Here is a 139,487-nt window from a genome sequence, read left to right on the forward strand (position 1 = left end):
TTTCAAACCAACATCATAACAGTTACAGCTAAGTCACAACATATATGTTCACTAAACACAGTACTGACCAACTGGGTCACCACACAGGTACACGTATTTCATTCATATCTGAAGAATTTCATTTTTGTAGAGTTCCTTGGGGTTTATAGGGTTCCCTGGGGTTCCTTCTGCTGACTAACTTCTATTAAAATTCTCAATGCCGCCAATGCTCATTTGCAAGCTAGAGCGTATGAACCACAGGAGCTACAGCAGGAACGTGGTGTGTGAGCAGGGATAAATGGGGAGTGCTGGGAGGCTGGGAACTGGGCTGGGTCAGCAGCAGCAAGGTCTACAAGTCGGCAGGCTACAGCAGAAACTAGCTACTCAGGTGAAGGCAGAAGGGGTGAGAAAAGCAGATCAGCCATAGAGAAAGGGTGATTTCTGTGGACTAAGGCTGCTGGATCACAGCTCGCACTATAACCTCCTGATTCACAATCTGTCAGTGCTCCAAGCAAGAGGAGTATCTGCGGGATGTAGAGAGCCTTAGAAGTGGGAAATGCAGGCACAGACACTTCAAGGATTGTCGGCATCTCCTCAAACGATACCCGCGATGTACCAAGGGAGCACCCAGCACCCACTGCTCAGTTGCAGCCAACTTGCTTGAAAGGCTGAGACTAGCTACGACAGGTAAATGGGCCTGAGGTAAGGGAAGACAACAAGCAAAAGCCCCCAGTCTTCAAGTTGTTGGCTGGAGGAGTGCCAGGGAGGACAGGGCACTGACAGGATGCTTGGCTGTTTGTTGGATCCTGAGCTGGTAGGTGGCTCTGGGGTAACAGAAAAGTTTAAGGCAGTAAGTTTCTGCCCTTCAGCTGCTGAGGAGCCTGAGCAGTGTGTTGGCATGGCTTTTTCCCAGCAGAGCAGCTGTGAGTAAGCAAAGCCCTGGCTTGGGAGATGCCTGTGTGGCTTCCTTCCTCTTCCAGATTGCATCCCTGTGGCCAGCATCTGCTCAACCCAGTGATGAGCAGGCTGCCCTGATGGTAGTTTCACTTATGGCTGGGGCTCGTGTATGGCCTGTCTCTTGAGGAACCTGTGGAAGTGACATATCATGGGCAGGACCAACCAGTCTTTATGAGCACTGCTTTTAGGTCAAGTTGCAGGCTTGGTTTCCAGTACCATGGCTTTCCATTCCTTAGGTAGCCAGCAGTGACAGCGATGCCTGCATAAGTCATCCTTTCTGGACATTAACAAGACTCTCCAGACATTGTGGCCCAGGAGCCAGGCTGTGAGTTTACTGTGAGGGGTACCAGCAAAATGAAAACAGTCCTGGTGAAGAGGACCCCAAGGAGGGGTGGGTATCAAGCCAACAAATAAGGGTGTCTGGAGAGTCTTGTACCATCCTGAGAAGGGACTGGCAGGGGCCTCCTACAAGCAGATCTGAGGGAACAGCTGTGGCTAACCAAAGTGCATAGACAGCATGTTTGCTCTCACATAGGATAGGTCTAGCCACAGGTAGCATAGCTCAGTAATTACTGAGCAGTGATTGTGTGCTTGGTGATGAGCAAGTCATGAAATACTGACAGTCTTCTCCACAAATTGCTTACAGCCAGGATTACAGAATCTGAAAGATGTGCTGATAACCAGACCAAATACTCAGGTAGCTGTCAAATAAAAAGTACAAGGTGCACTAAGAGAAAACAGTGGACTAGTTCATCAGTGTAGAGAGAGTCTCTTAGTGACTTATTTTCATACCATGCACAGACTGCATTTTATAAATGCAACAGAATTAAACCAGTGTTTGAAGCTACCCTCATGAGACTTTATTTGAGTATAATACATTTCAGTTATTGTATATTCAAAGTTACCATGCTAATATACAATCTGCAGAGACTTAAAACATGTTTTGATAGAAATATGAGCTAAATTAATCTAATCATTTTATTTAAAAAAAGGAGAAATAATCTACTTGGCTGCAAGTGCCTCAAGGAACGTTGAGCAGAAAAGACACAGAATAACCGGCGAATGATTTTGAAAGCAGCTCTTACAGACCAATTGCTCAGAGCCATTGCCAGAAAATAAGGGGAGCCTTCTTTTATTAAATAGGATTGCTGTGACCTTCTCTGGTTAACCTACAGAAGGAAAAATGAGCTATGCACGGTATATGATTTGTTATTATTACAGCTGGGCTGTTTTTCAGTGAACCTGTAGAAGCAGGAATGTTTATTTTGATTTATTTTTGGTTTGTTTGCTCAAAAGAGCAAAAGCAAATGATGCTTGTCTTCTAGGACTGCATGTGTGCACCCTTTTCTCTGAGAGCTATAGCTACAACCCCTACTCTCACCTCCTTTCTCTCCGCAAACCTCACAGCCTTGCCTGTCCCTGTCTCTCTTCTTCTGTGTTTAAAGAGGCTCTGCCAGAGGTATTCAGGAGTTAAGTACTTGCTGTCCTCCTCTGAGTACAGAGATTGCAACTGTACTGACCCTTGAGTGAGGGCTGATAGGGTAAGCTTTCTCTTATCCCCTTCTGAAGCAAGAGGCAATCATGTTCTCCTGAGGATCACATAACCCAGATGAAGGACTGCAATTTGATTTATTTATGTGCAGCAGAGTCAGAAGAGCCGCACTGTGCCTGGGATGCAAAAAGACACAGCTCCAGACAGATCCCACTGCAAGACTATCGCAGGGACGAAATACAGATCAGCAGCGAAACAGGAGGGACAAGGTCACTGCAGTCGTGCGTGTTTGTGTATTCTTATCAGCCGCAGAGGTGTTCTACAGAGGTACGGTAGTGTTCAGCATAATCAAAGAGTGTAAGAAAATCCACACAGGATCAAGACCTAGCTAGCTAATTGTGGATTAAGTCATTGTCTATATGCCTTCCAAGGTGTCTGCATATACTTAATTAAGATGCCTAATATATTTTGTGCAGCCCAAATGCTGATGGAGGAGAAAGGTTATTAGCTTGCTGTCTGGGGTGTTGGCAATTCTGTTTTTTTCCATGGAGTGGAATTCAGCAAGCTTTTAATCTCTGAGGAATAGAGTCACTAGCAAGACTTAGTCCCGTGGTTACTTTAAGGACCGATCAAACGATTAAAAATATTTTAAACAGCATAAGATTCCACTGTCTCATTCCTCCTAAGCTCTCACTTCAGCAAAAAATATGCATTTGACTTGTATTGAAAACAAGGATATTTAAAGAATCTCAGAAACATTGAATATTTGAGGATGGAAGGGATCTCTGGAGACTGTCTAGTCCAACTACCCTGCTCAAAGCAGGGTCAGCTACAGCAAATTGCTCAGGACTGTGTCCAGTTGGGTTTTGACCGTCTCCAAGTAGGGGGAGTCCACAACCTCTCTGGGCAACCTGTTCCAGTGTTCGATCAGTCTTATAGCAAAAAATGTTTTTCTTAATGTTTAAATGGAATTTCCTGTGTTTCAGTTTGTGCTCATTGGCTCTCATACTGTCATTGGGCATCACTGCGAAGAATCTGGCTCTGTCTTCTTTATACCCTCCCATCAGGTATTTATACACCTGGATAAGATTCCCCCTGAACCTTCTCCGGGCTAAACAGTCCCAGCTCTCTCAGCCCTTCCTCATGTGACAGATGCTGCAGTCTCTTAATCATCTTCATGGCCCTTTGCTGCACTTGCTCCAGTATGTCCATGACTCACATGTACTGGCAAGTCCAGCGCTGGACACAGCACCCCAGGTATAGTCTTACCAGTGCTGAATAGAGAGGAAGGATCACCTGCCTCAACCTGCTGGCAACAGTCTTCCTAATGCAGCCTAGCATACCACTGGACGCCTTTGCTGCCAGGGCACATTGCTGGCTCATGATCAGCTTGTCCACCAGGACCACCTTTCTTCAAAGCTGTTTTCCAGGCAGGCAGTCCTCAGCATGGGGTTATTCCTTCCCAAGCAGAGGACTTTGCACTTCCCTCTGTTGAACTTCATGAGGTCCCTCTCTGCCTATTTCTCCCATTTCTGTCAACGTCCCTCTGAAGGCAGCACAACCATCTTGTGTATCAGTCACTCTTTTCAGCTTTGTATCATCAGCACATTTGCTGAGGGTGCATTCTGTCCCATCATCCATGTCATTAATGAAGATATTAAACAGTATTGGCCCCAGTATCAACCCCTGGGGTGCACAATTAGTTACTGACCTGTACCCGGACTTTGTGCCCCTGATCGCAACCCCCTGAGTCCAGCAAGTCAGCCACTTTTCAATCCATCCCTGTCTACTTGTCCAGCACTTACTTCATCAGTTTGTCGTAGAGGCCGTTGTGAGAGGCAGTGTCAAAAGGCTTGCTAAAGTGGAGAGAAATGATATCTGCTGCTCTCCGCTCATCCAAGCATCTCATTGTAAAAGGCTATTGGGCTGGTCAAGCACGATTTCCCTTTCATAAATCCATGCTGACTTCTCCTGATCATATTCCTTTCCTTCATGTATCTGGAAATAGTATCCAAGATCATCTGCTCCAACAAGATCATCTGCTCCATCACCTTCTCAGGCATTGAAGGGAGGCTGACTGGCCTGTAGTTCCCTGGATCTCCCTTCTTGCCCTTCTTGAAGACAGGGGTAGCATTTACTTTCTTCCAGTCCTCTCACCTACAGAGTCCCTTGCTGCGGCCTCTCAGCCACACGGGATGACAGAGGTGAGGTGACCCTGCTTGAGCAGGAGTATTGGACCAGATGATCTCCAGAGGTTCCTTCCAACTCCAGCTCTTCTGTGTTTCTGTGATTCCTGAACAACCTAGGAGTTGATCACCTGTCTTGCCAATCCACTGTTGGGCAATAGGCCAATACTCTTAAAGCCCAGGCAGTCTGCATGTAACAGGGTCGATTAATAGCGATTGGCAAGGCACCAGAAAAGCATTGGCTCTCACCATCTGCTACATGTTTGGGCAGGGTCGGGGAAGCTATGTAATTTCCTTTTCCAACACAGTGTGGTAGGCCAAGGAAATTTTTTGGCAAGCCACGTCTAGCCCCGGGGCTATATGTTGCACACACAGCAAAATATGTATGAAAAAGATCGGGTCTGTACTGGATGTCTGCCGAAAAAAGAATTTTATACTATTGATGTGCAAGATGAACTTAACTGTACAGTGATAAAGAGCAGATATAAAATGTAAGTGCTAGCTGAGGAAGAAAACTGTTTCATGTAAGGAGATCGAGTTTCAAGTGGTTTCTAGGAAGCAAAAGTCCGTGGCTGTCCGTGAATGGCCAGATGTCTTTAGAGGACAAGTGGCAAAGAGCCAGGATAAGTGAGAAATGCCTGCAGTGTTTTACTGAAAGGGCCACCTATGTGCTCTTTATGCCAAATACTGCTGGCAAATGGGATGAATGCAGTGTGTAAATAAAGGAGTTACATAAAAAAGACAGAGTTAATTTATGAAAAAGCAGTGATGAGGATCAGTCGTTCCTGAAGACTCTGCATGTCATCTCTCATACTGCCAGTGGGGCAGCAGCATTTGGTCTGTCTGGTAGGATTCAGCTGTGCTTTCATGGGGAATTTATGGTCTTGTTGTCCCAAAGAACACAATGAAGAGTGCCGCAGAGCTAGTTCAGATGGAGACACTTTGTGTTTCATGGCCAGTTGTTCTGTTATTGGGACATCTCTGGTGCCCTTCTGACTACTGTCTCATCAGTGAGGTCCAAGGCATTGCAAGGAACCTGCCAACCATATGCTCTGATGAGAAGAAAAATCTTAGCTTTAGTGCCATTAGTAAAAGGATGGCTGCCATCTGATGGTTGAAATCACATGGGGAATTGAAAGAGTTCTTAAATGCCTTCAGGAGATTTTGTTTTTAATGACAAGTCTGATGTGATCATATTTTAGAAACGAGGAGGGAAGGAGAAAGCAATTAGTCTGCATTCTTATATTACATCCTTGCTGTCCTGTACATCAGCTTTAATCCTTTGCTAAAGCTTGGGCCAAAGTATTAAAGTATTTCTTTTCAGAAAACATGTTCTGAACTTAAACCTCAGGGTTATTGTACGTAAAACTCTGAATATAACTCTTAATTAACCAATGCCAATATACTTCAGAGAATATACTTAGCAGTAAACAAAGAAATAATCACAGAAAACGTGAAAACGTGTAAGTGGTATATGGTACAGCATACAGACCTTAAAAAACTATTGCAGAACACATCTGCAGGTTTTTTCATATATAGACTTCTTCACTTTGTGGCTATTCCATCTTTAAATATGATGCTGTAACATAACAACACATTTCAGCACACATCTTTGAATTCACGCTTCCTCATTTTTAAAAATGTTTTTCCCTCCACAGCAACGATACCATATTGTCTGCATACCTGACCCAGACTCTGTTTTGCAGACGTACAGGCAGTTAGTCTGGAGTCTTGGGGTATGAACAACCCATCTTCAGGCTGTGGGTCTATAAATATTTCTCTTTGCAGCAATGCTTCAGCGGCATTGGTCATAGGCAACCCTGAGCTGTGCCATGACTGCTATTTCAGGGTGGCACCAAATGAGGAAACTGATATGGACTGGGAATAATCCTCAGCCTCCCCACCCCTGCCTTTTTTTGCAAGTTTATTTTGAAGCTGCATTCGTTTCCTGAACCCATTCTCTATGTCCTCGCACAAACAGTTGCGCTAGCGCGGCTGAGGGAGGAGGGAACAAATAGGAATTGCTGCAAGCTGCCCTCCTGCTACGGTGAATTCCTGTCCACAGAATCAGGGCTTTCAGTGAAACAAATCTGGAACCACTACCCACATTTGTAAAAGCTGGGGACCAGCATATGAAATGGCTGTTCTATAGGTCTCTGAAAGGCTGTAACTGTCTAGATTTCTACCTTTATTCATCCTAAAAGTCAGTTCAGAATTTATAAACATTCTCTACACCAAGCTCTTCCCTATTCTCTGGCTGAGTCAGAGCTACAAAGTGAATCCTGTACACTGAGCAGCCCTGAGAGATAAATGCTCACCCTTCAGCTTTCTGCACAAGTCTGTTAAACATATCTACGTATGCCAAACATTTCCAGAGCGGAGGGTTTCCACAGTAAGTAAAACTGGACCTGCAATCTCCTGTATCCCAAGTGGCATAGGTATTAGGCGTTAACTCCTGCATTAAACATCCCCAGGTGTACAGTGATATGCTATTGTGCCCACTCGGCTCCCTCCATACTGGTGCTCCTTCTCCTCTCTATGCTCCACCAGGCTCCACTTTTGGAGAGCAGCTATGTGCAATAACCCCCAATAAAATTTCTTACAAAGTTCAGAAATAGCTACTGAGCATGTTGAAACACCATATAGCAGGACATGAACTTTGGGATGTTTCTGGGCCTGGTCATTAGAGATGTGTATGGGCAGAAGCTCTGAGATTTCCAGCTTAGAACCATGTTTCCTATAGGGTTGCCAAACCTTGGGTTTGACCTGGAGTTGGGAGGATTTCAGTTTCCAGATGTCTTTCCATGTGGGTTGAATGGAAAGTGGCTTCCATAAAACTCTCCTCAAGGCTCCCACAGACTTGAGCTGAAGACAAATTCTTCCTTCTTTGTGATCTGACAATTTTCATACCTTGCAGTATTCCAGTCACTTTGCATCAAAGATCAGGCTTCTTTTGCAGTGCAGTCTTGTAGGCTAGTTATTGCACTAGTGCATCCCACTAATTTCCAAGGGCTGCAGCACATTTTGAGATTTCGTTGAAGTTCATTTCAGTTTTGTGTGTTATTTTTGTAGAACTGGTGGAAACCAGATGGAGAAAAGCCAATTTCCCCACGGTCATTTAGAACTCTAGATGAACTCTTGTTCAAATTGTACAAAGTACTGAAGAAAAACTCACACGCTGGGAGCCTGCCTGTCACTTTCAGCAGAAATTTAAGGGAAAATTAGCTGGCTAGATTAAACAGTCTTACTCATTCTTGTAAATTACTGCTCTAATACTTAATTCTTTTCTTTTTAAGAAAGAATTACAGGTTATGAATGTTTTGTTACGATCAGCCGAGTAGATGAGTGTCTACAAGGTTTATGTCAAAATTAACAATGAATATAGGCCAGAGACATGTACACAATAGATATGACTACAGTGATAAATAGAAGTGGGGATATTGGACCCCTGATTGTCCTTGAATGATCCACTGCTTAGTTTCCCCTGGCTTATTTCTTCTTTCCACTTTGCACTCAGTGCAGCTAGCTCTCTCCTAGATAAAGCCCAGGTACGGCTGTGAGGATAGCTCGAGGGGGTATGAAGAGGACCACTCTAGATACTCTTTAAACACTACCCCAGAAGGCTTTTCATTTTTCCCCATCACACTCTTCCCACGCCCTTATGCCATATCCCCATCTCTCCTGTTTGGGCCAGTATCCGTTACTACAGTGAAGCATATGGGATACATTTTCTGTTTGAGTCATTTTTAAACATCAGTGAGAAATGCGTTTTTCAAATGTAAGCGTCTCTCTGAGAAAATGAGAAATATCCTACAGGTTCAGATCATGGTTCTTCTACCCCAGGACTCTGTCTCCAACCATGACAATAAGGAATGCCTCCAAGAGAGCACACATAAGACAGGACATTTTCTGCAGTCCATTCCCATTGTATTCCCTTATCAACTACAACTGGTGTTTTGGGGATGGTAGATGGTGTATCCCTGCCTAGTTCATTTAAAATCTGCTTATGGACTTGTTTGTAAGTGTGTTTAACGCTTATTTGCCTCCTGTGCTATCTACTTCCACAACCACCTTCGTTAGCAAATCCAGAGGTTCACTACCCACTGTGTGAAGAAGCACTTTCTTTTACCTATCTCAGACCAATCTACTACTAGTTTCAACATGTCCCTGCCTAGTTCTAGTATTCTGGGATAAGGTGAATAGCAGTTCTGTGTTCATCTCGTCCGTTACCTTCAGGATTTTGTAAGTGTCAATCATACCCTCCCCTCCGCAGCCTCCTCCTCTCCAAACAGAAGCCTTTTTAGCCTCTCCTAACAAAGCAGTTATTCCAATACCTTGATCTCTTTAGTTATCCTTCTCTGCATTTCCTCTAATTCTACTGCATCCTGGAGAGAACATAGCTGAGCATCAACGGGAATGTTTTTGGGTGGGTTATGCAATGTTTCTAATTCCAGACACAGTAGCCCTGAATTAAGAGTGCCTCAGCCTCTCAGTCTCACAGATTGCCTCATTACAGAGAAGCTTGGCTGCTCCAATTGCTTTTCATTGCACTGCACTCTGTGGGCCAAAATGGACTCTAGTCAGAAAATCCTTCTAATTACCTGAAAATTTATGATAAACATAGGTGAATCTGACCTCTCTCATTCTCTTGTACATATAGAGGGAAAAGACCTACAAAGGCACATTAGAGGTTTTGCTAGTGGTGTAAAGAATAGTTTGAGTTCTTTATGATGCCAATGTCCTTTTAGGAGGAAAGATGAGTGTAAAGAAAGTAACTGCAGAGTCTCAGCAGTCTTTGACTAATAACGCCCCCCAGGCCCAGCTTTGTTAATATTTTTGTAGCAGCGGAACACCCAACAACACTATGGTTGCAGAGAAGTAGATCCAGTTGCACCCAACTGCGAGGCAGAAGCTGGGTGCAGCTGTTAAGGGCAGAGGTTCTCCTGGGTGTTCCACAAGGTAAGGGCCAAAAATAGAACACAACATGCCAAGGAAGGGAAAAAAAAACACTTTTAGGGCAATGAGAATACTTGGTGGTTACTGAAGACTTTTCTGGTAAATGGCATGACTAATGTCTTTCCTGTAAGTGTCCTGGCCTCCTTCCAGGAACTGGCCACCTAGCACTTACTGCTTGACAGCATTGCCATGGCTGTCAGGGAACAGACTGCTCAGAACTGCCCTTTGGTGAAAGCCAAAGACAAATAAACCTTCTGTGAGTCAGCAAAAACAAAAAGTAAAACGAGAATTTTGTGAACTCCTCAGGGCTCCACTTGGACTAATACCTGAGATGGAAAGCAAGAAAAACTTGCAGAAGAAGCAGTTGGCTGTACCTCCATGCAAATCTACTCTTGAGTAGGTGTCTTAAATGTCTGAAGGTAAAACCTAACATGGGAGTAGCAGCCATAGGGGTGCTGGGAACGGTAGGGAGGCTCGAGGCCAAGGCCAGCTCTCCAGCTGTGCAGCTTCTCTACTTTTGCTGGAATTCAATCAGGAATGACATCTCCTGGGTTTGTGCAAGAAATGACCACTGTTGCAAGGCACAGACCCAATCGGGAAGAGAAAAATATGGCTGTGAGGAAATAGTAATCGCTTCTTACAAATTGTTTTCATTTGACTCAACCCATTAGTTTGGTTTTTTTTTAATTGCATATGCAAAATTTGACCATTCTTAGAGTAAAAATGGAAAAAGCCATACTTATGCTATTTTGCTGTTTATAACAACTGTAGGTGCTGTATCAGAAGTTTTCAGACGGGCAAAAAGCAATTATTGTCACTAAGAAACACTTCTTGCACATAAACTGTCACCCTCACCCAGAATCAGAGCTGAGACACAGGATAATGGGCCTGAAGCCGTTGTCCTTATTTATTAATGTGTCCCAACACAGCCAAGAAATCAAGTTGACTGGCACAAAAAATGAGCCCAATTTTCACTTCCGAAGTCAGGTAGAGTCAGGTTCATGCTGGCTAACTCCCCTCTTTGCAGTGAGTTTAAGGCATGAGCAGTGGATACAGGTCTTTACTGGCCCACTTGCTGCAGCTCCATTGGCTTTAGCTCACAATAGTATCCAGGTGGCCTAAAATGCAAAGAGAATCCAGGGCAAAGAAAACGCAGGCTTTCAGTCCCAGCATCCATAGGTCTCCTGAGTTTACATTTCTGCTTACGCAAGAGTCAAGTTTACTCCCAGCCATCCCCCAGGGAGACACTAATTCCTGTGGGTTACAAACCCCATTGCCTACTTTCGAACAGAGATTTCATATAACTCAAGACACAGGCAAAGACGGGGAGAGGGGACAAAGCTACCTGAGGGACTGGTACAGTGTGGAATTAAAGTGGGGGCAGATATCGCTGCGGTAGTGACGAGGGGGCAGCAGAGCCCCTCAGACATGACGCAGAGCATGCGCTGTGCCAGGCAGCAGCGGCAGGGGCAGAGCAGCAGCCCCGTCGGCTCCCACATCCTCCTGCTGATAAATCTGCCTCCAGACAATGAAAGGTGGTGTGGCCGTCTCTTCCCAGGGCTGAGGGTCCCTCTTCTTCTTGAGGAGAAGTTGTTGTACAACTGGGCCAAAGGTGGGAGGTCTCATTTAGAGTCCTCTCCCTTTCTAAGTCTAACCTGGCTTGTATCCTCCCCTGTCTCTGCCTTTAAGTAGTTGTGCAACTATATTCAGCCACACCAAGAATGAAATCAGAGTAATGCACATTTCTGAGAGGGAAATATATTGCTAATGCAGCTCTGTTTTCTTCATCCTTCACTTTCTTAGATGCTTAATAGACACCTGATAACAGTGGATCCCATGAGAGCTCAGTGCTGCAGCATCTTTCTCTGCCTTCCTAGTCTTCCTCTCCTTAGGAAGACTTGTTTTCCAAAGGCCTTTCTAAGCGTTAGGCAGCAATTCCTTTGCAGAGTTAGTGTTTGCTATCGTGAGTCACTGCTGACAGGGCTGACAGTCCTGGCAGTGCCAAGTGGATCCGTCATTTTGTGAGGGGCTCCTGCCTCATGCTGACCTGCTTCTCCATAGCACTGCGTGCATGCTTACCTGTGCATATGTAGGCACCATATCTCCCTATGTGCAATATATCCCTATGTGTATAGATCTATACCTATATACATAGAACACACGTATTTCTGACAAAAGACAGGCCTGATAATTGCATGAATAAAATAATACAAATAATGGATATTAAATCAATGTACCCAGGCAGGAAATAAGCAAGTCACCAATATGAAATGCACATTATAGTACTGACAGGTGTTTTAATATGGCTTGTGAATAAGGGATTTATTTATAATGCAGTACTAAGAAAAAAGCTAAGACAAACCCTCAGAGTCTAATTATTTATCCAGCTATGCAATTATTAGTCATAAATCTCTAAAATGGCTGAGAAAGTGTTTGGGAAAATGCCAAGTCTGGTGCTGTGTGAGAAGCTATTGCTAGAGACTGTGTTATACCTACCAATATATTATGACCAAAGACACTAGAGAATTTCCATTTTCTGGGAGCACTGCCTTTTTGCAGCAAGAAATATGCTTTCAGTGACTGCTCTGATATCATGTTACTGGCTCCTAGTGCACAGGGGAGGTGGAATGGAGGTAGTTGGGCCCTTCTGGATTAAATGTCTAATATATGGTTGCTAAGGACAACAGGGGACAGGGTTTAATGACCCAGGTGGTCCCTTCATATTCTATACTCATATCCTCTACTATTCATATGGTTCCTCAGGGATCTGCCTGATCGAATACTAAATCCTGAGACCTACTGGAAGAGCATTGGCCCAAGTGATATAATATGTGATGAGGCAGAAAAGAAGCATGCGGGTTAGCCAGTCGCTACTCAGTGTATCCCAGCCCCAGGACCGAAGCATTTGAGATCCTGGACAATCGTGGCAGAATGCAGCTCCTCAGGGCCATGGGCAGAGCCCTTGTCCCCTTGCAGCCATCGCGCGGAGAAGCCCTTTGCTAGAAGCTGGCACTGGCCTTGCTTCAGTGCACTCGGCCCTCTTCCTCAGCAGCAGCAGCATTTACTTGAACAACACACCTAATTCTGGAAGAGTTCCTGGACCCGCAGTCTTTCTGCTCTACATGTTTGCCAATCATAAAGTAATAAACTCCCTAATGTAATCAGTAGAGTCTCCTGACATAGATAGCGAGGTACCAGTGCGAGAACTTTGGACATAAGCCGCAAGCTGCCATGACTGTGTGCATGTCATAATTTTGGTTTTAACCATATCGATGGTGAGTGTAAAGAAGGAGTTCTGTACCCTCATATAGTTTCCACGGGACTTTGCCATCACTGTGCTCTTATGGTAGGGGTATCTTAAACACACGTCCCATAAATTTCTAGTACTATTTGTAATGAAAACCCAAGAAATTGAACCAGTAATGAACTTTAGAGCCCTTGTTAGTGTAAAGCATGTTATGATAGTCAAGCATAGGAAAAAGCCAATTAGTACGTGCCTTCTGAGTTAGAGAGCAGCAATGAAGAACACTGCCATATTAGGAACCAAACCTTTATTGACACTTTCCAAGGACCACTGCATGCTGATTTGAACTCGGTTTCTGAGACTGTCTACATATAGATGCTTCCTGGGGTGCCCAGCCTTTCTAGGCTTGTTGCACATCCACTACAAAACGAGGAGCTACAACACAGACTTTGCTGAAAAAAATGACTGCTGCATCACCCTCTGTGTTTTCTCAGCCCAGAAAGCCGGGAGGAAGGAAGTAAGGCAGTAAGGAGCCTGCGAAGCATTGCCCTGAGCCACACTTCCACAATCACTAGCACTGTATTTGAGCTGGCTCTTTTGGAAACGTATATCTGATTTAGATATGCTCTGAGACTGCATTTAGTAGCATTTTTGCTGAAGGAGGCTGAGCACAGGATGCAGAGAGTCCAACGGTGCATGCTTCAGGTGTGCTGTGTGGCATCACTGGGGGCATGCATCCTGTGCCTCTGCATGGCTCCAAGCCAGGCTGTCCCTGTGACACTTGTGCGGAAAAAAAACTGTAGCAAATCAATCTCAAGACACCTCATTTTCCAGAAAGGAGGGCACTAGGCTACCTCCCCCTCACCGCTTACTGCATGTCTTTTGTAAGCTGCAGAGGGTCCGGCAGTGGGGATATGTGCATGCCACCAGTCCTACGAGTGGCAGTTTGGACCCAGCTTGGCTTCCTTCCTACCCACTCTAGACCCCCTATAACAAAATAGGCTCTGAACAGAGCTGGTCCCACTGGCTGCGTTGTTACATTTCTCTCTGATAACAGAGTTTCAGAGGGGTAGCTCCATTTCCCTCAGGACATAGATCCAGGCAGAGGCTGCTGAGTGCTGGCAGTGTCATGCAGCCAGTTTGGAAGTCATGCAGCAGCAGTGGAACGAGGACCTCAGGATGGCAATAGTGATGTTTAGCCACCGAGTGATGAGAGGAAGGTCACTGGGAAGCTGGCAGCCTCTGCCCACAGAGGTGACTGAGGAACTAGCAAGCAGCGTCCCAGAGGTTTGCCCAAGGAGCAGCTCAGCTCTCTGGCAGGGCGTGCAGCATGTCAGCAGGCTGCAGCGGCACTGGGGGTGCTGAGGAGGACAGGAGCTCTGTCTCAACCGATGGTGCTCGGCTTTGCTCCTCTTTGGCCTCAGCATGCACTGTCTGTCCTATAATTGCATGTGCTCCCAACTGAGCCCCCTTCCCGTGATCCCCCCTCCTCTGCTCCCATGTGGTCCTACTTGTGTGCAGCACCCTCTGAGCACAGAGCACACAGAGCACACACTGAGCACACATGTCCTTGGCTGCCTGGCTTCCCTTGGGGCTGTTTGACGTGCTGAACACAAACGTGGAGGTGGTAACTGTTCTCTCTTTGGCTAAATAAAGTACCTTTCCTCCACATGCATTATTTAGGGTTCCCATCCTCTGATCTCCCCTGCCTCGCCCAGGGTAGGTGACGGCAGATTCCCTGATGCTGACTGCGTCATGAGAAACGTTTGACAAGGACGGCTGGCCAAGCCTGCGCGTCCCAGGGCAGCAGGCCCTGATGTGAGAAGGAAGGGAAAAGCTGCCTGCAAAGTCGGGCAGGCAAGCGCAAATCTCTAATGGGTTGGCCTAAAGCCAGCCCTACCGCTGCCCTCTCTGACCATCTGTAGGCACCTGCGCGTTTGCAGCGGGGCACTGGCCTGCATTACCACAGGCTGGAGGATGCAGCTCTTACCCGAGCCAAGAGGTGGCTGTTCAAACATGCCGTGGTGCTGTTGCTGCCCTTGGAGCTGGGGTAAGCTGAGCTCCCAGACAAGGACCACACTGTGCCCTGGGCCAGCAGAGAGGCCCACTCCCCCAGGAATGTTAAGAGGACCCTATATTGCTATCACAAGCCCTGGACCAGGTTCATGTCATCCGGGTTCCCTAGATAAGGCTTATGTGTGACAGATGGTGGAAGGAGAGAATAAATCCTGCCCAGCTACTGTCTTGTGGGACTGTTGCCTAATCTTTCTTTCATTTGCAGTGCTGAATTTTTCATGCTATACTAATAAAACCCACTTGTACCATTCCATCATCACTCGCTGAATCATTTGAGAAAAGAGTAGATTTGGCAGCATATATCTTCATTGATTTCCAGCATGTATCAGTCCTCTGTTCCCCTCTTATTCGTGGATAGCCATGATGTGCTTTGTGAAATTAGCTAGGAACAGAAACTTATAAAAATGCAAGATCAATTGTACTGAGTCAGACCAAAAATCCTTGTGGACATGATTCTGCCCCTGACAATAGCCTTACTTGGCTATATTTGAAAGCAGCACTTGGGCCTGCCCAGGAAGACCCCACTGATTTCAAGTCCCGCACCATAATTACTCAAGCATCATACAAATGCAGTCTTAGCTACAACAAGCCAAACACAACAGACAGCCACAGGCAGAGGGCTGCAGAGGAAAGGCTCCGCTCTCTGCTTCCCACTCCTGCCATTTATCTTGCAACAGCTCTGGCATTTGTCAGACTCTTTCTGCAAACTGCTGTAACTCACAGAAATGGCAGTTTTCTGCCATTTGAGTGAGTGGAATGGCTCAGTGAAAGGTCTGCTGGGCACCATAGATGAAGGAAAGGTGAGGATGAGACTGCAGGACCAGGAACACAAAAACAAGAGAGGAGGGAGTTAGGAAAAGGATAGGGTCTTATAAGTCATCTTTTTCCAGTGCCTGCAAGGTATCAAATGAGCTCAGTGGTCCATGAAACTGCAGCCTTGCAATGTGACATGTAACCCCACGTCTTGACCTTTAGTCATTTGCATTAAGGTCGTGTGGAGAAGATTTGATCAGGTCCATTTGCACCCACTTTGTGGCGCAAAAGGTTAACCCGAGCCAGGCCCTATATATTATGCAGCTGCTACCACTGCTGGTGCATCAGGACTGCCCACAGCTACGGGGATGAGCCTCTCCTGCGTCCCACCGCGCACAAACAGAGAGCACGCTGCGCCCTGTGTCTGATAAATGTTAGGAATGTTGCTGTGGTGGGTTTGTGCTGTTTCACATTAGGATGTTGAATACACAGCTGGCTGGCAGCTTGTTAGACCACACATCTTGTTGGGAAAAGCAGAATCCACCACATGGGATTTGCAGAGTGCTGAGCAAAGGGAAGCGAGCAATGATCCAGGCTCCTGGAGAAGTCCACCAAGGAGCACAAAGTGGTACAGCACACTCAAGACCTCAGAGCCCAGGATGGCCTGTGTTAGCGTAAGGGTGGAGCTAGATGCCACCGTGGTGCAAACGTGGCAACCCTTGCGCTCCGGGTGAGCAGCAGCAGGGAAAAGCCAGGCCCAAGGAGGTGTGTGCAGGCCTACAGGGAGGAGGGAGCTCCTGCAGGACGAGGACGTTGTTGAGACCTTGTGGGAAGAAGAGGTGAGGAGAAGAGCTTCGTGACGAAGCATGAAGCGTGTTGACTTTATACAGAGTGTTTCACCATGTTCAGGAGGCCTTTCTGGTAAAAAGAAGGTGTACTATGAAGCTTTTAAAGCTAGTCATCTGTATAAGTCTGGGGACATATGAAATTGCCCCGTGTCTGGGCTGATCGGTCACCTCCATCTAAGGCATAGCAGAGGTGCCCAAGTTGTAACCCAGAAGAGCAATAGGCAGCTCCTCTTTATAGGGACTTTTCTGTAAACTGCTGGTGTGGAGAGTGGAGTGACTGGCAGGGCAGGAGAGGGATTGGCCACAGCTGGGACCCGCCTTTGCTACCCTGCAAGGTTTGGCCACCCCGGGCTGTGAATTCAGGGTTACTGTTGGGGAGGAGACACAGCCAGGTAGCCCAGTGGTACCCCTCTAGGGGCACTGGCATGTGAAATGGTACTAGTGTTACACTGTTTATTCATCTTCCTCCTTTTTATTTCTCCCTTTTAGTAAAATGCTGTTTTTAAGCCAAGTGACTTCTGTACAAATGGGGATAGTTTAGTTTAATTTTGCCAGGGAGCTGGAGCCGATGTTTTATTAGCAATCTCTTTAAATTTGAACCTAGACTTTGCTGCTGCCAGTTAAACCCTGGCAGAAGAGTTACATCCTGCTACTTCAGTCAAAAAAAGAAGCACAAACGTAAGCCCCTGTTTGGGAAACGGAAGCACTTTTCTGAAATATGGCAACCCAGGAGCCATTAAACTGACAGTGGGTGGGATGAGCAATGACTTGCAGGGTTTTGGTCCCCAAAACATGCCTGGACAGTTTCCTGTTGCTATTTTATGTTTAACTGCGTCGCTAGCATGCCAGGTGTAGTTTCTGTGCTATCAGAAATCTGGCATTTTCTGCAACAGGGATCGCAGGCTTGGCACAGTGGGTACAAGCATATTTCCTGTGATGCATGGGGTGCCGTGTAAATCCTGTGGTCTACACAAGGGGAGAAAAGGGTTTTTTTGGCTGGGTGACTCTGTGATAACTAGGTGTGAATTAGCTAAAGGAAACTTCACCCACATAGGAGGGCCTCAAGGTGAAAACGTCAGCATGGCATTTACATCGGGCAGAGGGAAAACCCCAGGGGCTCCACCAGCATTTGTGCTGGGGTCACCACCTGCACGGGCAGCACGGCCCTTTGGTCGTGCTGCTCCAGCTGGCTGCGCAGCCACACAGCGAAGAGGATCAGGGAGCCAATCTGGGTTAAAAATAGCTCAGTAAAGGGAAGGAATAAAACAAGTATTTTTTCAGCCAGATGGGTTCCCTGCACTGGCTCCCCAGGTGTCTCCACCAACAGCCACACTAACCAAGCATAGGGGTGGGGAGGGGGAACGAGCGTGGGGAGGGAGGATGGCAGATGAGGCCAGCACAGAAAGGGACCCTCGCGAAGCCTCGTGGGAGCAGGAAAACTGAGGGAGGACACATGGGATTTGGGGAGTGAGGTCAGAGCAGGGGCGAGCAGCGGAGTCGTGCTATGAAAACTGTCTTCAGCTCCTTGGCGCTGGTGTCTGCCGAAGGCGTAGGGAGTGAGGTACGCTCCAAGAAACCACAGCGTTGTTAAACGCACCCCCAGACTGGCCTCTAACTTAAACTCTGATAAATGACAGCCGGTTTTGTTTCATGGCCCGAGCTCTCTAGCCTGAGAGGAGGAAGTAAGTCTGGTGGCCAGCGAGGGTGCTGGCCCTGTGGAGGTGAGAGCGCCCAGGGTCGCGGGAGCCGGGCGGGCCGCGGTCTCGCAGCTGCTGGCAGGGACTCACAGCAGCTCCTGCTTGTCTGCGGAGGGCAGAGGGAAGGTCTTTTGGAAAGAAATTCCTTTGTGGCAGCGCAAATGACTGGAGAAGCATGACGCGGTTGGCAAAGAAACACCGTGCTGCTTTGCTTAGCCCCAAAGCATGGACAGTGCCCTTGCTGGGTCAGACCGTCCGCCGCTGAAGTACTGAGCCAGTGCCAAAAGCACAGAAAACATTGCTTGGGGAGGAAGGCTGCAGCGGCCCTCTCTTGGGAAAACACAGAAACAATAAATCAAACGTATGCTTGTACAAGCAGTGGCAAATAGCAACACAGCAGGCCTTTTCCTTAGTCTCCTGAAGCATCATCTGGCCTTGTGAGAGGTCGCAGTGTATAAACAGTCCTGGCTATTCCCATACGGCAGAAAAGGCACTGCCCCAACCGCTTTTCTATATGAATTGCAATACCATTGCACCTTTCTTTTTAAGTGAAAAACCTACCACGCTCTTTACACCCCAGATCCCAGCTGGCCCATGGGTCCCTGGTCTCCTTGTACCTGGCCGGCAGCATCTGAGCAGCTCCATGGGCAGCTGCAGGAAGCCCTGGGAGTGCATTTGTCTATTGAAATCATCTTGTAGAGGGGGAAGATTCTAGCAGTTGGAATTGAAAAGTTATTTATTTCTTCTGTAAAGGGGAAAACTAGCTCACTGTGGAGACTGTTAGCCCTTTGGGGCAGGACTCTCTCTTTCACCAGGTTTCATAGCTCTGTGTGCCCTGGCTGGAGGCTGTGAGATGCTCTCTCACAGAGATGAATGGAGCCGGGCTGATGCCTTTGCAAGACTGCTCGTGCCACCCACGGCGTCCCTCTGCATGCCCAGGGGCAGAGCCCAGGCATGGCCAGGAGCTGGTTGCTCTCTAAAGGCTGTATTTTCCCAAGGTTCACAGCAGTGCTGCTAAAAGCAGCTCTTTCTCCATTGCAGCCACATATATCAGCATGGAAGCAGAGCAGAGGCTGCCGCTCACTCCTAATCCCTAGAGGCACCGAACCACCTTGAGAGCAGCCACAGCTGCAGTGTCCTTCACGCTCCCCAACGGTGCTGGGGGCAGTAGTCTGCACTACCCAAAGGGAAGGCAAAATGTGTGCACCTCCCCAAGTGCCCCCAGATGGAGGTGGCGATCTCCGCGGTCCTCTCCCCCACCAGCTCAGTGCATCCCCTGCAAGGGCGTTTCACAGGCTCTGCCATCGTGGTCACAGCATATGGATGTGCTTTTCCATGGGCATGTTCATTCTGCTCCCTTCGGCTGGAACATGAGACTAATTTAAAATCAGCCAGGAAATGGTTTTGCCATTATTCTCACTCTAGACTGCCTTTTCATCTGTCAGGGGTGGACTATTTCGAAACATGCTCTGCATGGCCTCATCCTGCTCACACTGCAGGCAGCAGAAGATGCACCACTGACTTGGGTAGGGTCCAAGCCAGGCCAGCACTGAGCGCTTTGCAGCATCCCACCCTGACAGGGCTTTTGGTTGCTTTTTGAAAGGTTTCTGTGAATGTTAAACCAGCTGTTCTGCTAGAAAAAAAGTAATCTCAGACCAGGTAAAAGTTAAACAAGCTATCTCGAGCCAGTGTTTGCTCCTTGCTAGCAGAACTGCTTTCACCATCCTTGGAGACTTGTTTGGACACTTGACTTGGAACAGACATAGGATAGGCTGACTGGATACTGAAACGGCCAATTTTGAGAGTTCTGGGAAACTAGGAATCTGGCAAATACTGTAGGAAACTCTTAGGGGTGGTGCACACAATTTCTCATACCACTTGGATGCTACCTGTTTGCTCAGACTGTGCTACACACATCACTTTGTGATGGGTGGAGTGGGGTCCTGCTTCAGGACTAGGGCTCCTGCATTGTATGCCAGAGTAATAAAAACAGCAGCAGTAGAAACAACGCATCTGTTTAGATATGTGGATGCAGTTTTATCACTCTCCCACTTAAAAACACAAGGAAACAGCTCATCCGACAGCCAAAAGCACTTGAGTGCCAATAGGACCGAGTTTCCACTAGAGGGTTGTAGTGCTGTACTAAAGCAGATGCAGTTGATGTGGCAGGAATACTGCATGTACTCCAGGCCTTTGTTAGGAGATCAAAAGCATCCTGGGATAGCCCAGCTTCTAGCAGTCTCTGCAATCTCTGGTGTACACAGCCTGCAAGCTGTGAGAGGGCTGATGGCTGAGCAACCTTCCTCTCTGCCTTTCTTGAAAATCCTCTAGCATTTAGATGACTCGACAGCTACTATATGTACAAACACAGTACGAAAACACACTGTGTCTGTACGTATACACACATACACAATATGTTTATTTGCATTATCTTGGATTTAGATGCATGAACAGGCTTCTGAGGTCTGCTGGGAGCCTGTGAACGTGGACATGGATGCCAGCCATGGGATCCACGTAGCATAAAGACAAAAGAGAACCTGGGTTCCCTGATGTACAGCTCTCTCTGCAAACGGTACAAGTAGCAGCACGCTCGTGTGAGCTGTCGGTGTAAGCTGTGCCAGCATCCAGAGCATGCTTCCCAGGCACGCACGTTACAAACCTGCGGCCTAGCCTGGCAGACCTCAGCGTGACTCCAAGGACTGCCGGAACAGCAGAGCTCCTTCACAGAGACTAAAGCCAGGTGCAAATGTGAGCCCTGCTGTGCTGAGCCAGCAGAGCTCCCTGGGCAGCAAGCTGCAGAGCTGGCACGCTGCGGGACACTTTGCAAGGGTGCAAGAAGGTTGCCTGGCTTTTCGGAGAGTTTTTCTGCCAAGTGTTAATCAGACTGGTTCGGAGACAGCGAGGCTGTAAAAAAACTCTTCTACTTTCTCATCAAGTGGTTCTTAAATTTAATTTACTGGAGAGTCACCAGTTGGAACAGCAGCTCCCCGCTGGTTGTTGGGCTGCGTCGGTGTGGAGCAGGCAAGGCAGCCTGGCACGGTGCTTGCACGTCCCAAACGGAGCTTGGCACTGCCAATGGAGCAGGGTCCACAGTCTGGGAAGGTGCCTGAGTGGGCCAGGTTAATGTCACCAGGCCAATTAGCAGGACAACAAAGTGATTATCATTCACACAGAGCCCCAGGAGCTAGTCCAAGAGCTGTTTTGCTGGATGTTTTATGAAACACAGGCTCTGACCACAGGAGCTTCCAAGCTAGCCTAACACAGGAGCAGTGACGGGGGCTGCTACTTCTGCTGCCACTTGTGTCCCCAGGTAGAGGGCAGTTCAGTGGGCCCGAGTAGGTTCGCATGTATATAACCCCAGTATGTGCCCATGTGTCTTTTACAGTAGCATATGTGTTTTTGCATGTGGATCTACGTTCGTGGCTTTCTGAGTAGCCAGTGCGCAAAGTGCTAGAGATTGTTCTGCCCAGAAACGAGGGTTTTGCATGCTGAAAACAAAAACTGTAGTTCTCTAACACAGTGAGGAAAGCCCAAATAACACTAACATTGCCCTTCTTTTCTTAGAAAGAGTGAAAAGGCAAATGCAACCACAAGCCTTGTCTGTACCATAGAAAACACACTGTGACATTCACAGGAGAATTTACATAGCGACAAATTTACCTACCATCTGTTTATCAGTTTGATTCTATTGCCATTTTCATTTATAGATAGATGGAAAACAGATTTTGCATACATTTTCATTTCTTTCATTATCAAAAAGGCTTTGAGGAAGTAAGTAGGTGACATTCTTCTGAATGTAAATGGTTACAGCAAAAGATGGGTCTGACTTCATTCTCTGTGAAGATACTTAAGCCTGAACTGATCTCACTTAAATATAGCTACGTGAAAACTAGCCATCGAGTCAATGGAGAGGCCTGAGCATACTGGGATGGATTATCTGACCCAAAATAGATATTTGAATTCTTTGTCCTGTGTAGTTAGAGAAGAGCATCAGAAGCTTCATGGAGAATGTCTTCTCTGCTACCAGTAGATGTCAAAAAGAGGTCAGGCTAGCTGTTTCGTGACACAGAGGACACGAAGAGCCAAGGAAGCCTGGCCCAGCTGTTGGGACCTGTGAAGCAGACACGTAGGGTTGGGACAGCCAACACCTCCAACAAGTGATGGTTTCCAGAAACAAGTCTCAGAGCTCAGGGAGACCAGACTGGCTGGAGAACTGGGGCTGTGGCCTTCGTGGGGTCCCACCAGTGTCCCCTAAAACCAATCGCTCCTCTGAACTGGCCAACTGTGGCGGCAGCATGAAGTTTTGCTGGTACGAACAATGCAACAGAGCCGCAACACTCTCATCTCTCATAACTTGGACCCCAAAGCTAGGGCCATGCTCTCCCTCCTTGCCTCGGGCACCGCTGCGGTGACGTGGTGTGAAAGAGGAGAGTAGGGCCGAAAAGGGGCATCTGCTTCCCCCTCTGCTCAGGCCTCTCGAGGGGTGCCACTCGCCACCGAGGACGCTGAGGCTGCGGATGGGCTAAGGAGAGAGAAGCAGGGAGAGAAGCGCGGTGCAAAGCAGGTTTTTGAAGCGTGTCAGGACGGTTTGAAAAGAAGGGGAGAAAAGGAGTATAAGCACTGTACCAGGAAATAAGGTGTTTCTGCAGCTGTAAGTTAGCTGAAAATATAGTTTTTATTACCTCTTCTTTCAAGTCAGAGCATTTATTTGCTAATCATCATGCAAAAAGCATCTTTCTTTACAACTGATCTTTCATGTCTAACATTCCTGTACAAGATAAGAGAAAAAAGATGTGTTATTTTGGCACTGTGAGTGGTTAGATGCAGAGATAACACAGGCTGATGTTAAAGAGAGCAGCACTCACAAGCACCTCTGCCCGCAAACCTTGGTACAAAGGCAGGCTGCTTTCTTGGATCCCTTTTGAAAACAACTCTGCAGACTCTCTCCTCACGTAGCAGCCAGACTCCGTCCCTCCCGAAGGAGTCATAAAATACAGCTTTATCCATCCTGCATGTGGTAATCAGACAGGCTTAAGAGCTTACGCTTTCATATGGTAGCAATGTTTAAAAGGTTGTGCCTGTCTGTTTGCCTGCCTCGATTTGCCTCTATAATCAAACTCTTCCTTGAGATTGACTTGTAAGGCCACACTGTAAGTGATGGAGGCAGAGAATTAAATGTGCTAATAGAGAAGGAGCTGCTAAATATGCATCCTTTAGAGCCTGTGCTCACAGCACGCCCCGAGCGCACGCAGAGCCCAGCCCTGCTCGCCCCGCAGTGAGCCGGCCCGTTGCTGCGCCGTTCACCGGCACGTTCGTGCCTTGGAGGACCGGGGTCGAGCGCTACGCAAAGAACATGGGAGAAAAAGAAGGATTTCATCCTTTTAGACTGCTTTATTAAACAAGACAAAACCAACCCCATCATGAAGACACCAGATCCTCATCTACAGCAGACTGCTTTCCACACCTCTGCAAGCACAAAAAGGCTGAAGGGTAAATTAGACCAGTGTTAGGAGAATTATGCACGTGAATGTTTGTCAAGGAAGACCAGACAGGGGCCAGTTTGCCATCCTCTGGCACCAGTGGGGGCTTGATCACCAAAAAGCACAAAGGACACGGTGGGTGAAGAGGCTGGACTGCACCTTTGTGTGGGCAACTGCGTGCAGGGTGATGGTGAAGGCCTGTGTATGGTGTGTGAGGATAACAGCGGGAGGCAGCTGTAGCTGCACATCTGTCAGGATGGTTGCATGTGAGCAAGGCTGTGAGGCTCCTGGTTTTCATAACAAGAGCTAAGTACAGCACAGTTATGCTAAAAACATAAAATATTCCTCACAGTCATGAAATCAGCTTTAAAAGTGCAATTTATAGACGGAATCTAAAGAATTAACTGGAAGTTGTTACCATTCCTGGGGCATGCTGAGTGTTCACAATAAATCTTTTTCTTGAAGGAAAAAACAAGGTTAAATCAAACTACAAAGCCCACTGAGCATTAGATTTACAGCAATCTAAAAGGGTTATAGGTTCATTGCTTAAACAGTTGAATTATGGTTACTTCTGGGCATCAATATATTAAGCATGCTGACCCCCTCAGTGCAATGAAAAGTTACGGAATGAGCAGCAATGGCGAGATTGCACTGGTTATTGTTTTTATGTGCATTTCAAAGTCACTTCCAAAAAAGAAGACGAGATAGTAGTTGAGTATTCCAGCTGCAGACATGAGGAACAGGAACAAAAGGATGCGCTTTCCAAATAAGTAACCAGGAGTGCTGAGGAGACAGAAAGGGAGAAAAGCAATTCATTAAAATATATAATCTCACCTGAGAAGTCCTCAGACTCCAGAGTTTGTTGTTGAGACCAACTGAGAGATCTCAAGCAGCGAGATGGAGAGGGCTCGTTTCTGTTTTGACTTGTATTTCCTGCGATGGCCGGCTACAAGCTCGTAAATGCCAGTGGGAAGTTTTGGAGTCAGTGGGGGTCTGGATTTAGCCCTCTGGGCTCAGTGCAGGCTGCTTCTTACAACAGTGGCTATTGAGAGAGACCCGTATGTCTTCTCAGCCATCAAAGATGGTGGGACAACTTTGTTCAACATGTGCAAAATTAGCTTTATTACTAGGAAAGGATCCTGTGCAAATAGAAGCACAAACACACATTTGTGCTTCTACATATGCCGTGAGCAGGGAGGGCGGTGGGGCAGGGCTTTGCTGGGGGTTTCGTAAAGAGGCTCTGCAAATTCTCACCTCTGAGTCCTTTCGCCGAGATAGCCCACAAAGTACTTCTGCCTCACAAACAGGTACATCAGTCCCGCAAAGGCGGCAGGAGCTGAGCAAAGGGTAAAACAGCACATTACAAAGGCCAGCCTAGGTCTCGCTGTGCCTGCTGTCCCCGCCTGCGGCCTGTGCTGGGCAGGTGTGCGTGGCAACTGCGGCCTGGAGCTACGATGTGAGCAGTGCGAGCAGGACAGAAAACTTGGTATGGAAAACAGAAAAATTTTTTCCCCTCCATTCCACCTTTTCAGGACACTTTGTAGGTCTAATTCTGCCCTCAGCTAAGCCCACTGCAGTGCCCACGCTTGCTCCAGCTGGAAACCTGCCGCAGATCATGCTGTGCCTGCGAAGGAGTTTCTGCTTTCACCAGAAATAAAACGTAGCCAATAAGTGCACTTTTCCAGGAGCAGGTGAAGGACTATACTATGGCTCAGTATTCCTGTCTGAGGGTATAAAAAGGGGCTTTTCTCCTTTCCCCCCTAATTCTAGCTTTCCCCACACATGCAGGCAAACGCCCCCGTCTCCCAGTCAAGAAACTCCGCTCTTCCCGAAAAAACAGTCAAAGACCCTAGGAAAGTAATTATGCTCGCGCCCGACCTTAAATTTGGGAAAACTCCTATTGCATTAAATGGGGGCGTGTATAGGAAAGCAGGTAAATAGCTAGTGAGCGGCGCTTGTCTCAGGACGGGAGGCGGCAGTGCCGCTGCCCCCGTCCTGGGCACCTTCTCTGGCTTAGCCGCCCCATCACAGCCTCCTCCCGGGCTGCCCGCTCAGACCGTCCCACCGCCAGCCCGGTGGGTGACTAACACGGCGTGCCCAGCGTGTCCAGGCTCCTCCACTCTCTTTCCCCCCACCCAAAACAAGGGGATCTTGTCCACGCTGTATTGGGACCAGTCCCTGGCCCGCGCGAGCCCCCGAATCATGTCTAGGAGCACGTTTGGGGGCGCGAGGCAAAACGGTGCCAGGGGAGCGGGCTGGTCGCTGAGCGCTCCGGCTGACCGCAGGACAGGGCTCGACTTGGTGCCTCGGGGCGGAGGTGGCCTCGGGGAGCTGTGCCCTCGCAAACGGGCTTTGCCCCCGAGCCGAGGCCCTCGACGCCCGGCCGGCCGCAGCGCCGGCGAGCTGGTGACCGAGAAAGCATGTTACCTTGGCTACAAAGCAGCCCAGCGCACCAGAGCACGGCGAGAAACGTAGGGTACGTATGTCCGCAGTTTTGGCTAGAAAGGAACGAATACGGGGGAAATAAGAACACAAACAGAAACGAAATCTGGGGGTGGATGTGGGCTTTCCTCACCGCCCTGCTGCAGCCCTCTCGGTTGGGTCTTTTTTTGTTTTGTTTTGTTTTTTTGTTTCTCCCGCTCCATAGAAATGCAAGGTAGCTGTCAGCGGGCGGTAACACATGCCGAATTGCCTGGCGTGCGTGCTGGGGAGAGAGCGTGCGTGCCAGTTAACGGCAGGGAAAACAGCTCACAGAGGCTGGTCTGTGCGTCCCTGCCCAAGCAGGCCGCTCGGCTTCCCCGCTGCCGCCCTGGGCTGAGAGCTGCCGTTGTTCTGCCTGACCGGGGCCACGGGCTGCGCTGCAAACGTGCCGGGCCTGTGTGCGAAAGCCGTTTTCCTCCGCTAAGCTGTTTAATCGTGGCACCTGGGCAGCGGGTACCGCGTGGCTTGGAAAATTCATATAATCGAGCCGTATCAATCAGGTTCTTGGCGCAGAAAACTGCATGAGACCAACCGAACAGGAATTATTTCCAGCTCCTTCCTTCGGATGGAAATGCTCCTCCAGAGGGAAGCCGTCTTTCCTTGGTGGCGGTCAGGCCCCTGTGAAGGGCAGGATTTTGGTGTTGCAGACTGTTTCGAGCCCGTTGTCAGTACGTCACGGGTGATAAAACATATTGGATGTTCTTTTCTCCTCCGGGTTGGAATTAGTTTCCCCCTCTACTTTCTCTTGAGGGATGTCAAAGACAAGACCCAAAGAAAGGAGTGGAGAAGCAGAGAGCCAAGTGTTCGGGGGACTAAGAGGCGCAGGGGTGTATTAGGAGGGCTGCCGCTGAGCTGCTGTTAAGCAAGTCGGCATCTCTCTGCTGTGTCTTTCTGCTTTCCCTTCTGAGCCACGGTGTCTTTGGGACACAGACTGCGCTTGTATCGGCCTTCCAGCGTTAGCTGCTACTGGGTGAACCGGTTCCCAGATGAAGGCACATAATACTTATGCACAGGGCTGCAAGAGCAGTATAAATAAGCAACGCACGCAGAGCTTGGAAGAGGGCTGGGTTAACCAGCCAAAATACGTGAGAGCCACTTGTCTAAACGTTGCTGCAGTGCACGCAGCAGGGGGCTTACAGAGCAAAGCCCTGCTCCGAGGGGCATTTGGAGCCTGCCCTTGGGCCCCAGAAGGGTTGGACTAAGCCATAACAACGACAGAGCTGCCCCTGCCGGCCCCCGCCGGCTGTGCGGGACTTGCTTACTCACTTGGCAGTGTAGACGCGATCGAAGGCGGAGGATCCCGGCCGCTGGAACCCTTTGCCATTGCAGTGCTTACTTTCGTGCTCCACTTTGCTAGCAAAAAAAGCTGTTTGAAAAAGGAACGTGGTTTGATCAGAGGTGTAATTCGGGGGTGTTTCAGAAGGTCTGCTTTGTGGGCTGCGTTCTGCGCTCATGCACATCCAGGCCTGCCTCTGGAAGGATGTGGCCGGCACGCTTGCTCTGCCCCTGGGCAATCACCAAACCCCTTGTGGTGTGGCCTCACACCCCGCCCTGGTCCCCTGCGGCCCATAGCAGGTCATGCCTCTGTGTCCCGCGTAATCCCCGCACCGCGTCTCCAGCAGCCCACAGCCCCATTACAGAGGTACGACCCTGACTCAGCCCTTTGTATTCCTGGGTGAAACAAACTTTCTAGGCAGGATTGCCAAAAACAAATCTCATTCTCCGATAAAGCAGGGAGACAAGGGAATCACTTCCCTTTTGGTAATACTCAATTGCCAAAATGGGGACACCCTGCAGGGCTGGTTCATTTTCCCAACCGGCCCATTGCAAACCCGGTTCTGGCATGGCGCTGGCTTGCAGCCCCTCAGATGCGGAGCCCCCGGCCACAGCCCCTCTGGCCCACGCTGGCGCAAGGACCAGCCCTCGTGAACACCACTGCTTTGGGGCAGTCTGTGAGGAGGACTTTGGGGGCTGCGCTGAAGTGCCTGTGTAGCCTTTGGGACATCCAGCTGCAGGACACCTTTTCAGACGTGTGGTTTCTGAGCCAAGGACCACAAAGCCCCTAGGACCATGGCTGTTGTGCCACTATTTTACTCTTTTCATAGAGAATGAAAGAAAAAAAGGTTTTTACTCCAAGTCAGAATTTGAGCTGGAGAAATCCTCCATCCAAAGCAACATATTTCTCTTCTGGGCTTGACTCGGGTGTTAACACTACTAGGTGAGTCAGTGGAAATAGTACGTAAGTAAAAATGATGCTCCAATTGCAAGAAATTGTTCTGAGGTCCTAGCATAGCAACACCTATCTTGTTCACCGATCTTTATGTACCCATATTGTGTTTTCCCCATTTAAGCAATAGGCTTGTGTCAGGATGTTAACTGCGGCAAAAATGCAGCGATTTGAGATAATGCATCATGAGCGCATGACAAACACGTTTTATCTAATGACACTAAAGCAGAGACCATCAATCATATGTCTAAATACATCAGACAGACCTCTAACAGGATACAAGTTACAAGCTGTGTATTATCATGCATCCAATCTCAGTGTACCCAAACTGCTCTACAATTTAGAATATTAGCAAAAGATATATAAAAAGATAAAACATCAGGAAAAATGTTATTATAACGATGTAAGTAGGTAGAACTTGATAAATTGAAGGATTTCATCCCTGGAATCTGAAGATTTACTTCTTTTTTTCCTTCACAGATCCTGTGTGACTTTTGTACTTAAATTGCCTTCACTAAAAGTACTGAGATTTTTTGCTTTCCAATAATGAGTGATTCCCCAGCTGGGCATATCCAGCTGTTCTACAGCCTTTCTTCCAAAAAACCTCTATGCTTTTAAACCAGTGCCTCCGCTGGGCTGTGGACCCTCCTGGTGCTCACCAGCACAGTGCATTAGCCAGAGTGTGGGAGTGCTCAAGGTAAGGGCTGGGGCCTGGAGCATTCACCAGCTAGGGACACAACCATGGCGGGATCCAGCCAGAGGCATACAGTTGTTGCCAAAGGCTCTGGCACAGGGCTTATTAACTGACCTACGTGGTTTAGGAGGACGTTGTCAGAGAGGACTAGATCAGCCAGCATTTTTTTGATGAGAAACTGCCTCTCCTTCCTGATGGTCTTGGATTACATGGGCTCGCTGGAGTACATAGCATACCTCCTCCCCTCCTTTGAGTTCCTACGTGAAATCACTAGAAGATGCCACAGCTTCAGAGAAAGCCAAGAGAGAGCTATATATATCTCCCTCCTAGCTGCTGCCAGCACTGCTGCTTCTCAAATGCCGGTGTGCCACTGCAGACAGGCGCAGCGATGCAGGGCGGCTGCCGGGCTGAGCCCCGATGCCTCACCATGCCGAGGTTACAGAGTGCAGCAACTTGGAGGGGCCAGCCAGGGACAGTGCTGATGCACAGCCCCCTGGAGAGACGTGCCACACCACCTCTGGGGTCTTCCAGGTAGACTGGGGTGACAGCACAGCACCGGTTCTCAGAAACACCTCCTTTTGACTTTGGCTTGCCATAAAGGCCATCCTTTCCCCCAGGACAGGGTTCTGATTATGGAAATCCAGGCATTGTCCTGGAAATTCTCACTATCTTTGACGTGGCCTATGAAATCACTGTGGTGACTCTGGCTGGAGCTTGGGGCTCAGACTCTCCGGAGCGCTTTGGCCTGTACTTAGGATGCTCCACTGACTGCCAACTTAATGCCTTAGCCCTTGCTCAAAGGATCACATGTTAAGTCAAACGATAGAAGTAGGTGCATCATGGGCACCTGTTTCACAGATGAGGAACAGGGTTAATCGCACCTTATTTTAGCCATTCAGAAATGTTGGATAGATGTTTTCCTTCTGTAATCAGTGGATTAGTATCCACTTTCCTTGGAATTTCAGTCTTTGAGGATTTTTTTAAAGCCATCTTCTGAACTAGAAAGTCACTTTTAATACTACAAGATGACCAAGGAATTCAGAAGTTAAAGCATGCTGCTTCCTCTTAAAAAACAACTTTCTGTGCATTCAGTGGATTACAGAGGGAAAGAGAAGAAAGGCACTTCCAGAGGGCAATCCATCCCTCAAAGAGCTGCTGTCATGAGAGAAATCACCCCAGGGAAGTCCTCATCGTTCTCCATTGACTCCACAAACAGCTTCGACAACCAGCTTAAAAGAGGTGTCCACCTTTTAGCTAGCAAAAGTGGCTGGAATGACCACCTCCGACCCACTGCAGCAGCTGTATTTCCTTGGGTCCATGTGAACCCCTAAAGTGAGGGCAATACCTGGGAGGAGATCACCTCTGATTACACTTCTGGAGAGCCCAGCGTCCCGCTCTCTTTAGGGGGAATGGAACCTCCCACTTTGAGTGAGCTTTTTCCCTTTGAAGTGGCACTCAGTTTGTGCTGCTCCTTGACTCTGTCCACCTCGCACTCTCTGCAGGATCCCAAAGTCTCCCCAGAAGGCACACTGGAGGTAGAGCCTAGCTGCCTGGTGCTCACTCAGGCTGAAACTCTGCAGAGGACTGGATCAGAGCTGGTGGCTAACATCCAGTGGTGGGCCAGGTCACAGCTTTGCTCTCAGAGTGCAGAGGCCTTGGGGTCCTGTTAGATCAACATGGCTAGGGAAGGCAGAAGACTCTACGGAGCGAGGCCTTTTGCAACACCACAGTTATATTTCCTGCTCTTTTTTCTGAACCCCTAGGCCAGACAGTGGTTTCACAACATGGTGAACATGAGATGAGTGAGCAGAGCAGAGAGGTGCGAATGAGAGACAGGAGCAGGGCTGGGGGCGGGGGACGCATCTCCTGTCTGGGGTACTTAATTCAGCTCAGCTGCAGCAGGCACCGATGCCTTGAGGTTCCAGGTCTACCTCACTGGTCTGAGCCTGAGCCGCTGCAGTCCTATCATCTCCTCCAGCCCAGCGCGCTCCCGTTGCCTCCCTGACACCAGCATGCAGGTGCATGCAGCGGGTGGGCTGGGGAGATGGTTCAGCTGAAAATAAAACACTTTTGTTGTTAGATATATTTTCAGTGGGATCATTCCCGTGAACCGTCTCATGGCCTGGCAATCTGAAGGAGAGGGAGGAACACATCTCTGGGATCAAGGAGGGGAGACAAGACCACAGCTGCTTGGTCTGTGGTCAAGTTAATGTACAAGAAAGCTAAATCCAAGTTTGCTTTTTTCACAAGTCCACGCGAGCAGAAGCAATGTGCTGATGCTTAACCCCCAGAGTGCTGGCAAACATGCAAATTGCCCCTTCCTTCCACTGACTCGCTTTGCTTTCTCCTTCCTGGTCTGCCCCCAACTTGCTTGGCAAAGCTTTTTAATTACAACATCTCACTGACGCAAGAACAAAACTTAGAGCGACATGTGTGGCTAAGCGACATCTGACAGCTCGCCATGTTCTGCAGAATATTCAGATTCCCAGCAGTAACAAGGCACCAGAAAACGGATGTTGGACTGGGGCAGAACCGCAGCCCGCCTCCACCCTCAGGCCAACAGTATACATCAGAAGAATTTTATAACCCCGCACCAGATGCAGAAAAGCATTCAAGCCTGAATTTACATTGCACTGGCTTCATGTACTTAAAGATAGTTAAGCAGATGCCTAAGTGCTTTGCTGAACCAAAGCCATAGCAAGAGTTTTGTATACCTGATATCCCCCGAAAATCAGCTCTGCTGCCATAATTACTGCACGCCTTGCAGGACTAGCAGTCGGGTCCTTTTAGATAAAAAACTTGGGAGGAGGAAATCAAATGATGCAAGCTCAGGAATCATAATTTAGGGCTGATTGGCACCCAGAGCCCTCTGCCAAGCGCAGCTCTGCCGGCTCACAGCAGCTGGGTCGTACTCTCACAGACAGATTTCCATGAAATGAAAGCGAGACTCAGGCTGCAATGTGAATGCTCAAGTTTCCGAGTGAGAGGACAAATCTGTATACAAAGTCAGACATCTGGTTAAATAACAAGAAAGGGAAATTCGACACTTTTTATTTTAATTGCAGCATGTGCTCTGATCACAGCGAGCCTTATTCCAGCACTGGTGATGTCCCATGCTGTGCGTTTACCACAAAAAGGGACTGGGTCGAACGACACTGCTTTTAGTGCCTACGTCAAAACTACTCCAGTCCTCACCTCTTTTTTCACTCTGTGGCAGCTATGCCTATGCTGTGGCCCCTGACACCACCCCTCTGCGACAGCCCAAGAGCAACCTATTTCTAAGAACCGAGGTGTGTTTTTTTGTGGTTTCCAGTTTGGTTTGCACTCAGTGGGAATCTTTGCATTTGCTTCCCGAAGCCGTTACTGAACATTTTGAGCATTTGTGCCAGATCCGCATCACACAATTCTCCTTGAGCTCTGGGCAATCTCAGTGCAGCTGTGGGAAAACTCACTCACTTGTCTGTATTCTGGGCAGAATTTTCTGCTCAAGTATTAAGTATTAATACTGATCCGATTAAGTAGTTGTAAGAGACAAGGATCAAGTTAAAAACAGGTTTTCAGAAGAGAACTTTAGGGGAAGTAGTTTCCCCGAAAAAAAAAAAAAGACCCTAAAGCATAATACTGAGCTATAGAGGTCTGATTAAGATAAAGGACAAAAAAAGGAAACACCTTTGTTGCAGGAAACGCACAGCAGTCAAGCTGCAGGACTAGGCGATGCAGAAAAGTAGGATAACTGGATACCAGCAGCTAATCAGACTTCTCAGGGGGAGTCAGTGCAGTTTCAGCGGCCTCACCCAACTCTGTGCAATCTCACCTGGCAAACACCTGATCTGGCCCCGCAGCAGTCGCTCAGCTCCCCCAGCCCCTGCCCTCGCAGCGCAGCTGTCCCTGGAGAGTAGCCCTGGCTGCCCACATCAGGGATTTCGGACAGCAGAAGACCTCCCAGTTACCGAATCTCAATACACACCCTCACAGGCAACCACAACATATTATCCCTTTCCTTAGCTGGTGTATATATAACAAGCTCACTCTAGGATATCACAGAATAGGATCGTGTGACTGCTAAGATACTGAAAGCAGTGTCATGCAAAATGATATGCTTAGAAGAATAATTCCTAAAGCCAAAGTCATGCCTAAACACACACACACATACAACAAGAGATTACATGTCCAAAGATCAGATCAGCACACATCATACTCCATTTTTCTTCATTCCCTTTTAGCCCTTAAATAAATACTTATTTTTGGCTTACCGTTTTGGACAACACTTATCAAGGTGACTATGGCAAGCAGGACAATACTTCCTAGTATTTCATGGTCCATTTTGTCAGCAGGCTTGTCTGTGCACTCAGCAGCAGCTCAGCCCTGCAAAGCACAGAAGGAGGAAGTAAGGGGCTTTCTTATCTTGAATCATGAAACACTTCCTATGGCTTCACAGCTAGCATAGGCAGTATGTCTTTCTTAGATATCTATCAGTGTGACACAACTGCAGTCCATAAACTCACTGCCTCATCATGTACTGTTATTTACAGATGGAGCCAAGAGAAACAAGAGATACTATGTCCGTGAGCCAAGAGGATAAGTGATGTAGAAAGATATCCGTTCCCCTTCCTGCTCGGGAGCAAAACGGCAGCATCCATATCTAAAGTGTATCTGAGCATTTGGTTAGCTGTGTTGAACAGTAGAAAGGCTGGAAAAGACCAGGCGAGCTGTCATGTCATGGCCTGCAAGAGTCCAACCCCTGCACAGATAGATGGTAGGAGGAATGAACGGCTGGGCAGTCGAAGTAGCAGCACAGCTCTCAGACGTGCACCTTCCCTGGTCACAGCTCTGTCAGTCTCACCGGTGATGAGACCCCACAGCTCTGGGTCATAAGCAAAAGCTCCTCACCCCTATAGCATGTTTGAATAGGCAGGTTAAACAAAGAGAACGGAAATGCTGTGAAGATCATAGGTAGGTGCAGAAATATATCTTTCATTACCAGGGGTGGATCCTGCAACTCCTACCCCTGAGAATATTTCCCTGGAAGACAGTGACAGCTGTCAGCATTCAGCATTTTACAGGCTTGGACTTCCCAATTGTACCCCAGTTTTGTTAGTCCAGATGCAGTACAGCTGAACATAAGTGTTGCAGCATGTTTATTGCCTTGGCGTCATCATCGTTGCAATATTATGCTGTCGACTCTATTAAAGAAATGGCAGAAAAACACAGCTTAGAGTGTGGCAAGGCTGCAGAAAGCTTCTTACAGGTTGCCAGATTGCTGGAAAGAGTCCTCATCTAAAGTGCACCTCACGTGCTCACCATAACCCCTCTGCTCTCTTTTGCCTGTATTCTGATGGGAAAAGACTTCCTAAAAATGCTTACCTTCGCAGGGATTTAACACTAATAAAATTAATAATTTCACTGGAATGAGCCCCGGACAACGTTTGCTACATCTCCACACTCCACGACACGCTACCTAAGAGATCCGAACAGTGTCCAATGTCCAAGCCACATAACCAAACACATCTTTCTGAATGTGACTCAGCTAGATACTAATTCCCAGCAGACGCAAAACTGTAAAATTCATGTTGTGCAATGGGGATAGATTTATCTACAACTCTATTTTTATCCAGGCTGTATATCATGCAAAAACACCTGAATTATTTGATATGGAAAACTATCTTTGTGTGCAGGCAAATATACAGATACACACTGACTGGGAGGTGTATGATTAACTTAGTCTATGAGTTATGACCTACTATTAACCTACTGCCAGAAGGCTGTACTTCTGGGAGACTAAACTGCAATCTTAGAGCCACAGAGATGCACCTGTGTGAGCGGCAAGGCCGTAAATAGTATTGGTTTTAGACTTAGCCTGTGATATGCTTTCCAGATTTTTAACTCTTGGTGAATTTGCTTTAAAATAAATCAAGAACAACAACAAGAAAAAAGCACAACAGCCCTTTGAGAATGCTTTTATTCACATTGAAGTTCTTATTTTCCTCATAAAATAGTCTTCTTACTTGAGCATCAAGGTTTTGTGGTCTATCGAGTGCAGCATCATAGTTGGTATTTAAGGACGGTGTTTAAGGTTAAGCTTCCACTAGTCTTCTGAAGAGGAAGACCCATCACCTAAAAGCGCTACGAAATTAAATCAGAAGAGGGACGTTGGCCCAGCAGAAGGCAGGGCAGTGGATGTGAAGGAGAGAGCCGTGTGGTGGCCCCCTCGGCAGCTGCTGACGGCAGAAAGCGCAGGGGGCCGCGCAGGTCCACCAGGCAGCCGTGGCCGGACGTCTTCCAGCCTTTCCCACAGCAGGGGCTGATTCTTCCCTATTTTACACTGGTGTAAACCTGCCAGGCAGCTTGCAATTCACTTTAGATTTGCTTATAAAAGCCGATGAGACCGCTCTAAGACGATAAGCCTCAAACGCGCTGTGCAAATGCAAGCTCCTCTCTGCTTTCAAAGGCTTCCCAAAAGTGGCTTCAGTTTGGCCAGAGTCTCATATTCGAGGTGGTAGCAATCAGGCTCCTAAGGCTAACATCAGGCTCTGATGTTACTGTAAGGTAAAAAAATAAATAGCTGGAGGGTACGGCGGCCGATTTACAAGCTGGCCCACCCAAAAGCCGCGCCAGCCCCACGTGCACCGGTCGGGCCGGACTGCTGGCTGCACGTCTCCTCTTCCCGCTCCCTGGCAGCTCATTTCCCACTTCTTTTATTTAATTGCGCTGTCGGGGGGCCCCTGTGGCCAGGACACAGCCTCTCTCCCTGCTCCCACGGCCCTGCAAACCCAGCTCATTACTGCCTCTTACTGGGGTTCGTGCTGACATCCCCAGGCACCGCGCGGAGCTTTCTAAACCGCCGCTCATCCGGGTGGGAGCCTTGCTCCCTGCCGTCCGCATCGGGCCTAAGACTGCATGAAAAGGGATGCCCCGCAGGCTGGGGGCGCACCCCCCCCCCCCAGCAAAAACCAATATTGCACCGATTCTGGTGTTTCTTGAGCTGATTTATGCATGTGCAGGGGGGGGGGGAAAAAACCCCAAACTTTGCCAGTGAGCCTCTCTGTGGTATGACTGAACCAAAATAAATGCTCTGGGTTTTTTTTTAAGTGTAACATTAAACTGAATATTTCCAAGAAATTTTACAGAAAAGCAGAAAAAATTAGGAGCGTGTGAGACCCATTACTACAGCAGAGCAACCGTGTCGTAAACATACTTGAAGAGCAGAAAAGCAGCCGGAGGGGTATGATCTTTTCACACCCGCTGGCACTGGAATGGCTGCGGGGTGGAAGGAAGCTCTGGCAATTTTTTTGCAGTTTGGGGAATGGCAAGGAAGGGCTAAGATGGAGCCAAAACGTCTCTGCAGACTGCTTCTGTCACACCTACACAACAAACTGTTTCCTCTCCTTCAGCCCTAAGCGTGTGCACCAAGCAGCATCTCCCGCCTGCCCTTCTTTTGGAGGATAACGCGCAGGATCACCAGCTAGGTAAAGGAGAAGTTGCCATCCCAGGAAAAGCTGTTTGACTGAAAAAAACATTGGTGCAAAGCACCCCCATCCTATTGCACCCGGCCATTTGAAATAAGGGATTTGCTCAAGTAGACACTTGAGCAAAAAAAGGTGGACGTGAGGGAGAGGTGTCTGCATCCACGGTAACCACCAATCCCTGTTTGTGCTCCTCAAGCACAGGTTAGTCTGCATTTCATCAGCTGCTGTTTGATCCCAGCCCTTCCGGTTACTTTATTGTTATTTGAAATCCACATCTTCCTGTTTGAGGAAGATAAACTTGACAGAGTGAGCTACGAAGGCCCTGAAAATGTACAAAGCTGGCAAGCTTTTGCAGTCGTGCCGTGATGCTTCCAGCACATTAATCTCCTTCTGGAAATCTTTAACAGTCATTCAGAATAATTCGTTTGTAGAAATACTTTGCTACTGAATAGGAGGAGACCGTGGATGCAGATCTAAAAATATCTTTTCAAATATTCATCTTTTCTCTCCTCGTATACACTGTTGCAGCTCTTCAGCTGTCAGCTGCAAAGGCTCAAATGTAAGTGTGTGTCCTAATAAAACCTGCCCCCGTGAAGCTCCTATATATAAATTTCAGATGACATGCAGCCATCATGCGTTATCAGAAATGCAGTGCAACACAAGCCCCCAGGACTGACCGCTTAGCGTTAGCACAGCGCTTTGCAGACTTAAAGCACCACACAACCACCAAGTATACAGTGCATATACACATGCGCGTGTGACATCGTTTTGCTTCATCATCGCATCCTTTCCAAAATCTGACAAAAACCTGAAAGGAAATATGAACAGAGCAGGAAACACAAAGTGCGGGGGAAGCAAAAAGCAGTGCTGCAATTGTTTAAATGCTCCCTTCATTTCCCACCACCTCTGGACTGGGGAGTTGTGCTGTGGGTAGGTGGCGGTGGTGAAAAGCAGCCCTCAGGAGCTCTGCGGTGGGTCTGAAATGAACGGTACCAATCCCTCCATGGCAGGCGGACCCGGGAGCTGCAGCTAAATCCCAGCGCAGCCAAGCAAATGAAACCGTGGGAGCAGTCGGAGCGCCGCCTTGAGAAACCCTCCGTCTCCTTGAGGAGGCAGGAGGCCGCTCTTTGGGCATCTCCACATCTCCAGGTGGAGACCTGCCAAAGTCCCTTCCAGCGGGGACCACCCCGTGGCCGAGTGCCCCCGTGGTCACCGAGCGGGAAGAGGCCTCAGGAGGTCCGCAGTCTGCCTGTTACATTTCAGCAGGTTGAGTTTCAAGCATTTCTGTGACCCAGTGAGAGCGTTTCTATTTGAATCTCCTCCGCTAGGATGTCGGAAACCCCCCTCCCAACCTGGTCACATTGGCAGGTTTCATATTTTCCCTGTCATCACTGAGACTTGGAAAACTGAACCGAGTTCAGCACAGCCCTTTCGGAGGCCTTTTTGGAGAAGTCCTTGTGGTTTGTCAGGAAACTATTGATTATGGCTCTTGGAGAGCTGCTTTGCAATGAGTGGTAGAGCCACCTTGTGGGGATTTCATCCTCGTCATCCTTCCCTCCCTCGCCTCCGAGAAGCCGCTTGTCACAAGCCTTGCCAAAACGGAGCTGCATCGTTGCAATGGCTCCTCGCAGCCCAGCGCCCCAGTCATCTCCTCAAAGATGGCAATTAGATTACTTTGACGTGATTTGGTTTTGACAGCCTGTGTCGGCTGTCCGTATCACCTTATTATCTTTTACACGGCTGCAGATTGATTGTTTCGTAATTTATTTTATAATTTTTTTTAGAACTGAAGCCGCGTTTGCCTGGGCGAGAACTCCCTGGGTCTTCCCATCCGTTCCCCTTTAAGATGTTTTTGTTTGCCCTGACTCATTTTTAGGGGCTGTATCCACTTTCCTTTAATTTTTGCAAATAATGATTAAAGCACCAGACGTTGCTTCAGGCATCTTTAAATATGGTGGGATGAATTTTGACTTCTGTTCCCTAAGTCTCTGGTCACAATCAGTTCTTATTTATTAAAATTGTAGGAAAGAAAAGACATGGAATACTTTGGTCATTGGTTAAATAATAGGCGTAGGATAATTTTTATCTTCCTCTTGCTTTTACTGTATTCACATAGAACTTTCCCGTGCTGGCTTTTTTGTTTCTGAAGGAAGCGTTCAGGTTTCCACCTCCAGTTGTCCTGCCAATAGATACATTTTCTTCTGTTTGTCTACTCTTTCTCTGTTCCTTGATCCTACACAAAAAGCCACAGAAACAACAGAAAAGAATGAGAACGTTTATTTTTTTTTTTAATCTGAAGAATATGCAATGTCCAAACGTGGCATCTTGAGATCAAAAAAAAAAAAAAAAACAGAACAAAACAAGAAAGCACCTGTAGGAGAAGAAGCAGAAATACAAAGCTGAACTCTTCCAGGGCCCTGAGCGACGGAGAGGCGTTTCACGGCTTTGGTGACAATCGGGACCGCTGTGCCGCCAGGAGCCGCCGGCGCTGGGCGAAGGGGGCCGCGGCGGAGCAGCGCGCTCGAGCGCGATCTCTTCCCTCGGCGGCTTTTCCCAGCGGGTTTCGCATGAAGCCCTGTTTGTAATTTAAAGCAGCTGCAAAACAGTACGTCCAGGGAGCAGTGCTGGCGCCGCCAGAAGCACTTTCTGCCTGAATAACCTGGCTCTTGGCTGTGGCTGAGGTACCCCGTTAGCAGGTGAAAACCTAGAATTGCTGTAACTAAAGAGAAACGAAGAAAAGCAGTGCCGAGGGCGGCTCATGGTGCTCGGCGGATGCCCTGCTTCTCTCTGCGCGGCCCCCACGTGTCGCTTCGTGCCCCGGCGCAGCGCTACGGACATCGACTTTTTACAGTTTCAGAGTGCGAGTGATATCTCCGCGGGGCAGCGCTCACAGCCTGAGAGAAAAAAATATTTTTTAAACTTAAGCCAAACGTGGTTTTACAGCCAGCACTGTTGGTGGAAAGGCTCACAGCAACCGCGTCCAGCGGCGTGATTTAGACGAACTCGATTGCAAGTTGGTTGTATTCCTTCCTGCTAGCAGCACTTTTGTCCTGCAGCGCTTCTCCAGCCTTTATAGCAGAGGGCAGGCGCCCTGGCCCGACTGACCAGCGTGTACAGCTGTCGGCGGAATAAGAGGGGAAAAGGCGTCCAACTCGCTGCAGAGAGGGCACTGTTTAATCTAAATTCAATCTTTTATACGTAATCAATACCAGATCCCAGATCTCCCAGTCACTCTAAAGGGCAAATGGTGCCATTGTGAGGAAATGACACTTCCATTTATTCTGGATGCAGTTTCTTACTGCCGCGTTCAGCATCCTTGCAACGAACGTCTAGGCGCATGCCACTTCTCTCTGTTTCTCTTCCTTCCGCATTTTCTTTCCCCTGTCTTCACTCTCTGCCTGAGCCTTTTTAGTTCCTCTTTCTATTTTTTCTTCCGTGTGAAGATGGGTGTTATGGTGCTGACCGGGGCGCTCAGGGGCTTCCTCCTCTTCTCCCTTTTTTCGGGAACATCCGCGGGGCCGCGGCGGAGGGCGCCCGCCGCAGCCATCAGGGTGCCGCGGGGCCGCTCGCCCCCAGCGAGTCTCTGTGGCGCAATCGGTTAGCGCGTTCGGCTGTTAACCGAAAGGTTGGTGGTTCGAGCCCACCCAGGGACGAGCGGAGGACGCTTTTGGTCCGCCGCCTTTTTTTCGTCCCTCCTTTGGGAAATCGAGTGAGAGCAGGTTCCTTCTCGCCGGGCCGGTGAGCCGACCCGAACTGCCCTTTATGTCGGGGGCAGCCGCCTCCGCCCCGCTCTGCCGTCCCGGCCGCTCCTTGCAGCGGCCCCTCCGTCCCCCCGCTCATCGAGGGCGAGGGCCAAGGGCCGCTCCAGGAGCAAGACTTCCAGCGGGAGTTTCCGTAGTGTAGTGGTTATCACGTTCGCCTAACACGCGAAAGGTCCCCGGTTCGAAACCGGGCGGAAACACCAGTTTTCTTCTTCTTTTTTCCTTCCTTCTTGTCAGCGTCCACCCAGTTTTTCCACCTCTTCATTTAAAACCAGTCTGAATTTACACTGTGATGCCGGGAGCAGAACGAAGCTGAAGCCCAGAGCTCCGCGACGTCACTGCCACGAAAGGGCAGCAGTGCCCGTTGCTGCAGTGCGACTCCAAGGAAGCTGCTGCAGGGGAGTCGCTCGGAGGCAGGCCACCGCTTCTGCTCAGGTGCGTGTTGATACAGCACGCTACCTACGGAGCAAATACACTGTGCTCATGCACCCCAAGCACCACACATACACATGGATTGATTCAGAAATGTAACCAGATCTCTCAGGATCGCAAACAGCAAGGCTGCTTCTTACATCCAGGTTGCAGGTCCCATGGTTGTGCAATAGTCACTGCCATGGGGCTGAAAGACAGTATGATTGATGTATGGAATTCTTTCTCAGGTGATAACTATTTTTCAAAAATTGCAAGTACGCTGTCATACCATTGCAGTCACAGCTTTTCCTTGAATCAAAACTTGTAATCTCAGTTATAATCAGCTGTTGCTAATATAGGGTAGGATATTCCTAATAATTTTGCTGCTTGCCATTTTAAGCGTTAAGTGAACAGTATGACTACACACTATGTATGTACTCCACATCTTCATAATGTATATATGGAGCCACAACCTCTGTCCAGCCTTTCTTACAGAACGGTTTTGCACTTGAGCTAAGCAGGGGATTGGAAGCATATGGTTACAAGAAAGGAGCATGCTATACTGCAAGGACATGGCTAGTTGCTTTATTGTTAAGATTTAATTCATTCCATTACCTAAGCTTTCCCTTTAAAAATATAATCTCAGCCTGTCTGCTCGGACAGATAACCTAAAGGAGGAAAATGAGTCTGAATCGAAATGGCTTGAGTGTCACCAGGAAACTGGTAGCAAAATCTTTAAAACGATTCCACAACCAAATGACAGCGTTTTCACTGCTTGCACTTGAATGGCAGAAATTGTAGAAGAGGTTTGGCTAATTAGCCTAAGCACTGCTGAAGTTTTGATTGGAACTGAGGCCATGTGAGATAGTGGCAGTTAACACTCAAATTTCTGACGTCGAGGAATGAAGAACTGGAAAACCTCATCTTCCCAATGAAAAGCAAGGCTTGAAGGAGGGAAGAAAAAGAGAGAAATCATATGAAAAATGCCGGTTCCTTTGAAAATCCAAAAGCACAACTTAATTATTTCTCACAACTTCCCCCATTATTTGAACCTCTTACACTGCTACACCTATAGAAAAAGTAAGCCACTGAAAATATGACTACTGAAAAATAAAATGAAAATAAACGACACAAAATACCGGTAGACTTAGAGTTTGCAAGAACTGTAAAATACTGCTTAAAGAATCAAACACATATTTCATAAATACAAAAAATTATGGTTCACCTTCTCTCTTGTAAGCCAAAGAAATGGAATGCCCAGTCCACTAAGAGTAAGATAAAATAATTAGGTGTTTTGTCACTCTTCAGCTCTTCATATCTGCAAGTGGCACTGAAAATGTTTACAAGTGTCAGCCACCAGGACCAGAAGTTCGTTTTTCTAAACATGAAAGGTGAGCTTCTTCCCTGCCTCCTAGATGGGAACTTCTATGTCAGGTTTCACAGAATAGTGCCAACTCTTATAGTTCACAGGTATTCCACCATATTGCCTCTTTCCCCTATTTTTAAACTGAAAAATTGGAGCAGGATTAGAGCTATCTTAAACCCCACCTCGGGCATTATACAGTTCTCCTTTGATAGTGATTTAAACAAAAAATCAGCATGAACTCACATTCAGGGAGAAACCTCTTCTGAAGGTTTCTTCAACCTCCCCCCAGAAAACCTAAGTAAGGGGCATTTGAACCCTTAACATTCCACCATTAGTCTTCCAGTCTTGGCATTAAAAAAGGCCTTTGTGGCCTCGGATTGTAACTTGAGCCTGCCAGGACTGGCAAACTGAAGAGGTGAGTTTAGTTCACTGGCCCTCAAAACTGGGGAGCGAAGATCTACTTTTCTACACTGCTTTTCCATCATCTACTTCTCCCATGGCTCCACCATATTGTGCCGTGCAGCTTCAGTACCTCCCCTACAAATAATTAAACTGTGTTTGTGTAAAATGCAGAACGGGATACGCGGCGGTAAGGCTTGATTAGCTCTTCATCATCTGTTTAACCCGTGTCTGTCCCCTGTGCACGCTGCCACCTGTAGGTCTACACGTAGACTGTGAGCTCCTCCACTGCGAGGCTGAACCCTAGCCGACTCTGAAGCCCAGCTGAAGCCCAGCGCATGCTTGCGGAGCAGGGTACAGAACAATCTGCTCAGGAGGTTACCTGCTTTGCTCTTCAGAGCACAAAGTGGCTCATTAAGAGAACAGCAGCTATTTAGCTTTACAAAAGGAAGACAGAGAGGACACAATTGCTCTATATTAATACACGTCAGGAAGGGAATAATAAAGTCAAAAACCAAAGCCAGAAGAAGAATAAATGGCAATAACCAACCATGAGAAATAACAAGGTGGAAATTAGGTTCTAACCAGCAGCACAATGAATTTCTAGAGCAGTCTTTTGGGGGGGGGGGGGGAGGGATCTGCAAAAAAATCCATTTAGAGAACTCCCTGTCAGATGGGCTGGTTTCCTGCAGACAGCATGCGATGAGGAGGCTCCCTCTTTTTACTATACTCTTTAATAAAAAGTATTTTAATACATCATAAAGTAGTAAGATTGCAACCAGAGCACTCCTTCCACACAAAGCTGATTTGGACCTTAAAAGCTGTAAACCTGTAAGTGCCACAATTGTGCCCTTCCCAAATTATAAGACAAAATAGATTTTGTGATGCAAGCGGTGAAAAAAACATGTAAAATATAATCCCAAGTGCACAAAGCCATAGGACCTTTTAAAATTTGCCCTAAAGCATTGATAAACCTATAAAATGAAGTGACGATAGTAACTGCTCGCTAATCATATTTGCTTTGTGCCCACCTAACATATTTCTAATTGACAGAAAACTAATACGTTATATTCTCTTTACCACAAATAAAAGGCTGATCATCTAGTGTGCATTTTGAAATAGTCTCAAACAAAAAGTGCAGTAACCACCAAATTCCAAGCTGTTTCTTCAGTGGAGTTTTTATTCAATCTCAGCTGAATTCTCACTTGCAAAGAATCAGTGGGAGTAAAACAATTACGCTCAACCAATTAGCAAACAGATACATTCGCACACCATCATCTTTAATTAACAATTATTTCAGAACAAAGCATCAACAAGCTTGCCCCAGTAACATATGTAATTTCATATTCCCTTTAATCTCAAATGCTATTTAATTGCACTTGGAGATTTTATACATACGGGCACCCATACCATACCCCACACAGCTGCAGCCCAAGGACTCCTAACACGAGTTCGCGGGGGTGCTGGCCATTTTGACCATGGCGATTCCTGGTTCTGTCTAGGCACATGCACAGCAGCTGTGCCCCTACACCTTTCTCGGCTTTTAACCTTATCACACAGCTTACACCAGGACCCCCTCATTTGCAACAGCCTCCCCCTCCAATATCCCAGTAAAGTAGCATCTTCCCCACGTAGACCGACACATGCTGCATCTCACTAGCTCCATGCTTGCTGCTTCATTCCCTCTAGGGTTTGGGCCATGCCCTGAGCCAGCAGCGAGGGAGTTCCCACTTCTCAGCTCCAAGTAACTGCTACCCAGCTCATGCCAGACGGCATCTGCTCAGGAAGCGTCTCCCCTCAGCTTAGGGGAAACCTCCGCAACAAGCAGGAGCTAGCAGTACGTGGCTTTGAAGGGATTTACACATACAGAAACGACTGTTTTGGGAAGCTCTGCAGGAAAATCTTATTGCCCCCCTCAGGTCTTGCAGAGGCACCTATGTTAGTCACTGATAAGTTAAACTCTAGCTTTGGTCATCATTTTTCTTTTTTAATAAGGGGAATTCAGACAAACGTTTCTCCAGCAGTACACCAGGACTTTACATTCAAAACCCACTGATTTGTTTTTTTATTGTAACACATCAATTAAGACATTTAAAACAAAAGAGGAGCTCAAGTTCTTTAAAAAGTTATGTATCAAAAATGAAACCATTCATTCTCTGAAGTGCAAGACATGCCCACAATTGCAAGTTTAGCAAGGTAAGTTCAGTGTCACTAACAGTTTTTCAAACACTTTTTGAATCTGTGCAAGTTATCCAAGACCATCTATCTCTGTAGCCATGACCTGAAATAACAACTATGTTCCACTGCACCTGTTTAAGAGTATGACAGAAGGTTTTACATTTTGAATTTAGGATAAAAAATGCAGAATACCTCTAAAAATGGCTGAAACAGACTTGCTGATAAAATCCTTACTGTTTCCATGTACAAGAAAAATGTTTAGATGATCTAATATAGCACCTAATATTCTCAGCTCTGTGTATATGAATTCATGTAAGACTCACTATCAAACAAAACGAAAGCTATACACAAATCCAGAAACGCATGTACATTTTCCTCCCTTCTCCTTACACGCTGCTTTCTTGACATATTTCTCCATTACTTTCTTCCTACTGGCCTTGTTCATCCCTATCATTCTCTTTATATACAGACAGGATTACATAGCTTTATCCATGAAAAACTCCTAGTGGCAACAGTCATGGGTGCTAATGTACAGTTAACTTTAATGATGGAAACTTTTCTTTTAGTAGTGAATTTGCAGCAATGAATACACGAAAGTTACATTTGGTACGAACTCTCTCTTAATGCTGCAAACTCTGGGTCAAATCCTATTTATTTGACTTAACAGATTAGCTGGCTCAGAAGTATATTCTGCAAAATTGTATTTTCAGTTAACCTGGAATTAAAACCTCAGCATGTGTCATAACTTTCAATAGAAAAATTTCCACTTTATATCCCTTCTTCCTTGGAACCAAGGAGCACACAAACCAGGAAGAGCTTCTACACTGTATTCCTGAAGAGAGTAAAATGCCTAGCAGAAAACTATCCTTGATTTGTTAGTGTTGCAAATTATCTTTGTATCAACGGATGCAAACATCCCTGATTACAGACAGTATTTTCCTTTTTTTACGTTGGACAATAAGACTTCAGGAATTTGAAGATCCTGAAAAATATCAATGAGTACTTCTTAAATAGTACCACTTACACTAGCAAGGATACAGGAGTGGTTATTTTTCAAACTCAATAAAATATAGATGAGTTTTCCACATTAAAAGCAGCAAAAAATTAAGACTTACAGAAGCTTTTAATTAAAACTATCCTCACATTCTACAGCTAAAATAACTGGTTCACAGACAAAATGCATTAAAACCTTATTTGCCTGCTACAATGCAATTTTAAGAAAAAAATAGCTTTAAATGTAAATTGTTCAAGTTTAGCCAGTGTGCAAGTAAACTAGTTAGAAAATATAATTTAATAGTGCTTTGTTTCAAAATATACATAATATTGAAAAATACTAAAAATAAGAAACTGAATATTCACCAAGTTTCAAACAGAGTTTCATCAAAATGAGGTAAATCTATATCACCTGCTACTGAGCTTGGTGCTGAAATGGAAAATAGGTCTTCAAGGATATCTTCGCTTGTAGCGCTTTCAAAAGCAAGTTTTTTCACACTGGACTTGTTCATTGTATGAACTTCAGAATTACTCTCCTTTACAGGACTGTAGTAATTGTGGTCTTCACGTGGCACTGTTGCAAGTGACACGCTGGTCATCTCAGCAGGCACAGCTCGTGCAGCATTGCTGTCCCCCATTTCTAAATACATGCATTCATCTTCACCTTTTGGAACCTCTAAGGAAGCGACAGTTGACGTAGGGGACAGTAATTCTGCTAATATTTCATTATTAGCATCATGGCCAGTGCACATTGATATAGAACTTGCATCAATTTCAGATTCATTATCTGCAACATCAATCTGATACTGCAGTTCCCTTAAAAAAGTCTGTAGCAATTCACTATCATTATGAGATTCAAAATGTGACGGGGGGCTTCCATCTCCGTTCACAGGTCTTTCATGTTTCATTTGTTCCACGGCTAGCCTATCCAGTGAAGCTAACTTCTTCTTTTTAGCATTAAGTTTTTTTAGAAGTTTCTGGCGAAGTTTTTTTGTTTTATCAGTATCTGACTCTTTTACCTTCCCAGAATTACAGCTGGGTGAATTAAGCTGGACTACTTTACCTGAGGTACCCAATACACTTCTTGACTTTTTCCAGGTTGGACCTTCGTTAGCAATACGATTTGTTGTAGGAAGATGAAAGTCTTGAGAAAATCCTCTGAAATTTGACAAAGGATGAATATTTTTACCTTGGGGAACTGCTGATTTAGGGGTCTCAGTCATTTTGCTGGTACCTCTGCCTTGAAATCCATCAAAGTTACTTGCTCCCTTAATTGGCAACCGCACGTTACCTATTTTTTGCACTGCTGGAATTTGGTAATTTCTTTCATTTTTAAGACCTGAGGCACTTGAAGGCATAAAAGAAGTGTTTTTGCTTAATAATTTCTTTACCCAGCTTCCTACAAATCCTCTTTTTTGGTCTTTGTGTGAAGGCTGAAAAGGATTATTGGCAGCAGAAGAATTTGCAATCTGAGAATCAACTACGGTTTTGCTTGCATCTTTCAAGTCAGGTGATCTTTGTGTAATATGTTCTGCTGGTGACAAATTCTTGTTTAGCTGTAGTTCTGAATTTAAGCCAGTACCATTTTCTGTGTTAAATAAATTCACTTTGTCATCTGTCATTTGAGCGAGTGGTGAGTAAGATGGGTAAGGGTCTTGTTTTTTAGGCACAGGAGAAGTAATATTTGTTGGGTTTAACTCTTCTAGAGGTAAGCAAATGCTGCGATCTTCAGATAACGTGCATTTATTATTCACAGCTAGACTAGTTCCAGCAACCTCTCCTGTATGTGGAGTGTTAGGTGAACAAACTGATTCCTGCTGCTGCAGGGTGTCCATCTCAACAAGGTTATTTCCCACCATCTGTCCTTTCTCCAGTGATTCAGCTTCTGAGCCAACTTGAATTTCTACAAGCGTCAGAGTTATAACATCATCCTGTGCCAGATTTTCTAAACCATCATGAGCACTACTTTCATCTTCAGCTACCTGCTGTTGTGTCTTATCTGGAATTCTCACAGAATCCTCTCTGTGATGTTCTGCAAATATTTTGTCTACAGCATTTTCAAAACCACAATGCAACACTGTGGAATTTGATCGTACATTATTAAGAGGAAAATCTTCAATATTTTTACTCTGGAACTGTGAATTCAGTTCTTCTGGTACATGGGATGTTTTCTTTTCCCAGACGACAATAAAAATCCCTGAAGGAGGAACTTCAAATCTTTTGTGTCTCTTGCAGTACGGACCCTTTAAATCATCACATTCAAGCCAAGTTCCTGAAAAATAAACAGCAACCAACGTAGAGACTCAGAGACCTTTAAAAACTGAAATCACTATTCTCTGGCACTTGTCAAATTTTTATTAACCCATTCCCTTGACATGCAGAAAATAAAGTTTTTCCCCCTCCGTTCTTTATTGCATCAGAAGAAAACTAGGAAGCTTCCACACTAAAAACGTCACACACAAGCAGACTTTGCTGCAGTATTACTACAGATGTGAGCAAGTCAACCAGAAAAAAAAAGCTAATGCTTTTTGTCTGAGCTAATGATGCTGATATCTTGTCTGAAAATACCTGCACAGGTCTGAGGGAAGAATCACCTCTTAAGAATGTTTCTCAGTGGAACCTTTCATTGCCTGACTGACATGCACAAGAGTTTAAGGGAAACTGCTCCCTGAGTAATCTGCTCAATAATCTGCAAATATTTTTTTCATGATTTGTAAACTATTTTACAACTTGAAGAGCCTACAAAACAGATATACAGCATATATATACCACAGATCAAATGTTCCTGAATAGCTGCTTCCCAGCTGCTTTCTCTTCTTAGTTCTTCCTAAACTCTGGCTGTACAATTTAGGCAACTTTCATTTTGCTAGAACATTTGGTAGGACTGCATTTATTCCCTCTATGGAAGCATGAGAATCAGCATGTCAACTTTTCCTCTTCTCTCATTCTGGAGTTCCACTTGGATGAAGCTGTGCTGCTGAACCAACAGAACCTTCACACCATTAGTCATGTTTCTAATATTTAATTGTGCCTCCCAACCATCAGGTGAAGCAAAATTCAGAAACAAGGAGAAACTAAGCATCAGTGCTCCTAGTTCCCACACTCCTGTCCAAGAATGGTTGAATATTTGGCTTCAAAATAACCAACACAGTTCGTCCAATAGCTACGCTCAGCTTGTACTTATTTCCATTTTTACAAACTTATGAAAGGAAATGACTCTACCAAATAACTTTTCCCAGTGAGCACAGCACAGGACAGAACACTGCCAAACAAATCAGTTAAACTAAAATCAAATTTTCACCCAGAATAACAAAGTTCCTACAATTATTCACAAGATTTTAATATGAAGTTTAGAAAACAGAAAAAAAAACCCTTGTTATTATCTATCTATGGACAGTTGGGACTATTTCAGTAACCCATAAAATAGTATTTGATGTAGGCTCGTGCACTGTTATAATAGAATTTATGGTTCTTACCATCAGGATTCAAACACCAGGTTATGAAGTGTTTCTTGACTGATTGATACTGAACAACAGATGTTATTTGGTAGGAATGTCCTTCAAACTGAAATGAGTAATTCTTCAGGTCATTATGTGGCAAGCCTTCGACAAAATGGAACATTAATATTGCAGGCACTCTAATAAAGAAACAAAACAGTTTATTACAACAACATATCAGCATAAGTTCCTAATGAAGAATCACAAGCAAGGCACGTATGTCAAAGAGTAGGCCGTCCTGCCGTTACTGTTTTATCTCCACGCAAAACTTTTGAGTAGTGCTTACAGGAGAAGTGTAAAACCAAATGGAATGTCCAGTTGGGGTATTCGTGAGGAAAAAACAACACACAGGGGATTGGAGAGGGCAGGGAAGAGGTGAAAAAAACAGGACACAACTGTGTTATAACCAAACTAGAAAGGACAGTATTCCCAAGTCAAATCAATAAACATGATCAGCGAGCAGATTTATCCACCAACACCAGAGGTTGTGGAAAGGCTGTTATGGGATATCAGTAGTGTTTTTACTACCTGGCTCAAACAAATGTGCTATTCAGCATGTTAAACACTGTACTTTCTATGTTTCAGGTTAATTAAACATTATTTACAAGTTTCGGCATTTAAATCTAAAAAACTGAGTATCAGAGTTAAAAGTTTAGCATTTCTTTAAACACACAATAGTGTGTTTCTGCAAGTGCAACTATGTTCACTACAGGAAGCCTCAGTATTTTATCTATTTTATTTCCAGGTTCACATATTCCAACTTACTTTTCCAAAATCATCTGTCTTCTTTGAGATGTATCATTACAGTTATTACACGGACCAATATGAACAGCATTAAGCGGATGCCATTCAGGGATTATATTTGTGAATGTTGTTAATGTTTTCCTACATCTGGACACACAAAAAAAGAGTAAATTCAGTTGCTGACCAGAAAACAATAAAAATACTTATTTCACATCGGGGGAAAAAGTTACAAAAATGTTATGACTAAGCCAAATTCTATTCATAGTCATGGCATTTGCACGAACTCCAGTGTGACTGCATCAGATGCAAGTCAGCACTGAATACACTTCTGCCAAATAGTATCAGTCATCACTTGTTCTCAGCAGCATTATGGCCTTTAATTCCACATTATCTGCTCTTTCTGCCTGAACATCATCTCTCTCTTTCCTTTCCAAAATAGGATAGAGCTTCTACCAAGACCAGGGTAATTTACTAGCTAATATAGAATCTCAAGACAGAGTGAAGAAGCAGTAAAAAATTACATCAGAATGCAGAATACAAGGCCTTGTTTTCAAAAAACACTACATTGAGAGCAGAGCTTACACACATGAAAATACAAGATATGGAATATTAAAGTGAAACAATGTAGTTCATTCATTCTTCTGCCACAGAAGGCTCTTATATTATATTCAACCTAACCTAGATTTTTCAACTTACTGAAAAACATAGTACATAACAAGAGGCTCTTGAACACATCCTATTAAGCAGGACTACACATTAGCTGCATGTACAAAGGATAGAATTCATTGCATCTCATTCGCGGGTCTAGAAGTTTATTGTGTAAATATAAGACAGTGGAGAGAAACAGGGATTTTTAAAGTAAAATGAGCTGCCTTCTGAAGTTGCCTCTCTTTTTCTGCTGACTCTAAAAGGAGCTTAAATAAGTAGCTTGCACTTAGAGCTATGCAGAATTTGATCAGTTATCAAGAAACAACATCCCTGTAATACCATTGTAAAATAAATCAATTCTGCAAGCAAACCTCATACATTTATATTTCTGATTCTTTACAATCCAAATCAATATTGCAGGTATTCTTCAATAGCAAAAGTGTGCTGGGCATATATTCTATGAAACAACAGCAATCTGCATACTCTCAACAAAAAAATCAGCATGAGCACTGTTAAGGCTTCACAGTTGCCTATTATTTCTTTTTGAATTGCATTATTACATGATTTCCTAAGACATTACACAGCAATAAACCATTTGCAAATGCCAGCCTAAAAAGTGGATCACATAAAACATCACCAACAAGCTTAAACTGTACAAAACCTAGAGATCTGAAGAAAAAACATCTAAGTGCAGACTTAAAAAGGTAAGGTATCAGCTTTCAGACAAAAGCTACTTAAAGAAAATCTCACCGGTTCTGGTATTTGTAGCCACAACATAAACACTCAAACTTCCAAGAAAATGAATGCAGGAATAGTTTCTCAGCTTGGTGATCCTGTCGTAAAAGTAGAGGGAGTGCAAACACCGGACTTTCCTTCTCACCTTCAAAGAAGGGGGAGGGAGGGGAAAAACAGTCACTGAATATTTGAAATCAGCCTTTAGTACTTTGAAAGGCAAGAGGATAAGTTTATTGCTACTGATTCTCATTCTAGGTATCCTTTCAAGGTTGTATTTCTCATCCCAGAGCAAAGGGACAGATCTGTGTTATTAGGTTGCTATCACTGACCATTTCATGACGATTGCGTAGTTACCAAGACAAGAATACACTCTCTAAACTTCAAAAATAGTTAAGGGACAAAAAAACTGACCACATGGTAAATGATGTGTAAAATGTATTTGCAAGCTGTCTTGTATGCACATATCCATACATATTTTTATATGCTGACAATCTGCAAGGCTTCACATGTAGTTTCCTGAAAATAAATACTAAGATTCTGCAATAATTACTCACCCAATTTACACCTAAGCAGAGGCTGAAGATGTGCAAAAATTCCGTTTCTGATTTCATTGAGATATGATTCTGCTTTTGGAAGAACATCTACAGAAAAAAACCACATGCTTTTTCATTTATGTGTAACACTCCCTCGCTCCACGTTCACCTAAAATGCATTCATTGTCTGCAAACAGATGCCTTTCATATTAACAGTCACTTCCCTATAACTGTTGGCAAAATAGCCAATGCTTAGTATTAACTGATTTACAGAAATTATACACATTTTACTGTACTCTAATAACCAGAAATTACTGAACCTGGCTTAAATTATGGTTAAGACTGTGTACTATTAACTGGATAATAAAGATATTTAAGGATAAGGTAACCAGATATTATAAACCCCGGAGATTCGGAGTTTAAGAGTAGATTTAAAAACCCAAATTTTAAGATCAAACAGGCAAAAACTTGCTTAAACGCTTTGTAATGATATCTCACAATTAGTAATAAAACATTTTAATGTGTTGTCCCAGATTAAATATTAAATTCTTAAGTCAGCATTTAAAAATATCAAAAATAATTCTGTTAAATAGCTTACATTATATAACTCCGTATCTTAATTTTACAACAGTTACATCGCTTATACACAGATTCTTCAAGCTCGAGAAAGAACATAATTTCTACTACATAGTCATGATCATAACCTCCACAAATTAAAGGAAGAATTTAGCATAGCTGTGAAAACTATTTCTTACTTATAATATTTATGCTTATAGGAAAAAAATTAAAAAAAAAAGCTTCTGTAGCTCTATTGCTTCTGATTGTTTTTAAAAACAAGCAAAAGTGAAAGATATTGAAAAATCAGATAGCAGGGCAAAATAAACACTACACCTATTCTCCGTAACAACATTGTTCATCCCATTTCCTTTTCCACTGTTGCCTACATAAACTGATTTGTTTTGCAGCGATACTTGGAAATGGAAAGGTTTAAGTCATTTCAAGCAATGCTGCATTACAACACCCTTCCTAAGGAAAGCAAGCTAACATCCCCACTAAGGGCTCTTCTATACCAGTACTTCTTTGCAAACAGCAGTAGCACAGCAGAGGGGAAAATACCATGTAAGATTAACAGGTACTGTGATGGTAGAGGCCTTCCAGGCAATATTTGAAAACTTAAAAATAAGGAGCCCAAATTTCTGGCTAGAACTACCGCATACGAGGTTTTTCAGAACCTCTTTAGATTTTTTTCCCCTCTTTAAAAATATTATGGTTTCTCTGTCACAAAATCTATTAAACCATTTTTCATGCACCCACTGTTTTTTCTAGGGAAGATATGATATTAAGTTACCTAATAATGTTATGGTACCATAGCCTATATACTCCCACGCTCACTTTTCCTAGGAGGTCCACTGAAAAAAGGCTTCATGAAAGGTACTGGCTAGTCAAGCGATCTGCATTAATTCTCTAAAGGAACATCTTTTACAAGTTCAGACTTATGACTCCAGTGGGTCACTTCAAAAGAGCTAGGGAAAAATACATCTTAGTAGTTTAAGAGTCTTAAACCGAACCCAGACTACACAAAAAGATCAAAGCCCATACTAACAGCTTATAGTGACACATCTTCTAACTCCGGCTGTACAGGCTGAAAGGTTGCCTCCAGCTGCTCATCACTGCCCCAGTGCTTGGAGACGACTGCCCTCCAGTCTGCCAAGCCTCTCATGTGGAATGTTCCTAACCCATTCCAGACAGTAGCAACCAAGTTAACAGATCTGACTGATTTTGACTGAAACAGGTTAGGAAGCACTACCATCCGCAGCGCAGCTTGGGGATCTCAGGGGAAGCATTTCTTCAATCAGCACAGCTGGAGCCAGGAAAAGAATGTATTTTCCCAGCTTTTCTATTTCTGGTGTGACAGGGGAACTGTGCATTTATACAGGGATATAAACCACATCAGGAAAGATGCTAAGATTTAAGATTAAAATGAGAACAGCCCTGTAATACATTAACTAACACACAGGAAGGAAACAAAGTCAGGTTCAACTACATGATCAATTCACAACTTACCTACCTGGTATGTAACAAAAAATTTCAAGAGATACTTAATATTTGATCTCTGCTTTCGAAGTGTGCATATTTTCCCTGAGAGAAATATTTTCAGTGGTTACTGAGAATCTGCTAGACAAGGAATACTGCTCTGGAAATTCATGGAAATGAGTTGTAACTCATTCTTTAGTGATCTTGAAATAAAAGGGAAGCAGACTTCAGTACACTGTACCGAATTCCACATATTTGTAGCAGATACATCACGTTGAATATAAAGAAACAGTAGCTAAACTTACTCACCTTTTACCTTACTACTTTTACAGGTATTTAGAAGTGCAGTTGCTTGATCGTATTTTGTAAGGAGTCTCTGGAGTAAACATTTTTCTTCAGTGTATTCTTCTGTTAGAGCACACTTTAATGTTTCTAAGTGTACCAAAGCTGACAAAATACAATCTAACCAACAAAGAGCATACGTGTTCCTCCACTGAAGACGTAAATCTGTGTTATTAGTGGAAACTTTATCATCTTTGAGCAAAATGTCAGATGCTTTTGAGCAAAGTTCAGAATTCGGTGAGAGCTGTGTTCCGGCTGAAGAAGTCTTCGAAGCACTTTCTTGATAACTGCTGGTGCTGCTGGTTGCTTCAATATCCACCTTCTGCAGGAGGGACTCTGCTTTGCTGCTAGTGCTTTGCTGGTCATTCTGTAATTCATCAGGTAGGCTTGGCCTGGGAGTATATAAACCATTCTCACAGTATTTGACAGCAGGATTTGCATTTATAGTCTGCTCAACATTTATCCCATTATTAGTCCTTGCCTGTTTTGGATATGAGTCAATGGGAGAAGAGTCACTAATATCACACAATTTCCTTTTCTTATCAGTATATGGAATTTGATGTTTTTCTGAATCAGCAGAAATAATTATGCTGTTTAATGGTTTATATCCAAGTGGGTAGATACACTAAAGGAAAGAAAGACAGTTATAATGAAATCTACAAAGCAATTTCAGGTAAACAGTAGCTAAAAAATACAAACTATACTGTAAAGTAGAACGGAGAACTTCTGTTAAGTGGTACTTCATGAAATGGATATATAAATTCCACATATATGACAAGAAGGACATTTTATCCAACCACTGTCTCACAAGCAATGGTGAAAAAAATGTATCAAAAGTGATAACCAACATTGCTTTTCCAGTAAAAGCCTGACTGCCCACTTCCAATCCCTGAAAGATGTCCTCATCTTGCTAAGGAAACTCCTCTTCTCTCATTCTGCTATAGCCATTCCTTTAGGGTATGGATTTGGCATTAACAAATCTTTTGTCTGAGACCTCCAAAGCTGGTAGGCTATCTTTCAGGCTAGCCTGATGCTTCAGACCAGGTGTCGGAGGGGTCTTATACATAAGAACGTTCTGTAACCAGGAGAATACAATCCACTCCACTATTCCCCTCCTCGAAACCCGTACAATGATTATTGTAAAGGCTGGGGGGGAGGGAGGAGAAGGGATCGTGAGGGCAACTTACAGACATGTATCTGTATGTGCACTCACATATCTATATTCGCACTCTGTTAATTTAAAGGTACCAGGCCATGAGATTGCTATACTCTGCCCCCACACACGTGGTGGAGCGCAGGAAAGGAAATGGAGAAGAAGCAAAAGTCATCACTAACTATTAAGTAGCCCAGAAATCCAGCTAAGGTTGAAGTTAAAATGGAAAAACTTTGAAAACACTGCAGTTATAATTGCAAACCTATTTGTATTACTGAGAAAGGACGAGAGAAAGGAAAAACAAAAAATAAAGAAAGAAGAATGGGAAACCAAAGTCTGCATTGATACAATACGGGTTACGTGGATCACCAAATTTTAGCTTGTAATCCGATTCATATACAGATTTACTCTCCCTTGTTATGTAAGCCAAATTCCCCTTTTTTATTTTTCAAACTTTTCTTTTGGTTAGCTATCTATGCATAAACACTGTGCGTATAGAGGTTAGCCGTGTTTTTGTCTAAATACAGCCAGATACCGTCTTGCAGGTCAACTCAAAGGAGTCCTACTCCAAGCCAGCTTACCACCAATGAACTCTTGAACTTAAAGAGGTGTAACTTTTGAAGACAAAGGCCTCTACACAGCCCAAGAAAACTGTTAATTAGAATAATACCTGAGGATTTTCACAAAGAAAAATGGACTCTTGAAAATTAATGCGGTAAGTCCGTAAAGCTTGTCTCTGGCCCTTCTCTTTGCAGACTGGGCAATGCTCATGTGTAGTTACTTCTACAGGACTACAGTTCTAAAAACAACCCAAAAAACAAGCGGCGTTAGCTTACGCATTTTATATATTATCCCAACAACAAAACATACATAGCAAGGCAGAAAAGGAAAGTATAACTTATAAATATATATCTGATACAGTATAAAAAAGTAAATTAGATTAGGTTTTGATTATAGCTATAAAATATATATTCATACAATAGAATGTTCTAAATGAATCTATATTTTGCTATAAATATTCAAATATTTAATAAAGTATCTGTAACAACACAATTACATAACATCTCATTTTGTTTGCACTAAACCAAAGGATATTTATTGCCAGAGAACACAAACTCAGATCTCCAAAGACAAACAAGTTTTCACAGGAAAGCTAACAGTTTTAAAAATAGCACCAGTAAAAAAAAATCATAGACACAGATGTACTTAGAACAATCTTTCGCCATTGTTATAGATTTCCGTGGAAAAATAATTTTGAGACTTTTTTTGGAAAATTAAGACCAATTAAAAATCTCTCAAAGCAGAGAAAAATATGAACTTTGCACACATGTAAAACAAGTTTCAACTGACTTTTCCCAAATACCCCACCATGTGGAGTGTCGATATCCCTATACCAGTCCCTTGTCCAATCACTTGCAAACCATTTGTAGTCTTCTGGGCATCCATCATTCTGAGCCACTGGCTAATTTATGTCACTTGTAACAATGTCAAGACCACTAAGGAATTTTCAAAGAACCCTGAAAAATAAGAAGTGAATACAACAATTAAAGAAAAAAATTGATTAAATTTTGAATTAAAATATACCAACAGTAATGCAATCTGTATTTTCTGCAAGAGTGAATTGAGATGCATACTTTCTTGACTGAACGCGCTTATTTTCTGGTGCAGACTACAAACTCAGAACTTTCAGTCACTTTTGGCCAGATTTAGCAGCTTCAGACCTTGAATTTGCAAATCTATGCATTCTTTACACTCCACAAGGTCTCATTTATTTTCCAAGCGCACTATACTTTGCAGAAACAGAGATGTCTTGCCCGTGCACCTTAACTTACTACATCTAACCCTCAGTCAGAAAGATTCTGACATGTTTTCTTTAAAAACGGCTACAGTAAGATCCCGCAGTTACACCTTAGTTGGTGAAGAACACTAAAGATCTAACCGCTGTAGCTTTCAGAACAGTGAATTTTGTACATTAACTATAAAAAGCTTATCCTGCAAATGGAACAATTTCTAACTACAGAAAGGCGTCCTGCTGCTAGTGTCACTACATGGAAACTTCTCATCTAGTCATTTTAACAATGCTATGGACTTCTTAGCAAACTAAAGCTCTTCCACAGTATTACTGCAACATAAATCTATTCCATATGTTGCTAATGATACTGCATATTCCATTTCATATGATTTGTCAAATTCTGGGCCAAATTCTGCCTTCTGATTCACACACATTGTTGCGCACTTACGTAACAGAGGCATATACACGCGCACACACATCTATGTAGAAAGTCTCCAGTACAGACTACATACACATCAGAAGACAGGTTCTTAAGCCCATATAACTCCATCCCTTCACTGGCTCTGAAGCTAACTATATCTTGAATGAGTCAGAAGAACACAGAAGTTTAGAACATTATGGACCCAAATCTATACTCGCTAACTTCAAATGGAGCTAACCAGAATAAATATGCACTCCTTCAAGATTTAGGGGAAGTCAAGGTAGGTGAAATATAATAAAGCTGCAAAGTCATCAAAGTCATCAAGCAGCAAAGTCATCAAAGTTAATATCTTTCCTTAAGTCAATAGTCTCTTTTCCAACGCTTCCACTGAACGAGAACCTCTCCCACAGCACAATGCTCCGCAACTCCTACGCTATAGCACTAACTCAGATTAGAAGACAATTCCTTTTGAATCAAGAACTCAGTTTCCCAAGGCATTTTTGGGAGCCCTGCACAAATACCCGTTCAACCTAACTCATTTACAGTACTAAGCAAAAAGAGACGCTACAGAACTGGACAGACGTTAAAAATGGGCAGAGTATCAATAAAAAAGTGCAGTAGCAAACTGTAATAACTCATCATTCCATATCGATCCCCAAAGACAACTTAAGTTGATGACATATCCTGCTGATACTTTTAACACGTATAGCAGCCCTTTTCAGAAAAAGCAGGCTGCAGGATGAACAGGTAGTATATCGGGACTTTAAAACTAATGGTTATAATGGAAGGTAAGAACAAAAGTATCAACCGGTATGTGCCTCCTTAGAGAGCATATTTAGCTTTTAGAGTATAGTTGGAAGATGTACAAGAAACAACATGGTCCTAGGCTCACTGAAGGTAAAAAACGAAAGAATTAGCTTGAAGTGTGTAATTCTACTGGACTATGAAGGAAAGCCAAGCTCTCCAATTCTTCACATTGCGTCAACCATACTATCACAGCGTATCAACTCTGTTATCCCATATTTAATCTAGTTCAGATGTTGATTTTTTTTTAATATAACATTAGTTTAGCAAATATTGACCACTTTAAAATACAGAATGACGTTGTTCTCCATGCTCTAGCTAATAAGATCTTTCTAACTTGTTCAGGGAACTTTTAGGCACTTCCTTGGCCTGGACCTCATCTCTCCAGAGTAAATACAGTCACGTGATCTATGTATTTAAGTTATTTCTCACTGTAAAAACATAAATTCTCTGCCTGTATTTAAATGTGTTAGTAACACTAACAACCTACAAGTTATTTCTTTTTAAGTATTTCTTGATTTTATAAAGAATGATATCTATTGCTCTGCAAGTGCTTACTCTGTCACTCCTCTCAAAAGAAAGGCAGGTATTTTTCTGCCCATGTTCCCTATCTGATAGTTCTGCTCTTCTGTTTAAGCTTAAATAGCGTTTTGAGATGTATAATGCCTCCTCAACTATAACCCCCCAACAGGAGTATTGTAAATGGTGTGGGCTTCAACATTATCACAATAAATACTTTTTTGAATCTTTATTACATTCTTAATCAACTTTTTATTTCAAAGACATATAAAGAACCAGTTAATAAAACAGGCCTGCCAGTACTAGATATACCGAGTGGTACTAGGCGACCTATCGGTACATTTCAGTATGTGTAAAATTACAGTAAACTATTTGTAGTATTTGCACAACATATAAGAACTAAGAACAATTGCCAAGAAAAACAGATAACTAAAAGACTGCTTTACAAACTACTGAAGCGACCCATTGCAGCAGCATGTAACATCAGCATTACATATCAGAAAATAAATAGGAATATGCTTTCAAGCTTACTGTGCTATGTTTTAAAACATTTATTCTACTTTCCCTTATGCTGGACACTTGCAAAGTATAATGCAAAATATGCTACTGACTAGGTATAATTACTAGGCTAAAGTTAAGGTTCCTCAGGTAACTGATGATCCAATAGGTCACTGCTATGTAATAGGAAGGTCTCGCATCTCTCTTCTCCTCTTTCTCATTCCATCACCAACCCAACAGTTCACATCTTTGTCAGACTTTCCATAAGCTAGCTGAACTCATAAAACAGCAGAAAACTTAAGACTTGAGTGAGTTAAGCTGGTTTATGAAAAGGTCTGATGAGCTGCAGAGATAACGACACAGAAGACAGAAAGCAGGGAAGAGGTGGAGAATTTATATGGCAAGCAGGCTTTTGATAACAGTGAGGTGTACCTTGTGACACAAGTAACAGTTTCAGTATCTTGTGAAATAAGGTCAGTTAGGAACTCCAGTAAGCAGGTTACAGAACAGTGATTACATTACAGTGAACATCTCTTCTAAGCCTAAACTTCTTGCAAATCCTATGCCTTCTCTCCTTCAAAGGGAAATTGAAAAGGAAGGGTGAAAAAAGTTTGAAAAGAAAGTCACACACGTTTACATTGACCACGTTACTAGGTATGTGTGTATTCCTTACGCAAAACAGTCTTTTTTTTATAATCTCCAGCTGTAACTATTAATATTCAAATCACAGAGCATGAAAAAATTACAGCTTTGGCCAAAAAAATGTATTCCAGTAAGTGTGACATTAAAGAGACACTGCTGATGTCATTTGGTAACTGTACCTACGTCACAGGCCATACATGCTAGGCAGAACTACAATTCCATCCTCCTGTGGTGGGCGGCAAATGCAAGATTCTTTCCTGCAAAGAGCCTAACCCAGACTAAGGCAAACGAAGCTGAAATACACGAAGTTGTGAAATAAACTAATTTGCAGTATGATTACTAAGTTGTTCTAAAAGCTTCTTCTATAGTCAAGCTTATCTTAAATGTCCTAGTACACTACATGCTTTGATGCAGGTACTGGAATGTACAGGCACTAAGCATCTTGCCAATGATGCCTTTTAGCGCTTTTACAAGAAGTAAGTTAGTATGGAAAAAATATAGCTTAAACTAGTATTTGTTATCCCTACAGCTAACACATGCACGATTTCAGAAACAGACTCAGGCAGTGGAAGTGAAGGGCACATGGACACGGCTCCAGCTAACTGGCTGACACTGTTCTGGTTGCTGCCCTTCCTTCAACACCAAGTAGTGCTCAAATGCTTCAAAAGAAACCTATGGCAAAACAGCCTCCTTAGTTTTTTTTCCCCACATCCAGAGTGATCCATTCACTAGGGAAAGACTGTAGAAGAAAAAAATACATGTAGTTAATCATTTGAACGTCAGAAAACCGTGCAAGGGAAATATAAACACGTGCTAGTACATCACCACGTACATCTGTTGTTAAATGTTAGCTATTAAAGTTAGCTAACGCTAACTGACTAGAAAGAACAGGACCTCAGAAACACAGACGTTGACAAGAAATACTAAGTCGGCATTCAGAAATATAAGACAGTCATTTTAACGCAACCTAGGGAACAGGCACCCCCGAGTAACGAGGCAAAGGCCTGAACACTGCTCCCAGCAAAACGAGCGCGCCAGGCGCCCAGGCCCTGCTCCTTCCCGCAGCAGCGGCGCGGCCCCGGAGGGGGCGCGGAGCGCCCAAGGCCACCGCTCACCTGCTGGCGGCTCCGCGCCGGCCCCCGCAGCTCCGCTCCGCGCCGCGCCTTGTCTCGTCTCCCCGCGCCGCCGCCGCTCTCGGCTCCCGGCCCTCGGCGTCGCGCTCCGGCGGCCTCGGCGGCGCCCCGCGAACCGCACGCGCGGCCTCCCCGCGCCGCGCCCGTTACTGGCCGCCCGTTACTCGGCGGCCGTTACTGCCCGGCAGCCCCACGCGCCCGCGCGCGAGCGAGCGAGGCGGTTAAACGCCGCCGCGAGGCCAACGGCCGGCAGCGCCGAGCCTGGCGCACGCCGCCGCCGCGCAGCTTCCGGCGCGCGCGCCCCCGCCGCCATGCCGGCCCCGCCCCGCTCCGCTCCCGGCAGCCAACGGCCGCGGAGCCGCCGCCAGCCGGCGGGTGAGGGCCTGCGCGGTGGCCGGCGCTGGGGCGAGGAGCGGCGGAGGTATTTCCTCTCCTCCCTCCTCCTTTTTTCCTTCCTCCTCGGGGCGGAGCGAGGGGAGGGGAGCGGCGGGCCGGGCCGGGCCGGGCCGGGCCGCCCGCCCCGTGTGGGCTGGCCCCGGGAGGAGGGCGCGGCGCGGCCCTACCTGCGTCCTCCCCCCGCCGCCTCCCCCCTTCCGTGCCTCCCCGCGGGCGCTGGCGCAGGAGGCCCGGCACCCGCCGCCTCAGCGGGCCCGGCCTCGCCGCCGCAGCCCGGCCCGTCCCAGCTCCCTCCCGGCTGGAGGCGTCGGCGCTGGCCGACGGGTGTTTTTTTTTTTTTTTAAAATAAAAAGAGCCTGTCCGATTAGGTAGCTTAGAATGTTTCTCGCGGTCGTTTTTGGAGGTTTCGTTCAGGACTGTCAGTTTCCAGGAGCGTTTCTGCGCTGGCAGTATCAAGCTGAAATAGCTTAAGCATTTGATGCAAGTTCTGAAATCCATATCGGCCCCTCTTCCTCCAGCGTGAACTGCAAGGAGCTGGATAGCAGCCGCGTTTAGGTCAACGCTCTGCTTCGGCAACGCTGAGAAGTCTGTTAGCGCGGCCCTAGCCAGGCTGCTCCCGGGGCTGAAGAATGGGATGACTCAGGAAATTGTTCTAGCGATGGCATGAGAAATGTCTTGTATTTTATCTGTCTCCGGTTTGCTGGTGCCTTCCTCTTCATTTGATTTTAAAAAGTGTTTAGCTTTGTATGTTTGGAATTGTGAAATAATTTGCTATGTAATGGTTCTGTTGAGATCCATTTTTGTTTTCCTTTTTTGCTGTAGTTACTCTTCCTTTGATTCCTTTGGCAATATTTTGAAATTAGAATTAATGTTTTGGGATATTTTCCTCTGTTGGAGGAAGAAGTTTTCCTGGCTGGTGAAAGATTGCAATGAAATTCAGTGGTAATTTTGTGAGGGGTGGTTCTTTATTTGGTCTTGGGGTTTGATTCATTAGTGCTTTTATTGTGGAGCAGGTACTTTTTCTGTGTGCTCCCATCAGAAACGTAAAGCACTTTGAGGTATGTTGAATAGGACAGGGAAATGAGTGTCTCTACAGCTGTTGAGGTTGGCCTTTCTACATACATAGCACATTAAATAGAGTATGTGTATTTCAAGTCTTTTTCAACTGATGAAGGTGACTGTTAAAACTGGTAGAGTAATGCAATACATTGAACAATGTTAAGTAGTTTCAGTGGATAGTGGTACTTGTATAATGATTTGCCTCATGGCATTCTAGGTTTCTTTAGTCCTAGTAATATGTTCTTATGTTTAAATTACAGGGCTTGAATGTGTGAAAATTAATGTATGCTCTGTATCTTAATTTCAGTAATAATTTTTTAACTTATGTTAATTATAGTTTAAACTTTTGCTTTTCCCAGGGGTGACTAGAGTCTATTGTTTTGTTTTGAACTTCCATCAAACATATGCTTTTGTTTTAAGTGTACACTGCCTATCAGATGATGTGGTAAGAGTTGTTTGCCTGTGTGAGTTTGTATGTGATCCTGCATGACTAAAGTAGACTTTTTCCTTATTAGTGTGAGCTGGCTTTGGAAAAGCTCCAATATAGATTTCAGTTCTCGTATCAGTTGGACCTCATGCCCTGAAGCTGTTAAGATTTTAAAGCTGACCATTCTCTGTTTTATCTTTTTTCCCCAACTTCTGGGGTAAATTGATTTATTTACCAGGTATTTTTTAAATGCTGTGTAGCGCCACAGAGTCATTTACTGGTGTTTCTTGTTTGTTCCCCTTGACATTCAGGTTGAATAAAGGAAAGACCTTTCTTGGGCCAAAGAAAGGTTACAGATCTGAGCCTTTCCATATAAAGAGAGAATGTCTCATGTGTGTGCATATTCATAGAGATCTGAGGAAAGGGGTTTACATTTTAGCAAAGAAAAGAAACTAAGTATTTTAACTCACAAAACAGTAGAACTTCATTTAACCTGAACAAAATGATCCTAAAGTAATAGCTTCTATGTAATCAAACTCGAGAGTCACCAGGATTTGGTTTAAGCTTTCCAGATGTGGACTGGTAACAATTTTGGAAACTAGTGAGAGTTGCTATTTATTTAAATGTTATTGTCTCTGACATGTTGTGTCAATTCAATGAAATTAGCTAACCATATATGTGCACATGGCTTATGGCTGGTCTTAATTTAACTTGCATTTTTATTTGTTTTTTTTTTTTTTAAATTAGCTTTAGTTAACACAGGAAGAGCAAAAAGGTGTTCTGATAGGATTTTCGAAACTGCTTTGATTCAGGCAATTGTACTACATATCTGATTTAACTGTCTGAATTGAAGTCTGTTGTTGTGTTCTGTTTTCAAATATTTGTACACTTCATAATTACATCCATGGTAAAGATTTTAAAACAATTTAAGTATTAATTTGTTTTCATGCATTATTACACTTCTAGAACATGTATCTGGAATGGATACTTTCCATGACTGAAGTCTTTTGGCATGTGAATTGAACATGTAGCATAACTGGCAAAAAAAAAAAAAAAAAAAGAAACTCTCTCTTTTGTGGGAGAAGAGGAGTAGGTTTCTCAGATATGAGGGGGAAGACTACCATATGAGGGGGAAAATTACTCTATAGAGACTTTTTTTTTTTAAATACAAGGAGAACTCTAAAATGAATGTAGTTTAAGACTCAGTATATATTTTATTTTCAAAGAGTAACATATCTATATCAGGAATCATTACCTGGAAAATAATTATGAAAGTTGGGGAAATAATATTTTAGGGATGTAGTTAAGAGATTATACTCAGGCTGAGAACATATGCTATTCACGTGTGTCTTCTAGAAATGTTTTTGCATGCAAATTATGTACCCGTTGGCAGCTGACTCCTAACCAGATTGTCACTGTGTGATGGTCCCTGGGAAGCTGAGTAGGGAGTGGGAGGTACCAACTGAACTCTGAAGGTTTCATTTCTCAGGGTTTATGTTTGCTTAGTTTTGCTTTTCTTTTTTTAAAAAGCTAACAAAGGAAAATTGAAATCTGCAATTGCAAAAGGCCTTTTTGAAAATGTACATTTAGTTACTTAGTTACTGTATTCCTGTTACATTTTTTTGGAAAAACTTACAGTACTTTATTGATGTTACTTAAATATATATACTACAAAAAGGTTTACAGTCACACTAATCATAACTTTGATACTTTTTAACCTACATAAAGTCAAGATTGCTGTGACTGTAAACCTTCTTGCATTTTCACAACTAGCTTTAGGTCCACAGAGTGGAATATTACATTACTACTAACATTACTGAGTTTAATATGTACATACTGTATCCCTTGACTATTGCATTGTAATATTTTAACCAAAGAAAGGGATATCTTTTTTTTGAGACAGATATTATAAAATCATTAGCCAAAACATTAGGCATTTTTTTCTTTTTGTCAACTGCTGGCCTATTTAAATCCTTTTCTCTGGAGAAGTAGCCTCCTATAAGATATTTTTGTAGTTTCTCTGCCATTTGTATTACTGAACAGCTTGAATTTGTTATTTGCTGTGTTTTTGAAGATAACTGTTACATTGTTTTCATACTATGGTGTCTGTAGCCTAGCCCAAAGCAAGAGGAATCTCCTCGCTGCTCTGAGTTAGAGGTGGATTCTTTTTGTTCCCGAGTTCTTAGGGATGGCTTTTGTCATCCTTAACAGGAGTATCTTCTCTGTTTTGTAGTGAAAAGGTGCTGTCTTGAAGAAGAACTGTCCTGTACTGAAAACTTTAGGCCTGATTTAAAGTTCTGTGAAATCACTGCAAAGATTTACACTTGAGAACTGCAGCAGGCCATCAAAATATTTTTTTCTTGGTTTTCATTCTGTTCTCAGAGTTATTTTACCTCCCTGTCCTAGCACATCTAGGCTTCTGACCCTATTCCAGTAGGGAACAAATAGTCCTAACCTACTAGCTTTGGGATTTTCAGAAGTGGATTGCCTGTAGCAGAATTTCTAGTGGGAAAGTAGCATGGTGAAATTTGCCTTCACAAACCAGTGTAAAGATAGGTGATGTTTGATCTGATCATGACTGCTGTGTTGTGTGCTTGTGTCCCTGGGATTTTTCCAGTATAGGCTGAGTATATTCTGATGGCATCATGGTATTGCATCACACATCGGCATAAATAGAAGGGTATTTTGTTAATCTTGATTGAAGAAATTGACTTGGCCATTAGATGAGATAATGTAGCAACAGTTAAAACAAGATTCGGGTCGCTGCTCTGTAAGAGCAATGGTCTTAGCTGGCTTAATTTTGATGGTGAGGACTTTAAAAACTGATGTGAAAGTTTGGAGATACGTTACTTGAAAGATATGCAAAATAAAAAGGGTAGTGCAAGTGTGGTGTTTTGAAATGCTTAGGTGAACTAAGCATGGATAATATTTGATGGTGAAGTATAATCTGTTGGTTTCTGGTCTCGCACTGGTTTTGTTTATTGGTTTTGCTCTTTAGAGCTGGGTTATATTTGATTTCTAGCTCTCCCTTTTACCTTTGGCCTTTGTACCAGCTTTCTGTTCTTCTGCATGAAAGTCTGAGATTTGTGTTTCTTTTTTTTTTCTTAGTCGTTATAGTTTTAAATGATCAACTTCTGGCAGGATTCAAAAATATTTTGCCAGTAAGAGGGTTCATTATTTTTGAGAAAGATGATTTTCAGCAATGTCAGCTGAACATAGTATTTTACAGGACTTGAGAAAATTGGTGTGATGTAAAACAAGTGCTCAGTTTCTCTTTGGTGATTTCCGTTTATAAAATGGAAATAAACTCCAAATGATATTTATGCAAGTATACAATATTTGATGTAACATATGACTCTCTCAAATAAAAGATCTGATTATTTCATTCTGTTTTCAAAGAAACTTTGAAGGTTACCTATTTATTCTGCTGAAAATAAATGTTGAACCGTTGTGAGCCTTGGAAGAAGTTTCTAAATGTCTTGCCTGCACAACTTGATTTGGATGTTACAAGAACCAAGATTATTAAATAACGTAGTTGCTGACTGAGACATTAAGCAGCTCTAGTTATAATCTATAACTTGCCTCTCCATACTGAGAAAGAAAGAGAAACAATGACATATTCTGGGAAAAGCTTACAATAGTGACAGATAATTTATTCTTACTTATCTGATTAAACCTACACTGACATATTGTTATCTAACCATTAGAGACTTTTCTTTCCAGTACTTTTAGACACTGTAGCTGAAATTTATGGCGATACTAGCAAACATTATCTAGTAGTCTTTATCTGACTTAGTCTTGGATTTTTGCACTCTACAAACAAATTTAAGAAATCACTTATCCTGTGTAAGGATGCTCTTATCGTTGTAGTTATTGATGTTACGTGTGAACAGAGGCTTCAGTTACTGGAATCTCATCCTAATATGTACTGTATAAATGCAAAAAAAGACTTCTACTTATTTTGAAGAGTTTGAAAATACCTATCTTGCCTCTTCTTTCTCTAGTTGCTCACGTGTTGTATATTTCTGTTTTTTTTTTTTTTTCTCGCCACAAAACTGTGCAGGTGTCACACCAAGGTTAGCAAACTATCTACAACTTGTGTGTGAAGTCAAATATGCCTCTAAGCCTTTGCAAAATCTTTCCTGCATTTGAAATATTCTTCAGGTTCTTTTGTTTGTTTTTAAGTCTAAAAATTTAGCATCAGACCTAGATTAAATGCATATTTGTGAAATGGCTAATTAATCTAGCAGTATCAATCCATACTCTTCAGGTAGGATTCACTGAACACAAAAAAAGTCTTTATGAAGTGTTGGACACAAATATTTTTATATGTCAATTTTTATTTCGTGGTGACGCTGAGAGGCCGCATCATCATTCAGTTTCATTGTGCTGATTGCTGTAAGAACACATGTGATTCTTCACCCTCAAAAAACAAACATCTTAGATCTGAAAACTACTGTCCTTCTCAAAAAAAAAAAAAACCCTTTGTGTAAACTCTTTTTCTATAATTCTTAGGCTGTGTGTTGTCAGAGGGAGAGAAGCAAAACATTTATTTCAAGACTTCTTTTTCTTTTCCCCTGGAGTCCAAAACATCAATAGTTCAAATGCTAGCCAAGAGAAAGTGTCACTACCCTCTTGTTTGCTGATGAAAATTTATCACCCTTCTCATTGTCCTATTTGCAACTTACAGGCCAGTTAGCTTCCTCTAATTATATATCCTCTTCCCTGTCAATCTCTTGACCTTTCTCTGTACTTTGAAGCGAGAAATAATTTGTTCCAAATCAGTGATAATGTTCAGTAATTTTTCTACATAAAGTATAGTTTCTACCTTTCACTTTAGAACAAAAGAGAATGGCTATAGTTGTCCTTTTCATTCTGATAATGCCCTTGTCTTATACCACAAATGATATTAACTGGGCATACTGGTAATTTTCATATAATCTGTGATGTGTTGATGCATGAGTTTCATGTCGTCTGTAAACAACACATGATATTTGCCACTCAAAACTGTCTTTTTTTTGTTTTCTAGTCAGAGTTGTCAGGGAAGTATTTTGGCACCTTGGCCAAAACTCAGTACCAGCCATCTGCTAAACTGCCTTTTTTATGGCAGCAGCACCTAGCAAGCTTTGGGTGGATCTGTCTTTATACAATATTACGAGAGTGTCTCCTGGAACAATGTGTTGCTCTTCCCTCAGAGGTGGTGCCAGGACAGTGACTTGTTGAGCTTCCTGTTCAACTAGAATGCCAACTACTATACAAGGTTGCAACAAACAGGCAAATACGGTTTCTTTTGTTGCAAAGAAGTACTCTTTAGTAAAGCTTTACATTCTAAAATACTAGAGCAGTACAGTTTGATATTAAAAGGTCACTGAAAAGTTTAGCAGAATAACTATTCAGCTTCATTAACCAGCAAAATATTAGATTTTTTTTTGGACTTTACTATAAGATAAAATTATTCAAGATTAAGCTTGAAATTTTGTTGTTAAAGGTGCTGTCAGTTTGTGGACCCATCTGATCTGTCACTTTGAGCTGTAGGATTGCTTGCTCAGTTCCTGCCTCTTGCTGTTCAGCAACCAGGCTGCCTCACATGCATATTCAATGCAGTGCTTTCGCTGCTTTTCAGCATTAGGACTACAAGCTAGATTTAGTGGTCAGTCTGATTTGTAGTCTGCTGTATAAAGATGTGTGTAACATTATTACTTGGTGTTATTTACACTTAAAAGTCCAGCAGTAGCTTCCTACCTTCATCTGTTAACCATGGCCCTTCTATGACTGTGTGGCTAGTGCATCATGTGACCTAACTTCTGCATCTTACACACTGGCAGAAAAGTTTGTTGAGAAGTCTAAATTTTTTTTTTTTTAATGGACAATTAAGACTAAAATAAATATAAATGTCTTGAACTGTAAAATAATTTAAGCATATGCTAAAAACGTTTTAAACTGCTGATGTTTTAAAATGCTTTTAAGATAGGTCTAAGAACAACAAGATTATCAAACCTGCTGAAGTGTGCAACCAGTCTCTCTCTTTCTTTGTATCTTGCTGCTGTTTGTTTCTTGTTGCTGTTTTAACCATTTAAAGAGCATTTCTAATATACACTAAAGGGTCCACCCTCAATAAAAATGACCACAACGTCCTGATAAATGAACCAAATAAAACATTCTTTACTCTTTCAGTTGTATTGCATAAACTTAATTTTAAATAAGTTATATTCATATCTGAAGTTATCTATAATAGCAGGTAATAAGTTTTTAAATCATTGTTTACAAGATGAGGGTTTTTTTTCTCTTTAATTAGTGTGGTAGAGTTAATGTATCACTATCTAGCATAGATAAATTGTTACTGTGTTTCATGCTTCAGAACATAGGGACTTTACTGAATTAGTGAAAGGCAAGTTTCCATTGTAATTCAGCTTGTGTTGTTGGGCAATCGGGATTTTGTAAAAAGAAAAAAGTTGAAGTATTTTACATTTAGATTTTTTTTTTTGATAAGTAATGCTGTACCATGTTAAATTATTTCTTCATGCATGAAAGAAAATGTATAAAATTTGAATACAAATCCAGAATGGAAATCCTTATCAGAGCAAAATTAAGGGAACAAAATAAAACCACAGTACGAAACCAGAGGTTCCCAAACTTATTTTGTTGAGGTTTAGTCACTGGCATGGCTGATTAATGCCATTGGCACCAATAGTCCCTAATTTCTCCAGTTGTGTAAATACCTCTCAGATCAGGACTTCTGTCCTATGTCCATCAGCCTGTGAAATACAGCTGAAACCTGGACCCTACTCTGTGCTACCTGTCTCACTTAATGATCTGTCGTCTTCTACTCTGCTCTGCCCTGTTCTCATGTACCAAAATCTACTTGTGTACAGCAGGCCCGCTTCCAAAACTGCTCTCAACAGTACCTACTTAAAGTATGTTTAACGTGAACAGTATCACACTTCCATCACAGGCATAATTGGGAGCTGCAATAAAGTACCATGCTTATGAATATGTGTGGCAAATAGCTGGTCCCACAAACCTTTCTGCAGACAAGTAATCCCATCAGTCAGTTGAGTGGCTCTGATTAAAGATTACATGTGATTAGTTGTGTGCAAGGTTAGGAGTATGGCCTGTATGATTAATGAGTATTCAGATATTGACCCTACTTTGAGCAATAATTTGAACTAGATGACCTCTGAGGTCCCTTCCATGCAGAATGAGTCTGTGAGTAACCTACTTCTATTGTGCAAATAGATACTCCATTTACTTATTTATATAAATGAAATAAGCCAAGCCCTAGTAAATTGTTGCAAATATTTTACCTATTGCATCATGTTGTGCAGTATGGAGATGCAAATTTGACCCAAGTTTAACATTTAAAACAGTAAGAGAAATGCACTATTCCTTTTTGTATATTAAATTAAATTCCTTCACATCTGATTGTATACAGTTTACTCAGTTTCAGCGTTGAAACTTGTGCAGAGCAGAGTGCCTGAAAATTTGATGCTTTATTTGTGCACTACGCATATTCAAACAGTTTCAGGTCCTGCTGGCACTGAGGCTCTAGTAGCAAAGACATCAGTGCATGCTAGCAGTCTGAGTGAGAAAGGCTTGTAGAGACCACACTGCATCGTTTCTTTCTTCATGAACATGGTAAGTGAAATGATGCATCCTAGAAGATGTCATTGATAAACTAGTAACAATAATGGCCTGGGTTTAAAAGAAAGCCAAATATAAATGCCTGAATAGTTTGCAAATACACTGTATTTCTTTTGGCCCTAAAAACTTTCCAAAACAAGGACTTGGAATGTGAGATGGAATTTTTTATTAAAAAAATAAAAAACTGTAAGAACTTACTATGTAGTTTCTGAATATATGTGCATGTTGCTACAACTACCTGAGTGTAGTAAATAAAGTGTTAAGTGTATTTTAGGGTGAATAGTCCTGGCCATTATTTTAGAAATAGTATTTGACTGAACAGTACTATGATCCTTCTCATCCAAATATATATGGATTTTCTTCCTGTGTTGGGCTAAAACTTATACATACTGATATATGATTAACTGTTCTCATTTAATATTTTTTAATTTTATTTACTTTTAGGTAAGTTGGTGAGGAGGGAGGAAACCTCACAATTATTGATTGTAAAAGGGCAATTGCTTTCATGTCCACGTGACTAAAAATATTTTTATTTAACATTTTAACCCTTTCAAATGTGTGGATTAGCCAAAGTAACATAAGATGGCTGTTGTTGTGTCTTAAATTTAGCAGTGTATTTTGGGAAAATATTTGGCTGCCTGTATGTTTTTATTTAAAAAGAAAAGGGAGAATTATCCGAGTAGAAGAAATAAGCAATATGTTACGGACTTCTCGGGTCTCCTGGACTATTAGGGAGTACGGAAGAGAATTAAAAGGAATAAAAGGTTCGAGGAAGGAGCTGAACGATTTATTTGTGTTGCTCTTCAACACAAAACATGTTGTGGATGTTTTTATTCTTGTCAGATATCGTTGATGAGGCATTATCTGGTTATCGGATTAGAGAGTGAGGTATCAAAAGATCAAGTACTAGAATAAAGACCCCTAAGCCTAAATCATAAAGACTAGATGAGATTCATTCCTTCAGTGGTTCTTAAGAATGAAGTGGCTGATCTGCTAACAAGAATGTGCCTCTTTAAGATGAGATCCTGTGCCAGAAGCCTGGAAGCTAGCAAGTGTTGCGTATACCCTACTTTTAAACTGAGTGCAAGGAGCAGTCGTGGAATTTGCAGACCCACAGTCCATATGTTAATGCCAAGTATGTAGATTGGAGTACTAAATGAATAGTCATGTAGTTCTGTGAGCGTAAGGACTATCACACCCTAATTACTTATGTAGTTGTATCTTGCAGATAATTACAAGCATCAAGTACAGCTGGGATATTTATAAGGTGCACACATGTGCATGTTTCTCTAATAACATGGGCTTATGCTGCAGCCTTTACTTCAATCCGGGCAGTCCGTGGATCTTTCTTGTCTATTCATCCAGCCAGCACCTGCAATTTTGAAATGTTTGAATTCTTATTCAAACTGTGAATGACTTTCGAACCTTCCTCTTTGACAAATTTGGTTGAAATCTGTTAGTGGATTCAAGTTATAAAGGGTCAGGCAAAACCTAGCTAGACATATAAAGCAGTGCAAATCTCTGCTGTCTTTAGCTGTCTAAACAGTGATTGTCATGTCTAAATTGCTTCTGTTGTTAGTGGAAAAAGACACATCCACATATGTATTCATATATCCTCTTTCAGCGTGCAGTTCATTCCAGCTTATTAAATTTACAATGTATGGGCTTTTTTCAAAACTGTCTGTGTGAACCAAAACATTTTGGTGTGGTCCTACAAGCACTGATTTTGGTGCAGTTGAGGGGATGGTGAACTGTGATGCGGGGATGGAAAGGAAGGGGACAAACAGTACAGGAACACCTCATGTGGCTTTCGTGTAACTTAATCTTAGGTGAGAAACGGTGGTTTCAGAAGTGCTGCTATTAGTAGCTGCAATTAGCTTCATGCTCTTATTCTCTCCATTTCCCTTCTGTTGTTTTAGCACAGCCCTTTGTGTTGCGATGCAGTGACTTGAATCAGAGAATTAATCCTGACTTAAAAAATGAGTCTGTGAAAAGCAGTATTTTTACTGCAAATTAGTTCCTCAAATCGGTTTTCTGAGCAGCTCCGTAAGTAGATATATCTGCACAAAGAAGGATGTGGCACAAGAACAAGAAGCAGGAGAAAGGTCATATTTTTTTGATTTGGATCTCCTACGAAAATAGGCATTCATCAAATTATGCTTCTAGACATCTATCTTATAAATGATTAATCTTGTCCTGAAATAAGTGTCCAAGGTAAAATATACCATATACATTCCAAAACATTAGAGAAAGTTGTGAGGAACTAAGGGTAATCATCTAAAGCTGGAGATACTGGCATAATGATGGTACCTATCATTCGGTATTTGCAGTTACAAAGTAACTCACAGTGGGAGGCATAACTTGAACTACTAGAAGATATTTCTAAATTGCATGTTCTCTGAAAACCTATGTATCATGATAGATGCCATAGTGAAAACTTCTTCTCAGAGTGCCCACTATAAAAGAAACAACCTTAAGATTTGTCCTGATGGTGCTCCAGTGTAGCATAAATGAAAGTTCTGTAGCTGTGCATTTCTGCTCAAATAATATTAACTGCCCATCTAGCTGAATTACAAAAGTAATTTATATTCACTTTATCAGTCAGTGCTTACACATTTCCTCTGTGTATTCTAAAATGTTATTTATAAATAATAAAAATTCTAAAAAACTAAGTCAAGTTTTTGCAATATGTTTGCATAATTAAAATAAAGCTGCCGTATTTCTTTCTTTCAGTTCATTTTCTTCAGATTATCTGTACATTTTCAGTAATGGCAGTACATTCATTCTGCCATTTGGAGGAGCCTGTGCCACAGAATAAAGATCTGAAGAAGGCTAACTTATTTGCAAAGAAGAGTCTTCATTTGGGAAATAGTACTGATGCAGCAAAGAGGTGCTTTGTCAAGTTCGGGTAGGTGCTTTGTCTCTGTTATTTTTTAATTGTACTTGTTTGTTATTTGGTATATTGATATTTTGTTTAAATTAGCATATGTGCAGTGTCATGTCAGAGCCTGTCAGCCTTTGTGTTGGTCATTTGACACATGAAGTATCCTGAAGTGAAAGGGCACATTGAGTAGCATGCATACTTACGAGATGTGTGGAAGGAAATTGTTGTCTACAAACTGATTTTAGCATAACTTCCAGTATCTAGACTAGCTGATTAGGTTGGAGATTATTATCTCTTCATAATGACACAATTCTACTATTGCTAAGAATTCCTTTTTTGGAGTTTTCTTATCTCTTTTTTTTATTTTCCATATTCAATATTTTACTATGGCAGAGTAGTTGTTGTGGATGTTAGAGTTGATAATTAGGTCTCAAATCACTGAGAGAAAATAAAAGGAAGTAGCAGTCACGTTTCCACAGCTTTGAACATCTTCACATTTTCTATTTAAAAAAAGCAGCTTTTGAATTTTCTGTCAGTCAGATAGAAAAATTTTTGCTAAAATAGATCCTTAAATTTTGGCGTGCTAACATTGTATCTGGATTTTTTTTAGATGAATTGTCACTATGCACGATGTATTTATTTTTTCTAGGCATCCAGTTAAAACATATTTTTACAACACAATATTGACTATTTTTCACAGCAGAAGTTGGTTTATAGTACAGGTAGCAGTAGTATTCTATAGGAGCACTGTATGTAATATATGTACAATAAGAAGTGTTAGCAGCAGAATAACAAAATACTTGTGAAGATGTAAGAAGGTGCTTGAATTTCTTTTCCTGCACTTTCATTGCACAGTGTGGGAGTTTTCTAACTGGCTATGGGTTTGGTATTCTAATCATCAGTCAAAAAGATAATCTGCAAACAAAGGCAAACTGCTTCTTATCAGAATGGCAGGGTATAGTTTGTCAGTGGTGCACCTAAATCTAAAACCTTTTTATGACACGAGTCTGCTTTGTTGCTTATTTACTGTATCACTTGCATACATTACAATATGTCTTTATGGATAAATATATTATCTGAAAAGCCTTGACAATAGCATTTGTCTTGCTAACCAGCTCGCAGAATGTTAAGTACCAGATTTGTGAAATTTGATACTGTCGTATCTTTTGGCTCCAGAAACAGAGGTTCCTGTTCTGCATGTTTTTGTGCACGCTTAGCTTTGCATCAGTGTCATGCTGGTGTAGCACTGATGCCTAAGAGATTCAGTGACGGAGAGAGAACAGTCTTTTTTTAGTGCAAGCCTTTACTTTAGTCTTTTAAGACTTGGAGTAAACATGAAGATGTCTTAAATGCTTTGTAAATATAACGGATAACTAAATATTAGAAATTAGTTAAGAAAGGCTTTTGGGCTGTTAGTAAACTACTGCAAATACAAGTAAGACTCAGTGAAAATGAGACTGTTGCTTCTGCGAAGTTATAAAAATTGAAATACATTTCAGTAAAATCATCACGAAAGAGAATTCATTCTAGAGATGCATCATAAAATCTCTGATTGTGTTTTGCACTAGGCCTATAATGAATAGGGTCCACCAGAGTGTTATGAAAATGCTGTTTATAGATCTGAGCAAATAATGCATCTGACCTTATTTTAAAAACAATTAAATAATAGTATTTTTAAGTTTATTAGATTTTTCCCTTTGAGAATGGATTCTTGGTATACCTGAAGCCAAGCTGTTACTGAACACAACTGAAGCCAAAGTGAGACAAGAGTAGAACATAAACTAAGTTCAATATGGTTCAGCAATATTACTTATGATGTCAAAGATACAGGTTTTAAGAAAAGTGAGTGTATATATATATTTTTTTTCTCTGAATCATTCAGCAGAACTATTATTGTACCTAGCACAATCTCCAGTACATGGACAAAGCTGGTTTTCCTCAGAGAATAAACATAATCACATATCTGAAGAATAAGAAGGTAAGGCCTTTGACATGTTCTTTCAGGGAGCAATTAAAAGTAATTTCAATGGTCTGTAAAGCACACATGTACAAAAATATTTTACTGTTATCATGCGTCAAGAAGTCTCAAATGGCTTTTATCAGTTCCTATTTGATTATTTTTCTTTTTATCTCATGGGCAAATTTCTGAAAGTATTCAGCTCTGTTTTCTAAATGTGTTTTCCCTGAAATCAGTGAGTTGACCTGAGTGGGAATAAAGGCTGGTTTATCTTTAGTGAGACAAAGTTAAGTCATCACTAAGTGATTTTGAAATCCCATTCGTGAAATACTAGGTCTCTGACATTCAGTGGGATGAGAATCTCAGAACAGACTGACTACTGGGGACTCCCAAGCTACAGTTCAGGTAAATAACTTCTTTGGAGGAGGAACTTAAAGGTTTCTTCCTTTTTTAATTATGATAATTAAGTAGCAAAGGGTGCAACTTAAACTATAAATATTTTCCTCTTAACATTTACATTTAAAATAGATGTGCCTATGTTTGTGAGAGGATTTGTTAGTTACAGTTTGAACATTCCATAGTTATCTAACATTTCAGCAGTAGTGTTTCTAAAGAGGACTTCTTTACCAGCAGAGAAGAGGACTGTCTACTTCTATTCCCAGCAACTTTTTATCTTGCTTTCCAATGCGTAGCTACGAGTGAGATTCTAGTTCAGCTACTGCAATTTCCATTTTTCAAAGACAGATGTATTTTGGTAATGCTTGCATAATTCAGAAGTGACAGCTTCTATACTGGAATATGTGTTAGGGGGTCTGTTCACATCCTGCGATTCATTTAGTTTATTTCCTGCTGCAGCTGGTCCCCCCTTTCTCTGGGGAAAGGGCAGCTCCATTCTTTTTGCAATACCCCAATGCAGTTTCTAACCTATATCTTAAAGTCACCTTGAATTGATGCTGCTTTACTTTTATTTGTGTTCTTGTAAACAGTGGTGCAGCAGGTACTGCAGCCTCAGTAGTGGAGGCACAAAACTCAGAGGAGGACAGGGTGGGCGATGAGGACGTGAACTGTTATAGCCATCACCAGTCATGATGACCAGTCATTGATCACCAGTCAATTTCTATTACAGATTTACTTCCTCCATGCCTTCAAAAAGGCAAGGAAGATGTAGTAAAAGATCAATAATTTGAGATGAAGATCAAGAAGAAAAAAAAGGGTACTTTTAAGAAAAAAGAGGTTACAACCAAACATGAAATACGTGTGATGCCTTTTAAAAATATTTAAGTTCTACCATCAATGAGATATTTAGGATTTTCTATATTCAGTTCTATAGGGAATATCGACTGTGAGAGAAACTGATGCATCAAACAGTAGATCATCTGATTTAAGAAGGCAAACAACTTTTCCAGCCAAGCAAAGGGATAAACAAAACTATTGAAATATGAGCATGCTCACGATAGTTCTTTAATTTAGTTAATTAAGCTGAAAAAATATCACCCGCTTGTTGTGAGTTAAAAGATATTACACGTGTCTTCAGCGGTGATATAAAATATAGAATTTTTTTCCCTCTAGACAATTTGGTAATTCCCATAATTCTTATTGCAGGTATATTAGGGCTAAATTTGTGTACTACTTGAAATAGTAAGGTTATATAAAATCTGAGTAGCAATTACTAAGTTATTGGTAATTGATAAAATATCACTTAGTGGTGATCTTAGAGAGAAGTGACATCTTCTAAGAGACAATCCATTATCACTGTAGATAGGTATGTGCCATTAGTACTCTACATCAGAAGCATGGTATCTTAGCAATATGTAAGTTGTGCACATAGCTCTTTTTATGCCTAACACATTGATATATTAGATAGTATTATTATGGAACATATTTGTTCCATTCCTCTTTGGACCACATTTAGCTTCCTCTCCCCTGTTTTAGAGACATATCTTATCTTCTTGGGGCTTATGATCTGAGAATATCTGAGCAGAGGGCTCATTGCCTGTGAGATCCAATGTTAGGCCCTAAGGTAAGTAATACAATATGCAGGTTTTTATTCCCACCATCATGACACTCTTCTGAGAACAAGCCAAAAAAGGTATAGTCCTTATCATCAGAATCCAGTTTGAATATACTGCTCTTGGATCCCACTTTTTTTAGTGCTATCATATTGGGCTAGTTGGTTAAATTTTTGAAGAATAAGATTGTTCTGCCTCATCTACAGTCTAGCTTTGGCAGTTTCAGGGTCTTCCAAGAGAGGATGTCTCATTCCTGACATGCTCCTCAAGGAGAGGTGACGAAACCTACCTAGTGCCTTGAAGATGAATTTTATTATTCTACCATAATTGTATGTGTTAGGCAGTACTGGTGCCTGGTTGTTTGGTTTAACAACACCCAATGGTCAGGACAGTTAATTTGAAGTACCACATCTATTCCAAAGACAGAGCAAGTTTATATTTATCCACCTAGCTCTTCCATAGTGTGGGTTATAGCACAGCAGAGGGAAAGAACTACAGGGCGGTATTCTCTGGGTCAGGAAAAGGATACATTTTCTTAGGTTACAGTCCAAGTTATGGAATAGCATCTTACGAGATAGAAATCCTGTGCTTGCTATCAAATAAGAACGCATCTTACAAGATAGAAATTCTGTACTTGCTATCAAATAAGAACTCCAGTGAACACATCAGAGAGGGACAGTCAGTGGCTTGAATTCCATTTGATGCAGTGCTGAATACAGCAGTCATTCAGAAACTTGGTTTGGGACTCCAGATGCCTCAAAAGGGACAACTGATTCAATTGAAGACCCTCTTATATTAAGGAGCAGAATATTTCAGCTTGTAGGTGGATAAACACCCTCTGTGCTTTAGTGTAGTTAAAGACCATGGTTTGGAGGCCTCTATTTTCACCAGATTTTACCAATTGTTTTCACTACTGTTCCCAGAATTAAGTTACTGCCTAGCTTGTCGGTGAAGATGCTCGTGATTCTTTAAGCCTTGCCTGCCTTGGCACAGCCTTCTGCTTTTAAACATCAGGTGTGGGTTCTTACTTTAGAGCCTGACCTGATTCTGCTACTGCTTTCTTTCTCATCCTCCATTTTTAGAGAAAGCGTCTTTAATTTCAGCTCATTATGGACGAACTTTCTGTTGGACCATTTCATAGTTGAGGCGTTAGTCATAAACATTCCTACCTTCCAACCTTTTCTCTCTGATTATCCTTTACGCAACAAAGGGTAATGAATAAATCTTAGCACTACAAGGGTACAGAATGGGTCCCACAGATAAGTGCTGTGTAGAGTGAATTTCCTATCCTTGTCTTATTTAGCAGAGTAGATGTATCCAAATTCCATCTGTAGATTCCAGCTTTGGGATATATAGGAAAAAGAAGGAGTTCTAATGCACATCTGGAAAAAAATTCGGGAAAAATTTACACATAGCTTAAAAAAAAACTGCACATCTCAAAATGAGGAGTGAAATTAAAGTTAATAATTTGTGGCATTCCTGCTACACATTTATCCTTCACAATGCTTTCTGTAACTTCATCTGAAATATTTGTTACTTATTTTTAATACAGAATTCTATAGCATTAAGAAATTACAATTCCTGTATACACTGTAAACATTTACTGTTTGGCCCTTAAAGTACTCTATTAACTATATTATAATGAGATAATCCTCTATATAGAGATCTTGTTTGTTTAACAAGATTTTTTATAGAAATATGCATTTTCCTTGTATTTATGATAGGATGTTATTTTTATAAGGATTTTATTGTTGATTTTCATGTTTAGTTTTCTTGTTCCTGCTTAGGTTGGCCAAGTGGCAACCCTCTCACACACATTTTAAGTATCTTAGTTTGCAGAACAGATCCATCTCTAAGATTGTTATTGTTATTATTAAAAATATATTTTTCAATATAATGATGTAGCTATCTGCTTTCTATGTGCTAAGCAGGTTATGCTGATTGATATAGTTCTTATTCTTAAAGAGGCACATACAGTTTATTTTCCATAAGCAAATTGCTACTGTATGTATTTTGCTTTGTCCAAAGATTTCTAGGAGATTGGAGGTGTGTTGGGGGGTGAGGGAGAAGAGGGAGATTAGGAGACAAAAAGATGTCTTCCATGCTTGATACGATTTTACTAGTTTAAGGGAATGTAATGGGTAAATTTTCTAGGTTCAGACATTATAACTTAAATGCAGTTACTGAATTTCTATCTCAGCATATATGGGTTTATAATTAGTCCATTTTTGGATACTATTGTAGTACAAGCAATAAATAGAGAGGAAAATGCATCTTTGTTTTATCAGATAATTCCAGTGTCTTAAGTCAGTAGTCTGGGAGCTACCATTCATACTGCCCTAAGGCAAATGTACTAACTAAAGACTTTTTTTTTTAGCTATTTTCTCCTTTAAGGAAAACTTGTGGCAGTAACTGGAGTTAGTTCCTGTAGAAGCAGAAAGGGTTATTTAAACAGCACAATCAGAATTTGCAGATGCTGTTTAAAACAACCAAATAAAGTAGATAGTGGTGGAAATACTATTGTGCAACTGAGCTAAAGGAATTTCGTTAGACAACTACTTGCCTGTTATTTTCATTGACAAGGTAGAGATAAAGCAGTGATCATTTCCAAAGCTGTGTTCTGGCTGATGCTTTTATATGTGTTTTTCAAGCCAAAAAACACATGAGTGTTTTTACCAAGATTCAGAATTATCACAGCATTGTTGCTGAAGCAAGTCATTTTTGAAAGGAAGGGTATTATGAAAAGAATAGTGACACCTTAGTGTCACACAGAAAACTCTCAGCAGCTGAAGTCCTGACAGAATCTGGCAGAAATTCAAAGTATGGTTTCTCTCTAGTAATTCCATTAGCATTTCAAAGGTTGATCATGTTCTGGGATTTCCACAGGAGGTATTATTTCTTAAGTTAAGAATTAGTATTCTAGAGCCTTGGCTGCACTAGGGATACTGCAGCTATCTTGCAACAGCTAATGTACTGTATACGAGACTTTTTAAGGCTTTATCTAAACACAGCAGTACTTTCTCCATTCATACATTTTGCAGCTTTGTCTGTACCAGCATAATGAAAGTAGCAGCTCTCTTTCCCCCTTAGTTTGAGTACAGCCTTCTCAATATTAAATGGTGTATATCGATAGCTCATTTCCACATAGGAGGAAACAACGTAGGAGGGCTGGCCCAATTCCAGAAATTGTTTTTAATTATCTTGCTATTGCTCTGCCTGTATAAACTGTTTGTGTGGAGACACTATAGCAGAAAAAAGTAATTTCATTCTAGTTTATTTGCCCCTTTCCACAGAGTTCACATAAAAAGTGATGCCACTTCAGTTTTCTTGGTTCAATTTGCCTTTGTGGGCAAATTTGCCCTTTACTGATATATCTGCATCTATGTTAAAGCATATAAATGATGAATGTTTTGGTAATAAAAGTAATAAAAATGCATCTTTCCCTCTGATATAAGCCTATCTTACTCGGTTTATATTAGAACGAGTACAGTTTACTGTGAATAGTTAGAATATTTCCATCTGGCTGCGTATTACCAGAACCTACAGAGCAGCTGCCCCTCTGAATCCTAACTTAACTCTCTGTTGTTTGGCATGAAACATAATGTTTTACATACTCTGACCAAACTTTCACTGCTGCTTTATAAATCAGTATCTTGTCCAATATGTGTTACCCAAATAAGAGTTTAGAAAGTGGAAGTCTGACTATCAGAACTTGGACCCCATGCAAATAAGTATGATCTGCATGCATGTGTTCTATAAAAATAGAGTTAAACAGATCCCGATGATTTCCTTTTTAAAGCCATAAACGCGAGAGAGATCTTGATTTTTCCCTCCCACTCCCACCCCCTTCCTTCCTTTCAGTATGGGATCATGATGGGGAAAAGACTGAGAATCAGAATAACCTTCCTGCTTTAAGCCTGGAAGCTGTGAGGAAAGGACCCAGATGGAAACTAGCTAACAGGAATAGAAGGAGGCAAAAGTCCAGGGACCTTTGGCCACTCAGAGAACATTGACTAGCTTTGGTTAGCTGTGCCCTGTCCTATGCTCACTGACTGTTTACGCCGCTCTTTCCTTCTGTTCTGCCTCTTCACTTCTGTTTAGGTATTTGCTTACTTTATATGTTTTCCCCTCCCTGTTCTGCCGTCCTTACTCCGGACCTCCTTCCATTTTGCTTGCAAGCAAAAGCCACCCGCAAACTGGAATTACTCTTGCATTTACCACAGTCATGCTGTTTGTGCTGTGTGTGAACTTTTCCCCCGTGCTGTCTGTCTTATCTGTTTAGACTGTAAGTTTTTTAATCCAGAACTTTTTATTGTTCTGTGTTTATGTGCTGTCCAACATAATGGAACTTCAATTTTCATTAGTCCTTAGAAGCAACTGTAATAAATATGATCAAGAATAATAATCCTTTATCCTGCCTTTCTATAAGAAATCACTTCTAGGCAAATGACTACCTTTAATGAAATGGGGTGTACAAGATGAACTGTGTAAGAGGAACCTTGCTCTTGCAGTTTTTCTGTAGGTAATCTCAAGATTTAAAAGTACAGATATTACAACAGTAGTTCTATTACAGTCCAGAATAAGAGGATGGACATTTCAGAATGAATTTCCTGTTGACTATATTTGCATTGTACTTGCAGTAGTTTGCAAGTTGTTAGTTTGTTTTCCGTGTTTTCCATCTTTTACATTTGCTTTCTAGAAACCATTTTGGTAGGTGGGGGTTGTTTGTCTGAAAAGCGTTCCAAGAGCTGAGTATGAAGCAAGCAGAGTACTAATGAGAAAGAATGGATATGGCATCTTCACAAGGAGTGGTACTCTGGTAAGAATCTGAGTGTAATTTATTAAACAAAAGGTAATGGTTCTAAATCAAATGTGTTTGTACATCTCTCTGAAGACTGTCTGATCACTAATTGAAAGTATTTCATATGAAACATGAAAAGTAAAAGGATTGCGCTATTTTAAGTTCTGAACCAGCATTCAACATTTTTACTGTCTTTAAGAAGTCACTGCTAAGTAAATTAGAAGTACTTTTTTAGAAAGATAAGCTATTTCAGAAAAGCAGTTAGTGGCCATTTATAACTCACTATTTGCTAGCCTGGTTATCTGAATATTTAGAAGCTGAGCTTTTTTGCTTTGTTTTTGGAACTGTCAGAAAAAATTTTAGCACTTTGACTACTGTGGGACTATAGCAAAATTTTTATAACTTAACTTTTAGTGGCATGTTTCAGTAGTATGCATATAACTGTCCTAACAAACATTGTAAGAAACGATCCAACTTTACAGAAGGTATGAAACACTTACGTACTTATTGACAAATTAATCATATTTGGAAACTTTTCATCTTCCTATAGATTAAAAAAAAAGCAAAAACATAACATGCTACACTATTATACTGATACTACTTTATTGCAAGTTTCACACTACTTAAATAATGTGCACATTAGAAGGTGCAAGTAGAAACATCAATGGAAGTTTTATTGTAAATAAAATCTACTACAGTAGAAGTGGTTCCTTTTAATTTAGTCTTTGAAAAGCTTAGGACCACAAATCTTTAAGCAAAATTCTTATTTTCACCAAAATTGGTGATCTTCTTGTCTGTATATACTGATATCTTGACATTCACGAAGAACTTGTGCTTCTATTTTTTTTTTCCCACTCTTTGGATTCCCCTGGTGGTTGTTATTGCAGTGGAACTGTTCTGATAGCAGCTGGAAGTTCTTTGCAATCCTTCTTAAAAGGTATTTTGGGATTCTGGGTGTGTATATGCTATGCAGTGAAGAGCATTGCAGATTCTGACTGAGCTTCCTTCTGAGGAACTAGTTGCAGAACTAAGGTGGCCATCCAGAAGCAGGCTACTTGCAATTAGATTACGATTGTGACGGTCCACAAGAACTCTTTACTTCAACGTGCCAGGCTGAAAACTGTAGTGGTTCAGGAGCTGATTCGCAAGCAGCAGCAAGGCGTCACTAGGGTGGACAATGTCTGTTAGAGAGATGGGGGGTTATGTCTGGGAGAGGTAAAATTGTTACCATCCTTCTCCCCCCCCCACCCCCCAAAATGCTGCTGCATGTCTGTCAGAGCCCTTAGCCCTGTTAGAGGCAAGGATAATGGGCTTAGGCATGTTGTTGTGCTAGCACAGATATCCTGTGTGGCACCTGATGAGATTATAACAACACTGTCCTGTGTCCTGGCAGGGCAGGAGTACCAGCCTGGCTCACAGAACTTCAAATCCGCTTGCGCTGTCCCCAGTCACACAGTGCAGACATGCAGATACCTATGGCAGCATTAGTTTAAACAGAGGATTCTCACTAAGAGACTGGGAAAAGAAGCATGAAGAATGCCTGGTAGATGAATTGCTGAGATCTGTGGCCAGGCAGATGATACTGCAAAGGCCTGGAGTGTACAGGTTAGACCTACTTTAAGGCAGTTTCTGAAAAGATTAATGCAAGCAGTCTCATTTGAAATTAGATCAGTATGAAAATGACTAATAGTGACTTTTAGTTAACATCCCTTCTGCAGCACTCAGCTTTTAATTTTTACTTTCTAGGTGGGTGGAAGAGACAATCTGGCCTTGAAAGTGTTATGCACTTACTCCAGTGCCAAAACATAAAACATGCATCGGCAACTGTAGTATTAGGGCATTACTAGGTTCCTCAAGCTGCACTGGACAAGTGCGTGTGCTAGATAAATTTTATTATAGTTTTTCGATTGTTGTGATTCTGTAGTCTATCACAGTAACTTGGAAGGAAGAAGTTAGGCTGCTCACAACTTTTTTTGCAATGCTAATCTTTCTCTGGCTTATTGCTTGACAAGTGTTGGGTTATTTATTTCATCTGTTTATATTTTAAAGTTGTCCATAGAAGGGGGAAAAATGAGGGAGTGAGCCCTTTTCAGTTTAAAAACCTGAAGGACAGATTCTGAAGGACAATATAAATCAAGAAAAACCTAGTTTGCGATTTCCATGTCATAGAGATATCTTATTGGTAGTTGCAGTAGTCATAAAAATCAAGCCTGAAGTGTTACCTACTTTTTTCTTTTGATCCTTTCTAAGGTGTCTGTACTGAGTGACATTGTTTCAAGTAAAAATGGTCAAAGCAAGTGACTGACTTGTAAAAGACAAAGACTTGACTATCACTTAGTGTTTAATTCCTCTTTCACTAAATCTTTTTTGTGATATTAACGTTATTTGTGACACTCTAGTAGGTGGAAGCCTGAAGGAGAAAATGTTATAATTTTCCACAATTCATCAGTTTGTGGATGTTTCTGTTACATTGTTTCCACACTGAATGACTCATATATTAAATGAACATGCCAGCCTAAAGACATGCCCTCAATATTGCAGCCCGCAGTGAAACTTGGTGCCATTATATATAAAAATATGGTAGGTGCTCATACCCATTTGATTCCTTGAGAAGTTACGTGCACATTAGATATGTGTGCTATCAATTATTTCACTCAGTGTACTTACTTTTTCAAAAGTTCTCTCTTACTGTATCTCATTGCTCTTTTTTATGCCCTTAATTTGCTGAGCTTATAGGCAACATCTCTCTTGTGAGTGTAAGCTGGAACAGACAAACAGTGATTGTCTTTTTTTTTAATTTCTTTCCCCAAAGTGGCACAGTTTCTATCTATTCATTTCCAGACTATTTTATGAGAGACTAAAGGTATTTGTGTTGCAACCTGCATATTTTTGTAATAACTTAGATTCAGGAATATTTTTATTTGTCAAGTTGATAACACAGATCTAATGTTCTTCATCCTGTGAAAACACCTACTGGAGTGAACCAGTTGGCCTCTGGTTATCTTTGCTGTTCTTGAATTTCAGCTTTCTTACCAATTTAATTTTTCATAGTTTATTAAAGATGTCAAGAGTAAAACAGGTTTGTCTATTGACAACGGGTTGCATAATTTATCATCTATAGTACAGAAGCTTCATAGTGGAGCAGTGAGAGAGGCAGGCCCGAAACTGGTCCAGGGTTCCAGTTCTATATTTCTTAGTATCTCTTATTCTTACCTCTCTTGTAATATGAATACAGACATCTACTCACAGTGTCAAGCTGAGAGGACGGGTATTGAAAAGAAAGTAAAATAAGACTCTGCAGATATTGTTTTGAATCTTTAGATTTTTTTTGTCCATGTGTTACATAGCCGGATTGATTATGAGCTTCCGTCCTCTCCAGAATTTTTGCTCTCTGGATGATGGACCATGGTTTTGATAATAAGACAAATTGCTGCTATGGAGCTATTAGAACATCATGAGTCAGGTATTTTGGCTTTGAAAGTGGTCCATTGTATCATGCATAATATGTAGTGAAGGAGTTTATGCCAAAGTGAACACATACATTTATATTAAATAGTAGCGTTTCCATAAATTTTTCACTTTACACTTCTCAGGGCAGTATATTGTGTGTGAGTTTTCTGTCTATGTCCCTGTTATTTTCAGGAGTAGGTTGTCTGTGCTCACCTAAAGGAGCTGATCCATCCATCCCATGTCTGGTTTTGGGCTGCAAGACTCGACACGTTAATGAAAACTAAGCGTATTTCATTAATAGAATTAATCATAGTTCCAGTTGAATATCCTGGAGGGCAATAAAAGTATCAATTTCAATCCTGTTTCAAATTCCAGCACCCATTCTCAGGTCATTTAAGGATGTCTCACTAAAAGAGTTGATAGAAAAATACAGCTGAGGACCACTGTCTCATGTCCAAGTGCTGCTGAAATATAGGGGAGGGGAGGGAGCAGATAGCAAAATGGAAATAGATCAGGAGCTGCTGCTTAAGCTGGGTTGCTGCATTTAAGAGAATAGGGTAGATGCGGAGGGCGGCATCTCGTCTTCATGCTTCACTTTTCCACCTGTTTCAGAGCACTTATCTTTTTTTCTTTTCTGTACTGTATGATGAAGATGCAAAGCTCTAAGGCTAAGTTTAGTGACTATTTTGAGGAGTTGACATAAAACCTGTTTGTAAGAACCCAGATTGGGTGCTGAATGTACTAACCTTTTCCTCTATGTTGAATCATTTAGTCCTTTTATCTTGGGGCAGTGGTTTCACCCCTGGGTATACACAGTTCTGCCAGTCACCCAATATACTAGGGTATTGCACATGACTAAGTTCAAGTGGCCTTAGATTTTTCTCTGTTAGATCAATACAAGAGTCAAATGTTGCCTTGGGCCAGCTAGCAGCATGATCATAAAATTGTCCCCATTAAGATGATAAAAACATCACTTCTGTGACTCCAGCCAGTGGAGGTAGCTGCAGAAGCACTAACTCAGGGACTGCAGCACTGAGGGGTATGAAATAAAATGGGCTCAGCACAAGGCAACCTGCTCCTCACCAGCCTCAGCCGCCTCCGGACACGGGAGCATTAGGACCCAGCTCATCCCTTGCCTTTATGCCTCGTGTGGCTTTGGAGGAAACCGCTGTGAGAAGCCAGCTGGAGCTGCAGACTGGGAGCTGGGCGGCCAGCAGGGACCTTTGCCCGCCCAGCCAGCTGCTGCCTGCCTGCTGCCGAACAGGCTTCTGCGGTCCGCTGCTCATTGGCTCCTCTGCCTCCACCTTCTCCTCCCTCGCTATCTTGCATTTCAAAGTACTCCTTTTTTAGCTCCTTCCTTGTTGTGGCCTGTCCCATTCAGATAGTGCTTTATGTAAGCCCTTTATTGCCAATTTTCTCCATTCCCCACCAGAAGAACCCCACAGCAATCCCACAGCTAGGTGGTCCTTTCTTGCCATTATAATTCATTCTGCTTCTGTATTTACTCTCTTTTCCTCTCTCATGTCCCTCCTGTCCATTTAGACTATAAGCTCTGTGGTGCTAGGATTGTTGGTGGCTGTGGTCTTATATCTAGCACATTGAAGGCTCATATGAGGTTCTTGATTGTGTAGTCTATTTTAGCTGTAAGCTTTTAGACCAAGGACTGTCTTTTACTGTGAATTTGAACTGTGCTTTGCACAAACAGAATTCTGATTGGGATCCCCTTGTACTAATGTAATATTTCTAGTAACGCTATAGTTAAATGCTACATTGTTCTAAAGCAAGCGAGACAAAGCACTGTGAGCTGTTTGGTCTTCGTACGTTACTCTGTGCCATGTAGAATGGAGACATGGTCCTGCCTAGAGCTTTTGTGTACCTTTGAAATATATGCCTAGATATTAATAGATGACAGCATTTAAAATGGCAAGAAATATTTCATTTGCTTCAGGAAAATAGCTTGCACAACATGGGGAGCAAATGGTAAGTACAGTCAAAAAGTTTATTATATGAATTGTAGTAATTTTTCTGCTTTGTTAATGTCATTTTTCATTTGTGTATATACAGTGTAAACTTAGATGTTCTGTTGATATATACAGTGCATTGTACCAGATCTTCATGTTCAAAAATATGCTGTGGTTAATATTCAAATATGCTGTGCTTAGTGCTTACATGACATTCACACTTCAAAATAGGTGTTCTACTCTTATAGCAACGTATTCTGATGAACTCTTTGCAGTTTAATATTTAAAACGAGATATTAAGAATAGAGTTCTTACCATTAAGCTAGAATGAAAGTAGAGTACAAGATGATTTATAATCTGACACTTGGCTTCTATAGTGCTCGTCACAAAGTAATGGTTCTCTTAAGCTGTACATTAATCATCAACAAGAAGTTCAGAAATGTCTGTTTCAAGCTCAAAGTTTTTATTACCAAATAAATAGCTTTCATAATATTGGGATGAGCAAATAAACATCTTTAACAAGAAATCCGTTCAGACAGTCAAAGTTAGTTTTCACCTCTTCCACAATGAGTTTTTTATTTGAATTGTCTTCCTTCTTAAAAAGAAAAAAGATATATGGTAACCTAACAGCAAAATGTATGGTGATGTATTTTATGAATTATGTATATTTATTACGTATGTTCAAGAATGTAATAAAATAGCTTTACATAGAAAAGCAAAATGCCCTTTTTATTTTAGAAACTGCTCGGTATTTGTAGATGGGGATACTATTAAAATGATAACAAGCAAAAGCTAAACTAGTTTAAAAACTAAAAGATAAATCTGGCAAGCAGCCATTCTTATACTCACAAATTCATAATTTGGATGTTCTGCAGAACAGAATAAGTTAAACAAGGGGAATAAATTTTATGTTCAGATTTTTTGGTGTTGATTGGTTTGCTACTTTAGGAACGTGAATGCAAGGTATGTTGCCTTTTGGATTCAGAAATGGTATGTTGTTTTTCTGCAAACTGCTGGCTTTCTTTTAAGCCAGTTTTTCTCTTTCACTGTGGTCAGTATGGTCTTTTCAGACCAACAGCTATACATCAACTAAAATTTCTTTCTCTAACAGAACCAGTACTCTGGCCTACGTTCAACTTTTTTAAATTTCTCAGTTTCTCTGGTCTTGATACCACTTGCCTTCTCTCTCCCCAAAAGCGAGTTCCCAGGCTATCTTTCTGATTCTTTGTACTGTCTATATTATTGACCATTTGAGTCTTCATTTGTTCCCTTTATTCTACTACATGATGCTTCTGCTATTTATTCCTGACTTTTTACCTGATCCATCCACTCCATGGGAACCATGGAGTCCCATCCTTGTTTTGGCATTGCTGGCAGCCTCTCCTTGTTTTTATACCCGTGGACACTATTACATTCTCTTACTCTGTACCTTCCCAGACACTGGGAAAAAACCTCACAAAATATATGAAGCCCTTTCTTTATATTCTCTTGTTTGTTTCTTTTTCTTGTTTGTCATACCTCTTCTAAATTTTATTAAGACTCCTGGCTCTTTGAGAAAGAATTATCATTTTCTATATGTCTGTGTAATGAATAATACAGTCGGGTAATGGTTTTCTGTACATGCTTCCACAATATACATTTCAAACTAAAACAGAATGATCTAGTAAGGATAAACAAGGAGTATAGTGAAGGCATACCAATTGTTTAAGAAACTAGCTATTCCTAGCTCCCGTGTTTATAGGTGATTGGTAAGTAGTCACTCCTGGGGTGCTTTTTGGCATTACCTGTGATGGGAGTTCTTTTAAAACAATCCTTTAAAAAATCAAGTTATGTTTGAGTTATCAATCAGAAAGCCATTTGGAAAGTTAGACAGACAAAAAAGTAGGTGTCCAGAGAGGAATTTGGTAAGGGAAAAATGTTCAATTTCAGGTCTTTGAAAAGTAGTCAGACAGACTTCTAAGAAATGGGCTGTGATTGGAAAATTTTTAAATAGAACCTGCAGCGCTGAAGAAAATGAATTTATAGTCATTTACATGTTTCTTTTCTTTTTTTATGTATTTGTTTTTATTGATTACATAAGAGCTTAATATGTCGAAACTTTAGAAGCAGCTATTCAAAAATTCTAACTATGACTACACTCTTGTTAATAATATACTTTTAATAGTATTTATTGCAAACTATAGGAAAAGTTAGCATGATATTATGAATAAAGTTTTAATAGTGAAATCAAATTGCTGTTCCTTCTTTTAACTGATATTTTTAGGTGAGAATTGCCATACTGGCTTAAACTATAATACAGTTTCCTATTTCATTAGTAACTACATCCTGGTGCTTAAGTTGATGTTAACTCCAAATAAATATATTCCCAATTTCTTTATGCAGTAAATGGTTTAGTCTGTAGTCTGTAATAATGAAACATTGTTGACAGAGGCATTACATTTATATTAGTAACTCTGAATTTTCTTGATAGTCTACTCTGTTACTGGACTCTGTCAACTCTCAGGGCAGTGAATTTCATGGATGTGAAAAACATTTCTGATCAGTTTTGAATTTTGTACACATCAAATTTTTTCTCAACGTTTTTACTTGGGTTATAAGGCAGCAAGCATAGAAACTTCTGGTCAGACCTCTCTAAAGCATTTATTATTTTATATGATGTCCACTCATAACTCGTTTCATTTAAAACTTGCCAGTTTCTTATCATGTGATATTTTTATTGTTTATCGTTTATTGTTTACCTTTGAACCCTTTCTAATTCTTTAGTACCCTCTTGGAGAAGGGGTGACCTGTGCCACCTCTGGTTTTCCTTTCAAGGTCATAGGGTTGATTTCTTTTTTTTTTTCCTCCTTAATAATCCTATTATAATATTTTCAATTAATTCTCTTTTTCTGTTCTTTAAGCATCCTAGTTTGTTGTTTTTATTTTGGTTGCAGCAGCCTATTGAGCAGAAATTTGGACTGAACTGCTGAAGTGGTGCCCTGGTTCTTTTCTGAGGCCAAGGCATTTGGTGTACTTTTACATTACAACTTAACTGATCTGATGAACAATTGCCATTGAAAAGGGGCATCCATGCCACCTTCCCTGAATGTGCACCTGACAAATTCATTTGACCCAGTGATCCAGTTTTTGGAATTGTACTAGTACAAAAGGAATCCGAAACTTGCCAATAAAAAGGGGAAAGGATTTTTTGTTTGTTTTGTGGGTTGGGGGGGGGGGGGGGGCGGCGTTGGTTTGGTTTGTTTTTTCCCCTAGTGGTTTTGCTCCCTGAGCAGGCTTACCAGTGATGGCTGCTGTTGTTGCAAGGAAGATACAGGAGCACATGGCAAAAGAACGAGGTAATAGAAGAGTGGAACCTGTCCTTTCTGCCTTGACTAGTCATTAGATCAGTTTAACTAGCATAAAACTGCCAAGATTTGTGATAGAACTGTTTAGGTTGGTATGAATGCAGTATAAATTGGAATGTGTGTGCAAATATCAGGAGAAACAGCAGAACAAAGAGTTAAAGGAATAGCAGGTACTGATAACGAAGGACACTCCCTAGGACACCGTTCTAGGACATCAGCATTGTCTGTGTTCCACAGCACAGATGATGTGCCAGCAGAAGACCTTGCATCCTAAGGCTAGGAGGATGGCAACAAAATTGTAGTATATCACAGATACCATTCTTTTTCCTGTTAGCTGAGCAGGAAAGGAGACTGCAGGCATGCATTTCAAACCTATACACCAAACAGGCAACCTGGCCTAAGTTGTGGAAGCTGCGGTAAGCAAGATTCTGAGGCAAAGGATTACCCTGTGACACTCCTCAAGGTTATGAAAGATTTGCTCAAACAGCTAGTTTGTTGTAGCTAATTGTGAAGAACCTCAGAGATGTGATGAGGACTTGACAGCTGATGACCCTTGTCTGCTGTGTTGCGCAGAAGTATCCTACGTACACGTCCTGGTGCTTGTGAGTATGTGAGCGTGACAGTGTAAGTGAATGAAATCCGTGAGAGAAAGAATGTGAGGGGGTAAAATCAACTTATTCGGAAATGTTGTAAATAACTATCATCTTCTGCTTCCATAATATCTCACATTTAGTTTTCTTACACTAACTCCCCTACAAATGTGCCTTTAATTTGAAACTCCATAAAATGGAGAGTGTTCCCTTTTGTTTTTATTCTAGTATGTGCTTGCTATCTATCAACATTTAAACTTCACTTTCATTCATTTTGATTAGATTTACAGTTTTCCATGATTATAAGTAATCAATAACTGCAGGTTAAATGCCACAGTACTTACCCACCCCGGTTTCTAGATAGTTGATAAATATACTAATAACATAGCACCAAATTCATTAGTTTGTGACACTTGGCTGTTAACTCTTTGCCATGAATGAAATTGATCATAATTATATTGATTATTTACTCAAATATTTTACCTTGTTTCTTCTCATCAAATTTTGATCCAGGATGAAGTGATGTCTCACCTAAGGTGCCCATCCTTTTATAATTGAAGCTCTGCTAGTTGACGTTATGGTCTTTAGCTGTTTCTTACTGTCTTTCCTGAGAGAAAAAACATCGCTTGTTCCAGTTTGCTGTGTGAAGTGCTTGTGTTATTGCACTATAACTTATTTCAGTCCAACTGAGCTGGGCTAGCAAATAACTAATATTTAAGTGCTCACATGAGCCGATCAGCCAGCGTATTGGAGAGAAGTGGTAGACTAGGGAAGGGGTCAGGGATGAAGAGCTAGGAGTGAAAGGGACGGTCACCTCTCTGTCTGGCATAGCTGCATCTGGAGGAGGACATGAGTCCTACCCTTATTTTGCCTACTAGCATCTTGTGCATGACCTTCATAAAGACGGAAGGATTTTGCTGGGTCCTTTTTGATTTGATTCTGTCCAATAATGATCTTTCAATTTTTTTTTTAACTTTGGTCAATCAGATGAAAGACTTTAACAAAGCCTTGGTTTTCCTCAATATGTTTTTGAACGTGGGCATATAATTTGCGATTTTTCTAGTACTCTTGGAATGCTGTGTGTCTTTTTTGTAATGAGAAACTACACATAGTTTACATCTTCTAGAACTTCTGTTTGCTTGCTGTCTGTGTTTTAGTATTTTTTTTAAGTTAGCAGTTTGCCTCAGCAACAACTTTTTCTCTCACTTTGGGCTTTGAAAGAACTTTTCTGTTACCTGGACAGAACAGATCAAGAGCAAGAACATCTTCAGCAGTCTTAGCTGTTCTGTTCTGTTTCTCTTGTACATGAAGCCTGCTATGACTTTTGCTCTTGCTTATTGTTTGTACTACGATTAGATTTCCAAATTTGTGTGAAGGACTCCTATTTGGTTCAAATAACCTCTTGAAGCTCATTGTTTCCTCATAATGTTTAATTCTCTTTTTCCCAGCAATAAACATTTTTTGGAGATTTTCTTAGTATCATCCAAAATATATCTAGGGATTTTGCTTCCTTATTTTGGGCTTTAAGGACCTTTTCCCTGTTACTGAAATCCCCTTTTTTAAAAGGATATATTTAAAGAACAATAAATTTAGGAGAGAGAAGCAATCTTTGTGGGGTCTGAACTTTGTGTATACCAAGGGACTCCTTATATTCCTTAATTTTACTTTACAAGTCTTACATTTAGCATTTTCTCATCAAATGTTTCAGAAAACCCTCAACAGCTTATTACAACATCTGTCTCTCACATGACTAGAGTTCCCATGGTCTGTTCCCCCCTGCCCTCCTCTCCTCTGCCAAAACTTGTGTGTGCATCCTGGGCCCATGTGTACCTTCCCATCTTTCTTTCTCTCTCTCTCTCTTTCACTGTGTTGAATTTTATTGGGGATTTGCCTGATATTCAGACTAGATTGGCACCAGCTGCTTTTCTCCCATGAACACATTTCCAGCTCTTTGTTGCAGCATTAAGGAAGTTAGAAAATCATAAAGTTAAGGTTGATGCCTGGATGTGCACCTTTTACCTGGCATGTATGTGTGTGCATCCTGGGCCCATGTGTACCTTCCCATCTTTCTTTCTCTCTCTCTCTCTATTATGTAATACTATAATTACATAATCAGGTACTATTTAATAAAATACTCTATCGCATTATAAGATTTTTTTTTATTAGTAGTTCATTTTGTTTTGTGTGGGCATCTTAGTAAGCTGAATTTCAGCCAAAGCTTTGGGGGGAATTAAAAAAAAATGCAACGTGTTTTCAAATATTTAAGGCTGTTTCCTTCAAGTGCAAAGAGTAAAATAGGGGAAGACAGAAGAGGTTTGTTTGAAAAATTTTAACGTGGGTGACAAAAAAGCCAGAAGCTGGACTCTTGATACCGAATGACGTATGGGAGACACAAAAGGAAGAGATATAAGAAGCATCTCTGAAAGGTTTGAAATAAAAACTTGGAGTTTTTGAGAAGTATTTTAGCCAAACACCAAACAATAAACAGCAATTCAGACTGGATGATCTAATGGTCTTCCCAGCCTTATTTTTTATGAAAATTGGCCTAGCTTCAGATATGAACAAACTACAGCTGACTTCCTGATAATGATTAGGGAACAATAGATGCAGTAGTGATAAGCCAGGAAGGGCCTTGAAAGTGAAGACAAGTAACATACTAAATATTAAAGGAGAAGTCTGGGAAAACTATGAAGACAGTGACACGCTCTCAATATGGGAAAGGGTCTTTGCAGCAGTGTTCTGAATGAGTATGAAGGAGAACAGACTGCATTTCTCAAGAGCAGTTGCTGAAAAATGTTGCTGAATCAAAATGTGATGATGATGAGAACCTGACTGAATGTTTTAATTGATTGGAAAGATTACGAAAGGTACTGTCCTGAAAATGTTGCACTGAAAGTATCTGCAAGGTGTGAACATTGTACAAATCTTAGGATTTGGAGTAAATGCTGGGTCTAAGGTGATGCTAGAGTTACTGGTTTGAGCAACAGGCAGGAGGATGATGTAGCTGTGCAGCTGTGTATGTCACTAGTAATTAAGTCATTTATAGGAAAACCTTAAAAGAGCCATTCTCAAATGTGGTTTTATTACTTATTATCTGGAGTTCTTTGCTCTACTTGTATGATTGCTTCCCAAATAACATAGCTTAGACTATTTTCCAACTTGCCACCAAGGACTGCACTGTGTTTAATTGTTTAGTTTGGTTTATAATGTCACAGCAGGATGGCTACCATGAAAAGGTGTTTTTTGCATTTGCTGCAAAGGCACTGATGTTTGTATTTGGCTCATACTAACAATGAGTACCAAGTACCGTCATTTCTTCACAATTATTAAGTCAGGTTTCTTAAAAACTGTATTCCATAGTAGTTTAGTAATATAATTAATTAGTTCCCTGCTCTGTGTCCTGCCTGGTTATGTAAGAATTCTTGCCAGTAGGAGGAAGCGCCCAGTTTGCATGAGGCCTTTTTAGCCAGTTTCTATACCAATTGCACTGGTCCTCTTATTTCCCCATTCAGCATGTGCTAGAACTCACAGGTTGAAAAAGAGTACATCTGGCCAGAAGAAATATATCTGCACTTTACTAATTTTTCATTGGTTTATAGTCTTATGGGGATAGTAGCAAACAGGTGTGAATTAGAATTTTTTCTAGACTTCTCTCACTTAAAACAGAGCTGAAGCAACTGTAGTATCAGGGAGGCATAACCTGAAAAAAAGCTTTGTATTTTCTTTCTGGATAACTTTAAAATAGATTGATACCTTTCAGATGGCCAGTTGTGGAAATATAAATTGATAATACATTTTTGCAAGAAAAAGAAATATTCTCTTAAGTGTCTGTTTGTCAAGTGTCCGTCTAGATTAAAATATTAAAATGCGTAGTATGTTCACGGAGAAGAGAAATTTGAAAATGGTGTTGCTCACAAGTGTGACCCTTTGAAAAGGTATTTGGTATTAATAGCCCTTCAATAATTTCAGGCTGTTTGGTGGGAGAGCGGTGATGGCCAGGTAAGGCAGTCACGTGCAAACTCCTGAGGGAGTGCACTTCACGCCATTCCAGACGTTGGCTGGTGAAAAGCGTGCTGCCTGGATACCTGCGGCTGGATGCGAACAGCCGTGCAGGGAGAGCAGCCCGACAGTTGGCCTTCTCTGTACTCAGCACTGACAGGCTCAGCATTGTGCCTGGGACCCCTGCAGAAACGGAGAAATGCAGAGCCCTGCTGAGTTGCCGTTTCTTGCCCGGCCCCAGTACGCTGACTGAGTGACAGCCAGGTTTAAGTGTGTAACTGACATGAGATAAAGTAGCCAAACTTTGATCCTGTATTCTAAATGTGGTATTATAGGTTCTTTATCACGTACAACTTTCTGACAAGCATGTGGTATACAAGTGTAATATTAAAATGGAAGTAAAGTTTTTGAAACCTATTCTGAACTAAAACAAACAATAAGACTACAAAAATGTTACCTCTTTCCAAAATTTTGGAAATTGCCTCTTTCTTACATGTATACGAATTTCCTCATATGTACATAGTCCAAGTCAATGTCAGAGCTCAAAAAAATACTTGTGTCATAATGCCCATGTGCATAGTGACCTGAAACCTTTGCATATATTATTTTCATTTATATATTTTTTCCACATAGAAATAATAATGATTTGAGTCCTTACCTCTCCGTGAGTGGTATATACAAATCAACATCTACTCAGAATGAACTTCAGATGTTTATGTCCTTATATATGTATCTTGGAATAATTTTTAAACGTTAATTTATTACATATGAAGGATCTTGCTAGGTCTTAAACCATCAGGTAGGAAAAGCAAACTTAATTACAGGTAGTTGATTCTCCCAAACAATTTTTTGGTCAGAAGATGTATTTATGTTGATTTATCTTGTTACATGCTGATCTCTGAAGGCATGATTGTACTGTATTAAGGGGAGGAAGAGTTTGATACTCTGAGACATGCTCATACTATCTGTGCTCTGGCCATCTCAAAGAGGTAGTAACAGTGAAGGTGCCGCAATGTTTACAGGTGAACATTTCCTGATGAATTGGCAGATCGGACTGAAGACCATTACACCCATCAAAGCTGACAGATAGCTATGGGACGGTCATAGGCAGACAGAAATCATGGGTCTCTTCTGATTTCCCCTGTAGGCTGGATGATAAGAACTGCTACTGAACTTAGAATAATCTAAGATATTGCACAGAACCACAGGCTATACTGTGGAAATGGTTTGTCATACAACTGATACCCCTCTGGTGTCTTCTCTGCTCTTATTACGTGTTCTAGTTATATTAAAGCATTTATTTCAGTGTGGGCTACCTTCCTTATAACTTAGATTTGTGCGTGTGTGTGACAGAGACAGTATATTTTCTCGTTGGCAGTTGCATATTCTAGATATATGGTACTCTGGGATATTATCAGTATGTTAGTGAGAAAACATCAGCATAAAAAGTGACTTTATCTAGCACATTGCCAAGATAGAATTCCTTAGAATTACTTTCTGTCAATTTTAGTGTTTTAAAATATGGTAAGATTACCTCATTTTAGTTTTTGCCACCCTGTTACGAGGAGGCTAAAAATCTACACATCTAAGAATGAGGAGCTGACAATTAAGATAAAAATATTCCCCCCCCCTATCGATCCTAGGCCACTCTTACTATTTTAAACAATAAAACAAATTATATATAGGTATGAAAAAAGAGCAGCACACTGGAGGTGAGCAAACGGACTGCAGGTACTCATGTTTGCCTGAAGGAGAATATGCTGTGATCAGTTAGTGCTATATAAACCTCTTGATATATCATTGTAGCTTTTTTTTTATGGCTGCAGTGTATTGCAATAAAAATGTAAATCTTGCAGCAGTCTAGATGCTCAGATTATTTTTGTGAGACTAGTTTGGTGTCTCTTTAATTGTAGTTGTGCATTGTGTTTGCCTGATTTCATCCTTTTTCTGTTTACATATTTAGGCCCTAATCCTATCACTGGATTGTTCAAATGGACCTTTATATCCATGGGGCCTGTTTGAGTTAATGGGACTCTGAATGACTGGAAGTTTCTACTCTGAAGATCTGATTGTAGGCCTGAACCTAAATTTTTATTTTACTCCCATGTCTATTTGCTTCTAATTCATGAAAATTACCCTATAAAACGGTATTGTCTCTGAGCCTTTTTCCCATGTACTTTAGTATCATTTATATATTGTGTACTCTGGATATTGTCAGTCATGGTTAAAATATTTATGTTGTCTCACTTGCCAAAAACTCTCGATTGCTGTTATTATTGTGTTATGTTTTCACATTTAATGACTTCCTACCTAAAAGGGAGGAGATAATCACCTGCTTTTCAGTAGCTGTAGTATGAAACCTTCTCTTAACTCAGATTTTGAAGTCAGAGTAACTATTAGAACTCTATTCAGGTCATTTTTAAAGATGTTGGTAATTTTTTTTTTCTTGTTCTTTGGATACCATGTGCACTTATCTTGCAGTGTGCTATTTTCTAAGCAGCCTACTATTACTAAAAGCTTTCATATGATGTACACTGTGATGTAGACCAATAAAATAGGTACAAAAAGACATTAACTTTTACTAGCTCTCCTGTTACTTTTTGATTTTTGTGGACATGGTTGTATGACATACTATGTAGCTGAGACTGAAGATATTTTTATTTTTGTAAACCAAAGAATATCTTTGGTTTACGCTGAGTACTCTTCCCTATCCTGTTCTGTTTGACTATGTTAGTTTCACTGAGTACTAAATCAAATAGCTGTGATGGATGAAAAGATCCAAATTTGCATATAGAAAATCAAATATCTTCTTTTTCTTTGTTCTTTTTTTTCTTATTTGTAGGCTTATTAAAATATTATCTAAGAGCTTTACAGTATTTTTGCATATTCCCATAACAGGAGAGCACTGATGCCCTGTTTTACAAAGGGGAGGGCTGAGCCAGCCAGTCAGTGAGTCAGTAGTGAAGTAAATATTATTAATTGGGTCCTTCTGCCTGTTAACTGTCTGCCTCCAGCTCCATTTCTCCCTCAAAAGCCAAAGCTTCCATTATAATCAGATGCTTGATATTTCTACATAAAAGGCCTAAGGTGCTTTGGTTTGGACTTCCAGAAAATGAGGAACACAAAGTTGGTGGCCATCTGCCAAGGTGTTTGGTCTGACTTGCTCCGTATTCATAGAGCCCTGTGGCAAAGGCAGAGGCAGAACTGAATGTTCCTGTGTGGCATTCAACTGCCTTAACCACAGGCCCATTGCTCTCTTCCTGTAGTTGTCTGTCTTGTTCTCTACACAACTTCTAGAGCAAACACTTATAGGAACCTATAAATAATCTAATTTGATACACAGCCCCTATTCATTTCCTGAACAGCCTATGTCCTGCACGCACAGGGAGGCCATGGTCCCGCGGAAGAAACTGGCGCCATGGATCAACACACAAGTCTGAATGCTGTGGCTATCAAATATTTAAATGTTGCAAAGATATAACATTATTTTAATGTAGCTTATTAAGCTGTAGTTTGAAATATTTTTAACAAGAAATAAGAAAAAAGCAAATGCTATTACATATAGTTGTAACTATTTCCATGTCTAGCAATTGAACATGAATCTTCAGCTCAGTGAGATACAGAACTAATTACATCAACCAGTAGGAGGAGGCTGGTCACCTCTAGGGAGGAGAGGCAGAAAGAAGTCTAGGTAGTAAACAAAATGGTTATTCTCATTTTGCCCTTGAATCTCAGGAACTATCTGCAGAGAGTTCACCCTACCTTTTCTTTCCTCTTCAGCATTCCCAACCCCAGAAATTACCTCCTCTGGAGATTCCCAGTACAATATGTGTTGCATGACAGGCCCAATTTCAGAGATTTATTCATAATCAGTTGGGGATGTTTGGTGCGTTGACATAATCTGCTAGTGATGTAAGTAATGAAATGGAAATCAGAAGGTTTTTTCCTGTAGGTGTTTTTCTGTTAGAAAGCAAGATAAGGCACTCCTTGAGCATCCCAGTTTTCTCTCTGATGTATTTCAGGGGCAAACTGTATGCTTCTTGATCTCAAAAATATGTAGCAAAAATTTTTATAACGGAAAATATTGCTCTCAGCTTCCTCCTCTAATCTTTTCCTTAGTCAAACAATAATGCCCTGTTGTGTTTGTAAACTACCACAGACAGGGTGAAGAATCTGGTGACAGAGCCATGATATCGAGTGTCACAAGATAACTTCTGTATTTTTTATGGTAGAACTGATCAGGATGATGGGTTTTTTGAGGGGGAAATCTTTAAGAGGCCATGTCAGACGTTTATTGCTTGTTGATGTTCTACCTTATCCATAGATCATGCCTGAGATTTGGTGACTGGGCTAGTGATTTTCTGTGAACAGCCGTCTGCTTCACTTTTTGTGCATGTTCCTTGTGTTATGCACAGTCTTTTCCACAAGTAATCCACCAAACTCAGATGTCCTGTAAACAGCATTGAAGCTGATATTGAGAAAAAGAGGTAGTTAGGATTCATTCCAGCTGAGCCATTCTTTAGGATTCATTGAAGCCAAAACGCTTGCAAAATTATGTCAATTCCACCAGCATTTTGTTTAAAGAAAAAATCAAAACCCTACTTTTAATACCTTTTAGTTTTTAAGGATCCGTATTCAAAGCTGTTTCATAGCTGTGGGTAAGTTGTGAGAGCAGGAAGAATCCGTCTTGAAAGAGCCAGTGTCTCAATCCAACAGCTTGTATCGTGAAACTGCAGCCTGAAACTGCTGCCTGTCATATTGGATGATATTATGTCCTTGATTTATTGTGGTATTTCATTTTACACTTTGATTGTAACCTTTAGGCAGGGATTGTCTGTCTTTTCTGTGTGGTTTTTTTTGTTTGCTTCTTTGTTTGTTTGTTTGTTTTTCTCTCACCTAGCATGAGAGACCTGACCCATGACTTGGCTTCCTGAAATTAAGATAATACAAGTAGTAATCATGCCTGCTGCTAAAATGTTTCTACTTTATTTCTATTTGCATTTGTTTGCCTTCAGCTTCCAGTCATTGATTCTTGTTATGCCTTTCTCTGATAGATTAAAGAGCTCTTTAGTACTCACTATTTTCTCCCCAGGAAGGTGCTTTTACTCTGTAATCAAGTTACCTCTCTCTCTCTCTTTTTTTTTTTTTTTTTGGGGGGGGGGGAGATAAACTAAACAGACTGAGCTTTTCATGGTTCTTATTATATTTCTTGGATGATTTTTGTGGCTCTTTTCTGTTCCTTGTAAAAAAAGAGACATAAAACTCTGTGTTACCAGTAATAGCTGTAGAAGTAAAATTACTTCACTACTGTTACTCCTGTATTTGAATGTTCAGCAATTGATGTTTTTGCAAGGTCCAATTAAATAAACATCCATTTAGTATGACTTCAACACATCTGGGTATATAATTACTAGAGAACAGAACAAGATGGATTGTTTTAAAAGCCTTGCAGTGGTTCCTAAACTTCAAAAGGACTATCAATTCAGTGAGAATGGTGTGTAGGAGTGCTTGCAAAAGCATTTGTGTTTGTGCTGAGTTTTTTAAGGAGATAGAAGTGAAATAAAAGTAATCATCTTAATTGTAAAAAAGGGATGATAATATATCAAAACTTTAAGTACTATAGATAATGTAATACATATCTTTTCTTGCCAAGATTTGGTACGTTTGAATGCAAAAAGACTTTGTTAGTAACAAACTATCTGAGCAACTGGAAAAAGAAACTGTGAATGAATGTGAATATATGCATCCTCACATCCATTTAATCCTATGAGTAGTCACTTGCTTCTGTTTGGAAACCCTAGAACAGTTACATGGTTTACGTGTAATAGTTACGTGTTATACTGTAATAGAAGAGATAAGATGGTATCAAGAATTCTTTTGTTAGAAAAAGCAGTTACCAAAAGAGTTCAGACAATTAAAATCTGCAGCTTGCTATTTCAAAGAGGGTCTTGAAAGTTTTGCTACTGGAGTATTTCTTACCAAAGAAGTGACTATTCATTTGGATTTGTATCGATACTGCGGAAAAAAAGTTGAATTAAATTTACGTTAAGTGGAGTAATCAGATATCTGCAGGATCAAAACATCTTGGCCTACCCAAAGACTTACCTGTATATCAGCATCTAAATCTAACCTGCACTTCTGCGTCTACATTGATCCCTCACAGAAACCTTCAGATTTTAGTGAAACTGAACAAGGGGTTGTTTAAACTCTCAGTGCTACAGATGAGTTTAATGCAAGTTTCTCTACTATTATTTTTATACGAATTTCAGGTCACCATGTTGACTTTCTATCTAAACTAGCCTGCTTTCTGAATGTCAAAGGGTATTCCTCTACTTTGTGGCAACATTCTCTCAATGAAACTTGGAGCATATTCAAAATAAAGGACTTAACTTGTTTTAACAAGATTAAAGTTCATGAAGACATGGTAAATGAAGGGGGAAAATGAAAATTAAATAATGTAAAAGAATTTAAAATCCTCTAAAATGCCTGAAAAAGGAATAAAGGGGACTAAGGAAAGAATAAAAAGTCAGATGGTCTCTAGTTAAGAAAAGTCTAAATCTAAAGAGATACTATGCAGTTATGTTAATCACAAAATTAATCCTAAGATTTTGGTAGCAGAAAGTGACTTGGGGTAGACGTGGTACCCATGCTGTGACACCCACAGAGCCCATTTTAAAACAGCTATTTGTTCTTAAACGGAGATGGTAGAAGTGAGCATGCCCTTGAATGCCCTTCTGTATCACAGGCTTAGTTAGTCAATATAAAAAATATAATTTTTTACATCCTCGATTGCCTCAATTTCCTCTGAATCTCTAAGTCCTGGAATAGAATCCTTCAAAAAAGGGCTCTGGGAAGAAAATGGCAGAAGAGACTGAATGATTATCATAGAAACTGGAGACAGCATCAGTCAGAATCCTAACGTGACTTCATTTCTTTGAGCTACTGTATGAGAGGTGATTCTCCTTCTTAATTCCTAATAACTTGGGAAGACTGTTGATAGGTGTTGGAACAATGCAGCACCCACTGGAGTATAATGTATACTGGAGTAAACTGGAATTTACTAGAGCAAACTGGAGTATAACGATTTGAGGAGAGGGCAAGAAAATTACTCTCCCTTTAAATAGTGCTTATGGTGAGTATATGGTGATTAGGCACAGCTGCCACAATATATTTTCCAGTTTACCTTTGCACAGTGGTATGAGGAAGAGATGGGGAGGAAAAGAGGGACAGAAAGCAGAGAAGTGAAGATAGCATTTTCTTGAGGTTTCTTGCACCCTCCAGGGATACGTTCTGTGCCCTCCTTACATGGCCCACTCCCTGGTTTGAAAACTGCTGACACTGAGGACCAACCCTGATGCTGTGTGAAGCCTGGATACTTCATCTTTAGGCTGCGTGCAGCATGGTCTCTATAATGCATACTTCAGCCTGGGTTGGAGGGTAGAAGTGCCTCCTTAGAGACTTTTTTCCTAAAAGCCCACTATGCATGTAAGAGAATCTGTGTGGTAATAGTTTTCCTTTTGCAAACTTCATGCATTCAGGTGGGTTGGAAGAGTCACAGAGGTGAGACCACAACATGTGGAAATTAGGGGCAGAGGTGGATTTGTTTTTCTTGTATATGTTTTTCCGTGTTTAAAGACCCTTTTGAGATCCTTTTCTCCAACAGAAAAGCATAAGAAAAGTTGAAAAAAATCTTTAAGAAATGTTATTCTTTAAGTAGACGCCAGAGTTGACTTTTCCAATAGTACTAGTTAGTTTTATATGGAGGATGATGATGCTCTTAGTGAGTGTTTATCCACTAAAGACTTTAGACCAATAGCTATCTCCTTTTATTCACTTAGTAAATGCTAAAATTAGTAGTATTGCAGAGCTGTAATATGGCATATAGTATAACATTCTATAAAGTACTAGTGACTGATCACTATGTGTCCTAGACATCCAGTAAAATGGAAAGCAAACTCACCCTTTATCTGTAAGGACAATATATTTTTAGTACTTGTAATCTTTCCTGAGCACCGTATCTCATTGGGATGTTAGCAAGTTAGTGTTGCTGAAGATGCAAAAAATTCTCTGAATGAATGAGAAACACTGCATTTTCTACCACTGTGTTGTCAGGGATAAGGTGGATAATACTCACTGGCAATCGTATTCAGCTAAAAGGCAAGACTGACCTCCTGTTAAACTACTCCGGTTTGTTTTTGAAGCTGAAAGCTAATAGTTATTTCCTCCAGCGGTTCTTGGAACTGCTTGTGTGTAGTGTAGATGTCATGGTAGATCCTATATAGTTATCAGGTAGAGTGATGTGTGCTGCCTCCCCCTATTTCTTCAAATATCAACATCTTGTAAATTCACATTATCTTCCTCTCTTGTAGAGATAATACTGAGTCCAATTATGGAGTAGGTGCTAGGATTTCTAATGTCTGGGACTGTTGGTGTTAAGGTATTTTCTATCTGCTCAGAAATAGACCGGTTTAGATGGTTTAGTCTGTGCTGCAGATGTGAATAGCAGCAGAGTGCAGGTCAGAGTGATGTTTGTATACTGTGCATTTTCAGAAAACATGTACATGGGGCAATAGTAGCTGTGCTCCAGTACTATACCTTGCCCAGGGAATCTTCAAAAATTATCATGTAGCACTGAGGGCTATCAAAAGGAATCCCAGATGTGAGAGAACATGTCTCGGTGAATGTTTTGGGATGGATAAAATAGGAACAAATCTCAGGTATTTTCATGTCACCTTAGGCCTGGTTGGGTTCTGCCTGTTCAGGTATAGAAGTCTAATAACAGGGTCAGCATCAGAGACATACTTTCCTCTAGACAGGAGTGAGGGAGACTGAGTAGTAACAGTTTTAGAGCAGTGTGTTTGTGAAGGTAGACAACAGCATCTTGCATTCATTAGAAGCAAGCGCTAGAGTTGATAACTCTTATCTTGGTGGTGAAGTTGAGTGTACAATCACATAATCAGCCTGGAGATTTTGGAGAGGAATTGAATATTTGATGTAATGTTTCCAGAAAGTTTAAGAGACAAGTGGATGTTGCACTACATGTTGTATTCTCTGCAAAGCAAGCATCTTAACAAGTCAGTGATTTCAGAAATAGTGCAGATCTTGAAGAACATTTCTTGAACTCCTTTTTGCTGTTGGAGCTGAACACAATTCCCATCTGTCTTAAACTCTGCATTAAGAGCTTCACAGAGGCACTCAAAGAAGTCACGTGCTTATATGTAAGGAGTAAGATGCTGAAGGAATCACATGTCATAATAGTAAATAATTTTCATTAGTGTTGCTATGAAATGGTTACTTACCATATACATTTTCACTGTGAAAAAATGTTCCTGGCATAGTGAGCATCAGAAGAAAAGTCCATGCTAATGTATCTTCATCCGTCAGTTTTGCACACTTTGAGTTGAACAGTGTGAGCATACATTTTTGCTATGAAATATAGTTTGCTACGTGTTTTAATGTGTATCTATAACATCCTCAAAAAGCTTACAAATATCAGTGTTATCCATTCCATGGTAAGACTACTGTGTGAGTACTGAGTCTGGTTTAAGAATGTACCAGCAAGCTATAGAAATGATGCAACTGGCTGCAGGGCTCACAGGTCAACAAAAATCAGCTGGTTCACAAATGAAGCCTGATGAGGAAATTACTGCAGCAGCACCAGTCCCATCCCTGTTCCCTGGCTGCCTCTCCCCGGCCACTTCCTTTAGTCATCCGAGGTTACCTTGTTTGGCCACTACTTCTCTTCAGTTGCTGCTTACTCACACTTCTAGAATAGCCAGCCATTCATCCATGTTGAAAGGACAAATAGCCTTCTGAAAGCCTGTTCTCTAGATAATGCTCAGTTATAAAAGAGAGTTCAGCAATATATGCAGATTACTTTATGCAATCTGAACAAATCCAGCTGAAAAGGTAAAGCAAAGCACATTCCATGCGTTGTTACTATTTGTAGACCTACTAAGTCTCGTGTCTTTGAAAGGAGTCTTTCTTTTTTCAGAAATGGTTTTAAAGAAATCTTTGAAGTATCTCCTGAAGATCTTGAATAAGACACTGTAGAAAAGTACGGTTATAAGTTTGTATCTGATAAGAAACTGAGACTTGCGTTCATATGGGCTGCATACAGGATGGCACTGCAGCCTCAGGAAAAGGGCAAATACGGATAGTGCTTTTTCTGAGTGCATCACTAACCAGCTACCGGATGCATGACTGCAAGTGTTCTAAAACAGTGACAATTTAAATCACCAGCCGCTCCATCATAAGTTCATGTGGTCAGATACCCTTTCTCTGCACAGGTTTTGCTCTTGTTTTGAGCTGAAAATGTAACATTTTTGTTGAGAAAGGCTTTCAAATTTCATCAAAAATAGCTAATAGTTTTTTGACTGACAAACTACTTTTTGCTGTGCCATTTTCACCATAAAACACTTAATTTTAACCTGAAGACACAATGATCTCTTTGCTCGGTATGCAGGATAGAGTGACAAAATCTGGAATTCCAGTGATGATACTGAATCTTTTTGTTGTCAAAGCAAGCTATGAAATCATCTGACTTCCAGCCAAAAACTTTGGGGAGTAGGCAGTGTTCTTCACAGAAAGTAAAATCTGCAAAAGAGAAGGTGGCAGCATGGAAGAGTGATCTCCTTCTCCCATTGGAAGTGTGCTGCCCTGTTCTGAAAAATTTCTGTGTCCTGACGTAAGTTCCTTTTCTCACCTCTGTCAGCCATCACAGAGCTCAGAGACTTTCTAAGGCATGGCTCTTTATATTGTTTGACTTCCTTGAAAATGCAGTTAAACAAAGAGGAATCTCACTAGGGTATTTCAGAAAGTTGCAAAGAAAACAGAAATCCACTTTGAATCTATCTCTTGGTTAGGCTTCATTATCAACCAGACAGTCTCTGTAATCTGTACTCCTTGGGACTCTCCATCATTCTTTGTCTTTGTTAGAAGTCTTCAGTTATGAGTGAAACAGAAGATGTCCTGAAGTAAAAGCATAATTTTAAATACATAAAATAAAGCTTCTCTGTACTCATCTTTGTTTAATAGGAACTTTCGTATTACCACTCCGTAACTACATTGTTTAGAAGAAAATTCTCAATTTGGAGAGGCTTTGCTCTTGATTATCCTTGTTATCTCTAAAGAAAACAGAAAATGAAAGGAGAAGAAAAAAAAGGTTAAAGTGGAGACACTGAAGGTGTCTCCATCCAGTTCAGCTTGCCTTGCATGGAAAAGAGGTTGGATCAATATACTCCTACCAAGCTTTTCTACTAATGTTTTTGAAGTAAGTCATTACAAAGGATACTGTAAAAATTGAAGAATTTGAAAATACATACTTCAGTCTTCAAAGAGGGAAATAAGGAGGACCCAGGGAACTACAGGCCTGTCAGCCTCACCTCCATCTCTGGAAAGGTGATGGAACAGCTCATCTTGGAGGCCATCTGTAAGCATATGGAGAAGAAGGTGACCAGGAGTAGTGAGCATGGATTCACCAAAGGGAAATAGTGCCTGACCAACCTGATAGCCTTCTATGATGGAATGGCTGGCTGGATAGATGAGGAGAGAGCAGTGGATGTTGTCTGCCTGGAGACTTCAGCAAGGCTTTTGGCACTATCTCCCATCACGTCCTCATAGGCAAGCTCAGGAAGTGCAGGCTAGATGAATGGGCAGTGAGGTGGCTTGAGAACTGGCTGGATGGCAGGGCTCAGAGGGTTCTGATCAGTGGCCCAGAGTCTAATTGGAGGCCTGTAGGTAGCGGTGTCCCCCAGGGGTCAATACTGGGTCCTGTATTGTTCAACGTATTCATCAATGACCTGGATGAAGGCACAGAGTGCACCCTCAGCAAGTTTGCTGATGATACTAAACTGAGGGGAGTGGCTGACACACCAGAGGGCTGTGCTCCCATTCAGAGAGACCTGGACAGGCTGGAGAGCTGGGCAGAGAGGCACCTCCCGAAGTTCAACAAAGGCAAGTGCAGGGTCCTGCACCTAGGGAGGAATAACCCCATGCACCAGGACAGGCTGGGGGCTGACCTGCTGGAAAGCAGCTCTGCCGAGAAGGAGTCCTGGTAGGAGTTGTGGTGGACAAGTTGACCAAGAGCCAGCAGTGTGCCCTTGTGGCCAGAAGGGCCAATGGTCTCCTGGGGTGCATGAGGCAGAGTGTTGCCAGCAGGTGGAGGGAGCTGATCCTGCCCCTCTCCTCAGCCCTGGGGAGGCCTCACCTGGAGTACTGTGTCCAGTTCTGGGCCCCCCAGGACAAGAGAGACATAGAGCTCCTGGAGCGAGTCCAGTGGAGGGCTACTAAGATGATGAAGGGACTGGAGCATCTCTCCTATCAGAAAAAGCTGAGGGAGCTGGGCCTGTTCAGCCTGGAGAAGAGAAGTCTGGGGGGGGGGGGGGGATCTGATCAATGCGTAGAAGTATCTGAAGGGAGGGTGTCAAGAGGATGGGGCCAGACTCTTCTTGGTGGCACCCAGCGACAGGATGAGAGGCAACGGGTACAAACTGAAGCACAGGAACCTTTGTCTGAACATGAGGAAAAACTTCTTTCCTGTGAGGGTGACAGAGCAGTAGGACAGGCTGCCCAGAGAGGTTGTGGAATCTCCATCCCTGGAGATATTCAAAAGCTGTCTGAACACAATCCTGGGTAACGTGCTGTAGGTGACCCTGCTTGAGCAGGGGAGTTGGACTAAATCTCCAGAGGTCCCTTCCAACCTCAAACCATTCTGTGATTCTGTGATATAGGTATTGTAGTTTTATTCTTTCTTTGCAATACAGCATCTAATCCATGTAACTTTTCCCAAAGTATACAGTAGTTTGCAAAACAACATTGCTAAATAGAGATTTTGAAACTTCCTGCACAGATACAAACTTCTTTTCAGAGCAGTCGTATTGTACTGTTACGACTCTGTGGGCAAAGCCTGTTTGCATGAAGGTGGCTCATGCTATTCAAGTGATCCCATTGACTGCACCTGCTATATGGGCTGTAACTTAAAACAGTTTGCCTTGAATAAAGTTTGCAGAAGAAGGCATGTTTGTAAGCATCAGAAGGGATGTGGCACAGCATGAACAAGAGAAGAAACAAGTACTGCTTCCATAAAAAATGTTAGAGTTTGCAATTGATGAATAAGTTCTTTTTATTTCTGTATTCAAAGACAGCAGAGGAAGCCCCCCAGACTATGAAAACCTGTACAGGCCCTAGAATATAAGCAGCAGAGATGGAGGAAAACCTTTCTAACAATATGCCATGGAGTCAGAATCTCCACATTCACACACTCCTTACAATGACATCTTAAAGGTTATCTTTCACCTTTTCCTAAATTGTTGACTCTGGACAACTGTTGGGGATAAATGCCTTCCATTTCCTTCATTTCAGGACTTGTTTTCAAGGAAGAGACTTCAAAGACATTCAATATGAGCAAAGTTATTAGTTACTGTGCACTATGCCAAATAAATACTTTTTACAGTTTTTCTCTGAACCATATTCCGTATAAAAACAAGGTTTAAAGTTTAAGACATAAACCAGATAAAAAAATTTTCCTTAAGACAGAAGTATTACTGTTCCTAACTGCCCATGTATTCTCACATGATTTCAGATATCAGAACTACTAAGAACTGTCTTCCTCATGTGTCCATCTGGCCCTCTTCCCAAATGGGATTTAGTATTAGTTTTAGTATTAGAATAATTAAGAGTCTTTGACTTCCATAAAGCACCACCTGCCTTTGATAAACAGTTGATAATTCTGATGAAGAATTTGGAATTTGTGTGCCTTCTCATAGGCAGTATTTTAAAGGAAACATCAGCTAGAGGAGGAAAAAAAATTGGAGGCAACAACTGTGATCAAACAACAGCAAGTGGTTCAGGCATAGGATCTGGAACAGTAATGGTGGACTGTCTAACTGAAGAGATCAGATCCTGGCCTAATTGGATCCCAGTCTAATTAAGGAGATCAGATGAATACTAATACAACTATTTTGTCAGAAAATTTGTATGATTTGTAGGGCCCATTCCTCAGTCATGGGTGGCCCAGTTAATTAACATAGCATTTAAGACAACTTTGAGGAAAGATCTGAGTTTTGTGGGATGGGAAAACCACATTAGGAAAAGGATAGAAAGTCTGGATAACACTCAGCAGAAGCCTTGGTATAAACTTGAAAAAATAAACTTGCCTTGCTGCATATTCTAGTGCTTGCTGGGAGATGGTTTAACTCTTGGGAGGCTAACCAGCTCTTCGCTTACTGTTACCTTAACGTGTACTGTCAGCTTCTTGAGCAAGATCCTATTCATTACTTCTATGGGACTTACAGGGGTACTTTCAGTAAATTCGGTTTGCTTTTACATAAGTAGTAAGCCAGTGAAGAAACAAAATGCAATTTTTGTGTCACATCATCCAATGTGACACTGAGACTGGTCATTGGTGTTTAGCTCTCTGGACTGACACTTAGCATACAGTTAAGGATGCTGCTCCACTCCAGTAGGGTAACTCCTTCTGATAGATCAGCACCTATTTCCTCAACCAAGGGACCTACTTATTTGCAACTTACTTCAGTTGTAACAATGTTTCAGAAACATTGGAAAAATATTATCCCATTTAAAGAAGAAGGAAAGAGCGCTAAGATTTGCCCAAGAATCATCAAACAGCAAGTCTGTAACAAAGCCACTCTTGCAGTGTCTTCCATGGCTTACACAGAAGAGCAAAGAACTGTGTGAAGTGAGCACTTGGGTGAATCTTCAGAGGATTTTATGAGGTGTTTTCTACTGATCCACCTAATGTGGATAAACAAGTAGAGAAACCATCCCAGTACAGAAGTGCATGCAGTGGACTAGTACCAGTATAATTATATTGCTTTCTTTTTAATCATATCACTATGTAAAGAAAGGGAAAGCAAAGGATACTAACTTATTGAAGTTAGACCTGGCTGCACTGGACCTGGAAACTAGTACAATTATGACTAACATATGGGCTTGTGGCTTTTTTTTTTTTAATTCTCAGTATTTGCACAGCTTTCTATTTGTATAGGCCTAAAGATAGTAAACTAGTACTCTCTAAGGTTCTCTCATACTGAGAGTTATACAAGAAGTATTAGACAAAATTAAAATGTACCTTGTGTTATCATTCTTTGATTTTAGGAGTTAATCCACTTTTCATTGTAGTTATTTCCTGCCATGCTCCTGCTAAAGAAAAGATAGTATCTTTATCAATTAGTTTTGCAGGATAATATGAACGGAAACTCAATTTAATCTTAATGCTTTGTAATTCTGTATGCAAGGATAATGCACATCATGATTCTTTGCTTAACAATATTTCTCCGTAATACCTAAGTTATATTACTGGTCACAAATGTTCATATGTAAATAGTTAATTTTGACAACCTACTTAATTATCATGTTATTTTAAAAATCTCTTCCTATCTGTAAAGTTTTGGAAGGGTTTGTGGTCTGGAGCACTAGGATTTATCCTATTTTCACATTTAGACTGCTTGCAAAACTGTGAGGATCGTATAGATCATCTCTTCATATGACGTGCTACTCACATATTATCTTTGGGAAAAAAAAGGTAAGAACCATTTTTACTATGTACACCTGTAGCTTTCTCTGTGCAAGTATCCATTAGCTCAGTAAGTATGCTAATAACCTGTCTCAAGGAAGGGTTTTTGGATTTATTGTAACAATGCTCTTTACATGGTTACTTGCACCAGAGTAAGGTAGAAGTAAACAGTTACTCCTTCAATTTGATAGGCTTATCTAGATGATTTTTACAGTGCAAATGACTATTAAAAAAAGCAAGAGAAGAAACAGAAATCGAGGGCAGATGAGATCTGGCCCATAACGCCAACTTTCAGCTCGTTTAGCCTGTCTCTGCTCTTCAGTGCTCAAACTGGACATGACTCTAGAAATGCTGAAAATCAGCATTTGCTGCTTGAAAATATCAACCCGCGCATTTTCATTAGGAGTTTTCAGGGAGTTATAAAGCAAAACAAAGTTTGTAGATTTTCACTCTTAGAGACACTGCAGTGTTATCAGTCCCCGAGGAAAAAAGTTATCGCACAATATATAGCCCATGCAGGCAAAACCCCGTAGGCTACTACGACAGCTAAGGGCAAAGCCACGCGCGCCCGCATTCATGCGTCAGTAAATGCGATCCGACGGCTGCAACCAGGGAAGAAGAACGAGAAAACCGGGGCTGGGGTCGCGGGCCCCGCGGCGCCCCGAGCCCTGCTCGCCCCGTGCCTCAAGTTTCCGCGTCTGTAAAATGGGGCCGCCCGCGGGGCGGCCGCCGCCTGCGCGCCGCGTCCCCGCGGGGAGGTGCCGCAGGGGGGCGGCGGCGCCGCCGGGGCACTGCGCGAGCCCCCGCGGCGGCCCCGCGGCCCCGGCGCCGCGCTGCCGGGCGGGCGGCGGGGCCGGGCGGGCGGCAGGGGCCGCGGCGGCGGCGGGCGGAGCGGCGGCGAGCCGCGCTGCTCGCAGGCAGCGGCGCGGCGCCGAGCCGCCGCCTCAGAACTCTGCATCCCGCCGCCGCCCGGCTCCCTCCACTCACTTTTATATTTGCGCGCCCTTTCAATCCTCAGTGACGTGTCCCGCGCCGAGCCCAATCGGCGGAGCTCTCTGGTCAGGACAATGGAAGGGCCTCGGCCAATCGGCGCGGCGGCTGGCTTGGCGGCAGCCAATGGGGACGGGGCTGTGTTGAGAGTAATGTTACCAGCGCTGAGTGTGAGGAGGCTGCGTATCGATCCCGCTCTCACAGCCATTGCAGTGCATTGGGCTACATAGAGACCCAGGCAGCATTGGGGGGCCGGCGCGAGCGGCCGGGCTAGCGTCTCTGGGGCTCGTGGGCCGAGCGAGGGGGTGCGTGCGGAGTGTGGCACGGGGTGAGTATGCGCCGGGGGCCGGCGGGCCGGCCGGGCGCGCTCGCAGCTGGGCAGGGAGCCGGCGCTGCCCGCCGTGCCGCCGCCGCCGCCGTGCCGCCGCCGCCGCCGCTGCCTGGCTGCGGGGCGCGGGGCAGCGCCGGCTCGCGCACCGGCACACAAAGGCGAATTAGGCTGCGCCCCAAAGGCACTTGGCGGGCGGCGAGCCCCTGGGCCGGGCCGGGCCGGGGCGGGGCGGGGGCGCCGGGGGAGCGGGCGAGTTGGGGAACCGGGAGGCGGGAGGGGAGCGGGCGAGGGGCACGGCGCGGCGGGGGGCGAGGGGCCGGAGGAGCACGGCGCGGCGGGGGCGAGGCGGCGCGGGGTGCGCCGTGCCCCGCCGTAAGCCGCTTACGGCGCCCGGCCGTGGCCATCGCTGCAGCGGCGGGGCAGCGGGCGGGCGGGCGGGCGGCCGCGCCGGGAGCCGGCGGCGGCGGCAGGGGCGGCGGGCGGGCCAGGCCGCGCCGGGAGCCGCCGCCGGGCCGGGGCCGAGCGCGGGGGGCGCGGGCCGCGGGGCGGGGGAGCCGCTCGCCCCGGAGCTGCCTGGGCTGTAACATGGCTGACGGGAGCCGCGAGCGAGAAAACAAGGCGAGCGGCGGCTGAGCAGAGAGGAGCTCGGGCGGGCGGGGGCGCAGTTCAGGGGAACTTTTTTTTCCAGCCGCCGTGGCTCGCCTGGGCCAAGGGGCTGCGGCCAAGGGGGTTTAAAAGTCCGGGCGAGCGGCTGCCCGCGGCGGGCGGGCGCGGGGGTCCCCGCCGGGGCTCTGCCCGCTGCGCCGGGGCTCGGGCGGGCGCTGGAAGCGCGCCGGCCCCCCCCCCCCCGCACCCATCCGCTCCTCCACCCCCCCCTCCCGTCTCCCTCCCCCCGGCTGTAATGGCTGAACGTGTGCGCCAGGGTAGCGAGCGCACTCACACAAAGGGAAGGGAAGGGAGGAAGGAGCCATGTTCTGCGCGCGCGGCGGCGGGGCGCGGGCGACGCCAGCAGCGGCCATTCCGCGCCGCCGCCGTCGCCGCGGCCGGGGGGCGCCGCCCGGCCCCCGCCGCGGCCCCTCGCCGGGGGTCCCGCGGCCTGCCCTCCCCTCCGCGCCCGCCGAGCCGCGGGGCCTGTGTGTGTGTGCCTGTGTGTGTGTGTGTGTGGTGCCGCGGGGGGGGCTGCCTCCTCGGCGCACAAAATGGAAGGAGCCTCGGCGGCGGGTGACCTCCTCCGCCAGGAGCCTGCGCCATCGCCGGCGCTGCCGCCGCGCCGCGCCGGGGAGCGGCCCCCGGCGGCCGCCACCGACCGCCGCCGCGGCTGGTCAGGCCGCCGCCCGCCCGCTCGCCCGGCCGCGGCTCATGGCGGAGGGAGGCCGCGGCGGCCCGCGGTGCCTCACGCGCGGCGCCACAGGGCGCGCGGGGCCGGCGCAGGGGCGCTTTGTCCTGGCGGCCTGAGGGGCGGCGGGGGAGGGGGCCGCCGGCCGCGGCCCTCCTGCCCGGCAGGCCTGCTGCGGGTGTAAAATAAACTTCTGCAGCTTCCTCCTAGTGCCAGCCCTTTTCTTTTTCTTTTTCCTTTTTTTTTCCTCCCCCCCCCGCCACCCCCATAAAGCAGCTCTTTTTTAGGGGACTTCCTAAGTTTCCCTCTGCCCCCTTCGAGGGGAAACGGCCAAAATGGCGGGAAGAAGGCTTTTAAACGCCAGTTCGTAGCCGCAGCGTTTCAGCTGTGCCGCGTGATTATTTATTTATTTATCTATCTGTCTGTTCATTTATTTATTTATTTATTCCCCCCCCCCCCGGCTGCCCCAATCCCTGAACTGCGTGCGAGGGCCCGCGGCCACCGCGGCCCCCAGCCCTGCGCGGGGAGGTGCCCCCCGGCCGCCCGCCATGTGCCACCAGCTCGGGAAGCGTCTCCATTGCAGGCTGGGGCTGCTCTGGCTCCTGCAGCCCGCTTGTTTACTTGATAGAAACTTCAAACCGGACGTGTTTAGTCACAGAGCAGAAATCTGTTTCTGTCTATCCGCCAAACCGATAGGAAATACTGCTTCTGTGGCAATGCGGGCAGCTAGCGTGTGCTGCCTTTTTATTTTATTTTTTATTTTTTCATTTTGACTCCTGCTGAAGAGCAGAGTTTGTCAGGGTGCAAGTGGCTTTTTCCAGGGAGTTGTGAAGAAATACTCTGAATGTCTGACTTGGGTGTGAAGGTTCCAGGAAGGTGTTTTTCCTTCCCCCCCCCTCCTGGTCCCTGAAAGAGTCAGGATAGTCCTCTCGGTGAGCACGGTTTTGCTAGTCACATGTAAAGCGCTGTACTTTTCAAGTCCCTGACTTGGTTATAACATGTTTGATTGAGCACGGTGTTTCATTCCTGTGTTTCTCAGTACGCGTACAAAGAGAGAGTATGTTCTTGCAGTACACTTAAAAGAGGGAGTCAAAACAGATGACCTACAAAAATAAAATAATGCTGCTTTTTTTTTTTTTTAATGAGCACCAAAGGTCTGCAGGGGTGGGGAGTAGAAACACATGCTATATGGAGAAAGAATGTAATAGCTGAGACAGGATACGAAGGTACTCTTTTTCTTTAAATATAATTATTCCTTTCTAGCATATGATATAGTTGCAGTAATTCGGGAGCACAGTCTCTGTTGCGTTGATGCCAGTACTTAACCTACGAATTGCTTGGAGGGGATATTTTTGTTTGTAGGAGACTAAAAGTGTAAGTTGTGAAGGCCCTTTGAGGTTTCAGGTTGCTTGTATCTGCCAGGTTACCTCAAACAGTGATGGTAGAAATGTTAAGCAAGTTTTCCAGTAAAGAAACTTCTTCCCATTATGATATTCCAGAATACTGCTCTGGCAGTTCTTGATTGGCATGATCATTCTTTCTTTGTAGCCTTCTGCCATAGTGGGTGGGATTTAAAAGTTTTAAAGGTGTTTTTTTTTTCGTGATGTTGCAGAAAATCATCCAAAATGGGCAAAGGTGATCCTAAGAAGCCAAGAGGTAAAATGTCTTCATACGCCTTCTTTGTGCAAACCTGCCGGGAGGAGCACAAGAAGAAACATCCAGATGCTTCAGTGAACTTTTCAGAGTTCTCAAAAAAATGTTCAGAACGATGGAAGGTAGGAATAAGTTAAAAAAACAACCACAACAAAAACCCCTTGAATAAGTACCTGGTGTAAACTACTATTTGAGATCGTAAATTGTTTCCTTAAAAGTTAGTTTTTAGATACATGTGCAGTGCAGTTGTAAGACTAATGGTAATTATCCATTGTTCTTGCCTTACCTTTATCTCCCCCAACTCAAAATTTGCATTTGCTTTTGAATCTTAGATTCTCACTTTATTGCCTTACAGACTATGTCTTCTAAGGAGAAAGGAAAGTTTGAAGATATGGCAAAGGCTGACAAGCTTCGTTATGAAAAAGAAATGAAAAACTATGTACCTCCTAAGGGGGAAACAAAAAAGAAGTTCAAGGATCCAAACGCACCGAAGAGGCCTCCGTAAGTAGATATCCAGCTAGGCTATCCTGTGCACGACTATCATACTGGAGTATATCTGTAAAATAATCTTTCATCCAGGTTTAAAAACTTCAGAAATACAAGACTATGTGGTTTTTCTGACTGGTGGTGTAAAGATAGGTTGAGCTTTTCGTTATGAATACTAGATATTGGTGTTGGGGTTGGTCAAGTTTAGATAAAGTTGGACTAGAGTCAGCCTTTAAAAGCAGATGCAAAAATCTACACGGTCCTGACACACAATTCCTCATGATTTTTCCAGTTTTTGTGAGTGGACAGTAATTCTTATCTAAAATGGCAGTAACATTCCTGACTCCATCCTCACAACCTTTTGACTTGAGCAGGGTCTTTAGTGGGCAGTCCATTTGAAGTTAGAGATCTTGTATGAAACAGTTCTGGAGAATTCAAGCCTCAGTCGTAATAAAAAAGACTGCTAACCTTCAAATTCTGCCAGTGTATAGAGAATACGTTGTAGAGCTACATCTTTATCTCTCTTTTTGTTTAATGGAGTTAACGCTGTAGGGAGTAAGGGAACTTCCTGTACAATTTTATGTTTTCATTTGGGCTGATGCTGTCATCTGGAAATCCTAATTTTCACCACAAATATTGTAGAGTATGTGTTGTTTCTCTGCCTTTAACAGTTCTGACCTAACATTTGCTCCCCTAGTATTGTTCAGTCATTCTCTTTTTAAGATTTTCTCTGCATACAATATGTAAAATTAGCCTTTCTTGGGGTCCTGCCAAAAATTAGACCAGATGTGCAGCATGACTTAGGAACAAGGATGTGTTAAGTTTTCAGAGTTCTAATATCTTCCTTTGTAATTAATGTTTGTCTCACTTCCAGGTGCTTTTACAAAATGCTTTTACAGTGCTCTTAAGAAACAGTAACAAAGATCATAACTCTCTGTATCTATTGTAGTGGATTAAAGTCTGAAATTAAAATCCTCTCTTCTTTCTCCTCCCCCTCCCCAGTTCGGCTTTTTTCTTGTTTTGCTCTGAGTTTCGTCCAAAAATCAAAGGAGAACATCCTGGTCTGTCCATTGGGGATGTTGCAAAGAAACTGGGAGAGATGTGGAACAACACCGCTGCAGATGATAAACAGCCTTATGAAAAAAAGGCTGCTAAACTGAAGGAGAAGTATGAAAAGGTAAACACGGATGTTTATGGTGAAGGTTTAGGGAGAAGAAACCTGAATTTAGGCATTTTTCGTTTCTAGTATTCTCTAATATTTTGTGTTATAGTATATGATATGGTAATGACAAATGTCATGATGTTTGTAGGAAAATATAACTTAATGGGCACGCTATTAGTTGTAGCACTAGATTGCAGTCTTTGGTGTTGAACTGTTTTCATTTATCTGTAATTCAGGACCGCTGATGATGGTTTAGTAGATATTACCGTATCTGTATTGGCTATTAAAAGAATAGGTCTCAGCAGTATGTGGGTTAAGGTAGTAGCATGAAGCAAGGTCTGTAAATAAAATAGTTCTCTCTGGTTTTGGAGGTGTTGGGTATTGAAGAACATCCCTGACCATTAGAAAAATTGATAAAAATAGCATCTATTTTTAGTTTATTCCTTTGATAATTACAGATATTACAATGCTAAAAAGATGCTAGTTCTTAGACATGTGTTTCTCCTGTTCCTATTTTGTATCTGTCTCCTTTCTGGTAATTAACATAATTAATGCCTATGAAGACAGTTGTCATACAATTTCTTGAAGCATTAAGGGTAAATCCTGCCTTAACAGTTGGGAACTGGTGTCACATGTTGCACTGACGGTAGTGTGTAACCAAAGAAGGGAATATGTGTTAAGATGTACACTGATAGTGCTTGACTATGGGTCAGCATACACCTATAGCTAATATATACCATAGCTGTCCGTCTGCATGCTGTGACCTTTATTTGGGTCACAATCAGGTTAGAACTGTAGCATTATAGTGAGGAAGGTGGCTCCTTTACCTCCTAATTATTTGCTGGAGAGGAACTGTAGGAGTGGAAGGTATCCCTTCCTGTGCAAATTTAAAAAAAAAAAAAAACAAACTCACCAATATGGGAATTGTTTGTACATACAACTACATCAAACAGCTCATAAGAGACTTCTAAAATAGTAGAATTATTAATATTCATTCCCAGATGTTTTCAAATTCGTGAGTCTTGTTTCTTAAAAATGGGTTTTTTAACCTCAGTATTTCACTGATAGGCCTTTGACTGTTGGTGAATTTTGTATTTTCTAAAAATGTAATGGTAAGCTTTAAGGGAGTTTGAAAGAACTATGAGGTTAATGGTGTAATATATACTGGATAAGGGAGCATTGGAAGATTTGAACTGCCTGGCTAAAGGTGTTGACATTTCTCTATTGCCAGTATGTTTGAGAGTACTATAGATAAATTCTGTAACGTATTTGTTTTCATTATTTGGGTATAAAGCTGGGTAGCCTAGTTTTTTTTCCTGGCTTGGTCTTCTGTGGACAGTTTTAACTGGCCTAAGACAGAAACTTGAATTTTGTGCATTATAAACCACTAGAATAAATTTATTGCATGCAGAAGGTGGCACTGTCTACCCTTTAATCAAAGTTCTTGTACCTTTTATTTTGTAAACTTCAGTTAGGCAGAATTCTGTATAATTGCTCTTCGCTGAGGCATAACATTGCAAATATTAGGCTGTGTCATTCTGATGTGTTTTGGATGGCTAATTATAATTTCGTGTCTCAGATAAGGATTTTTGTGTGCATTTCTTTAGCCATCATAGAAAATAGGAGTAGAAACGGACCTTGAGAGGTTTCCCTACTTCATTCCCCTTACTAGAAAGTGGGCTCAGCTGTGCCTTTATCATCCCAGGCAGCTGTTTTTCCAGCATGGAGATTCCCCTACACCCATGAGCAGCATGTTTTGGCGCGCGAGGATCATTTCTGTGTTAGAGGGTACCTGTTTCTTTTGGGTTTTTTTTTTTTTTTGGTGTTGAGCCTCCGTTTACCCTGTTGTAACTGAAGCCACGACTCCTGGTCCTATCCCAGTGGACAGGGAGAAGGTGTTAATACCTGAGTGGCTCCAGGTTCACAAGTATCATTTGGAAGCTGCCCAGAGCTCTTGACTGGTTAAATCTTTGAGAGATTGTTCCTGCTTTTCTCCTCCAAGGATATTGCTGCATACCGGGCCAAAGGGAAGGTTGATGCAGGCAAAAAAGTAGTTGCCAAGGCGGAGATGAGCAAGAAGAAGAAGGAGGAGGAGGAAGATGAGGATGAGGACGAAGAGGATGATGATGATGAAGAGCATGAAGAAGAGGAAGAGGAGGAGGACGAGGATGATGATGATGATGAATAAGTCTCTTTTAGAGCAATTTCTTTCTTGTCTATAAAGCATTTAACCCCCCTGTACACAACTCACTCCTTTTAAAGAAAAAAAAAATTGAAATGTAAGGCTGTGTAAGATTTGTTTTTAAACTGTACAGTGTCTCTTTTTTTGTATAGTTAACACACTACCGAATGTGTCTTTAGATAGCCCTGTCCTTAGTGGTATTTCAATGGCCACTAACCTTGCCTGGTACAGTGTGGGGGTTGTAAATTGGCATGGGAGTTTTAAAGCAGGTTCTTGTTGGTGCACAGCACAAATTAGTTATATATGGGGATGTAGTTCATTTTTCATCTTCAGTTGTCTCTGATGCATCATAAAAATAATTGTTGTTCTGTTAACTGAATACCACTCTGTAATTGCAAAAAGGAAAAAAAAAAGTTGCAGCTGTTTTGTTGACATTCTGAATGCTTCTAAGTAAATACAATTTTTTTTTATTAGTATTGTTGTCCTTTTAATAGGTGCCCTTGAAAAATCATAGTTTTTTTTTCTTTCTTTTTTTTTTTTTTTTGAGGGGAACTCATCTTTTGCTTTGTTGAATGCCCATTTGGGATCACGTGAATATTACAGTTTTCATCTTTCATATAACCAGCTGATAAACAAAGCTTTGATCTGCATACCCTGCATAATCATGATAGGGTAAAAAAAAAAGAAATATATAGGCATATGATGAAAGAATATTCTTCCGTAACTGGAAACAAAACAAAAATTCAATCTCAGCAAACTGATATTTGTTCAGATTTTTGTGAAATGTAATATTCTATTGAGTTGCATGAGTTTACCAGTCTTGGAGAGTCGAGAAGTATAGAGTTCAGTTTTACAGTAATGAAATACTTCTGGGGGGGTGGGAGGGGACATGAAAAATTTGTCCTGGAAGGACCCATAGGAAGAGTGTATGTCCATCCAGTGGAGAGACATTTACATGTGTGACTCTGTTACCATGTAATGGAAGTTGTATTTGTAAATCTCTGAACACTTGTGACAGATGAGCGTACCTAAAATGTGTAAAGTTAAAAGCATAAAATTACCATATTTTTTGGTGACAGGTCTGGTGATGGCCACGGGCTTTATACCATGAAACTCTCCTGGTAGCAAACGGCCCATGAGAAATGATTTTTCTTTCTAAGATTTCTATAAATGGTACCATTATTATTTGTTAAATCTATGTAAATTCATATTTGTATTCTTGAAATTCTAGTTTTAGCCCTTTAAACAAAGTTGTATATTGTCTCAAATTGAAAATGAGATAAGATGTATTTTTCCTGTTAGGTTTTATACCGCACTCTTGATGTTTGCCCATTTTTAAGTTAAATATAGCTGTATGGAAAAGTACATTTTATTAAATTTTGCATTAAAAAGTGAAATGTTTATGGTATACCAACAATGTCTAATTTGGTCAAATATAGTTCTCTTCCAAAACCAAAGCTAAGGGGTTTTTTGCATATTTAGTAAAACTTCAAGTGCTGGCAACTGTAACTATTTTCACATATACCTGCTTACCAGTTTGGGGGACAATTTGGCAATTTTGTGGTTACAAAATTATGGTTCTTCTAAGTGCCAGTGTTTAAAAAAAAAAAAAAAAAGAAAAAAAAAGCATTCTTGTAATTTTACACGCTTTTGTGATGGAGTATTGTTTTGTTATACAATTTTGACTTTCAGATTCTTATTTCAATTTGCATTTATGTATAACTTCAGGAGAAATATTGAACATCTGAATCCTGGATGATACTAATAAACTAATAATTGCAGAGGTTTTAAATACTTAGTTAAATGGCTCACTTCATATCCTAAAGGGTTTTTCTGGTGTTGGTGTTTCCAGATATAGTTACATCCTTGCTTTCTGTTTCAAACAGAAGAGATATGCCATTCAGAAGGTCTCTATATGGAAAGCAGTCAACTTAGGGCACATTAGACCTCTTTTTTTTCTTTTTTTTCAGACTGGATATTACCCATTCGAATGATGGTAACCGGTTACAAATAAATTTTCTGTGCTGAAAGGTTTTTTTTTTTTTTTTTTTTTTTTTACTTCCCTGAGTCATCAGCGAAAAGCTGATACGTTCCTTGCTTTTCGAACGTACTTAAGAGCCCTGTATCTTGTGCCTTTGTTCTCGGTGCTTGATGTTGACAAATGTAACTTGGAGAATTTATCCGATCTTAAAAGCTGAGAGGCAGGCGCTTACCCCCACGCCAGTCAAGGTGGTTGGCTTAGCTTCGGGGTGAGCAAATTGGTAACAAGCACAGCATGCTCAAGGCTGAAGAGCACAGGTAATGGAGGTGTCTATTATAAATGCTACTTTCTGAGAAAAAAGGACCCAAAATAATACTCTCAATAGTACTCTCGATATTCATGTTGACTGGTGGCGGGAGGTGTACTAAAACCTCCGGAGAATGACACCGTTCGAATGGCCGCACTTGTGAGCGGTGGGTGCCTGCACGTAACATCAGCTGACCCTGAGCGTGTATATCGGACTGAAGTTTTTAACTGTGTCTTCTAGAAACTTCTTTTGAGACAATGAAACCACTATTTCTGGGGGGAAATGCCATAATTTGGTAGGTTCTCTTCTCAAAGTGTGCTTTGGAGAGGGCCTCCCCACTATCTCAGGGAATGGTGAAATCCTGTTAGCAAAAACCTAGCCTGAATCTCAGCAGTGTTAGGTCAGACTTTGCTACAAGATTACTGAGCTGAGGTCAGTGATTACTGACACTTTTGCTTGCATTTGCCTCTCTGTGATCTTTAAAAATTTGTGCTGGCTGAGGAATAATGAGCAGTGAAATTGCAGCCGTTTAGGCAGTGGTTCCCTACGAGAACTAGACAGCACTGACATCACCGTCAAAATAAAAAGTATTTTCCGAGGGCTTTAACCTTCAGCTAACTGCTTATTTTAGAGGGAAGAAAACTTTTTTCCTATTTTAAGCAAAAAATTGGGGATTGGCTTGGAGAGAACTTGAATCGTAATAAGTGGCAATCGTGGCATCTCGAATGTTAAATTAATCCCTACTGTTCTTACTGCTATTAGTCTTAAGTTAGCCTCAAATCCTGAAACAAGCTGAAGTCGCTGCCACTTGTTTTGTTCTGTATGGTTTTAAACTGGTTTAGCTAGATGTACGGAAAGCGTACATCCCTTTCGCAGTGGTTTTAATGATCGTAGTAAGTCGAGCAATTTCTTTCCAGGTAGAGAGGCCTCTAGAAATCTGAAGCTGCTGAAAAGGTTCAAGGCTAAATCTTTTAAGATTTCTGTAGCTTAATTAGGATAACGCTGGTGCTGCTGACACCGAGCCCGTTTGCAGCTGCTTTTGTTGGTATCACAAGGCAGAAAAGGGTGAATGACGACTCTGTTTTGGGGCTCCAGGAAAGTGGGAAGAGCAGTTTGAATAGCGCTGCTGGAAGAGGAGCTGGGCAGGCTGTAGCGGTAAAATTAAGTTCTTTATGTGGGTGACGAGCAGAGCTTGAAAAATTTTCCTAATGCCCACTAGCCTAAAGGATAAGCCTGCTAGTCAGCATAAGCATTCCTGTTCCGGCTTCGCAGCTACGCCTAATGGAAAATTAAAGGAGCAAAGCCTAGGTACTGTATTAGGTTATAATGTGTTATTCAACCTTGAACGTGTAACAAAGACGTGGCCGAATGCAAAAATAGCATTTAATATAAGAGGCGATTAATTTGCACCTTTTCTGGTGTCTGCTGGTAGTAGTTGATCCGCTAGAGACTTTAGGACACAAATGTATCGATCGGTTTATTAATACTAGTAAAGTTCTAAGTATTTTCAAACAACTTGCCTTCGTTATATTCTTTAGTTTACCGTCACACTGTAGTTTTTCCTCTACTAAGACTACACGCCACCTTTTGGGAGTGCTTTAAAACAAAACAATAGCGTGCGGCGTTTTGCTTTGGCAGGCCGACAGACGTTACTTTAGACCCTGAACTACACAATTAAGGGGCATGTTACAAACCAGCTAGTGCAAAGAAATGCCTAAATGTGCGTATTTAGTAATAAACTTTTTTTCCCAAACATTGCTAGTGGATTGTACTGTAGAACCATAGATGGTAGAAAAACACTTATTCACATGGAGTTACCCTATAATTGATTTCACTTTAAATTAAACCCTCGGAGTTTACTCCAGTGTTTGGGGAAAAAAGTTGAAAAGTAAATTCTCCAAGAGTTTTGTACAGTTTTGTATAAATTATCATATATTTTTACTTTGTATGTGTATTACGCTACGGCTTTTCTTTTGACAGTGCCTCAAGCCGAAAAACAAAAATGCTTTTTTTCCCCAGTGAGTCTGCTGTTGAGAATGAAGGTCAGATTGTTCTTACGGCAGCTTTGTGCTGTTGAAAAATACAGGATGGGTTGTGTTTTGAGAACACCTAATTCTGAAATCCATCTTGCTGAAGTGATTGTTATTAGAGGTGACCTACGAGAGAGAAGTCTTCTCTTTTGCTACTTTATGATGGAATAAAAGACTTGAGCTATAAATTAGGAAGTCTACTTGTTTTCTACATCACAAACTCAAGCCTTCGCTTTGGAAGGGGCGCGCGAGATAAGCTAGGTGGTGATACGGCAGAGAGCAGTGAGGAGTGAGCAAGAAAGGAAAGCGCGGATTTTTAGGTGTTTTTAGTTATACCTTAACAAATCTCGCTTATAGTCTTAGCACGTGTTTAACTTAAATGACGAGCATTTGGGACAAAGGGGGCTCATCCGAATGGTACCGGCAGCCTTTCATCTGTTGAGGTACAGAAAGCTGAAATAAAGCATTTCTGACCTCCCCAAAATTCTTCAGTAAAAGCAGGAAAGACCAAATTCTACAGTCTCGATGCATGGGGTGGGGTTGGGGGGGGTGAACAACTCACTTTATGCCCCATAATGCAGCAAGAGGTCACAGTGTAAGTGTTCTTGGCAAAACACTTTTTAAAAAGCTGCGTTTATTGCAAGGAGGCAGAGGACGGCGGCTCTAAGACGTTTGGTAAGTGCACTTGTCATCAACAGCAAAAATAATGTTTTCGAAGAAGTGTTTGGATGAGAAGAAATCCTAGCGGAGATAAAACATCCCTTGAACCCCGCTGCTCCTTTTAAATAACGTAAGGGTAGCAGGACTGGCTTGTCCCTTCCTGCCTTTCTCCCCCGATTTCTCCTTTTTCCGTTCCAGAACCCAGGACATGTTTTACGGAACAATTAGATTTGGAAAAGCTGGATTCAGTTGGAAACCCTTTTTCTTCACTCTGCAGCTGGCCTGTTGGTTCAGCAGCGCTGGGGGCGCAGGAGAGAGGAGCCGGGTTTGCAGCCTCCTCCGCGGGCGGGCGTTTGCCGGGTTGCCTCCGTGTGACTCCACGTGGCGCGGAAAAACGCTTTGCACGGCAAGACGGGGAAGCATCAGCTGCTGGGAGAGGCCGCCAAAATCACCTTCAAAATCCCTCGCGGCTGGAGAGCTGTGGAAAGGCGGGGAAGGGATAACACGGATGTGCTGGTCTGACACCACGTGCCGGAAATCCAGTGTCTTCTGGTAGGCGTCGCGCAACGAAACGGGGAGAAGAGGGATCCAGCATGGGTAAAGCTCGGCGGTGTCAGATGGTGCCCGCGCTGTGAGGCCGGTCTTCCCAAACCCGTGCTTTTCCCGACAGGAGCACACCCGAAAATTTCGGCGGTGTGAAGATCGGATGATCCAAAGCCAAGCAGGCAGGAGATGACCGCGGGCGTCTGTTAATGCAGAAACATGCTGGGCAGCTAAACCGGGCGACTCGGCCCCGAGAGCCATGGCCGGGCCGAGAGGCGGCTTTGCGGCCGGCGGGGCCGACGCGGCGGCCGCTCTGCCACGGCGACGGCTGCGGGGAGAGGTGCTGCCCTTGCAGACGCCCCGGCCGGTCCGCTTGAAAACGGTGTTATTTTGGGAGTCGGGAGGCCGGTAGGAGTTTGCCACGCGATCTGAAGGGAGCCGTGTGCCCTAACGTGCTCGGAGGACCGAGCCGTAATCCTACAGACCGCCAACGACAGGTCGCTTCAGGGCGTGAGAACAGAAACGCAGAGGGGCCTGGATACGGGCCGCTGCCCGCAACCAGCTGAAGGCCGAAAAAGCCGAATCCTCGTCGAAAAGTCTCTCAGCCGTACGCGGTGATGACTCCTAGAAGAGACCACTTTCTTGTAAAGCGTGGATTAGTAAATGATTGAATAACAGTGACTCACGTTTTATTACCAGACTTAGCTCTAGCCGTGTTTACGCTCATTTTAGTTTTGTTGACCCACGTCTCTCATGGTACCTGGTGACAGGAAAGATGCCACAGACAAAACATTATTTTTGTGGGGGGGAAAAAAAAAAAAAACCCAATACGGGAAAACGTCGGTGAAGCAGCAGCAAAGTCTGAGCTCTTGGGCGCCGGCGCAGCTGTAAGCGCAGGTTTTGGGGGCGGCAGGTTCGCTCTGAGGGCGCGCAGCCCGGAGGGGAACGTGCTCGTGGGCGTCTGCGGCTCGAGGGGGACGCGGGCCCCGCGCAGCAGGGCTGCAGCAGCCCCAGCGCTGACTGCGGGACGTGTTGCAAGACTGACGCGTTTGCGATGGATCTCCCGTAGAAAGCCGTCTTCCTTTGAGGCGAGAGGAAGAAACGATCTGTTTGGGGAGCCGCTTTTGCTGGAAGAGCCGTTTGGAAAAGCCTTCGCTGCAAGCGCCCCGGCCACCTTCCCGCCGGCGCCCCGGGGGCAGGAGCTGATGCTGCCTGAGAAACCACCCGGCGGTCCTGCAACATTCCCGCGCAGCGCAAGGTCGCTTCTCCCCTCTGGAGAGCTCGGCCCTCCTCTTTGATTCCCCTCTTTCTACTTACGTGTTGTTTTTTTTTTCCATCTGATTCATTTAATATGACTTCAGAGTGCAACAGAGTTGTCATTTGCTTTTTTTTTTTTTTTTTAAAGCCTCCAGTTAGCAGGAAACAGAAGGTCTCTGAATAAAAAGGAGGCTCTTAGTGCAACTTCCCTTTTATTTACCATTCCCAGTAGCAGAAAAGTAAAAAATACAATGAATGAACCGGAGGATTAATCACACTTATCTCTGAAACATAAACACAGAGACGACAGGTCCCAGAACACCACTCAGATCTATGGTTTTTACCCTCTGCTTAGAAAAAAATCTCACCGTCTTGTAGACACCTTGTTTATAATGAGGATGTTCAAAAGACAGCGGAAACTAGACAGAAGTTTTTCAGAAGAAAACATGCAAAGTATGAATTTTACAGTTTTTTCTCTCTCTGTGTTCAACTTTCTTGAGGCTTGAGTTCAAGTTGATATCCCTAATGTTTAATCGTTGGCCTGCAACTTTTGAGGAGAAAACACCTTTTTCTTCCCCTTTTCTGCATGAGTTTTGAAGGAGTAACAATTCAGAACAACTCCACTGGTCCGTGCAGCAACGCTTTAAAAACGCTCGAGACAGAAGTTACCATGCTGCATGGTGCTGCAGAAACTCGTGTAAGGCTTCTCCTAAAATGGTTTGTCTAGTCAACTCTCTCTCTCTCTTTTTGTTTTTGTTTTTGGTAACCAAGCACCAGCTGATTGCTCGGTATTTTCCTTATTTCTGAAAAGCGCCGTAGACACTTACCTGCATCTGATTTACAAGCGCAGATTCAGAATAGTCACGTAAGCCTTTGCAAAGGTGTTGCGTAGCTCAAGTTAATTGGTAATTAATTAACTTTGATAAAAATCGTAGAAGAGAGGTGATTTCAGTTAGTCTGTTTGTGTGATTCAGATTACTCACGTGCATGTTTCTGAAGGACTTGAGCGAAGCACAATAAGAAAGAAACCTGAAGACCGCGATGCCTAACAACTCTATTTGCCGAAAGTGTATCTATTGAATAAAAAGGTGGGTTTTTTTCCAGTTGAATCTGTGTCCCTATCACATCCACCCCGCCAGCTAAGCATCTTCTGGCCTTCCAGCGCTGCGTGTACTACAGCTTCATGGGAGGGCTGACACAAAATGAGCAATACAACGGCAGAGCCGGTGCCGAAGTCGCTGCTGCTCCTTATTCAAACACACCTATAGGGCCCTTATTCATTTTACAGCGCTCTTTACAAACGTACACGAAGACGTTAATGAAAAGTTTATTCGGGCCACCTGCAATAATGAAATTGAAACAGTCCCCGTCCGAAAATAGCACGGTATGTTTGCAAGTCCGCAGAAAAAGAAATACGTAGCAGGGCGTGCAATTAAGGTCAAAAACCGAACCCGCACGATCTGTGCTCGTAGCAGATTTAGAGGATTACACGAGGAAAAGCGGGCACAGCCAAAGCTGCAAGGCGTCGCCGCCGGTCCCGGCTCCCAGGGCGGCCGCCCGGCGCTTTCCCCACGGGCGTCCGCGGTCGTTTCGGCAGGACTCGCGGGGCCGGGCCCGTTTCACTTTCTGCTGGGCTCTTGGCGCTCGAAGCGTCCGTTCGGGCTGAGAGGGTCAAAAAGCAGTCGGGGCGCTTGGCCGCCGGCGCTGCCTCAGCTGCCTTTCCTGCCCGTTCGGTGTGCTGGGTTTTGGCTACGGTTGCTCTCCGCCGGTCTTCGCGCGTCCGAAGAAGAGGTGCCCTTCGCCCCGCCGGCTCCGTTTCAGCCCCGCCGCGGCCCTCGCCTGCTCCTGGGCTTGGGCACCAAGTCCCTCACCGCCTCTCATCCGCTTATTTCCAGAAGCGCTTTTTTTTTTTTTCCCAGTGAAGGAAAAAAAGCAGGAGGAAAGGCTGCCGGGGGCGGTGGGGGGGTATCTGGTTGCTGTACGAGCGCTTCCCAAGCAGGTAATTTATTAGGTGGATTTTATTTAGTTTGAACTAGGAGTGTCTTCACAGTTTGCGAGGTCCGTTTTCAGGGCCGGGGACTCACTTTACGCCGCTTGTTGTCAGCGTGCCCGGGGATGTGACCTGCTTAAGATTTTTTTTTTTAATGCGTTACAAATAGCAAATAACAAAGACGCGGCAGGTCCGAGGGCCGCCAAGCGCTGCGGCTTCTGGAAAGCCATTTTTTCCTGAAAAGGCAGCGTTCTTCGAGGAGGTGGAATAATTCGGCTTAACTGAATCGTTCTGCCCCAGAAAAATCAAAAGCCCCCGCTCCTTCAAGGAGCCTGATATCCCGCACAAATCGGTTTAGTCGCGTGTGAAACTCCGCGTTTGGGAGGAACTGTTATTTACTTTCCAAAGGGATGAAAAGCAGGCGGCTGCGCGACCCCGCAGCCCGGTGAGGAGCTGCCGCGTGCACTGCCCTGTGCAAAACGTTAAATAAAACTGGTCAGAGCGGTGCATAATTAAGGTCGCACAGAGATTTTTTTTTTTCACTTAAAGCACGATCCGAAGCAAAACGTTTCATCTTTCATTGAGTCAATTTAGCCTCCCGACTTGACACGTTCGTTCTTCAGGGCTCGACGTGCGCTGCAGCAACATTCGCGTGGTCAGATACGGGGGGGGGGACCTGCGATTTCAGAGTGTCCTTTCGGGAGCGTCCCCCGCGGTCCAGGGCTGCTCTGACCCCCTGCCCCGGCCGCGGGGACGGCAGCCCCCGGCCTCGCACGGGTTTCCCCTAAGAGTGAGCAGATTTTAAATAAGCACCGAATACAAACCGAAATCCTTTTGTAAAAGGCTGGAGAAGACTGAGGGCGTGGGGGGCTTTTTTGCTTTTTTTTTTTGCATTTTCTAGTATGTGAATATTGTTAACAGAGAGTGGATGACTCTTCCCGACTGTTCCCCGAGGCGGGAGGGCTTTGCTCGCGTTTGGAATAGGTCGTTATCACCGGGGCGGCGCCTGAAAGGTAATATGATTGCCATGTCATGCAGTTAAAAAATAAATCTTATATTTTCAGAAAATCCGAGCTTCAAAATAGCACCGCACATTTAGGGAAATTCCCAGGCTTTGGCAATTGTTTCCAAAAAGCGTTCTTTTTAAAACTGGGAAGGGGAGAAGCTCTCCCTCTCCCACCATGGTCGCCGGCGCCGTGGGCTCCCCCCGGCCCCGCGGGAGGCTCTCGCCGGCCTTAGTCCTTCTGGCGAGATGGCTAATACGCAGGATTGCCGCTCAGCAGCGTTAGACCTCAAAGCTCAAAATCACCACACTGGCACAAAAATACTTACATGTAAACAAAAACAATCTTTTTTTTTTTTTTTAATTCGTTCTCCTTTTTTAAACTTTCAGGGAATAATTGGGTCATGCTTTTGAGCTTTTCTGTACAACTGCCAGAGCTAGAAACAGACTTATTTGTTTTTCCCATTTTTCTGAGGACGCCCGGCGCGATTCTCACATAATCCCGCGCCGCCGCCGGGGGGGAGGTGGAGGGGCAGGCTGGACGCCCCCTCCGAAGCATCGCACGCGGTACGGCCAGAGCTGGCCGCCGAAGACGCTTCTGCGAGCTTTATTTTGTTGCTGCTACCGAGACTGGGGGCAGGAACACCAAACCCATTTCGGGCGAGCAATGAACCTGAACTTTCTTCCTTTTCCGGCAGCTGTCGTCCCGGGCCCTATCTGGCTCCCGGGAGCTGCAGGGCTCCGCGGCTGCCGGATCGCTTTTGCCTCTAAGATTTGGCGTTTCTCAAACCGAACGGGCTCTCAGGCCCCTCCTGTAGAGCTGGAAAGGTGAAGCGCCGGACGAAGGGGAAGGTGCGTTTGCTGTCGAATATCTGTTCTCCCGGTGGCTAATTAGGCTGAGGAAGACGATGGTAAAGGCGCAGCTTTCCGGAGCCCGTCCCGGCCTTTCCTGGTCCCCCGCGAGCGGCTCCGGACAGATCTTCTGGGACACCGCAAGTAATAAGAGCTGTGTGAGCGGTGGTGACGATTCCCCAGCATTCGTGGCGTTTGATCTGAGGAAATCACCACTGAGCCAGGAAATGTCAAGATTACATCACAGGCAGGATTTTTTTTTTTTTTGAAGCATTGAAAAAGCGCTTGTTAAGGCCCGTTTCGCTGCGGCATGAGCCCAGCTGCTTTCATTTTTTGCTTTGCGTTTCAACTTTACGGGAACAGGCAAGCAAATCCTCCCCCAAAATACTGCTTCACTTTCCTCGCTCTTTGATTTACAGCACTTTTGCTAAGCTTGGCTCAGGCCTCTTCCCTCTTTTCCAGCGCTCTCACGGGGGCCGCGTGAGCGATCCTGCGCTTTGCCGGGCCCTTTCCGAAGGAAAGATGTGCTGCGCGCACCCGTGGCGCGGGCTGGCCTGTCTCGTTGCCTCTCACACTGGCCTGAGAGCCCGAAACCGCCGGGACAGCCTGTCGAAAGGCTCTCTGAGCACCGATGCAGCACCGTAAATCAACCGGAGATGCAACAAAATAGCTCTTTCTTTTTGGTTCCTTTCCCTCGATTTATAAGTTGCGTGGGCCAGAGACCGCAGCTTTCTCGCTGTGCACCCTCACAGCGGTGAGCAGGGTGGGAAAGAGCGATTGTGCGCCAAGCCAACGGCGACATCCTGCAGCGGGCGCACGGGCACGCATCTAGTTGGGGTGGAGATCCTGGTGGGCTCGAGCTGGTCCTGCCTGGCCTGTGCCAGCCTGCCAGGGGCACGGGTGGGACAGGTTTAAGGTGTCTCCTGGACACCCTGCTTGGACACTGGCGCGCGTCGAGCCTGTTGGGGCGCCACCGACACCATGCTCGCACATGCTGGGGGAAGGTGGTGGGGACGTGGCCTCGGAGCCACCAGCTCCTCTCCTGGACATCTACCCAGCCGAGCAGCAACGGCGCTGGGCAGCCCGGCGTTTGCCTCCGTGGCACCAGCCGTTGGGGAAGAAGCTGCTGGAATGGGGCATATTGGGCGGAAGTCCACAGCGGGTGGGATCAGCCGCAGGCCTGAGAGGAGGGACACCGAGGCAGGGAGCTGTGGTCCTCTGAGGTGACGCGGTCTCCTGGTCCCTGCGTGGGGTGGGACCTTCCTGGGGCACCCTCGTGCCCAGTGATTTAGGCTGGAGTTCAAGTTGGAGAGATAATGAACCCCCTTAGGAGATGATCCCACCTCCAGATCCCCTCGAGGTGAATGGAATGAAGAACCTATCCGGCTCCATAGCAAAGCTTCACCTTACAGTTTCCTCTTTAGCCACTAATTTCGCAACGCCGTTAAGGAGCGTCCAGCAGAATATGTGACCCACACATGTTTAATTTCTTCTGGGGTCTCCGTTTTGATATATGTTGAATGCTTTTTTATAAAACAAAGATTTATTGGAACCTGGAATTTTATGGCTTCAAGGTTCAATTGAGTCCAGATTGTAAGTTTCTCCTTTTTGGAAGATTATTAGACTGTTTGAAAGAGCCCCAAACAACCGTGTTCAGTCTGGGACACTAATGAAATTCTAAGCCAAGGCTGACACCTTTTCGCTTAACTTATACTATAATGTCAAAGCAAAAATTTACCATCCAATATTATGTGTTCCATATGCGATGCCCCGTTGCAGATATAGACATATTGCAGAAGTGATGTTGGGCTTGTTTCTTTAAAATTATTATCTGTGCCTTAATAAAGCCAGGAGATTGTGCAGAATCCAAGGAAGAACAAGTCAGCAAAAAATGAAAACATGTATAATTAATGATAGCGCGTATTACATTACAAATGTGCACTTGCGCTCTTTATTTTCTTGTTAAAGCGCAGAGATGCCCTCGCTTGCTTCAGCACTCCCGACGGCAGTATATTTGAAAACATATTTAGAATTGCAAGAGTACATATTAAACACATTCCATATCTTTATATAATATTAAGCATAATCCCAAACATTTTCTCAGCTACGAAACACAGCTCAGTAAAGGGTAACGTTAATGAAAAAACAGAACTCGGCTCCCATTTTGTATCAGAGCAAAACAGGAGTAACTAACTCCATCGCCTGCTGCAAGGTTATTTGGGATTTGCGTGGGGCCGGATGAGAGCAGAACGGTGGTTCCCTGGGCCTCGTATTTTGAGAAAAAACAAGCTCTTACGGGTGCCTGCAGTTGCTCCCTCCATGGGCGCAATCCTGCCGAAGCCACAGCGTTCGTCTTCAAGATAGCAAGAAAATAACAAAATGGTACAACCGCTTCAATACCTGTGTCACAGGCGGCGCCGGCTGCTTTGATAATCGAGTGAACAGCATCAAAGGAAGTATAGCCCAAGCCCAGCTCTCTAGTGACTGCGAATTAAGTAAACAAACAAGCTTATCATAAGATTTTAGGGCCTTATGCCAGCTTCAGTTAAAGTAAAAAAAAAAAAAAAGAAGCCCAGCAAATTATTACAGCATGAAAAAAAAAAAGCCCTGAATGAAAATGATTATTCATGTGAACGCCAGAAATATATCTTGTCATAAACGCCGGCTCCCCCATCTGCTTCGCCACTCGAGGATTCTTTATAAACAGTCTCTTTAATTTTATCTAACAGCCTGTTCGCAGACATGCAATCCAAAAATACATCCTCCTCTCCTCCTCGCGCTATCCTGAGCCTGGCAGCGGCCCAAACATAAGGTTCAGTTCCCAGTTCAAAAAGCCCTTCTTTAAGAATCGCCTATGAGCTTGATTTAATCAAAAATAGGTCCAGCTTCCCCCGGGGGAGCCCTAATAGGATGCAGAGCCCCCCCTGCTCTCGGTGGCTGCTGCCAGCCGAGGCCGGCCTGGGCGGAGGTGCAATTTTCCAGCGGGAAAAAAAAAAAAATCATGCTGCAGAGTCCAGCCCGGTGGACGGAGGGGGACGCGGTGCCCAAAGCCGAGCCCAACCGGTCCTGCGTCCCCTGCGACACCGGGCATCGGCAGCTGACCCGCTGCGCTCAAACGCGCACGCGTTTTGCTCCACAGTTGCACGCGGCAAAATATGTGATAACTCGCTGTCCTGCTTGCGCAGGCGGCAGGACGGAGGCAGCGGTGTTTTGCCCTCCTTTAAAAAGAAGGGTAACTTAGAGGGGTTTTACCGAAGTTGAAGGACATAAATCAGAGCTTCTTCCCCCAGACACCAGCAGCCCAACAGCCAGGTTCACACCTTCTCATCCCGACATGCTCAAGCACGACACTGATTTTTCTGCCTGCTGATTGCTGGGGGAAACCGAAAAGGATATTTACTATCTTTTTCGCCCAGGGCAAACAGGTTTAATGTCATCCTGGAAGTGCCTTGCTGCTGCTCTGATAGCAAATCATATGCATAAACTTCCAGAGAAATCAGTGTGGGGAATACCGCGTAAGGAAGCATTGTCTGAAATGCAGAATTCGGTACAAATTAGCTGGATAATTGAACACATTTAATAATTATTCCGTTTGGCAGAACGAGTCACAGCTTTTAAGCATCGAAGTTTGCAGTGATAAAGAAACATTAACGAACTGGCACATCCTGACGTCCGGTAGAAGAGAGCGTTTAATACTTTCCCTTTATGGTTCAGCTGCTTATTTAAATCACTTGGAAGACAAAACAGCCGCAAACATCACCGATACTGTTGGGAGGGTTGCTAATAAGCAGGTTTTATTTGCCGTTACAGCAGAGGATTAAAGGGAGTCAAATAAAGCGGGCGGGCATTTCCAGCCAGCCAGGTCCGCTTCCCCGTGCGCCGAGGAAAACCGGGGCAAGGTCCCCGGGGACTCGCGCCCTTGCGCAAGGGCACGGGGCAGCCCAGCGGCATCTGCTGCCCCGTCCCCCGGGGGGGTCCGCAGCCCGTCCTCGCGAGCCCCTGGCGAGGGATGCTGACGGACCCCAGCTCAGCATCCACGGCACCGGCAGGCATCCGAGCGTGCCTTACGGTTTGCGCTCGGTTAGCGCGTTTCAGCTAAGGTGCCGGCAATTTCTAGGAGACCGAAGCAAACTGAAGGCTCGTAGTTGGGAACGGAAAAGAAGGTTTTGTTGCAGCTGCGAGCCACGGTACGCTGAGCCTTGATTTAAAGTAGTACAGTAATAAAGTAATCTGGTTTTAAATTATACGTTGCATATTGGAAATCTTGCTGTTTTGTAAATTACGTTTCAGAAGAGTTTTTTTATATGTGAGCGTCTACTCATTAGCTGTACAAGGACGCTACAGCAGCATCTGTGCGCACGCTGTGGGCGCTCCTGCCATCACGAAATTCCCGGTATCCTTAGCACAATTTCCGATAAACCCCAGCCGGGAGGGAGCACGTGGAGCTTCCCGGTGGCTTTTCTTGGCCGGTCGCCCGGCTGTCTCCCGAGGCGCTGTGCCCGGCTCGGGGCCGTGGCACGGCAGGGCGAGCCGAGCCGTGGGGCCGTGGGGAAGGGATGGCTCCAGTGCGACCTGCTCAACGTCTTCAGCTGCTTGAAGGGGGCTACGGAGGTGGTGGAGCCAGGTTCTTCTTGGAGGTGCAAAGAAAGGGACGAGCAGCAACGGTTGCAAAGGAAATCCCTGTTGGGAATAGGGAAAATGTTTTTTCCCAGGGGGGTGGGTAACACCGGCACCGGCGCCCGGGGAGGCAGTGGAGTCGCCGTCCGCGGAGGACTTCGGGAGGTGGCCGTGCAAAGCCCTTCAGAGTCAGCCCTGCTTTGCGCCCGGGCACCTTTCAGCCTGAATTATTCCGCCTGGAGTTTGCAGGCAGCGATAAAACTCCCCTTCTGGTTCACAGGTCGTGCTAGTCCCCCTGGCAATGTCAAGCAAAGCACTATGAAAAGCGCTATATTTTGGCATGTCCACTTTCTAGGGTCTCACTGGGGAGTTTCCTGGCGCCCCGTTTTTCACCTCCTCGTTCCTCGCACGTGGATAAACCCGGGGCGCGGGGCGACGGAAACGCGCCCTCCCCAGCAGGCAGGTGGCTGCCCACGCTGCCGGGCTCCTGCCCGCGCGCGGGGCGGGCGGCGATGGCAAGCCCTCGGCGCGGCTGCTGGGCCCCCAGGCAGACCTGCGCCACCGCCGACCGACTATCCCTGGTCTCGGCGAACAGCGGGGTAGGAAGAAGGGCTTGAAAAAGTCACTCAGAGGCTGGGATTCCCAAACCCGCGTGAAGGAGTTGGATGTTTTAACTCCCTCCAGCTTCGTCTTGGCTGTTAGCAGAAAGTATGTTGCAAATTTAGGGTCTCCTTTACTTATTCAAGGAGAATTAGAGAGAGGGAGCTGTTAATACCAGAGGAAAGAGCTTCGTCTCACTGGCTTTTGGCTGCAGTGTCGGTCCTTCCCCACAGGTTTCTGGTGGGCAGTAACAGCTGTTGGCAATGCAAGGAAACAGGGTAGTAAGAGCAGCAAAATTTGAGGAAGGGCGACGCACCCTACGTGGAAGGCAGATGAGGTTAAAATAGTAAACAGAGAAATTAACAATTGTGAAACATTCATAGATTTCCTGGATTCATTTCCCTCCTTTCGCAGCATTTTGCTGAGCACTACAGAATCCAAGCCATTATTATTTTAAGACGTTTTTGGCTTTTCTGGCTGCAAAAATAGTCATCGCTTGTAAATTTAATGCATTACTGTCTTATCTGGTCGGCAGCCAAAGGGGATGGAAACAATAGAAGAAGTGTGAACTTTCTCCTTCATCTCAGTGAACATTAACTTCAAAGCCTAGTTGTAAACTTTCAGATGTAATGACTGTCCAAAAGAGAAACACATCAGTTTGATCAATGAATGTAAGTGATAAAACACAGAGGTTACATTTGCTAAACACTTGTGAGAAAAGAACGCAATTATATTTGGGAGGGAGTGAAATTGTTGCTGGATTATTGGAGCTTCTTTCTGTTTTGCAGAGTGATCCTCGGGGGCAGAGGCGGGGGAGCCGCAGGTCGTCGTAGCTCCTACGTGTGAGAGGCGTTTTGGTCCCCAAGGAGGCCCAGCTGCCCCATCGCGCTGTGCCACCTGGTGCAGAACTGAACCGTCTTCGTCACGAGGGCTTCTGAGGAGGGAGCCTGTGGTCCTGTCAGCAGCCGAAAGAGGATTTTTTGTTGAGAATTCTCTGGAAAAAAGAATTAGAGTAAGAATGTCTTTTTCCTGCTGTGGCTCATGTGGCCCACATATTAGGAATCTGGATGGATGAACACTTACATTATTTGACTTTTTTCCCAAAGATAAGCCCTGCACATGCCTTTACAGAAAACGTTCCTTCTCTTACTCATCGTGGCTTGAGCGACGAGACCAGACCTGTTTCTGTCCTTTGGGTGGTGAGCGCATTGGTCTTGTGTATGGCGAACGATGCGCTGGGAAAACTTGCAGGACAAAGGGCTGATCCGCCCTATTTGGTTGAAAAAAAAAAGAAAGTAATCCGGAGGGATTGTTCCTAGTCACTGGTGTCTCCTTTTTCCAGCTATGGGAACACAGGGGAATGCAGTCCAGACTGGTGCGATTCCTGTCTGAGGAAGGAGAGAAGGAAGTGTCACAGTCCGAAAAGAGATTTGGTCTGAAAGCTCCGTAACATCTTTTGCCAACATCTTTTTTGAATCAGCCTCGTGTGAACAAGGAAGAGCCTGGGAGAGCCGTGTCCTCCACGCGGGAGAGCTGTGCTCAGGGATGTCGTTTCTCTTATCAAAAAGTCTAGCAGAAAGACTGAAAAAACGATGGTCACAACAGCTCTTCGTCTGGGAAGACCAGGCAGGCAGGGCTGAGAGCTTCCAGGCTGTCACTGTGGTCACTTTGGGAAGGCACCAGATTGGGTTTTACGTGAAACAAGCAGGCGCTGTGCTGCCTTCTGACTGCCGGGTTGGTGGGCGACAGCCGGAGCGCTGCCGCCCTCCCTGATTGACACTTCTAGGCTACGCTCTCCCCCACATCGTGGTTTTGCCTGTGTGATTTGCCTGCACGCATCTCAGGGGTCCGGGTCCAGGCCCCGTGTCCGTGGGCAGGCGCTGCAGGCTGCTTAGCTCCTCTCCTCCCCATAACACCCTGCCAGTGTCTTGTATATCCACGTCTGGTCTTTGCAAAGGGATCTGCCTAGAGCAGTTCTCTTCCCTTCCATGAAAACCCGTTTTCCGCCTCCACAGGATCAGGTCCGGGGCTCCCGGGCACTCTGGGAGTAATGACCCATTTCATTACATAGTCACAAAGCAATGGCCATTCTCAGGTCCTGTATAAATAATAAATAGTAGTTTCACTTGTAAATGGAGACTTGCCAGACGCTTTGAGTACAAGATGTGAGGTTTACTGTGAAGAAAGGAAGAGGAAAATAAGAAACCGGAAAGCTTTCTACCTAGCTGTGCAGCTGCATTGAAAAGGTGAAGTGAGGATCAAAGGGAGCACGGTGCTGCTCTCTGAAGGTGCTGCGATGCTTTGCCTGCTAGAATAGAGACTAGTTACCAAGCAGCAACGCTATGAAAAGCACAAATGTGCACTTTGCTCTTAAGATGATACGAAAGCCAGAAGGATGCCAGATCAGCTTTAGGAAGCACATATGCATGTGTTGCTTTCTTAAGGCTCACACCGCTCCTTAAAATCCTCTGTTGCTTTGAATGAAAGCATAAAGCACGGCTGTGGACACTCACTGCTGCAGAAGCCTAAATGCAATCACGATCTGAGAGCTGCTTAGTGGTAGCAATAGTCTTTGAGACTGCAATGAGTGACTACAGCAGAAACGGAGAGTACTGTAAGTATTTTGGGGCAGGGCTATTATAGGTAATGCTCAGTATGAAAAACAACTCCTCAGAAGGATTAAAAAAAACCCAACCCACCTCTAACCTTCTGGTGTTTTTATTTCATGAAGGAAAAGATGCTCTGAGACACAAATTCGGACTGAAGCCCAGATGTGTGTGCACTGGGATTTCAGGCACTTGGACAGCATCTCCTATGCAAAGTCCTATATCATGGCTTATCCTGGTGGCTGAAATCCCAGCATAGCTCAGGTCTTAATCTCGCCATTGGCCAGAATTACCTCATCAATCCATTGACAGCAAATCCCACTAGTTCACTTGGTGTGTTTAAAGGGGTTTTCAGCTTCTGGGGAGGTAATGGAAAGGTGACAGCCACGTGAAGTCTAGTGTCAGTGTCTGGAACAACTGTGTTCCGGCAAAACCTCCGTCCAAAAGCCATACACTGCGTAACAGATGGCACATCTGTTTCTGCTTCCAGTATGATCTCACTAATCACTTTTTGAGAATCTAGCATTCAGGGTTAATCAACATGAGCTGAATTACGGTAAAGATTCCTACAACAGTGGAAAAACCCTGTGCAGCTCCCTCTCTCCAAGTTATCGCCTTGAATAGCAGGATTTATTCTCTGACTGAATTCTGCCAACAACCCCATGATCCCTGCAAAGCCAGATCTGCTGTTGGAAGAGCTTCTGCCTCTTCTGGGTCTCTGTCTATCTGACAACAGTTGATTTTTCAGTCCAGTAGTCAAACTAAAAACTAAACAAACACACATGTTACAGGTCAACCCCAAATTAAGTTTTGGCTTGATTGCTTTTGTACTCAACTGAGTTTTTAAAAAATAAAGTAATTGATTTGGGTTAAAAAGACACCAAACAACCCTATAAGGATGGAAGGACAGATTCCCAAGAAGAACTTGGCATCACCCACAGGGCTCTTGAAGAAAAGCTATCATATACTATAATACACTACCTATGCTCAGAGCACATCAAACGCTAGTCCAAAACCCTTCTGTTTCTTGTACAGAAAAAAGTTTGAAAAAAGGTTTGTCCTTTGCAAGAAGCAGTAACGTAGCCAGGAAGCAGGCAGCGTCCAGGGCATGATATGGTCTGGAGCGCAGCAAGGCAGGAGACCAGCTTAGCTGGCTCTGCCTACGCTGTTAAATAAAAGAGGGCAAAGCAGCACTGCCTGGCTCACAGCCACCTACAGCTTGCTCCCTAAAGAGGAGACTTGTCTTGGAAACAGCTGGGTGGAGTGATCCAAACCCAAGCCACAGAGTTAGCTAAAACCAAGCAGTGAGAATGAGTAAAGTCCAGTGCTTGAGCCTGTTCCCTTAGTTAGCTATGTGGACGTGCCCATCAGATGTGCCTACACCATCAAATAATTTAACTCCCCAGCTGACTCACGGTCCTTGTCCCTGATTGCCCCCATCATGATTGTTAGCATGTGCCCAGGCTCTTCTTTGGAGTTGAACAGCTCTCCAAACCCAGAGCAGTGCTGCTCTGCACTCCAAGAGCAGCTTTCAAGAGCAGTATGGGCAAGCTCTGCCTCCCTTCCCACATGATTCTCTTCCAGCACGACCCCAATAGCCCGTCCATCCTCCAGCTCTCCTGAATGCTCTTATTTCTCAACCCATAGCATGCAACATACCTTGCCCATTTTACACTATGGAAACACAACTCTGGTGAGCAATATCATCA

The 139,487-nt window shown here is 43.2% G+C and overlaps 3 protein-coding genes and 2 non-coding genes across 16 annotated transcripts; 3 read left to right on the forward strand and 2 right to left on the reverse strand.

The window, feature by feature from the left end:
- Positions 1–23,559: 23,559 nt before the first annotated feature.
- ALOX5AP (arachidonate 5-lipoxygenase activating protein) lies at positions 23,560–33,493 on the reverse strand. The gene is made up of 5 exons (XM_009686505.2): positions 33,324–33,493; positions 27,416–27,515; positions 26,096–26,166; positions 24,923–25,004; positions 23,560–24,451 (listed from the first exon to the last, which is right to left on the reverse strand). The coding sequence occupies exons 1-5, from the start codon at positions 33,391–33,393 to the stop codon at positions 24,289–24,291; spliced, it is 486 nt and encodes a 161-aa protein (XP_009684800.1). The 5' UTR covers positions 33,394–33,493; the 3' UTR covers positions 23,560–24,288.
- A 6,622-nt stretch (positions 33,494–40,115) lies between these two features.
- On the forward strand, positions 40,116–40,189 carry TRNAN-GUU (transfer RNA asparagine (anticodon GUU)). Its single transcript has one exon. It is a non-coding gene; the product is annotated as a tRNA-Asn (tRNA).
- A 235-nt stretch (positions 40,190–40,424) lies between these two features.
- TRNAV-AAC (transfer RNA valine (anticodon AAC)) lies at positions 40,425–40,497 on the forward strand. The gene has a single exon. It is a non-coding gene; the product is annotated as a tRNA-Val (tRNA).
- A 3,136-nt stretch (positions 40,498–43,633) lies between these two features.
- Positions 43,634–61,353, reverse strand: USPL1 (ubiquitin specific peptidase like 1). The gene is made up of 9 exons (XM_068930119.1): positions 61,122–61,353; positions 56,681–56,847; positions 56,001–56,129; positions 54,145–54,802; positions 51,823–51,909; positions 51,284–51,413; positions 49,907–50,032; positions 49,121–49,281; positions 43,634–47,916 (listed from the first exon to the last, which is right to left on the reverse strand). The coding sequence occupies exons 2-9, from the start codon at positions 56,777–56,779 to the stop codon at positions 46,007–46,009; spliced, it is 3,300 nt and encodes a 1,099-aa protein (XP_068786220.1). The 5' UTR covers positions 56,780–56,847; positions 61,122–61,353; the 3' UTR covers positions 43,634–46,006.
- Positions 61,354–61,480: 127 nt separating this feature from the next.
- Positions 61,481–121,124, forward strand: HMGB1 (high mobility group box 1). 12 transcript variants are annotated; one of them, XM_068930122.1, is made up of 10 exons: positions 61,481–61,560; positions 73,396–73,570; positions 75,429–75,524; positions 75,838–75,908; positions 82,212–82,331; positions 111,120–111,201; positions 115,462–115,624; positions 115,858–116,003; positions 116,991–117,165; positions 119,153–121,124. In XM_068930122.1, the coding sequence occupies exons 7-10, from the start codon at positions 115,475–115,477 to the stop codon at positions 119,336–119,338; spliced, it is 657 nt and encodes a 218-aa protein (XP_068786223.1). In that variant the 5' UTR covers positions 61,481–61,560; positions 73,396–73,570; positions 75,429–75,524; positions 75,838–75,908; positions 82,212–82,331; positions 111,120–111,201; positions 115,462–115,474; the 3' UTR covers positions 119,339–121,124. The 12 variants fall into 12 exon arrangements, with proteins under 12 accessions (XP_068786223.1, XP_068786222.1, XP_068786226.1 ...); XM_068930121.1 differs by lacking the exon at positions 111,120–111,201; XM_068930125.1 differs by lacking the exon at positions 75,838–75,908.
- The last annotated feature ends 18,363 nt before the right edge of the window (positions 121,125–139,487 follow it).

Source organism: Struthio camelus, chromosome 1 (assembly GCF_040807025.1).
Source record: "Struthio camelus isolate bStrCam1 chromosome 1, bStrCam1.hap1, whole genome shotgun sequence".
Lineage (NCBI taxonomy): Eukaryota > Metazoa > Chordata > Aves > Struthioniformes > Struthionidae > Struthio > Struthio camelus.

Coding starts and splice junctions, on each gene's coding strand:
- ALOX5AP (XM_009686505.2), bottom strand. CDS start 33,393: ATGGACCATGAAATACTAGGAAGTATTGTCCTGCTTGCCATAGTCACC. Junction 27,516..33,323: donor GATAAGTGTTGTCCAAAACG/GTAAGCCAAAAA, acceptor TTTTTCAAACAG/CTTTTTTTGCTAGCAAAGTG. Junction 24,452..24,922: donor CTCGGCGAAAGGACTCAGAG/GTGAGAATTTGC, acceptor CTGTCTCCTCAG/CACTCCTGGTTACTTATTTG.
- USPL1 (XM_068930119.1), bottom strand. CDS start 56,779: ATGATGGATGCCCAGAAGACTACAAATGGTTTGCAAGTGATTGGACAA. Junction 54,803..56,000: donor TTCTTTGTGAAAATCCTCAG/GTATTATTCTAA, acceptor TCTTTCCTTTAG/TGTATCTACCCACTTGGATA. Junction 49,282..49,906: donor AGACAGATGATTTTGGAAAA/GTAAGTTGGAAT, acceptor TTTCTTTATTAG/AGTGCCTGCAATATTAATGT.
- HMGB1 (XM_068930122.1), top strand. CDS start 115,475: ATGGGCAAAGGTGATCCTAAGAAGCCAAGAGGTAAAATGTCTTCATAC. Junction 116,004..116,990: donor AACGCACCGAAGAGGCCTCC/GTAAGTAGATAT, acceptor CCCCCTCCCCAG/TTCGGCTTTTTTCTTGTTTT. Junction 117,166..119,152: donor TGAAGGAGAAGTATGAAAAG/GTAAACACGGAT, acceptor TTCTCCTCCAAG/GATATTGCTGCATACCGGGC.